At 40.2% G+C, this 142861-nt stretch overlaps 7 protein-coding genes and 2 long non-coding RNA genes across 14 annotated transcripts; 4 read left to right on the forward strand and 5 right to left on the reverse strand.

The window, feature by feature from the left end:
* Window positions 1-20703: 20703 nt before the first annotated feature.
* Window positions 20704-45344, forward strand: lrrc17 (leucine rich repeat containing 17). 3 transcript variants are annotated; one of them, XM_030720256.1, is made up of 6 exons: window positions 20704-21022; window positions 29016-29075; window positions 30160-30510; window positions 31057-31543; window positions 40976-41131; window positions 44527-45344. In XM_030720256.1, exons 3-6 carry the CDS (start codon window positions 30235-30237, stop codon window positions 44967-44969), a joined length of 1362 nt encoding a protein of 453 aa, XP_030576116.1. In that variant the 5' UTR covers window positions 20704-21022; window positions 29016-29075; window positions 30160-30234; the 3' UTR covers window positions 44970-45344. The 3 variants fall into 3 exon arrangements, with proteins under 3 accessions (XP_030576116.1, XP_030576117.1, XP_030576118.1); XM_030720257.1 differs by lacking the exon at window positions 29016-29075; XM_030720258.1 differs by lacking the exon at window positions 29016-29075 and having other exon boundaries at window positions 30163-30510.
* A 530-nt stretch (window positions 45345-45874) lies between these two features.
* Window positions 45875-53210, reverse strand: LOC115773838 (ras-related protein Rab-19-like). Its single transcript, XM_030720756.1, has 4 exons — window positions 52238-53210; window positions 49895-50078; window positions 49252-49355; window positions 45875-49165 (listed from the first exon to the last, which is right to left on the reverse strand). Exons 1-4 carry the CDS (start codon window positions 52430-52432, stop codon window positions 48977-48979), a joined length of 672 nt encoding a protein of 223 aa, XP_030576616.1. The 5' UTR covers window positions 52433-53210; the 3' UTR covers window positions 45875-48976.
* A 2490-nt stretch (window positions 53211-55700) lies between these two features.
* On the forward strand, window positions 55701-63852 carry LOC115773667 (tetraspanin-8-like). The gene is made up of 9 exons (XM_030720525.1): window positions 55701-55865; window positions 56563-56628; window positions 56943-57056; window positions 57175-57249; window positions 57349-57447; window positions 58179-58265; window positions 62159-62218; window positions 62383-62466; window positions 62575-63852. The coding sequence occupies exons 1-9, from the start codon at window positions 55785-55787 to the stop codon at window positions 62677-62679; spliced, it is 771 nt and encodes a 256-aa protein (XP_030576385.1). The 5' UTR covers window positions 55701-55784; the 3' UTR covers window positions 62680-63852.
* A 1855-nt stretch (window positions 63853-65707) lies between these two features.
* Window positions 65708-71713, reverse strand: LOC115773768 (tetraspanin-6-like). Its single transcript, XM_030720677.1, has 9 exons — window positions 71654-71713; window positions 68756-68821; window positions 68397-68513; window positions 68133-68207; window positions 67906-67989; window positions 67371-67460; window positions 66560-66631; window positions 66337-66420; window positions 65708-65919 (listed from the first exon to the last, which is right to left on the reverse strand). Exons 1-9 carry the CDS (start codon window positions 71711-71713, stop codon window positions 65845-65847), a joined length of 723 nt encoding a protein of 240 aa, XP_030576537.1. The 3' UTR covers window positions 65708-65844.
* A 2847-nt stretch (window positions 71714-74560) lies between these two features.
* On the reverse strand, window positions 74561-77463 carry LOC115773737 (uncharacterized). 2 transcript variants are annotated; one of them, XR_004019119.1, is made up of 6 exons: window positions 77335-77463; window positions 76615-76746; window positions 76118-76264; window positions 75708-75836; window positions 75485-75603; window positions 74561-75303 (listed from the first exon to the last, which is right to left on the reverse strand). It is a non-coding gene; the product is annotated as an uncharacterized LOC115773737 (long non-coding RNA). The 2 variants fall into 2 exon arrangements; XR_004019118.1 differs by having other exon boundaries at window positions 75485-75836.
* Window positions 77464-77623: 160 nt separating this feature from the next.
* Window positions 77624-80514, forward strand: LOC115773747 (uncharacterized). The gene is made up of 5 exons (XR_004019120.1): window positions 77624-78329; window positions 78441-78585; window positions 79053-79205; window positions 79526-79740; window positions 80162-80514. It is a non-coding gene; the product is annotated as an uncharacterized LOC115773747 (long non-coding RNA).
* A 1279-nt stretch (window positions 80515-81793) lies between these two features.
* On the reverse strand, window positions 81794-101379 carry LOC115773719 (tetraspanin-6-like). Of its 2 annotated transcripts, none has more exons than XM_030720599.1 (9): window positions 91492-91657; window positions 89662-89727; window positions 89220-89336; window positions 88949-89023; window positions 88724-88798; window positions 87793-87882; window positions 83365-83436; window positions 83156-83239; window positions 81794-82555 (listed from the first exon to the last, which is right to left on the reverse strand). In XM_030720599.1, exons 1-9 carry the CDS (start codon window positions 91549-91551, stop codon window positions 82421-82423), a joined length of 774 nt encoding a protein of 257 aa, XP_030576459.1. In that variant the 5' UTR covers window positions 91552-91657; the 3' UTR covers window positions 81794-82420. The 2 variants fall into 2 exon arrangements, with proteins under 2 accessions (XP_030576459.1, XP_030576458.1); XM_030720598.1 differs by lacking the exons at window positions 83156-83239; window positions 83365-83436; window positions 87793-87882; ... (3 more) ...; window positions 89662-89727; window positions 91492-91657 and adding exons at window positions 94954-95037; window positions 95163-95234; window positions 97014-97103; ... (3 more) ...; window positions 99130-99195; window positions 101176-101379 and having other exon boundaries at window positions 81798-82555.
* Window positions 101380-108965: 7586 nt separating this feature from the next.
* On the reverse strand, window positions 108966-110660 carry LOC115773684 (uncharacterized). Its single transcript, XM_030720544.1, has 3 exons — window positions 109648-110660; window positions 109334-109552; window positions 108966-109257 (listed from the first exon to the last, which is right to left on the reverse strand). Exons 1-3 carry the CDS (start codon window positions 110493-110495, stop codon window positions 109050-109052), a joined length of 1275 nt encoding a protein of 424 aa, XP_030576404.1. The 5' UTR covers window positions 110496-110660; the 3' UTR covers window positions 108966-109049.
* An 873-nt stretch (window positions 110661-111533) lies between these two features.
* Window positions 111534-116451, forward strand: LOC115773500 (pseudouridylate synthase 7 homolog-like protein). Of its 2 annotated transcripts, XM_030720266.1 has the most exons (11): window positions 111555-111613; window positions 111718-111744; window positions 112184-113010; window positions 113405-113564; window positions 113722-113941; window positions 114224-114322; window positions 114459-114540; window positions 114873-115038; window positions 115248-115374; window positions 115730-115783; window positions 115874-116451. In XM_030720266.1, the coding sequence occupies exons 3-11, from the start codon at window positions 112221-112223 to the stop codon at window positions 116192-116194; spliced, it is 2019 nt and encodes a 672-aa protein (XP_030576126.1). In that variant the 5' UTR covers window positions 111555-111613; window positions 111718-111744; window positions 112184-112220; the 3' UTR covers window positions 116195-116451. The 2 variants fall into 2 exon arrangements, with proteins under 2 accessions (XP_030576125.1, XP_030576126.1); XM_030720265.1 differs by lacking the exon at window positions 111718-111744 and having other exon boundaries at window positions 111534-111613.
* Window positions 116452-142861: the final 26410 nt, after the last annotated feature.

Raw genomic sequence — 142861 nt, forward strand, 5'->3', positions numbered from 1 at the left:
GGAATTTATCCTTAGATACTTTGCTGATACACTTAATAGTTTAACACTGTTACTTTTCCTTACATCAGCAGTTTCTCTGTTTTGGATTTCTATTGTGTCTACTCATAAATAAATGCCTTCTGCCGCCACATAAATTTGTCTTAATGAGAAAATCAAGCTCATTCTGTCTTTTGATGCATAAAACAATGACTGCATTTATACTGGGTGCACATAAATCTTAATCCCTGGAGCAAATCAGTGGAAAAGTCATTCTTTAAACAATAATTACATATCTTTCTGGGGGTGAAGAATGCCAGCCTAACTTGCCACTAAATAGAAGGCTGAATCAACTTTAGTTGCTGCCTTTCATTTTAAATGCCCAACCTAATTATAGTTAACTGGAGCCTCCTGAATACGTGTCTTTGTTCACACAAAGGTTTTGGGATTGTAACCAGAGCTGCGTGTGGTAGAGAGAATAGTGTAGCAAAACAACACTAATGTGAACAATAACAGTGGTTCATGTCACTGTATACAGTCCTGTGAAACTCGATGTAGTCATCTCTACAAAAGCAAAAGTTTTGTCAGTTTGCTGGTCTGGAGCATTCAGGTGTGTGTTAACACAATGTCTTCCCAGGAAAGGACGTCCCATCAAATTCACCCCAAGGTCAGACTGTGAAATGCTCAGAGAAACTTACCCCCTCCCAAGAGCTACATCTCAGACTCTACAAGCCTCACTTAGAATGTTAAATGTTAAAGTTCCTGACAGCACAATCAGTAAAACACTGAACAGGTATGGCTTCTTTGGAAGGGTTGCCAGGAGAAAGCTTCTTTTCTCTGAAAAGAACATCACACCACAGCTTAGCTTTGCAAAGTTGTGTCTGAACAAAACACAAGGCTTCTGAAACAATGTCCTTTGGCCACAATGCGCAGCACCATGTTTTGACAGGAGCTTGGTCTGGTGTTGCAGCCAGTTAATTGATTCCAGGTATGTGACCCTCCACGACCTTTGAAATGGATTTCTCCTAGGACACTATAAAATGCCCTTGGGAATTAGAGTGAAATTACCACAACCTTCCTGTTTCCAGTAAGGAAGTTCAGGATTCAGGTTATCTTACTGCAGCAAATGCAGAATTTGTTCCCAGAAAAAACATCCATAAACATCTTTTGGGTTTGATTCTGATTTCATGAAAGTTAAATCAAGTGCCACTAAAGCCACTTTTACAATGCAGCCAGTTGCCTCTGTTCATTCAAAGAAGCCCTTACATTCAACCTTAAGTTGGAACTTTGAACACGAGGTTGAGAACCAGCAGAGTTAAAATGTAGAAATGGGTTGGAATCTGAATATTTCTATCATATTGTAGGCAACATTTAGTTGTCCTGTGTTTTCACAGCGCAGCGTAACAAATAAAAGAATCACGACAGAGAGAAGAAAGTGGAAAACAGTCATTCATGTTTCATCACAACGAAATTTAATGACCTACTAACATCTGAAGCTGACTGCTCCCTGAGGGTATTAACCTCTTTTATTGCTAACACTGAAATGCCTTAGAAAGAAGGATAGAAAGAAGGAAAGAGAAAGAAAGAAAGAAAGAAAGAAAGAAAGAAAGAAAGAAAGAAAGAAAGAAAGAAAGAAAGAAAGAAAGAAAGAAAGAAAGAAAGAAAGAAAGAAAGACCTTATGCTGTGTGTCTGTGTAGTGTAATTTGGCTTCTACAAGTGTTGCACTGACAAGGATGGAAACAATTAGCTTCATCTGTTCACCAGATCTAAAGGATAGCCTCTCTTTACATACATGCTCACTTGTGTGTGTGTGTGTGTGTGTGTGTGTGTGTGTGTGTGTGTGTGTGTGTGTGTGTGTGTGTGTGTGTGTTTCCCACAGGTCCACTGGAGAAATCCTCCAGGACCGTCTGGCTTTCTTCCCTTTCATCCCAGCTACAGTCATCAACAACCACATCCTTGCAAACGCTGCCCTTGCTGGTCAAGTTGGTTAAGACGACGGAACATCTAAGAGACAAATCTCCTCCTATATAAATTTTCCTCTTCTTAACTATGTGTAGATTTTTTTCCTCCTTTTTTTTTTTTTCCTCCTGATGATTCTGTTTCTATCTATCTGTATTAGCCTCCATTAATTCTCTCCCAAAGACTTGCCCTAGTATTACTCATCTAATGCTAAGCTGTTCCATAAGGTTAAGGCTAAAGCCAAACGTATCCCAACCTAAAATTGAATTAGTAACATTACAGGGAATTGCTTCATGTCTTCAAAAAGTAGGCAAATCGAGACTATGTGATTGTGCAAACAAATTTATTTCCCCACCGTAATAAAAGTACAACTTGCCTTCAACATCTGTTAAACACTGTCACCCGCCACCAGATATAAATTACAACAGCAGAATCTCTTAAGGAAAAAGAGATGTTTCTTTGGAGGTTCCATTGGGTTGGAAAACCTCTGTTCACTGTTGTGGATATTTGTGCATGTGTGTTCAGCACAGTGGCCGCATGGTGATATGGTAATACCTCTTATTAAATGAAATCATATGGTACTGTATGCAGTGAGGTTTTTCAGAAAAGGAGTATTAAATAACTGTAAGATTTTTATTGGACCAAGAGCATCAGGGACTGATACCTAAAGATTTCAACCTGCAATAACAGATTGTTGGCCACTCGACGGCAATGGAAACACGGCGTAAGCAAAAGATGATATCAGCTAATAGAGGCTCACTACACATCTGCAGACACAAAACAATTTTAGCATGGAGCTGTGTTTCTGCTTCACCAACTGCACTCATCTGCCTTTTGGAGTTATCTGCTGCTGCTTTGAATGCTAATAACAGATTCAAGATGAGGTGAGCTGCAGGGTTTGGTGACAACAACATTATGCCTACTACCTAATATATGAAGTTATTGATGATACATCGTCATATGATTATTATGAAGAGTATGAAATCACAACAGTGGAATAACAGCATTTCCAGGAGTGATAAAAGCTATCTTTCAGGGCAACCAGTGCTTTTTCTCTCTCCTTTGTTTTTTAACTTTTCATCTTATTCTAGATCCCAAAAAGACCATCTTCTCTTTTCCTTTGTTTCATGCTTACAAAAATGTACCAGCCACAGAGACACACTATAATTTTCCATGGTCAGTGTTGCCATTTTGAAGAAGGTACAGTGTAGTTTATAATGATCCATCCTCAACTTTTCTAAATGTCTGTGTGCTTTTTTTTTCTCTCTCTCTTCTGCCTGCGGTCAGAAAAATACTGGAACTGTTTCTAGGTAGTAAGGAGGGTTTTCTGTTTAGTCCTCAGGGAGTAGCCTGCACTCCAAAACCAAAATTATAGACTACAGTGCTCAGATTGAGTGGGAGAGGGGGGTGGGGTGGGGGTTAAGCTCTGCTACAATGCTGCAAACATCTGACTTTCAAAGGACAATTAAGCTCTTAAAATTCATGAAAACTATCATCAGTCTCTTGACAGAAGCCTCAACTTATAAACAGAAAGATAATACCCCAAGAAATGTGAATATTTCTATACATATCTGTTCAGTGACCTCTGAAGTGAGAACACTAAGCCTGCTTAAAAGAGGTTATGACTCACTCCCTGTCTGTCTCTCAGTTTAGAGCTGGAAACTGACCCCCCACAGCAACCCTGTCATCACGCTGTTATATGCATTCCCAAATACTTCAGACTCCACTGTTTTGAGAACGCTTTCTTGAGGTCTTTTCACAGCAGAATGAAGGGATGAAAAATACTACAGGCGACCAACTGACTGGCTAGAGTCAAGACAGTGAAATCGTGTTATAGAAAGGACTGCATTTGAAATGACAGCTGATAAAACATTCATTTTGTGAGTCCACAAATTAAGAGAAGCAGATGCTGACATCAGAGGGAAGATAGATATGCTGCACCAAGGTCAACTAATGCATCCCCTGGTCACCTCTAACCCTTATTTATCTGGGGAATGCTGCCCAGAGAAGAGAATATTATGATAATGCAAAAACATATCTGCCACGGTACAGTATGTTTTGTAGCATAGCGGGTTGTTTTTTGCATGCCTGTCTGATGTTTCTAGCTCCCTTTTAAAACCTATAGAAAGCCTGCAAAAGAATATAGCTGCATCATTTATATCATTCATTTGCTTTGCTTGGTGCATTAGTTAGTGGGCTGAAAAAACTTTATTCACTCTCCTCCTAATGTCCTGTTTATGCCTGTTTGTATCTTTGCTCTGTTGCTGCCTCATATTAAACTCCAAAGGTCTCTTCAGGGAAAAAATAATCTTGTGATTTGAGTCTTAAATTTTAAAATGTCATTACACATTCATGAAAAATGCCCTTGTTTTCAGGCTTATCTTTGCAGATCATGCCAAGTATCCTTCTGTGTCCGGAATTTCAGTGGTTCACAAGCTCAGTGAAATACAACAAGACTTGAATTTTGATTAAAAAATGAAAGAGGCATTTGGAGGAAGGAGGAAAAAAAACCAACAAAACAAAACTCAATCTTCCATGAAAACATGTGAATGCAAGAATGTTGGTGGTTTCATTCCAGCTTATAGCTTCTATTTTGAAATTAACTGCTTTTGCAGTATTGGTTTAGCTCAAGAACTTTGCAAACACATAAACTGCAATATAGTTCACGCGTATATTAAACAGACTCCAAAATGTAATGGTAAAAAAGTTTCTACCCTCTGTTATGGCCACAAACTGTGGCAATACAGGTTGGTACCTGAAAGGATAAGGTTGCAGACACACAAACAGCAGAAATCAGCTTTCTTTGAAAAACTCACCATTAGAGAAGTTCAGTCATTCAGGGCGGCTCAGAATACCTCAGAATACAAAACCTCCCTATACCAAAAGGAGCCAGCTGAGGTGAATCAGGCATATGCATAGGGTGTTTTGGGAATTTCCTGCTGGCAAGGAGACCCAGGCAGAACCAGGACATGGTTGAGAGATTATGTGTCTTGGTTGTCTTGGCAATGCTTCAGTATCCCTAGGATAGCCTAGTCATCCTGCAGCTGGGAACTGGATAAGTGGAAGAAAATGGATGGATGGATGGATAGAGTTGTCAAACTCTGTGATATAGAAAAAGGAATTGCTCACAGAATGATTGGTTATGTCTTTTTGTTCAGCCACGTGGAAACGGTGCTTATAAAACTGTAGTTTGCGTCGTTTAGGTTCTCCTGCTCTCCCTTTGTTTCTCGCTGCCCTGCTTTTCATCACTTTACATGGAAACTTATCCACTGACATCATTACAACCTTTGACCAATCAGCTTTATTGTGGTGTCTTTGATGGACCACAGTTTACTGTATGGAGACATGTATGGTACTGTATAAAGAATTTGGCTTTCTTTGACTCATAGAGTATTTCCCCCCTTCCTGCTGTTCAGGCTTTCCACCACAAATTGGATACAGACGGCTGAATTTTGAGTGGAGTAAGTGTTGAATTAATTGAAAATCAAGTGCCAGAAATCATTTGGGTCATCCAAACCTGAACATTTAATGTTGCTAGCAACTGTATGCTGGAAAAATGAGGCGACTTTAAAAGTGCCAAATTTGGACCCACCTCATTGAATCTGAGCAGACAAATAAATGTTTGCATATTAGCAGAAAAGACTGTCTAATTTATGGTGTATTGTTTAATTACAGCACATAAAAGCAATATAGTTATATATAGTACATAAACTGTAGTTTAGCAAATGTCTTCAGCAGACCCAAATGAAGGCTTATTAGACCCCGTAAAAGGTGAAAGTATCTAGTAATTCTACAGTTTAGCTATCTCGAATTTTTATTCATATCTTAGGCTTTTCTGTGAGTTAGATTTTGATTTTTCTATACAGGAAACATAATCAAATGTATGCCATTCATTCTCAAAGACGATGATTTCATGTTCATCAGGACCACTTTAGACAAACAAAGATTGTTATTACCATATAAATACTTTATGTTCACTATAAAAGCAGGAACTGGGGTGAAAGTGGGGTTGCAAAGCAGCTTACAAAGACAGCAGTAACTGATAGTGCAGTTTTTTTAAGCTGCGTTATGTCACACATACTGATGAACAATTTACCAGAGCATCAGCTGAGCCTTCAGCTGATGTGCTTTGACCATGAGCTCAGCTGTTATTGGGTAACATACTGGGATTCGAGGCTGAGTTTGACTTTCTGATTTGTGGACTGAACTAATGTGTGACTAAGTTTTAGTTACCATAAATGTCTCAAAACAGATTTTCTTGAATTGTGAGTCATCAGAATATCCCTTTAAGAACAAAACAAGCAGGCTACAAAGCTGCTGCCTTCTTATAGTTTACAGTGAATAGGCAGGCACACACACATATATGCGTGCTGAGTTTAGCATGTTAGTGATGGAAAGCAGATATTCTAAAAAGAAGCTACCCTTGATAGTAAATCACCATTTCACGTGCCATGAATGTATTTCATTCCAACATGTGAACACTCAGGCATAAACAGTGGGGGAAATAATTATTTGATCCCCTGCTGAATTTGTTTGCTCACTTCCAAAGAAATGAACAGTCTCTAATTTTTATGGCAGTTTCATTCTAATGGAGCCAAAGACCATGAGCAAAAAACTTGGTGAGGAGATGACAACTGTTGGTGCGATTATTCAGAAATGGAAGAAATATAAAATGACCATCAATTGCCGTCAGTCTGGAACTCCATGCAAAATCTTGCCTCATGTGGTGAGGATGATCATGAGGAAGATGGTGGATCAGCCCAAAACTACACAGGAGCTTACTGATGATCTGAAGGCAGTTGGAACTGCAGTCACCAAGAACAGCACTGGTAACACGCTATGTCATAATGGATTGAAATCTTGCAGAGCCTGAAAGGTCCCCTTGCTCAAAAAGGCGCATGTACAGTCTGCCAGTGAACATCTAAATGATTTGGAGAAGGCTTGGGAGAAAGTGCTGTGGTCAGAGGAAACCAGAATGGAGCTCTTTGGCATCAACTTGACCTGCTGTGTTTGGAGGAAGAGAAATGCTGAGTATGACCCAAAGAACACCATCCCCACAGTCAAGCAGACTGAGGTGGAAACATTATGCTCTGGGGGCTGTTTTTTCTAGCTCATGGTACAGGACGACTTCACCGCACTGAGGGGCCAAAGGATGGGGCCGTGTATTGCACAGACAGTCCTGTGAGGACTAACAATGCAAAACCATTTAAGAAGGTGTCTGAATGATCCAGAATCACAAGAATAAAAACCATAAAATATTACCTTAAGTTAAGAAGAAAAAGTCCTTATACGGTCTCATTAAAAAGTGCCAATCTCAACATTAATAACTGCTCCTAGGAAAGTTATCAAACGATTGATACTTTTCCTTTAACGCCTTAACCATTGCACAAAAAATAGAAAAAAAGAACACTGATAAACAAAGGAAAACTGTTTAAAATAGTTTGTGCGAGATTGTGTGCACACATTGTGTGCTGACCTACTCTGACTCGCTCAATTGTGATGTTATTGATTGAGATGCTGGCAGATGCACTCAGCCAAGAAACAGTTTGGTTAATCTCTCAACTGATTTGTGTGTGTGTGTGTGTGTGTGTGTCAGCTGGCACATACATGCATGCATGCACACACTCTGCAGTCTTTGAGATGAGATAAAGTGTTGTGCAAAAGTCTTAAGTGACCCCTCGTTTCTTTATATTTTGCCTCTAAAGAGACCTTCTAGTAATTATTTTTAAAGTGGTCTTGAGGAATAGTTCTCCAGGCTGTGTGAAGTAAAGTAGAAGTTGTAAAGAAGAAGTGACAGGCCCGAAAATATAGTTACAGCAGATGAACAGTATCTGAAAGTCATGTTTTTAGGAAACAGGAAAAAAAATCCAGCAAAGGGCTGACAGAGGTCCTGAGAGATGCATCTGGCCCTTCAGTTTATCATCAGATCATCAGAAATGGTCTCAGTGGAGGGTGGCTTTCAAGAAGCCATTCTTAAGGAAGGGAAACAGGGAGAAACGGTGGAGGTATAATGAATTACACAAGAGCAGGACTGAAAAATCAGTGGCAACAGGTCTGATGGAGGGATGAACCCAAAGTTGAAAATCTTGGATCAAATCAGGTTTTGAGCCACCATGTAATATCATCTGGAAATTGTCTGAGTTGCATTTTTCAGCATGACAATAATGTTGAAGAATCAAGATGGAGTTTTTTTTTTTTTTGTTTTTTTTATTATACTGACTTTAAAGCTTGTTAGAACTGTACAAACTATGCACTGTATTTACATGGATGTTTGAACATGCTTCAGTAAATTGCTGCACCTATTTCCCATTTTCCTAGCAAATTATAAAGAAATGAGGGGTTAACTGTAACCTCAGGAGTGAAAAAATTACAGAGAAAGTATAAGAAAATGCTCATATATTATAGATGAAATAGTGTAGTTAACCAGAGAGATGAACAGAACCTGGTGCGCATTTGCAACATTCATATTATGAGTTACATCTCAGTTTGGATCACAGTGTGACATGTATGGTATCTTAGCCAGCAGTTAAAGCAGTTCAAGCAATGATATGACAGCAACTGTCAGCACCCCCCCCAATGATTCTTCCGTGTCTGAGACATGAGACGTGAGACAGAGTTTATAAAGTAGACTGGTGTCTCCTTGTACTAGCTTCTCTTCTCTCCCCAAAAGGCTCAGCTTGGATAAAATTGGAAGGGAGCATGATTAAAGTGTACCTTTGGTATCAATTTGGTATGTTCAAGGAGGTCTGGAAAATTAAAAAAAAGGTGATTAGAAAAGGAAAAACAAATCTGTGTAAGATGTACAAATGGAATCTGGATGAGAGAAAATAGTGGGGGAAGAGATGGCAACAGTGATGAGAAGGGATGTGGGTTGAGTCAATGTTTTTGGACATAGTCGGGATGGGAAAAAATGAAGAAAGAAAAAAAAACAAGCAGAGAGGAAAATGCACACATATTTTACACTTTCGTGGCAATCAGCTGAAACATCCAGCTTGGCTTTAACAGACATTGACTTTGCTACAGTTTGACTATGCACACTTACAAGTCTGTTTCTAAATTAAAAATACAGTTGTACCACACTCACATTTATTACAGCGATGAATGATTTGTAGACTGTAAAATCACATAAACAGCCTCCTTTTTACGGCTTCTGCTGAGCTCTTATTCTAACACAGTGCCCTGAAATGTACCCACTCACCAAACAGAACGCTGATGTTCGATGACATCCCATGGAAACTATTTCCAAAGATCACACTTAATATTCCAAAAATATCCATCCATGACAACTGCACTTTAGCTAAGGTGGAACTATAAGACTAGTCAACTTAAAACTAAGACGGGAAATCTTGTCATGTTTAAGGCTCTTAAATTAGGCTGCATTAGTGTGTCTGTGTGTGTGTGTGTTTCTTTGTTATGTTTTGGTCCACTACACTGTGACAGCTGCTGGAAATAGCTGGCAGCATTAATAAATGGCCCATGGGAGTGGCAGAAATCAGAGTACTTCCCAGAGGGGTTTGGGTTTGATTAAATCACAGATTAAGCATTAATATACAGTCATGGAAAAAAAGAGCTCATCCCCTTTAAGTTCTAAGGTTTTATATATCAGGACATAAAAAATAATCTGGTCTTTATCAGGTTGTAAAATGTTGTAAATAAAAGCTCACAAACCATGCTATTATTTATTTTAAAAAATCAAACACGCTTGATCAACAAGTGCGAGCACCTCTATAAAACAGAGGTTTTGGCAGTTTGTTGGTCTGGTGCAGTCAGGTTCACAGTGCTAAGGAGGAAAGACATCAGCAGTGATCTTAAAGGAGAAAATGCTGCCCATCAATCTGGAAAAGGTTATAAGCTCATTTCCAAAGTATTTGAAGTCCATCATTCTGCAATGAGAAAGATTTTTCAGAAGAGGAAAAAAATTCAAGAGAGTTCCCAAGCAATTTCACCCTAAGGTCAGACTGTGCAACTGCAAAAACCCCAAGAGCTACATCTCAGACTCTACAGACACAATTAGAAAAAAATTGGTTGTATGAAAGGGGTGGCAGGAGAAAGTCTCTTCTCTATAAAAAGAACTCGGCAGCATGACTTAGGTTTGCAAAGTTGCATCTGAATAAGACTTCTGGTACAATGTCCTTTGAGACCAAAGTAGAGATGTTTGGCTATAATGTGCAGCACCATGATTGGAACAAATAAACACGGCATATCAACGCAAACACCTCATATTAAGTGTCAGTACGGAGTTGGAAGCGTGAAGAACCAGGATTGTTTTGCTGCCAGATGACCTGGTCAGTCATTGAGTTGAAAAGAACTCCTCTGTATACCAAAATATTCTAGAGTTAAAGTTTTTTCCATTTTTCTGACACATAAAACTTGGCCAAAACTGAGTCATGCAACAGGACAATGACCCCAACATAACAGCCAACTACAATAAAGTGGCTGATTAAGAAAAGAATCAAGGTGGTGCAAAGCCCAGACTTCAATTTGACTCAAATGCTGTGGTGGGACCTTAAGAGAGATGTGCAAATGCCACCAAACCAAGAGTGGGACAAAATCCCTCCACTGCGATATGAGACAGATAAAAATCATACAGAAAATGAGAAAACATGCTCTTACTGCTAAAAGTGGTTCAACAAGCTGAAGTGTGCTTAATTTTTCAAAAACTGCTTCCGCATTTTGGCTTCATTTTTGTTAAATAAAATATGACATGGCGTAATGTGTCACGTGCTGCTTACCCCCTAACTCCAGTATGGGTAAAACTTTGCTCTTTGCTTCTTACCACTAAGTAGAAGAATTTACGCTTATCTTTGTAACTACAATAGCCACGCATGATTGCTTGGTTTGGTATGTGTTTGGTACAGAAATCTCAGATTTCCTATATGATGACTGAGTGAAGCCAGGGGGGAGATGAAGAAATGACACACCTACTGCTCACACAGAAAGACAACCAGACAGACAAGATAAAAAAACACACACACAAAGATCAAGAGGAGAGGGACAACACAGAAGTCACAGCAAGGGCAATGACAAATACACAGTATTGAATTTAGTTTTTATTAATAACACACAGTCCTTAAAGTGCATTTGCAGATAATTGAGACTTATTTTCCTCTGAAACTGTGTATTTGTCTATGGACTTGTGTTACACTCATAATACAGATCACTGATTCTTGGAACAACCAGTTAAATGGAATGACATGTGATACATCTTCAACAAATAATTTAGGTTCTGCAGCCCATGCTCCTGGTTTTATGTGTTCTTGGATTAAAGACTTACAGATGTCCTCACCCATGAATAACTTAATGAAACAAGCAAAGGAAAGCAGCAAACAAAATTAAGTTTGTAAAATGGGGTAAAAAAAAACAAAACAAAAACATTTAGTGGTTTGTAAGGAATGGAAGTATAATAAAAACCTGATGATAGTAATAGCTGCTTGCAAAGCTCATGTTGCACTAGTTGGAAATGTCGACTCTAAAGGAAAACATATGAGAATGATGTTAATATTTTTATAACATTGCACTGAGTAGTTTTAAACTTAAACTGTTTTCACATAAGCATAAGCAATGACTGATCTTCATTTTGGAGATGCGATTTGCTATATCATAAACTTTAGGGTATTATATTTGCTGTTAAATTCAGCTGTCAGACAACAACAGAGGGACAACCTCTTGTACATAGAAAGTAACAAAAAAGAGAACTTATAAAGCCTTGCGAAATTTAAAATATTAACAGTAAGAAATAATTAACATGTACAAGACCTGCCTAATATTAGGCAGCAGCCTATCTAGACACATAAAACATGGGGATCAGCATTGAAGTCTATAAAGGAAGTCCAAAGATCCAGAATAATGCACCCAGCGCTTTTCTTCATCATGCATGTTTTCTTCTTTCTTCATCCTCCCCCATCTGCCTATCAGTGGGAGAGCAGTCTTGTAATGTAGACAGACAGATGAACAGCTGCGTTATGTTTGGACAGTGCTGACCTCCGCAATGTGGTCTCCTTGGTAGCAGAAGGAAGTGCAAAAGATGTCCCGTTAGCAACATCAGGATTAGGTGAGAATTTTACCATCACACAATAGAAAGTGACAGTAAAATGCAAGTCATTATTTTTCTTCTTTTCTGTGTTTGACTGTCAGCAGGCAAAGCAACGTCTTATTTTCGTCACCCTGCTCTAGAAGTTTTGTCATAACATTTCTGCAAAAAGTTTTCACATTTCCCAGATATCACAGGGCCAGAGGTAACACAGAGAGACAGACGTGCATTCACACTCGCATTAACTTATGGCCAATTTAGAATCACACACTGATGTAACGTGCATGCAGGATGTCTTCAGGCTGCTGGAGGAAACCAATGTAGGTAAATCCCACTATTATTCTCCAGGTGCCCTGACCTAGATATAATAGCCAGTGATACAGATTCTGATATGTATTCCCCTCAACACTTTACACATGTGTCATTTGTTATCAAAAGGTGACACCTCTTTCCATTTGCTGCACCCCCCCCCAAAAAACATTTATTTTCTATCCCCTGGTTCTTCAGCCTAGCACATTATTTTGTCATTAGCTAAATTAAATTTACTCTTTGAAGGGGGGCATGTTGAAGATTTCCATTTCATGCTTAATTTTAGTTATTGACGGGGCCATTACATCAGAAAAATCAGTGGAAATACTGAAACCAAATAGTTATCACAGTGGAGAATTCATTACTGGCTTTGGGCTGATGCAACTTTTGAATGTTTAAGGTGATTGAAACCATTTTAAGTTAAATGTAAGACCCAGAGAACACATCTGGGTGTACTCAGTGGTGAGTATAGCCTGCAGCTCCTTGCTGCACTTGAGTAACAACAGCCCAATTCGAAATTTTCCTGGACATAGAATAGCTTAGCAACACAAAAATCCAACCAGGAGATGACAAGCCCCACATATTTCGAGAAAAAAAGCTAATGCAATATTCACTCACCCATTCAAATCATTGAATTCAGGTCTTCCAATCACTCCCATGGCCACAGGTATATAAAGCCAAGCACCTAGGCATGCAGACTGCTTCTACAAACTCTCAGGAGCTCAGTGAATTCCAGCGTGGTACCATGTATGATGCCAACTGTGCAACAAGTCCATTTGTGAAATTTCCTCGCTACAGTCATCTGTCAGTGGTATTAAAACAAAGTGGAAGTGATTGGGAACGACAGGCACAGAAAGCCAAAGGTGGGGATAGAAGGTTCAAGGCCACTTTAGAGAACAAAGGGAGTCATTAATTACAGCAGACTGGACATTAATCAAGTCACATACAGTATGAAAGAAGGAGCTGAGGTGGGAGTGGACTACAAAATGACGTGCAGAAGTGTAGCAACCAGGACCAGACTAAAGCATGGGACATGTCAAAGGCTATTAGCTGAAGCATCATCTGATGTGGGCTGGCACTGAGCTCAGCTGGTCCGCTTTATTTTCGGGCCTGCCTGAACTACGGTTATGCTCAATTTGCTAATCGGTGAAAAGAACTGACATTTTTAATGAGGGGAAATAAGTTATGAAATAAAAATACATTTAGGTAATGTGAGCTTTTATTTCTTTATTTCTTCTTCTTTTTTTTTTTTTTTTTTTTTTAAATATGTTCATTCTATTTGAATCCAGTCTACCCTTGATGTTCAACAGTACCCAAAGAAGAACTCATCTTTACTGCAGTAGAGCAGAGATTCCTAGGTCAGTGCAATTATGCTTGGAACAAACTACAAAGATGTTCCTTTTACTCTTTTCCAGAATGCTGTCACTTTTGGTTTGCTTCTTGTGCAGCTGTGAAATAAAGTAGTTTTGAGGCGTGGTTGTAGACTGAGAGAATATGAAGTCAGGTAAAGTTTGGGCAGATGTGAACTGTCAGAATTTCAGGATTTTCTTCAGCATTTTCAGTGTAGTTATATTATAAATCTAAGGGCTGGTAGACAAAAGATGAAATGTTTTATATGGAAATAAAACCCCGGAGGAAAAAATAAGTCTGTGACATTTTCAGATTCACAACTCAGTGTAATAGGCTTTTAAAAACAACACAACAAAGCAATAATTAACCACAGCCTTACTAATTAAAGCTGCTTCGTATGCTGAAATTGCATTACACACTAACATTTTTTTCAGCATCTTGAAGAAATTATGGAACTGGCCTTAAAACCTCCAAGACAGGGCCATTTGACGTTTATGGAAAAGTGTTCCTATTTTTCCCCCCTGTTGGGAATATTAAATGGCGACAGTGCCAATATCAGCATTGTATTCTTATGTTTTTAAATCTAAAAATAGAAAACCTGGAAGAAAATTGATAAGAAATACAGATTATGATCAGTTTTAGCTACGAGCTAAATATGATTGTATTTAAACATGATTAACTCTGTGTGTTCCCTCTTTTATCACTGATGGGGAAAGATTTACTACAAAAAGACACAACTTGCCACACACTGCATGCATTATTTCAAACTCATTATTATCTGCAAGGGTCTTTCTTAACTCCACTCTGCTTGCAGGTTTGTACACTTCCTTAGAAGGGGTCAAATGATTTATGCAGAATACTTTTACATTAAAATGAGTATTTTTTTTTCTCAGCACTGAAAACAGAGAGCTTCCTAGGACTGCTTGGCTGAGGAAATTTCCGGTCCTGGTGACCTCACAGTGCAGTTCCCACAGGGTGTGCAGCTATGTAGCCTCTGGGATAATGTGAATTTTTTAAAGTTTTCGTGAGGTTGACTAAAATTTACACATGTAGAGTTCTGGTTACAGCTTGGCAGTAGTAGATTATAATATTTGTGGGCATTTATTCTTCAAATACTCCCCCAATTATTTTTTAACATTTTATCATCTTTGGTCCAGAAAACAGAAAGGAAGATAACCATGTCTCCCTCTCTGGCTTTGTTATTTTTTCATCATTTGGAGCAATAGAAAGCATGATGGTTTACTTTGCAACTTTTATTAGAACTCACTGTGATTATTTTATTACTATGTCCAGTCTGATTTTTACTAAGTTGTGCCTACCTGATAGTAATATGTGCTGTATCAACTACGGAAGTAGCGGAAGGGAATAATTGCAGTAGATTATCTACAATACTGAGCAAAAGTCTTTAGCTGCCCCTCATTTCTTTACATTTTGCTTCCTAACTCTTGATCTTGAGATGCATCTGGCCCTTCAGTTGATCCATTTATCACTCACGGAAGCCTCCTCAGAAATGGTCTCAGTGGAAGGGTGGCTGTCAAGAAGTCATTCTTAAGGAAGGAAAAACTGTACAGACTGTACAGACTGTACAGACTGTACAGTCTGTACATGCAGTCTAAGAGAATTCAAGCTTTCAAGCTCTTCAGGCTTGGCTTTTTTGGGGGAACAGAACACAGAATAGAAACTTGACATAATTAAGACATTGAAATATACATATATTAGTATTAATTTGGAATCCTGTGTGGACCTTGTATGATTAAAAATAATTTCTAGAGTTTTTGCTCTGCTGTGTTCTCCACCAGATCCACTGGGCAAAATTAGGCTCTTTGCTTCTAAATGTCCTCTAACTAGTGGTTAACTGTCTGCCATTTAGAATACTAGCTGAACTATGGAGCTGGATGGCTCACAACATCACTGGATTCATGTTTAATATAAACAATGTTCAGATTAGCATGAGGTCTGCATGCAATAAATGCTGTCAGTAGTCATTATTCACCTTGCTCTCAGGAATATTTTAGGGATGAACCATGGTTTGGAGTGATTTTGGGTGCCGCAACATACTGCTGTGGAGACATGTCTCATATTTGTCTGGAGCTCTCCACTCCTAAGGGTTTAAACCAACACTGTCACTTTTTTAATAATCACAGCCAAATTCCAGAAAAATTGCTTACAGCACATCGCGATGTGATTCACATCTGCCGTGGCTCTCAGGATGACAAATTGTGAGGCAGCTAATGAAGAAAATATATCCAAACAATCTCTTTTCCACCCTCCTGTTAGCCTGGATTAATGGTCACTATTACCCCTAAACACAGTTACAGCTAAGCGATATTTTAATGACTGGAGCGCACTGAGCCAAAGGCAGTCGTGTTATTATATTATTTGACACCTATTTATTTCTTCTATTCTCTGTTCAGCCTTCATTTGTCTGTTGTGAAATGTTATGATTTTTAATCCACAATGACATCCAAAGAAACACACTGTCGTAGACACCCACTTAATTATGAATATAATAGCAAAAAGTATAAAAACAATTCGCCGATGGTGTTTTTGATTTCTTTCTATTTGACTTTAGTCATCATTAAATTTACATGACAGATTGCAACAGAGTTATATTCCACTCTTCCAGTGTCTTTTATGTCCTTAAACTAGTCTTCAGGTTACAATAAAGCAGCAGGGGTGAAAACAGTGAGAGAAGAAAAACGGAAGTGTTTGAAAAAAAAAGATGATGCAAAACAAATAAATCACCAAAAGGAGTGGAAAGAGGAGGAAAAGGGCACAGACGGAGAAAAAAACAGTGAGATAATAAAGAAGGGTTAAAAAAAGGTGACGTGATTTGCAGGGCAAAGGAGTGATTAATGCTTGCTGTCTTTGAAGTGAGCAATTACCAGTGAGTAAGTTTGGGCTGAATGGGTGCTGTGCACTGATAGAATGAATCGGAAGGGATTCAGCGTACAGTGCTTTGATTAAAATGGGATCTAACTTTATAGCCAGAGCAGATGGAGATACAGGGTCATCTGGTTTGTCTAAATAGTTGCATCCGCATGACAGCATGTACATGTTTTTCCAGACGGTTGTGGACTGCAGCCCGGGAGACAAGCATGGGACGCTTCGAAAGAAAGAGATGCAAAGGGAGTTAGACAGACAGACAGAAAGAAAGAAGGCCAAATAAAGTCAGGCAAAAAAAACGAGGCAAAGCAAAGGAAGCAGAGCAGAGTTAAATGACTAAATATGCAGGTTATTCAAGCGTGTCCCATAGTTCCTACAATATTAAAAGTTTATCTATATTCACGATGCTTTTAACCAACTCTAAAATAGCATCATGGAGGATAACTAATATGCACATCCTTTAGGTTTAGGACAATATAAATTCATCCATATTCATTGGAAGTTTTCCTGGCAATGCAAAATAAAGGAAGCCAAACACGAGGCGCAATCAAAAAAGCAAAAATCACACTGGATTTAAATTTTAATATGACTCCCTTCAAATTCATGTCTTTGTGCAACTCTTCACTACTCGCAGTGCTCCTGCTGAAAATCTGGTTCTGGCCATTTGTTCACGGGCACTAGCTATTTATAATTTCACAGTCAGTTGGGCATGTATGAAACTAAAAAAATTTCAAGTTCAAGATAGTTTTACCATGCAGGTGGAAAATTACACGTCTGTGGTTTGATGCAGAGTTCCAGCTTGATTGTTTCTGGCTCCTCTGACCCGGGCACTTATGTAGACACCATGTTAGCTCCCCTTATGATCACAGTAAGCCAAAAAAACAAAAGTAAACAATAAAAAAAATTAAAGAAGACATATACATATATCTATGATATACCAGCCACCACACAGCTGTTATTGTGAACCTTACCACCCACATGCAAAAGCTCAGCATAATGATTAGGTCATTTATTTCATTTTATTAGTTGTTTATTTAAAATATGCACTATTTACAATATTATTCCATCCATAATTCAACACATATGCACATAGTCATGTACTTTTTTTTTTTGGTCATGATGATTTCATGGTGTGGCAAAAGCCCAAATTTTTTAGGTGCGTGTTTGTGAACATTTCACAACCCATCTTGCCAGCAGAAAATGTTGAACATGACAGTAATGCAGCTTTAACTTCATTAGAAAGTTGTTTTTCTGTGTTCAATACACAAGTGCTAAATAAAAGCACACAAATACAATAAGCATGAATGCATTTAGATGGATTTCTTTGTCCATTTCAGGCATAGACTCCCATTTATATCAATATGAATAGAATATACTTGTATAAAATCATTTTATAAGCGTTATTTGCTTTGTGTTTTTTATGCCAGCTATTATAACTATTTTATTTTGAGAGCATAAGCACAGCTTGTAACTACCTTGTCTAATAAAAATAGATATTCACACATTTTGCTTTCATCAAAGCTTATTTTAAAAGTTTATACAGTATTTAGAGGTTGTAAAAAAATTTTTAAATGGATGGAGTAGGTTCAGAAGTTGACCTGGCCCCTTGAAGAATGTTTGTAACATTTTAACAAGGCACACATCCTTCATCTCCCCACTGGCAGCACAGCTGGCCTGGCACACAAACAGGCCGTCTCATTCCTGGGTATGAACCAACACACAGGCAAAGGTTTTCTGACTATCCTACATGTCTGCTTTTGTGCTTGTGTGTGTGCTTTGTGTATGTGTTTGTATAACTAGCTTCATGTGTACTTGAAGCAGAAACAGTCTCACTTACCACTGTTCAGGAGACATGTTATGCAGCCTTTCTAGAGCACAAAAAGACTTTGCTGATCCCCATACCTGCTGTCCTACCTACTAAAAATAGTTGCTCTGTTATAAGTGCCCTGAAGCCTTTTGAAGTGTTGTGGCAGTAAACAGTCCCTTTAAGAAGCTGCAGAATGGTGGTCCTAATATGGAACTGTTCCACTCAGTGTTGCTCTAGAGACCAGAAGTGCAGAGCAGTATGTTGATTATCAGGAGTTACTCTTCTCCTGCTTCATGAAACTTCATAGACTGTGTGGCTATTTTGTGTTTGAGTGTCCACCTTGTTCATGTTTGCAACAAACTGCAGAGAGTGTCCAGTGAATGTGTTCACTATTCAACAAAAATACCAATATTTATCAAAGAAATAAATAAATTCATGCATATGGTCTTGTGTTAAGTAACAAAGTTCCTAAAGCAAAAAATAAGCTGTTTTTGTACATGCACTGCAGGCCTGAGGTCACATCAGAGTTTAAATAGTTAAATGCCCAGTTGTGCTGATGTGAGAATTGTGCTGATGAATTTATGCAGAGCTGTGAAAAAGGATTTGCCCTCATTCTGATTTTGGAGATTATATATATATATATATATATATATATATATATATATATATATATATATATATATATATATATATATATATATATATATATATATACTGTACACTGTATTGCTGAAAGTATTGCTCGTCTGCTTTCACACATATATAAACTTGAGTGACATCCCATTCTTTATCCATAGGAGTTAATATTATGTCGGCCCACTCTTTGCAGGTACAACAACTTCAGCTCTTCTGGGAAGACTTTCCAAAAGGTTTAAGAGTGTTTCTGGGAATTTTTGACCATTCTTCCAGAAGTGCATTTGAGAGGTCAGATACTGATGTTGGATAAGATGGTCTGGCTCGCAGTCATCCAAAAGGTGTGTCGGGTTGAGGTCAGGACTCTGTGCAGGCCAATCAAGTTCTTCCACACCAAACTGACTCATTCATATCTTTATGGACCTGATTTGTGCACGGGTGCGCAGTCATGTTAAAGCAGAAAGGATTCATCTCCAAACACAAAGTTGGGAACATGTCCAAAATGTCTTTGTATGCTGAAACATTAAGAGTTCCTTTCACTGGAACTAAGGGGCCGAGCCCAGCTCCCCCCCTTCCACCAAACTTTACACTTGGTACAATGCAGTCAGACAAGTACGGTTCGCCAAACCCAAAGAATATTTAGTAGTGAAGAAATTTCACAACTGGACTTGTTGCACAGGTGGCATTCTATGACTGTACCACGCTGGAATTCACTGAGCTCCTGCGAGCGACCCATTCTTTCACAAATATTTGTATAAGCAGTCTGCATGCCTAGGTGCTTGATTTTATACACCTGTGGCCATGGAAGTGATTGGAACACCTGAATTCAATGATTTGGATGGGTGAGTGAATACTTTTGGCAATATACAGTACAAGTTTCATATCATCAAACAAATTTTACTATTAGACCAAAATAACCTGAGCAAATTTAAATCCAGTTAAATGATAATTTCATTTATTAAGATCGTAAAAATTATTCTGTGGCCCGAGGAGACAAAAGTTGAACTTTTTGGAAGGTTTGAGTCCCATTACATCTGACATAAAACTAACATTTCATAAAAAAAGAACAAAAAGGACACTGATTTGCAATCTGATTTGACAGGTTAATATGTACATGAATGTCTGCCAAATGTCATGGCAATCCTTTTAATAGTTATAGAGAATACAAACCACAAATGTCAAGGTGCTGTACTTAAACCCATACTGCGAGCAAAGCTAGAAGGTAAGTGGACATAATATAAAACTCCAAACAGGGTCTGGTTATGTCTCTTTTGCTGTTGTATCCTAAATTGATGGAATCCAGGTGTTGAGTGGCAAACTGTTTACAAAACCTTGTGAAACCACAAATGCTGTCTGCAAGATACATGGTAACATCTTCCAAGGACTAATAACAAAAGCGTGCTCTACCACTCAAATCAGATGTTGGAGGTGGACCAAAGCTATTTTGAAACAAGCCTGTAAAAGTTTAAGGTAAATCTAGAACTTTCTTTCTTTCTTTAGTAGCACGAAAAAAAAAAAAAGCCAGGCTGGAACACTGGTGTTTGCATTGGTGCGTGAGTGCATTACTTCACAAGTTCTCTCTCGCTTTCTGTCTATCAGGTCATTTCGCAGCACATCTTGGAGTAAGTCCACTGCTTCAACAGAGGGGACCAGTGCAGGGTTGGAGCCCTCCCACGTGTGTGTGTGTGTGTAATGCTAAACCAGACAAAGCCTTGTAGCTCCCTTGAGAATCAGTTTTATGTTGCATGTAGTCTCTCTCTCTCTCTCTCACTCGCTCTCTCTCTCTGTCTCTCGCTCTCTTCACACTTCCAGTACAATCCAGCTGAGTGGGTGAAAAAGCAAGAAGTTCACGAGAGAGGAGAGAGAGAGAGGGAGGGAGGAAGAGACAAAGAGAGTGAGAGCAGCCACTCGTTCGTCCTTCACTCCAGGCTCTAAGTTTACAGGCAGCCAGGCAGATTTTCTTGGCTTGGATGCAGCGCTCATGACAGGATTAGGAGCCCGGGATTCAGGATCGACCGGAGATCTGCAGGTCCAGGTGGACGAGCCTAAGCCAGATTCTCACCCTACACAGGTAGGAAAAAAGTGCATAAGGTCTTTCTACCTACATACATAAAAATTGGCAACTGTGATTTGGCATCATGCAAAGTACAGTTCTTGGTAACAAAATCTGATTCCCCAAGTGCAAACAAAAGGCCACGGTGAACCAATTAAATCACGAAATAAAAGCTCCAGAGTATGTTGTAATAAGACCTACCAAAGGATTATTAATTTTACCATAAATACATAAATCACTCCCCTTGTTTTAAATCCTTTGTTCCTTAGAAATTATTGGCATGTTTAGAGGCAGTGCATCAGCAATGAATGAAAAACGGTGCCATTTTTCATAACATACTAAAGGCTTGATAGTAAGTAATTCAAAGACAAGTTTTGGCAAATGCAGCAACAAAACAGAAGTTTTTGGATTCAGAGTCAGGCACTAACTTGGTAACTGAAGCTTTGATGTGCTTTTGCAGAATGTGTAAAGTGCAATTAACAAAACTCATAAATAAAGAAGAGACAAAAAACAAATTGTTATTCTGTTACAGTGATTTCGGTGAAGTTCTGTCTTGTTCTTTGCTCTGTATTTGAAGAATTGCTGAAGCAAGCAATCTTTTCACTACGGAACATTAAACTGGAAATGCTGAAGAGGCGCCAAGTTTATTTTAACGTGTGTGTGTGTGTGTGTGCGTGGGTGGGGTGGGTGTCATTGACCCCCAAGATTAATTTTGAAATCTCTACATTGCCATATAAATATTGCAAATGTAGTAAAAAAAAAAAAAGTAAATAAAAAGAGAGGGAAACATCCCAGTGTTCATTTTAGATGCTTCCTGCTTTTGTTATGTAACCAACCGGTGGTCCCGCTCACACTGCTATGACAGATGGAGCTGAGCACCACTTCTGCCAGGGAGAGAGGTGAATTTCTCCTCTTGGACCCTCTTTGCACCGCAAGGAAGGAATTATAGATAGCCACGCCCTCTAAATGACTTCATGTTCATTGAACACAGCCGGTCCTCGAGCTGGTTCAAAATGACTGCAAGAGTATTCACAGAAATGTCAACGAAAAGTGCTACAAAAGTTTTAGGTTAAGAAAAGAAACCAAGATTGCTGCACAGTTTACTGAACAGCTGTTGTATGACTGTACAGGATTCTTGCTTAGGTGTCTATGTGGATATGTTTGTGCATGTGCTTGCAGCCATATGTGCAGAGAGATTTACATGCCCCCATTTAAGTGAAAGTCCAAACTCATGCTTGGGAGTGGGAACAGTGTGTAGTTTCCCTCTGGAATTCTGCAGGGGAAAAAAAGGGAAGAGAAACTTGCTAGACTTGCAGGTTTACTCTCATTACAAAGTGCATCAGTGCCTTTCACTTAAACCTCTGTTGTTTCTGGCTTGCTGCAGTTACATTTCAATAGAGCACACTGGGGTAAGAATACGAGTGGGAGAATTCTGTTTGCCTTTACCGCGCAGATGTGTCTGGCACTAAACCAAACTGGTTAACATAGCTGGGTGGTGTTGGAAAAAGCATTGTGTGTGTTTGAATTCTGTTAAACATCTTGTGTCAGCTTTTTAAGTCACTTTTTTTTCTTTAATAAAGACACTGAAGGTTTTTTTTTTTTTTTTTTGACAGAAACATACTATCTTACTAAAACTGTAAAATTTTACATAATTAGAAGATAAGCTCCCTCCCCTGCTCTCCATTTTTTAGGGTGCATAATGTTTACTTAAAGTTGACCAGTTGTCGCACACAGGAGTTGCACAGATGCAACAGGACACTGGCCTCTTTCAAAGGGTATTAGTTGCTGATTTTTGGATGAGCTTTTGTGCATGTTTGGATTGCAAAATTTTCAAGAAAACTGGTTCCTTCTGGGCCTGCAGGGGCAGACACAAAGACTGACAAAATGGCTTTTTTTTCCCATCAGAAAAGTTCACCTTCTGCTGTTTGTTTTTGTGAGCTGGGCACCTCTGACCCTCTCTGAAAAATTCAAGTGTTCATTTTCTGTTTCCAAACATTTCTTTCAGAGCACTCTCGGCTTTCCTCCACAGCAGAAATGAACTTGTATGGTTTCAATTAGGCTCGCAGGGATGTGTGAGGGTTCTCTCTTGAATGCTTTCTACATGCACAGCATGTCTGTCTCTGTTACTGTCTCATCCTCTGCTTTAGCAGTATGGGTTTATTATTAGACTCCCCTCCCCCTTCTGTTTTCTATACATTCCCACTGTCTGCACTTTTGTTCTTTCTCTGTTTGCAACTCTGTATGTTTGTAATAGCTTCTTGGTGGGTCTGTTACACAGTTGCAGTTGGGCACACTTGCAGAAGAGTTAAACCAAAGGGAACAATGTAAGGTGACCTTACTGGGTATTTAAAAAAAGAAAAAGAAAATCACCTACGTATAAGCTCACTCCTTGTCCTTGCACTCCAATTTTCTGTCTGTTCTTTTTTCCCCCCCTCTCATTAACTGCCTGAGTTACCAATTGATGGTTTCCTTGTGCATGTGACTTGGATGGAACTTTTACATTTCATATGAGTAGCTAAGAAGCAAAACCTCATTCTTGTTTTTACAGCCTCCCCTTCTTGTTCTCACTTTCTCTAACACAGTGGCCCTTGTGTTTCTGAACTGTTTCCCCCTGGCGGGCTGAGCTCTTTCCATACCAAGTGGCCCATCCACTGTTACTGGAGCATGAAGAGCCTCTGTGGTCAAGCAGTGCAGGTAGCCACTGTGCTGTCTCAAGGCTGTGCTGACGAGAAACTGTAACACTAATCAGCACAGATCTTTTTTATTTATTTTATTCATATATCTTTTTATAGGAATGCCCTGCTTCTTCATCAGCCTACGAGCCATTGCAGTGCCTTTGGCTTGTCTTTTCTTCATTTGTAAACCAGGAACAATTTTCTATCCTGATTATGTAATATCGCTGCAGTCACTGAGAGGTCAACAGTGGTCTGTACTTTGACCCACAAATATAATCTGACAAAATCTGCTACACTGGCACTGTTCGAGGTTGCAGCTTTACCCCAGCTGGTCAGGATTTTCAAAAAGCTTTCTTCTTTATTCCCGGACTTAACAAAAGCAGTGACACCTGAAACCAAACAAAAACATCCCTTTGCCAGCACAAATTTTAGCCTTTAGTTGACATCACACTTTTTGTAACTTTAATTTTGCCCGTAGGACTTTTACTTTCTTCCTGCGGTTTCTATTTAGTCTGAAACATCTTTTTGCATCTGGTTTTCAAATAAGAGAGCAGCCACCATCTGTATTTCTCCAAACTGCCTCTTCTTCTGTAACCCCCTCTTCCTGACGTAGGTGGTATGTAATTGTGTGTGTTTGAGGAAAACCTGTCTGCTCTGGTCTGCTGAGGCCAAATGGCCCATTTGAGCCCACACAGACAATTCAAAAAACATACACACTGAGCATGTGTAGGCATGTGCATGCCCCCCCCCCCCCCCTTCCATTGCCTGTTTCTGTCTCTTGGTGTCTCTTCCTGTCATAATAAATTGTTTTCACATTGTTTTTCTGTATGTTTCCGCTGCTTCATTCACACATCTGCTCTGTGGCCACCAGTTTTTTGCAAATGGGTCCAACTTTCTCATGTCGTGGCTGCTGTCACCACAGAACTCCTGCCAATCCATCTGATTAAATTACTGTTAACTATCTGCTTTATTATCCAGTGCTCACAACTCCATAGTCAATGAATCACTTAAATGTTTTGCTTAAATGTACTCAAAAATAGTTCTACACAAAGAAGTAATTATTTGCTCTTACATCTGTTCCCTCTTTTTCTGATGATTTTCTGTAAACTCTAGAGATGATTGTGTGGAAAATCTCAGTAAATCAGCAATTTCTGAAATTCTCAGACCAGCCTGTCTGGCACCAACAAGCATGTTCAAAACCACTTAAATCTGCTTTCTTCCCCATTCTGATGCTCGGTTTGAACTTCATCGGGTCACCTAGACCACGTCTACATGCCTAAATACATAAAATTCCTGCAATAAGACTGGCTGATCAGTAACTTGCATTAACAAGCAGTTTATCAGGGGTACCTAACAAACGGTACAAAGCCAATAACATAATCGGTCGAAACCAATCTGAAGAGCCCTTCATAGAAAAATGGGGTAACAGTGATTGTACTGTAGAAATGGGCAACATTTCCTCCATCTGTACACTGTAGAATGCTACAAACCTGTTCACCTCTGCTTTAATATTTTCTCTGCTGCTGGGATTGGTATAAACTCAGCTTGGGTCTGGGGGTCTTTCACATATTTCTTTCTTACACTGTGTTGCTTTGGCAGCTGTTTGGAGACATTTGATGTTGTGTTCTCAGAGGTGTTTCTGGTCCCGGAACAGTTGGCACCTTACTGTCACTTTCATGATCTTCTGTGAAATATTTTATGATCCAAAGTAATGTTTAAATCTCCATCCTCTCTGTCAGCGTCCTATCTTATGCATAAATTAAAATCAGACAGCTGTTGCAATTTTCTGCATATAATTACAGAATACATGCAGTATAACACAAGTAACTCTAGACTAAAGCATTTATTCAGTGGTTTGTTTTCATTTGTGTTGAGTACGTGAAGTCCTTTACTAATCTTTAGAGTGAATGGATAAATCATTTTGGCATGAAAAGACATTAAAAAGATTAATTAAAATGATTAAGCAATGTTTTTTCCATCTATTTCAATCGTTTCAGGCACAACAGTGAATGTGTGTTCAGTGCGCTCTGGTAAATGGATCTATCACAGCTGATAGCACTGTAATCATGCTCTCACCATTTAAAGTGTAAATCTCTGAAGGGTTTAATGGCACTGCTGCTGGAATGTGGTTTCTCTTAAAAAATTCCACAATGCAACTGGGCCAGAAATGTGTGGAAAAAACAAAACAAAACAGTGTCTAATAATTAGAACCCAGAAAAAAAAAAAAATCAATTTCTATCATATATCTATCATAACAAAGTAACCTGGAGACATTTAAATTGCACTCTTCTTATCATGCAGGACTTGGGATAAAACTGTCTTCCAGACAGGGCACAGACATGACACTATTCACACATAAAGTATGGAAAAATGACATATGATTCCTATTTCCGACACTCAAGAAGTAAAGGGCTCAGATTCCTCTCAGGTTTATTTTCAAAACTCCTGGATATGTTGCTACCACGTTTTGTCTAGACCAAACTCTATTCTGGTTCAGGACAGATGTCAGTGGCAGGAAGACAGTCTGTGTGATATTTAGAGAAAGGCTCCTGAGGATAGATCTAAGAAAACCTCAAGGGCCTTTTGCTAGTTGTTCACAGATGGAGGGAGATATATATATATATATATATTTTTTTTTTGTTTTTGACCACTTTGGGTTGGCATACACTGACCAGTGGGAGCTGGAGTGGGAATTAATACTAGAGTAGAAGGACTAAATTGGGCTGTTGTGGCCATGGGGTGAACCAAAGGGGTGCGTTTAGCCTGAGAGAGTTTATTATGGTCACAGCTGGAATGTGTACTGGATATTGTAGACTGACCAAGCCTATAGTTGTCAAAGAAAATAGTTGATCATGCCTATAGTTGTCCAGAAGATAGAGAGACACCCTCTTTTCTTCATGGCATACATTCAGCATGGCACTGGAAACATTCCTCAGAGATTTTGGTCCATGTTGACACGATGGCATCACAGAGTTGCTGCAATTTTGGCGGCTGCACATCCATGGTGAAAACTTCCCAATCCACCACATTCCAAAAGCCTGGAAGCAGCCATCAGAAGATCGGTGCACTGTGGTCAGAAAGGGATGGACATGGTCAGCATCAATAATCAGGTAGGCTGTGGTGTTTAAACAATGCTCAGTTGGTACTTAGGGGCCCAAAGTGTGCCAAGAAAATACCCCCCAACACCATTACACCACCAGCAGCCTGAACCATTGAATCAGTGCATGATGGATCCCTGCATTCATGTTGTTTATTCTGACCCAGATTCTAACCTAACCAACAGCTGCAACAACAATGTCAAACAAAAAATCAGATTCATCAAACCAGGCAGCATTTTTCAAACTTCTATTTTGTAATTTTGGTGTAGCCTCAGTTTCCTGTTCTTACCCGGCAGGAATGGCACCCAGTATATACTGGGTGCCATTCCTGCCGGGTAAGAACAGGAAACATCTGCTGCTGTAGCCCATTTGCTTAGAGGTTAGACATGTTGTGTGTTCAGAGATGCTCTTCTGCATACTTTGGTTGTAACAAGTGGATATTTGAGTTATTATTGCCTTCCTATCAGCTTGAAGCAGTCTTACCTTTCGCACCAACAAGGCATTTTCTCTTAGAGAAGTTCTGCTGACTGGATATCTTCTCTTTTTGGACCATTCTCTGTAAACACTAGCGATGATAGTTGGAAAAATCCCAGTATATTAGCACTTTCTGAATTACTTAGACCAGTCCAGTTATAACTTTACACTATCAATATTAATACAACTGGTAGGGCTGAAATACAGTAGCCTACTGTATATCCACCACCTGTGCCAGATTAAATAACTTAATCTGAAAGCACTTATATTGCTAAATACTTAAATAGTAATGCATGAGGATGTGTCAGGGTCTACTCAACGCCTCTCTCTGTGCTTTCAACCTGAGTCTAGTCTAGTCTGGAGTTTATACGTGGCATAAGTCTCTCACTGTGTTAAAATGCACCACTCATCAGCTTCATAAACATACAGCACAGGCACAATAACATGTTTATGCTTACAGACTGGCACGAAATACAGGCACAGTTACACAGATAATGATAGGTAGAGACTGAGAAGACCAGTCCATTAAGTTCTTGTTGGCTTTGGAGAAGCAGCTCACTAGATGGCTTCAGGGAAAGAAACTGAGCTTTCATGTTTGCTTCATTTGATTTATGGATGAATTATAGATGGACAGTTGAAGATTTCTCAGTCAACTGCAAAGCATGCCACCAGCTACATTCTCAGCTGCTGCTGTCTATGGCTAGATAACATGCCCAGTAAGTTATTCACAATGGAAATACACCATCTTTATTGACAGGCTTGTTCCACTGTATGAGTCTGAAAGACGGTAACAGAGCTGCGGTTTGGCACAGTTGGCCTTAGTCAGCATACATGTGCGTCTGTATGTGTGTGCGCAGTGGTTGTTGGCAAACCTGTGCGCCTTCCCCTCCTTCTCCTCCTTTTGCTCTGATCACACAAGGGGCCCATGACTCACGCATTTTGGGATGAAATGTGCACACCCATACACATGCACATGTTCACATACTCAGCAGGCTGTGAGAACAATTGGTTGTAGTGCCCCAAAAAAGACAATTACCATCATTATTAGGCTATAAATACTAATATTTATAGTCCTGACATGTTCATATTTGTACCTGATGACAGTGATGCAGTTTGGCACTGCAAATGGCAAGGCAGCAGACCAAGAAACAGAGACAGAGGCTCTGTGTGGTTTTAAAGCAATAGTTTGCTTGGGAAATTTTGGTAAGCTACTGTTAATATGAAACTAGAATCAGTCTTGTTAGCTTAGCAGAACGACTGGAAACCAGTAGGAACAGCTTGCCTGCGTCTGTCAAACAGTGAAAAAAATTCATGAAGTTCACTAATTAACACACCACATTTTGTTGGTTTAATCTATACATAAAATGACGTGTAAAACTGCAAACTTGTGGTTTTACATGTTTTTTTTTATGTGCAGTACTATTTCCGGGTTGTCGTGCTTCGGGATGATCTTCACTGGTTTTCTGGGAACATCACGGTGGTGATGCATATATTCTACTGTCAAACTATCCAAATGACTTTTTTTTTTCTCAATAAAAAGGTAAGCTTGCTGACACTCGTAGGGGTGGCCAATTTCATTGCACAGTCATTATTGTATCGAGCTCTGGATGTGATAAAGAACATGCTGAAACTAAATTATTCCAGGATAGAATACCCCCACGCCACAACACAAACAATGTATTGCTACTTGTGAATGAGTCCATTTATGAAGAGAATAAGTGTGTCTGAAAACATATCTGACATGTAGCTCTTTTTTTTTTTTAGCTTAAGGTAGAAAGCAAAGAAAGAGCACTCTGTGATGACAACATTTCAACCCTTGATATGGTAACTTGTTTGAAATGTCAAATTTTTTTTGCTCAAAATCCCATTTTCCTGTTTTCTTCCCCACTTCTGCCCACTCAACACTCACTCAGTGTTTCCACTAATTCTTTCAGCATGTGCAGCATTACCATTTTAGGTGTTGCCACCTAAAATGTTTATAAAAACAGACTCTCTTTACCTGTGAATTTTTACTTTCCATTACACATAAATGTATGCATATTGTGACATTAAACACTGACAATTTCAGGTTTTATATTCTATAAAAAGATTAAATACAAGTGTACGTGGTCATTTAATTAATCATTCCAAATAAAAAAGTGTAATTCTTCATAAATAAGATTCAATTAATGTACCTCTAATAGCAGAATTAAGGGAAACATAAGAACTGACAGGCAGCTATTAAAATATTCCACAGCATGCCTTTTGTCCTGTCTCTCTCCCCTCAGCCTCAAGTGGTAGCGGCAGACGACTGCCCCTCCCTGAGCCTAGTTCTGCTGGAGGTTTCTTCCTGCTAAAAGGGAGTTTTTCCTTTCCCCTGTCACCAAGTACTTGCTCATAGGAGGTGATTTTGACTGTTGGGTTTTCTCTGTAATTAGTGAATGGTTTTACCTTAAATATAATGTGTCTATTTGTTGTGATTTGGTGCTATATAAATACAATTGAACTGAATTGAAAATCAAACTTCCATCCATCCATCCATCCATCCATCCATCCAGGAGGGCTATGCGCAGCTGTCATGTGGAAAGAGACTAGGTACACCCCGAACAGGTTTTCAGTCCATCACAGAGATAAGGCAATGATTTATGCTCACATTTACACTACAACCAAGAATATCCACTCATTAACTTCACATCCCTCAGTATACAGAGTACTGAAGATAACCCACATACGTACAGGGAGAACATGCAGTGTCCACACAGAAAGGCCTAAGTGGCCTGACATGTTCTAATTAGGGACCCTCTTGTTGTATGGAAACACTGCACTGCACTAAACAGCTAAATTGCAAATATGATTTTATGTGAACTGGCTGCTGAAGTACTTTAAAAATTCATTTTCTTCTCTTCCTCTTTTCCTGTGTTTGTCCCAGCAGCCATCACTGACCTCCTGTATCCCCTCCTCATCTGTCTTCTGAAATTGACCCGATCACCTTTCCTCTTCTGTCATGCATCTCCTTGGTCCCCTCCTCCTCCTCTTGCTACTCCTCGGATCAGCTGAACCCCGGAGAGGCCCTCGGTCAAAGGCTGTGAAGAGGAGCGCTAGGGGCCATGTACGGGGCAAAGGCAGGCCTGGGGTCACAAGGCGTCAAACTGAGGAGTGTAAGGAATACATGGAGGCAGGAGAAAAGTACCTTGACTGCCAGGACAGGCAGCTTACCACTGTGAAGCAGGACTGGCCCAAAGATATCCACCACCTACTGCTGGCAAGAAATAAGATTCAGGTATCTGCAGCCAGATTTCTGCCCACCTGGTGCAAGTAACAACTGATAATAATTGACTGATGATAATTAGATAGGATGATTGATACAATTTTATGCAACAAATTGGGTTCTTTGTGTCACTTAACCCAGGGTTAAGTATCCATAATCTCTTACTCTGAAAGTAAATTCAGCTGGCTTGCTGATGCCATGAGCATCTGTGCACCAGTTATTTGGGACCGAGATCAAAGACAGACTTTACTTCCTTATGTGTGCAGTTTTTGCATGTCTGAGCAACCACAGGATGTTTATGTCACAGGTGTTGAGAGAACTAAAACAAAATGTTTGCCTGCAGGTTAATAAATGGAAATGATGGAGTTATAGATACTGATCAAAGCAGTGAAAATGAATATAACCAGTGAGGGAAATAAAATGGATTTTGCTTTACTTTTATTCGGTTCTTTGGCACTTGAGGATTTTGGATTTTAAAGGAGTACATTTTTCAATTTAAATGCCAACGTATAGTCCAGAGATACAAGTAAAACAAGCCAAATACATCTCTTCTTTTAGGTTTTGAGGGACAACATGTTTGCCCAGTTCACCCAGCTGAAGAGCTTGGATCTCCAGCAGAACCGCATCTCCATGGTGGAGGATGGTGCATTCAGTGGCCTCACCCAGCTCACCACCCTGCTCCTCCAACACAACGAAATGACAACAGCCTTTGAGGAGGCCCTGCTACCCCTACCCCGCCTTACTTACCTGCGTCTCTATGACAATCCCTGGAGCTGCCTGTGCCCACTGGACAGCCTGATCAGAAAACTGCAGCTACCTACTAACCGCAACCTGGGCAATTATGCCAAATGTGCAGAGCCTCTTTCACTGAAGGGTCAGAAACTGAAAAAGTTGAATGTAGACTTGCTGTGTGAAGAAGACAAAAGGCCTGAGACGGGAGATGGACGACGGCCGAAGCCACCACCAAAAATAAAGAAACCAGAAGCCACCTCCATGTGTCACACATACATATTTCCCAGACCGCTGCTGGACTGCAGCAACAAAGGTGAGAGAATGTCAAGATGTGTATGCCTATAACTTTGTCTGACTTCATATTAAACTACAGTCTATAAAACTTAGATTGTGACGTGTGCTTTAAAACTTGGATGCCACTATAATATAAATTAAAGCCGCAAGCGGCAATTAAAGGCCCTCGCCACCTGTGAGCCCCCGAGAACCCCCCGTGACCTGCTTGAGAGCCGCTGCTCCTTCCACATGTGAACCGCCTTCCCTGCAAACCACCTGCCCTGCGAACAGCTTGCAACCAACCAGCAAGCCACCTGAGATCCCACTTTCAAGCAGTGTGCCACTGCTTCTGCCAAATGTAATCCCCACGAGCAAAAGTGGAAAATCTTGGCAAGAATGGACATGATAACACTGTTGATTCTATCTGTTTGTCTGTTTCGAAGTTTTCTACCTTTTTTCATGCATTTCAGAGAACCTAAATGTGATTCTCGCCATGTAATGCTTTGGTTCCATCTGTACAGCGCGCTAGTGCAGTTGTTGCCCTGAATCCATGAATGTAAATTAAGTCTTGTGCAGCACATAAGAGAAAAAAAATGGCAGGCAAAGTGCAGAAAGAGTGCGTGAGTGATTGCGCAATACGTGTGACAAGGTTGTGGTTTCTCCATAGCGACGTGATCTTGACATTGGGGTGGTGGTCACGGATGCAGCGTGAAAAATAGGGCATGGGTCCAATTGACTTTTTTGATGAGAAGTATCTGAAGAATGTTGAAACAAATTTTCATGCCTGTCAGAGAAACTAATTTCAGGGACCTCCATGCAAATTTTCATTTTGTTCTGTAGGGGGCGCTTTTGCAGCAATCGCCATTGTTTCTCCATTTATGGATTCAGTGTAAGTCTGTTCATAACTGATTCCATTTTGGGGAAGATCGGGCAAAGCATGTGCGACTGATGGCAGGAAAGAGGACGGGAAATTTTCGTAAAATGAAGGCCAAATTCAGGGGCCTAGTGTGACAAGACCGTTGAAAAGAATACAAAACCTTTGATAACTTTAGATGCCCTATGTCTGTAGATGATGCTGAGCCATTTTGGTGATAGTGGGTGATAGTGGGTTGATAATGATGGTTGATAATTGATGGTTAGTATCCAAACTTTGTTCTTGGGGATGTGGTGGAAAGAAGAAAATTTTACCATGTACTAAACTGAAATGGTAAAACATAGGAATAATTGTACCTGCACAGGGGTTAAAGTGGGATTTGGCAGGTGGGGGGGGAACATAAAATCTGTTGTAGAAATGTAAGGTGGAGGAAAAGAATTAGTTAGAAATGAGTCCATAATAACTTGTTTTGTGAGTTCCAGTAGATTTTACTTTGTTTACAGGGTGTGATCATCTGACCTGTGCTGCTGCTCTGATATTTACTTCTCTCTGGGGCTTTAGACTGCTCAATTCTGCAAGATATAAGCAGATGTTTCACAAGGTATTTTATGATAGGTGATTTCCAAACCCTGGACACTCTAAAGCTGTTATAAAAGGTAGAATTAAGTGAGCAAACCTAATGTAAATTAAATGTAAACTGATGTCTGCTACCCACAGTACAACCTTACATCGACCATGAACACCACTGCCTGCTCTACACCAGTGCAACAACTTCACCACTGTACTGCAAGCTAACCAGTTAAGCCTAGTACATTGTTTTCATGCAACCTTTGAAAAAAATGCAAGATGCTTCACCAAAACACAATTCAGCAACACATCATGTATAGATCCAATATTGGATTTAAATACAGCAACTGTACATTTAGCTAGAAGACACATTCTGTGATAAACTGTGCAGTTTGTGTGTTTGTTGATGTTTGTTGAGCTGTAAGAGACGTTGCATTTAAAATTAATTGCCACAATATTACTCCATCTGTAGTGCCAGCATGACCCCAACTTTACATCTGCACCGTGAATGCAGGCAGTGGGATGTCATTATTTTCTTATTACTGAGCAAGTATTTCCATGCCGTCACTGGAAGCAACGCCAAACTGTGGCAGATGAAAAATTAAGCCATCAGACAGTAATATGCATTAACCTATGCATTAACCTACCAGATTTAATCACTGATTAACTGAAGGTGCAGGAATGCTGTTCTGAATAGTCACTTTCAACCCTGTGTCTGCACAGCATTAGTGTACTGATATAACTTTTAGTCAAAGTACAGCCTCATAGAGGCTACTGATAGGAAGTGCCTACACATGTCAGTGTGTTTTGTGAATATTGATAAGAACTTGTTTCGTGCAATTACAAAAGTAAATATAGGAAGTGAAATAAACTCTGACAAAGAACAATTTCATTGTTTCTGTGCCAGAAACTAAATGCATGTGAAATCACCCAATGTTAGATGGTTTGCTGAGCTTGGCCACTTCTTTTTTGCAAACAGACTGCCGTGACAGAGGAGAACTTCATGTGAAAAGGCACATTTATTAGGTTTGTGCAGCACTCTTAGGGGTAGAGACATGCTTATTTGTTCAATTAAATTAGGCACAAATGAATTTTGCTGATGTATGTTATGATTATGAGCAAGCACAGCTCTTTGTTTTATTAGGGCTTTATTTTCACTGGGTGACTGAGCCTTACTGGGTAGGTAGGAGCATGCTCTGAATCTGGTTGTGATCTCCTCTTTCAAACTCTTGCTCTGCAATAGTTTGGGGGTAAAAAAAAAAAGAAGTGGGCTTTCATACAAATCGTACATACGCAGATTTTTATGTGAAGGAAACTTTTGTCATTTCTCTTTATCTGATCACACAATATATTTGGCTTACTGCTGTTATTCCCTATTTTGTGTCATGGTGTGTAAGGTATTGTGTGGCATTTGATTAGGTAATTTTTTTTCTTCCTTATTTTAATATTAGACAAAAATAACCAGAGTAATTACAAAATGCAGTTTTTAAATTATTCTTTCGTTTATTAAGGGGGGAAAAAAAAGCTATCTAAATGTACCTGACCCTGTGTAAATAAGTAATTACCCCCGAAACCTAATAACTGGTTGTACCACCCTTGGCAGCAGGAACTGCAATTAAGTTTTTGCTATAACTGGCAGTGAGTCTTTCATGTCACTGTGGACAAGTTTTGACCCACTCTTCTTTGTGGCCATATTGGGGTTTTTGAGCATGAACACCGGTTTAAGGTCATGCAAAAGCATCTTAGTCTAATCGTTAAATCATGAACCTGTCTTACAAAGTGAAGTAGGCTGAAAGATCTCAAAAACAACACATCATGCCACAATCTAAAGAAACTCAACAACAGATAACAAACACAGTCAGTGATATCTGTCAGTCTGGAAATAGTTACAAAGCCATTTCTAAGGCTTTGGGACTCAAGTGATCCACAGTGAGAGCCCTTATCCATAAGTGAAGAAAACTTGGAACAGCGGTGAACCTTCCCAGTAGTGGCCAGCCTGCCAAGATTATTCCAAGAGCGCATCAACAACTCATCCAGGAGGTCACAAAAGAATCCAGAACAACATCTAATGAAGTCCAGGCCTCACTTGGCTCAGTTAAGGTCAGAGTTCATGTTAAGGTCATTGTTCATGGTTCAACAATACGAAAGAGACTGAAAAAAATGGCATATTTGGGAGAGTTCCAAAGAGAAAACAACTGCTGACCAAAAAGAACACAATGGCTCATCTAACATTTACCAAAAAAAAACAGCAAGACTTCTGGGAAAATATTCCGTGGACTGATGAGACAAAAGTTCAAGCTTTTGGAAGATTTTTGTCCCGTTGCATAAAAGTAACACATTTCATAAAAAGGACATTATACCAACAGTCATACATGACTGGACCTGGATGATTTGCTGTGATTGATGGAACCATGAATTTTGCTCTCTACCAGAAAATCCTGATGGAGAGTGTCCAGCCACGAGTTTGTGCCATGAAGTTTGAGCGCACTTGGGTTATGCAGCAGGAAAATGATCTGAAACACAGCAGCAACTCCACCTTTAAATAGCTCAAAAACCAAAAAAACAAAATGAAGCTTTTGGAGTGGCCTATTTAAAGTCTGGACTTAAATCTGATTGAGATGCTTTGGCATGACCTTAAACAGGCCATCCATGCTTGAAAACTCCCCAATGTGGCTGAATTGAAACAATTATGCAAAGAAGAGTGAGACAAAATTTCTCCACAGCGATGTGAAAGACTCATTTCCAGTTATCTCAAGTGCTTACAGTTCTTGCTGCCAAGGGTGGCACAACCAGTTACTAGATTTAGGGTTCAATTACTTTTTCACACAATAAGAACTCAGGAAGGGTCATATACTTTTTCAAAGCACTGTATGTGTGCTCCAAGCTTTGCAACTACAGTACCATCTATCTTGTGTTTTATTGTAACTTGAATGCAACATTTGTTTTCTGTCTTCCAAGGGGTTTTGGAAAGCATCAAGTAGACACATCTTAATCTGCTTTAGGTTTCAAAATGAAATAGGCAAGTCCAGTGTCTCACCCAGTTTTCACATCTGGTTCTATCTGTGCATTAAACTGTCTCTATGAGAGCGTTGTCACAGAGACCTCGGTGTTGCCTTTCAAAAAGACAGACGTGGCTATTTATGAATTTGTGCAGATCCCTTTGTGGTTACTTTTATGTGGCCTCTCCAGTTGCTCGTGTATCTTCTTCCCTTTGTTGTCCTCTCACTGCACATTTAATTCAACACACTGTTTAACACACACTGAAACTCACTCACTCGCTCTGTCCATTATCCAGACCAAGTCCCACATGAGCAATTGAACACATCTATCAATGGCGAGCTTGTGCCCTTCAGAGAAGGCAGCCTTTCATAAAGAATAGACAAGCCAAAACCACACAATGCAGCTTCTGTGTTGTAAAGGCTTGAGGAAGCTTTTGCATATTTTCCTAATTTTTTTTTTTCTATAGCACGGTGTTTGAATCTATTCTTTATCTGAACCACTATAAGGTTTCTCTGTTTTGCTCACAGGGTGATTATCCCATCAATCTCTCCACATATTTCCTTTTTTTTTGCCCAGTAATAATTCTCCCCATCCTGCCTTTTTCTAAATTGTGCTGCACCATGAAAGCTGTATGTGATGTGTGAATGTTGCTTAATACACTGCAGCTGTTGTGCATGACAGTTAATTCATGGTTTTGTGCTTTTGATTTGAAAGGACGCCCATGCTGCATACTGCGAGTTGTTATCAGATGATTGGAGTCTTTTCATTTTGTTTTCATTATGTTCTTTTTCAGCACTAATGTTTTCATTTAATAGTTGCATTAGCTTTGCAAAATCTAATCTAAGATTACTCTTACATGGTTTCTGGGCTACTCTTCTGTCTATTTGACAATCTAAACATATACTACTGATGATGCTTTTGATTTGCACTGTCATCCTTCAATACTAAGTATTTTTCAATAAATTTTCAGATTATATAAGGGCAGCACAGTGGCACAGTGGTTAGCACAGCAAGAAGGTCCTGGGTTCAAATCCACCTTGGTTGGGATCTTTCTGTGTGGAGTTTGCATGTTCTCCCCACGTTTGTGTGGGGTCTTCTCCAGGTACTCTGGTTTCCTCCCACAGTATAAAGACATGCGCTTAGTTGGGTTAAGTTAATTGGTGATTCTAAATTGCCCATAGGCGTAAATGGTTGCCTGTCTCGCTGTGTTTGCCCTTCAATGGGCTGGCGACCTGACAGAGTGTACCTTGCCGCTTGTGTTTGGCCACCACGTGCTATGAGAACAGCTCCAGTGCACCTTGGCAGTGATTCTTCAAGTCTCTGGAACTTTACTAGTCGGATGGAACACCATTCATATAAAAGATGTTCCATTATTTAGTGTTTGGATGATGGGTGGTAGTAATAGTGATCCCTCACACCCTATGGATGTGAACAGATCATCCTGGAAGAGACTGTTCCCATCAGTAGGGTAAAGATGATCACTTAAAAGAACTTTGTATCAATTTGCAGTACTGTGCAAAAGTCTTGTATCACACTTTGTTTCTTTAAGGCTGCGTATTAAGTCAATAAATCATAGGATTCAGAAGTAACAAGTGCTCTGTAAAAACTTCAGGCCATTTGAGTAGGCGGCACAAGAGTCATATATATGGGGACTTGGCTGCACATACACCCACCCTCACAGCATGTTATAGCTCTCACTGGACCTCCAGGATTGCAGACAGCAGACAGACAGTCAGCAGAAAAAAAAAACAACAAAAAACTGACAATATTTTCAGTTGAGCAACAGTTGCTGTGGTTTCCAGGGTCCTGACTGCAATGTTAACTGTTTAACTTTTGGGAAATGTTTAGTTTTTCACACTGAGGTGATAAGGTCACTGAAGTGATGTGAGAACAAAACAGAGCTGATCAATTTTGCACAACTTACAGTAAGCAAGCAAAAGTAAGGGCGGGGCACTGATTTGGTTATTGTAATAATTATGTGGTAAACAGAGTTGTCAGCATATTTGAACAAAAAAGCTTCATCTCTGCCTCTCTATCCATGTGTGAATGAGTTGCATGAAAAATGCAGGAGAGATGGTAGAAGGTAAACTAACAGGGCTGCTAATAGGTTTTCCACTTTCTTTGTTTAAATTTTTACAATGAATAATGGAGTAGTATTAATTCTGTTCTGCATACACTGCACTGTATGTATTACTCCCTGTACCAATAATGCATTTTGGTGCATTTACACTTTAACAACTAAGGTGCATGTGACTTCACATGAAATATGGAACCGAGAGAGACCTGTGCTAAATACGGACTAATTTACTGCTTCCTGATGCTACTATGCAGCACATAATACTGGCTAACGTTGTTAAGAAAAGATGTGAAGCAACCTTTCCCTCATCAAGAGTGGGGTGTGCTTCCAAAGCAGCCAAAAATGACTGCTTACTACAGTACTTACAAAGCACAGATGACCCCAGAGTAATCATGTCAGCACTGTTAAAAAAAATGAACTGCTTCTCTTTCTGCTGTCTAAACAGAATGAAAAGTTTTGCAACACATCCTTTAAGTGGGCTCAGCATTGTTGCACAAACTGAGTATTTACTTTGCAGGAATGACATCAGCGGTGCTTCATGATATTTTTGGAAGTTAAAGTAAAGAAAGGAAAGGAAAAGACTCAGGCTTCAAACTTTTACTTAACTCGACATGGTCATGTAAATCATCCAGAGTGCTAACCCATAAATACTAGAGTGGAATACAGATAAATTTCCAGATAATGCTCTGCACGCCTACTAAATAATGTAAATAGCTTTGTTCTGTCTATTGAAACTGTATAAATACTGCTGTGCATTTACTGTCATGCATCCTCCATGTGTTTAACTAATGCACGACCTTGTGTATGATTTATACTCCTAGAGGAATTTCCATGCACTGCACTGGCAAGCGGCCAGCTACATTACTGCAAAAAATCATTTAAAGTTGGCCTGTTGAAGCAAACCAGGTGATCTAATTTAGACAACAAATAGTAAGTTATGACATCTATGAGAAAGATAAAAATGATATTCATAGCAGATTCTTTTTAATAGAAGCATTTTCTCAGTCAGCTGTAGAGCACCAAGAACTTTTTTTTTTCTTTAACAGAAAAGTCTAAGAGGTACAGATGTTCACTGAAATAATGACTTCAGCAGGAGTCCGGAGCAGTAATGGATGATTTTCACATTTCCTGGCATGTTCTCTCTCCTTCTCCTTCGCTCCGCATCTTCCTTCATTCATCTGCCTCATCAGTAGAGACATGTTAACAGATGTTAAAGCAGAAAAGCGCTTAACGCTTTATCTGCCATATCTGCTCCATTAAAAAAGAAGGAGAAAAAAAAAAGACTCCTGATAAACCCTTTTGACTTCCTGAAAACACATTTAGGCTGATGCTGAAAAAAAAAAAAAAGGCAACAAAACTAATGGCTCAAGATGATAAGCAAGGGAAGTTAGCTCTCTGTTCATGTCTAGCTCAGCTTCTTTTTTTGAGTTTTTATTGCTCAGGGAGAAACAAGGACTTCTGGTCACAGACACTACTGTCACAGCTGAATACACAGTGTAGGCGTAGCTCCTTATTCACTGTAAAAATGTATCTGTCTTTGACAGAGAGGATTTGCTTTTGGCTCGAAAAATCTGGTTTCACACAAGGGAATCCAGGAATTTGAGTCTGATGTTCGCATTTTCCCCCCTTTTTTTTTAAATCTAAAAACCTGCTTTGACAATGCTGCATGCACATGTACGCCTAACAGTAGTCTGGGATTCCCTTTGGACTTTCCAGAAGAAAATTTCTCACCATGCAGGACTGATAACATGAGCTTGAAGGCTCTCCAAAGACAGGTTTTGCTTCCCTGCATCACATCACAAAGCAGTAATCATTACATTTCCTGAGTGTGTTGGCTACATCTGTGTGAATGCTGCATGTGTGTGCTTTCTTGGAGTCTGTGATGATTTATGGCACCATGCCTTGATGATAACTGTCTACAACATCTGTGGCAGTAACGCGTACGTGTATAGTCAGGAACATCTGCACTATAAATATGTCCATAAGTGTTCTAAATAGATGCAGGAAGCTGCTTGCATGCTCTGCCACACGCATATCAGTCATAATCTTACAAATCTACAAAAAAGTTGGCATTTCATACCAAAACAATACATTGTTTAATTATGTCTTACGCCGTACTTGCTGCCCCAACCCGCTTATGTTTCCTCTCATCTGCAACCATTTTGCTTCAGGAACAATCAGCTGTGATGATACAGGTTGCATGGGCCACCTACTCTGTTTTAAACAGAACTATGTTGTGATTGGCACAGCAAATGCGACTTCCAATTTAAAAGATATTCATGATGCTGCCCACCCTGGCAGGTTCAACAAGTCTAATGACTGAGGGAACTGCAAAGCTCATTCGTAGTCTACACTATGAAAGCTTTGATCAAAAACCTCCAAAAATTAAATTGTGATCAGAGAACCTGCATCTATGCATTGTTAGTGCACACCATACAACTTTCAGCCTTTTATTTTCAGTGGCTTTCTACTGACAGTGTCAAATCTATATTTCACCTGCCCAGTCACAGCAGGAGTAACATTAATAAAATTCACCTCCGGCGTGGGACTTTAATTCAAAACTGCAGAGAGGCTCTGTTATAGAGATTAGCTTATGTTTCATGCATTAACGTCTTCAAAGACAAATATGACTGCGTGAGGCTTCCAGTGTAAGCGGAAAAAAGCTCCCTCTGGCAAACAAGTGAAATGTTGTAATACACTATGTCTTCTTTGACTCCATCTTAAAAATGTTGCACATAACCTACAACCCATCTTGAAAACATAAAGACACATTTCCATCTCAGTCAAAGAGCCGGAAACATTTGCAGCCTCTGGCCTCAGCAGTCAGATTAATTTGTTGTGCTATCAATATGCATACATGATTGGAAATACTTTTCTCTTTCAAGTTTGCCCTTTTAAACTTGGTATCATGAAAGTTGAAGGCCTGATGCTTCTGCACATTTCTCCCACTGCAGATTTGAATAGCATCCCATCTGACCTGCCATCGGACATAGTGAAGATGGATCTGTCCAACAACAACATAAAACATCTCAAGCCAAAACAATTCCTGCTGTCCAAAGACCTGAAGCTGCTCAACCTCAGCAGTAACAGTCTGCACCATATAGACACAGGTAACAATCCTCTCTCACACACATGCACATCTGGATATACAAGTATCTTATATTGTCACAGCTCATAAAACAGACCCAACTGGACATCTCTGAGTCAAGATATATGTCTTTTTTTTTAAGTGTGGTGCACTTAATGAATAAAGAAATAAACAGGCTGTTCAACACATCCACCTTCTGTTGTAATGTTTTGCTGCACTTTGTCAGGGCTGAGCACAGACCATGACTAGAGGAAGTAATTGTGGGGAAGTGATAAAGCTGCAAAGGAAAAACTGAATGAATAACATGGATGCATCTGAGCAGAGAAGCAGGGAAGATCTTTTTTTTTTTCTTTTTAAAGATTAATTAACAGTATAAATCAGATATAGCTCCAGTTGAAAGTTGCTTGTGCTGCATTGGCTGGAGCGACTTAGCTTGGTAATGTTTCTGGCATGATCTCTGGCTCATCTCACCAGAGCTTTGAGCAAATTCCATACTAATTTACTTTATAGTTACAATAAGCCAAGAAAAACAATAATTATACTTGACAACATCTTTACAATGATAACAACACTGATTTGGATGTTCATTGGCTGTTTGGGGGCAGTGTCAGGACAACCAAGTGAAATGAAGCTGAGAAAGAAACACGTGTACCACCCACACACTTGGAGCAGGACATTCAAGTCAGTCAAAATGAGTCATATTTAAAAATATGAACAGGTTTGTGCTACACACTAGGGACAACAGTGGTTGGAAAGTGTGGCACAAGCAAAATTGTTGAACATGCAATGTTCTTGCAGTCTAATGTACTTACAGAGACCAGGTCTGTGACCACTTGTAGTTAGTGGCCATCTCCAAAGCAACTTTGGTACTGTATGCCAAGGCAGCAATAAATTAGCAATAAGACGGCATAAATCTGCTGTCAGTTTGGCAATTACATGCAATCTTTTTGTAATAATCTGATAAATAATTGTGATAAATTGGCAAAAATCTGCAAATCTGTTGCTGTCCCCATCCACTGAAATTCACACACATACAATTGGTCAGCATTTATAAATTAGACAGCAACTATTTGCAAACCTTGGCCAATCTGTGTGAGAGTGATTGCAGTCAGTTTGAGTGGGGAAACCTGTTTTGGGTCACCCAGAAATTGAGGGTGCTGCTTGCTCAACCTCTTGGGCATCTGGCTGGTCACCACAACTGCTTACAATCAGCCTCCAGTGGCAAAAAACATCAATGTGATCTGCTTTACTTTAGTGTGACCAAACTTTTAGAGAACTTTAATAAAAAAGTCATGAGGGATCAGTTTCCTTTACTGCTCCTATTTGTCTCAGCAGCACACATGCTGCTGTTGTCATTTAATTCAATAGTTTTCAAAGTAAGGTAAAATTACATTAGTTCTTAAAAAAGAGAGCAATTTTTATGGAAATATACAAATACTGAACATGAAATGCTGAGTGGAGATCAAAGCAAGGTTTCTGAAAATGGGAAAATCTAAAACATTTAGGTTTCATACATCAGTCTCATTCAAGCAGATGAGAAGTTATTCAGAATTTAAATTCTGCACCAGCAGTACAGGAGTACTGTACCATTAAAAAGTGCACATTCATTATTCTCACCAGGTTAATGATGTGTGAGTCCATCCCTTCCTGCCCAGGAGGGAAATCCTTTTCAAAAGCTTCATTATCCTGCAGCAACACATGTAAACAATCTGCTTCAGCTCACTGTGCTGAAAGTTCTTTGGAAACTCAGGAAGAAATTCACTGTAACTGTGAGAGCCTCTGATTGCCAGTGACATGTGGTTTAAATCCTCAGCCCCTCTTTTTAATCACGTCTACATTCAGAGTACATTTTTTTTTTTAAAGAAAAAAAAGTTGTTTATTTATGGTTTTCATGGGAAGGATGACCAGAGAGAGGAAAGAACCATGAATGAAAAAAAAACTCACACACATTATATCAGTGTGCTATTATTTGTGCTATTATTTCACTGTTGGCTTTGGCAGATTGTTGTGCCAGATTGTTGTGGTTTATTTAGGCAAAGCAAAACTCCCAGAATAGACAAAACAGTAATTTAGATGGTCACAGGATAATGTATTATATTTAAAGGCTCATTTTCCACATTTTCCTCTAATTAATAACTTTATATTTTAGGAAATGTAAAAATACAGCATCCCACCCATCAGAAAAAAAGAAGAAATTTCTTTCTAAATATTCAACAACTGAGCACAGTTTAACCAACTGTGTTATTGTGGGTGAAGGCTCGGTGACTGAATCTTGACTCTAGACTAGACATTCGGATAAGGATGTTCTGAAACAAATACCATGGAAGAACAGGGAAGGGACCCTAACAAAACAGTTCAGCATTTGGGAAATGTGCTTCAAACTTTCTGGCAGAGAGTTGGATGAAAGGATTTGTGAATTTCAGTTCCTAGGAAAATAGCGTGTATGTGGTCCAACAAGCGAAAGAATAGTATCCAATATGGGAGAGCCGCAAGCCTCATGAGTCCAAAGATAAGACATGGGAGGAAGAGGTGAAACAAGCGCATCCCCGCCCCCTTCATTACACTTCCTTCCTCTACTATAGTTTCCGCTGCCTGTGTTATCTTTAGAATTGAATGTTCATAAAGCTTATATAGACACTGAAAGGATTTCAGCCCCAAACCATCCATTTTTCAGACTTTCTTTCAAGTTTCCACTTCCATCAGTTCTCTTCTTCTCACTGTGCTTTTCTACCTCTCTGTGCTCTACACACACATCTTTCCTCCTCCTCCCATTTTCCTCCCCTCCTCTCTTCCGCTCTGTACAGATCAAAGCTTGGCCAAAGGCTGGAGAGCATGAAATGGTCTCTGCTGTCCCATTCCTCCCACCCAGAGTGCATCCACATGCACGCGCGTGCACACATAAGAAAAGCAGACAGCTAACAGTGACTGGAAGCATTTGAGGATGTCAAAATGTTTGATTTTGCTGATCATGAAACCCAGCGGAAATTCAGTGTCTATACAGTGCAACTGGCCTTGGGTTTGCCTGAATGATTTCTATCCATCATCCATCCATCCATTCATTTTCTTACGCTTTCCCAATTCAGGGTCACAGGGTGGGGCTGGAGCCTATCCCAGCTGCCACAGGACGAGAGGCTGGGTACAGGCTGAACAGATTTCCAGTCTGTTGCAACCTGATATGAAATACCTGAATTATGGGTTTATTAGATTTGCAAACATTGAATTGAAACTGCAGTAAAGTGGTAATTTTCTTTTGTGTATTTTCATTCATTTTCTCTGAGTTTATTCTATGTTTATATTTTTTTTTTTTTTTTTTTTTTAAAGGTCTCGGATCTTTAAATGCCATAAGTGTTTTTACAGAGGGGAACAGAAGACAAATGAATGCCAGCTAATTTACTTTGTATCTTTTGCTCTTCTCAGGTGCATTTGCAGGCCTGCTGTACCTCCGTGAGCTCGATCTGTCCAACAACAGTCTCCATTACTTCCAGTACAGTGTGCTAGAAGACCTCTATTTTCTACGGAAGCTTTCACTGGACAACAACCCATGGTTCTGCGACTACAACATCCACTACCTAATTTACTGGCTCAAACACCACCCTGGCGTCCATTACACTGGCCTGATCTGCTCAGAGCCGCAGGAGTTCAGGGGCTGGCGTGTTGTGGATTACGTCAAGACCTACAACGGGGAATGTCCTAAGGACAAACAAACAGAAGGGACAGATACAGGACAGGGAGCACAAGGAGGGTCTGAAAATGAGGCGCAGGAGGTGCTGGCAGATATGGGTGAAGGACAGGGGGAAATCCTGCCACAGCCCCTGAAAAAGAAGGTGCCAAACACATTTGAAATCATCAGGCTGAGTTAAAACAAAGGTGAATCAGATGACTGGCTAGGTTTAAAAGAAGTTTATACAAGAAGATTGAAATGGATATTTGAAGATGAGGAAAACAATGGATTAATACAAGCAGGAACTGTTTTGTGGTAAAATCCATTCTGGAGGCTTTTAGGGATGAACTTTCCCTATTTTGTATGGGTTCCAGAAACACCTAACATGGTTTTGGAGTTTTTTGGTTGTAATATCATATTGCTAAACAAAGGACTAGAAAATGCTTTTTGAGTTTTTTTGTTTATTGCTTTGCCCTGTTACAGTAATTTTGATTTTGACTTCAGGATTATACTTTTTTGAAAAAAGTAGTTGTTGGTCTTTTTGCATTAATGTATGATAATGTGTACCTGTCTTCTGGAAATAAAATTTGTTTTATTTTTTTTTTCTGAAAATTTGCTTTACTATGATTGAAGGCAAAAATGTCATTGTAACTGCAATGTATGTTTCAGGTAATGTGTCAAAGGAGACTGATTATTGCCAAAGTATTATTCTATCCATTTGATTAACCGTTTATTGGGGTCGGGGGAGAGCCCATCCACCCATTTTATTCAGCTATCCAATTCAGGGTTGCAGGGGGTGCTGGAGCCTATCCCAGATGAAATTGGACAATTGCATGATACACCCAGGAGAGGTTGTCGGGGGGGGGGGGGTTTCCACAGAAATCCCACACAAACGTAGAACCTTTTTGCTGTGAGGAACTAACCACTGGACGCTGCCAAATAATGAAAATGGCCATACAACATTATGGTGATGTAGTCTATTAAAAGCGAGGCTCTTTCATCTGCACACAGATTACATTCCCACAACGAAAACGCACCCAAGCAGCTGAAATTTGTAATGTTTTTTAATTTTTTTTTCTTACACATAAAAGATAATGAGTCCCAAGACGAACCTAATACAATTTGATGTTATTTTTTTTTCAAGGATAAAGCACATTAATCACCATTAGTATAAATGGGCTATTTTTTTGCCAAGTGGCTCATTTTCAGTTGCTGTTCCTAGGCCAGATGTTAAATTAGACATTAAAAGACTATAAAACATAAAACAGCTGAATTAGAGAACAAAGAAAGCAAAAACAGGGTCAAATGGAAGGAAATGGAACAGGTATCATATAATGCAAAACAAAACAATGTGAGAAAGTCTTGAATCATCCTTCATTAATAGGAAAATGTGAAATAGATGCAGCAATTTACTGAATATAGGTCAAAAATAGAGTTTATACAGTTCTAACAAGCTTGAATATTTGGTATGACCACCTTTATTCTTCAGCACATCCTGAACTCTCTTTGGCAGCTTTCTTGTCATTTCTTTAGTCTTCAGGAATAGTTCTCCAGGCTTCTTGAAGGACATTCAAAGCTCTTCTTTGGATGTTGGCTGACTTTTGTTCCAGATGGTGTTGAATGGTGGGCCAAAAGTTGATAGTACTTTTTTTTTTGCATTCATGATTCCATCAATTTTGACAAGGTTCCCAGCATCACTGGCTGAAATGCAACTCCAAACCATGACAGAGGCTCCATTGTGTTTTACAGATGGCTGTAGACAATTTTGTACCTCTTTCCTGACCTCTTCTGTACATATTGATGATGATTTGATCCAAAAATTTACATTTTGGATTCATGACTACATAAGACCTGTTGACACTCATTTCCAGTCAGATTCTTGTGTAATTTGGCATACCATTTCCCTTTGTTTCTTTTTCTTAAGAATGGCTTCTTGACGAACACCCTTCCACTGAGACATTTCTGATGAGGATTCGGTAAGCAGTAGATGGATCAACTGAAGGGTCAGACGAATCTCTTGGGTTCTGTGTCAGGTCTATTTCCTAAGAACATAAAGTTCAGATACTGTTCATCTGCTGTAGTTAGTTTTTTAGGCCTGACAATTCTACTTTTTTTTCTCTGCTTGTGCTGGTTTCCTGCTAACAGTTCATTGGGAAACACCTTGATGATACAAAAACATGTACATATAACACATAACAAAATGCCTAAAGGTATGTAATTTAAAATTTATTCTTTGCTAAGATATCTGTCATCCCTTGAGTTAGGTGCCTTTTTTATGCTTGAATCATTCGTGGGTCAGTGTTAAGTGGCTTATTATTAAAAAAAAAAAATGTAAATAAGTGAAAAAGCAGCCGATGCCCAAAGATAAACTTTGAAAGACCTTCAGAAAGCCTGGAGAACTGTTGCTTAAGACCACTTAAAGTCGGGCTCCTTGGAAGAAAAGTGATCAGTGGTTCAAGACTTTTGCCCAGTACTGTATTCAATACAAACATTAGTCTAGAACAAACAGCACAGGCAGTTAAGACTTAATGAAATAACATTCCATTACATTACAGATGACAAAGATTAAGTTACTGAATCAGGCAAAGCTGACTAAAAGGAAATGAGAGCAAGCAAGACTTGCTTTTAAACCAGGGTGCATGCACAGAAATTATAATCCAAGCAATAATTAATAATTTTCCTGGTGTCAGAGAAGGAATAAATCACAGAATGGATCAAGAAGATAAAAAAAAGTTGCATGTATTAATCATTTGTTGCTTTTCAGGATGCAGCACAATTTTACCGATAAAGGGCCAGACTACACCTGCACAGTTCCCTCGTGTTCCAGATGTTTTAAGCACCAAATAACCAAATAGACAAACACTGATGCATATTTACGGTCAGACGGCAACAATCAGCGTGGCATCTGTTACATGACTTCAAGGCTGGTGGTTCAGTACAGTCTGCCAACTTGGCATTAGGCACAAAGAGAGATTGGTTCCTGGATTTGACCCTGTCAGTTTAGTTTAGAGGAAGTAGTCTTGGCATTAGCGTTTAAGCTAATGAGACTTTTTTCCCCTGGTCTCCTGGATTTCATATAAACTGAGTTAATTGTTTCTTAGTCCACTAACAGATGTTTTAAATTACCTTGGTCTTTAAGGCAATGAGCATTCACCCAACACTTATATACAATACGTAACAGCACAGCGCCATCTTGTGTTCACAGGGAGGGAGTTGCATAATATGGTAAGGCATCCATCCAGTATCTGTCAGCCCAGGTCTTCACTATTAAGACATGAAGGCGAGGACATATCTTGAAGAAAAATCCTTCAATAAAATTTCATATACTTGCAGACAGCAGGCTATGGTGCATTGAAGCCAATGTCATATGTTCTGCAACCATTAGAACACATCAATAACCTGTCACTGATATTTATGAGCATGTAACTCTTAAAAGAAAAAAAGGGAGGGGTTAGAAAGCTATTTAATTCACAGTGTTTGGACTGACAGTAATTCCTCCTCAGGACTTTTTCACCCAGAGTGCAGCAGCAGAGGATCACAGCTCCCGGGTGAAATACTCAGTCGTTTCGTAACATTTAATAACACCTGATAGTCATCTTTTACTGGCTTTTCAGAAACAATCTCTTAGAGTACAGTACAAAGACAACATTTCAACAACAAAAAAGAACTAAAGAAACAGATTTGGGACTTATTTGTGTTTCTCTGATTAAACATTCGTTTCCAGTAGGCACTGACATTTCTTGTAACTAACAGCCATGATAGTTTTTAAATGAATCACTGGATGGATTCATTTTGAGCAGTCTCACAGCATCTTGTGGAGACACAATTACATTAAATGGGCGACAAAAGCAGTCAAAGTATGGGTGACATAAATGAGAAAATTTCACTGTAACTTTCCCACAACACTGATAACTGATCTAATGTTCCCTAAATAGGTAACACACCTGGTCAACTATTTTTCAGGTCAGGTAAGTCACAAAAAACTACACTGGTTGTTTTTGGTTTGTTTTTTAACCATTCACATGCCAAAAACTGCCTAAATCCCCTCAATGCAAAGATTTTTGGGTGTTCCTGAGGCTGTGCTCGCCCTCATCCATATCCATACATTTTTGTACCTTCTTCTTCAGTTCTTCAGCCCCATCCTTACCCACTTCCAACATCCACCATCAGTCATTTTTCATCTTGCCTGTCCTGTCCTCGTCTGTATCAACAACACGACTTTTTTTCTGGTTGTGTATAAGCACTTATGGTGTCATTGACCGGCCGAGAGTTGGCTCGAAGGAGAACTCGAGGTGTGTTCTTGTTCTCCAAGTCCTCATGCTGCACGTTGAGGCCGTTACGAGACAGCAGTTCTCTGGCCATCACCATGAAGGCTTCGTCCACATTCTGACTCCCCTAGAACAATTTGTTTTTAAACAGGCTTTATATAACAATTATAATCAACTTTAAAAAATGTCATGTGTTTTGTATGTGTGAATTACCTTTGCAGATGTTTCTAGTGCAGCTAGTATACCTCTTTCCTTTGCCAGACTGCAGGCTTCCTGAAACTGAACTTGTCGTTCCTGCTCCAGGTCACATTTATTACCTAAATGGTGAGAATAAGGAAGCTAAGTGATGTAGACACAGTGACACAGGTTCCATTAATATTGCCATGCACCTAACTTACATGATAAGAACAGGCTTTCCTAATTTTCCACATGCATATGTGAAACAAACAGATCAGGCTTTAATGACTGAAGTTGTGACATTGAGTCAGAGACAACAAATGGAGGTATGTGGGTTGCAAAGTAGCTTGCAGAGTGCAGGGACTATGGACAATCAAGTGCATTTGATTAGCAGCTCTTTATCCTCTGAATTCCTATGGGAGTAATGTGTGCTCAGTTTTTCCACAGAACTGCATGGAGTCCTGCCAGTACACATCACAGCACTCTACATAGTTCCAGCTTTATTTAAGTCATGAATAGTCACACAGCACTTCAGCTTTAAAGAAGAGACTAAGTAAGGTAGTAGTTGTAATCAATTTCCCAGTATTTATTAGCTGTAATAGCATAGCCAGAATTTTTTCTTATTGATATTGTTTTGTCTGAAATGCTTTCAGACATTTTCAGTCCTATCAACACTCACCTATGAGAACGAGCACTACATTGGCTGCTCCATATAGCTCCACCTCCTTTATCCAGTGTTTCACTGAGTCAAAGGTTGCACGCCGTGTGATGTCATAAGTGATCATGGCACCATGAGCACTGCGGTAGTAGCTCTGGGTGATCGTACGAAACCTCTCCTGACCCGCTGTGTCCCACACCTGCATCTGCAACAATAAATCAGATTTAAGAAATTACAGGATAATAGTATCACAGTTGAGTAAAGAGTATTATTACCATATTGGGATGATAATTATTGGGTTATGGTGTTGGACTGAGATTTTTGTGCCCAGTACTGTGTATTAGTCAATTAGTGACTCCAAATATAGGTATCCTGGGTTTTGGATTCGGCTTCTTACATGAAATTTATTACCTAGAGCAAGGGAGCACAGTGGATGAACAACATATCTTAATCTTAAAATGTCTTTTCCCCTCAAAATGTGATATGGAGTCCCCATACAACATGAGGAATATCTGGACCACCCACCCACACACACATATATGCTCACACAGTTGAAATAGTGTTTCAGAACAGGCCCCTTATTAGTTTTCCTCTGAAGAACAGTCCCTGTGGACCAGGCAGATCTTGTTAGTGTGTTAACAACTGTCATAGTAACAAGACTCACCAGCCCCACCTTTTTTGTTTTAATGCTATGTGATGGTGATGTGAATGCAGATCGTCAACATATGCAATAATGGATTAAACATTCAAATCTTTTCTGAATATAAATCTCTACATGTATATTATGCTGATCATATAGTAGTGTCAATGCCTTTAAAATGTCAAAACTAGAAGATGATGTTTAAGGATATAAGAATGAACAATGAATTCTTATTACTAAGAGAGCTGGAAAGCAAAAGTAAAATTTACTGAATATCAACTGTCTCAATTATGTGGCCTCAGGTTTGCAAAATTCAACAATTAGATGATGTTCCAAAACTACTTATAGTAATGACTCGTTCAAAATTAACCTACTGAATCTTTAAGACAAAGCTAGACTGTGATTTGCAGGTGCTTAAAAACAGATTGGTTAAAGTGGAGAAATAGGATGCTTTCAGAACATTAACTACAGCTAAAATGATACCAATTAACACCGCTGGTGGTACTCAGAATCATTAAAAATCAAGCACAGAAGCTTGCCTTGTAAAGCCAGATAACGCTCTTTTGCATCTTTGTTTTTGTAAACACTCCTTTAAAATCATTGCTCTAAAATATAATATAATATATAATAATAAATTAAAAAACATAATTGCTCTATTAATACTTCAGCATTTATAGTGCAAATAGCTGTAATATTTCTCCTTGCTTTAAAAAAATAATCTATTAGTTAAGAGATAGTACTCATCATGCAACCATCTGTTTGTCCACCAAATATTAGAGTAGGTGTACTTGCGTGTTTGTCTTGAGTGACACACTGTTCCTTCCTCAATGACTGAGAAAAAGGGGAACAAACAGGAGGTAAAAAAAAATAATTTGCATATTTTCATAATAACACAGAAGGTGATCCTTCTGGGCATCCCCGCTTCTAGCCCATATTATGCAGCCCCATTATTGTGTCTGTGTTTACTTAGTGATGAGTGCAGATAAGTCGAAATTTACATGAATCATCAGTTTATTACACATAAGCCACCATTAAACTGTACAAATAAAGAGATTTCTTTATCCAAATAGGCTTTCAGATCAGAAGTACACACGCCCAGCAACATAGCAGTCAAGATCCACCTAAACAATTAGTTCTTTTTTATATTTAATGACAGCAAGTCAGTTAAAGTTTATTTTTACCCATACAAAAGCTCAGGTGGAGAAACCTGAACTTCAGGTCCTTCATGTGAGTGGGTTGTGCGACCTGTTTTCAACTCAGCTTACAGTACAGTAACTCACACTGTGACCAAAAGACTCCTCATTAACTGACATACTGAGAAAGGTCAATCTCATCTGCATATTTAAAAGAAGTAATTTTCTGTGCAGACAGGCAAATATCTTAACTTTAACTGTCTCCCAATATTCTTCACTCATCATTACATCAGCAGACCTGCAACCATGCTGGCGTTGTCAGAACCAGCTGGCTCCACACACTAATAAGGATCAATACATATACCACACTGAAGGTGTTTACAGTAGCTTTATAACAGCAGTTCCTAAAAGCTATACTTAAGTCAATTAACATCATCAGGACCCAGATAAGTTACTTAAGTTACTTGATGGACGAATTAACTTGTGAGTGATTTATACACTTGAGTTTATTTAGGATTTTCCTAGAATAAAAATTTGCCCATGTGTGGCTAAAAAGGAAACCCCTTTAAACACACATTAAGGAGAACTGACCTTCACCTTCCTCCCCTCGATGTCCAGTGTCCGTACAGTGAAATCCACGCCGATAGTGTTCTGCTGTTTCTCTGAGAAAATCCCCGACTTGAAATTCTGAACCACGCAGGTTTTCCCCACGTTTGAGTCGCCAATAAGGATTAACTTAAACAAGAAATCAAACGTATCATCATGTTCGGGTCCTGGCATCTCCATGGTGGAGTCACAGCAGAGTGGGTGCCTTTTCCTGTGAATAAATGGAAGAAATGATCCCTCCAGTACTGTAGATCACTTGGAATGGGTGGCCTCTGAGGTCAAGAGATGCTGGGTTATTTTTGAGGTTGAATCACGGCTGATCACAAGCAGGAAAATGGACCACAAACTTCTGCTATGGTCAGAGCTTCAATAAGGAACAACTGGCTTCTTCTAGTAAAAGCTACAGTTGGTAAGCTTGCAAGATTTCTATCAGGAGAGTAGATTTAGTTAAATATGTCCTGCTAAACCAGTTTAGGGATGGAGGAAAGTTTGTCAAGATAAAGAACTCTTCAAAGGTTAGAAAGCACCAGACAATCCATCCAGCCATTCAAAATGAAACACAGTTGGTCTAAAATATGTACATTTTTTAAAAAGAATACTAGGAAAGAATACTCCACTATTCCAGGTTTCAGTTGCTGAAAAACTTAAAGTATTTTCTTAATAATTCTGCATTTCTTCTCTTTTTACTTTAGACTTCCTCTCTGGTGCACTTTCAGTTGGACAAAACTGTCTGAGTTCTGCTTCCCTTTTTTCGGCTCCTTCTCAGGTGTTGACCCACTTTTTAGCCCCCAGCAAAAAAAACAGCACAAATACGCATTCCTTTCTTTTTGTCCACCCGCGCAGTTTCGGGCTGTCACGGCAAAAAGGAACTTCCTTTGAAGAAGAATTTTCAAAAATGTGCATCTATAATCCAGGTTGTCTAATCCACCTGCTGCTCTTTCACACACGTGTCAGTGTGTTTCCTCCACCTGATTCTCTCCCTCCCTTTTATTTTCAGTGTTCTTCTCTCACCAGTTCTTCCTGTTTGCTCTTTCAGTGCTCAGAGCACCAGTGGTAACAATAGAAACCTGCTCTACCTGCTCTTGGCAAGTAACCCAGCCCATTATCACTGCTGGATCCTGAGAAATGCAGTCAGTCAACTACCTGCACAGACGCAGTGTCTGCTGACTGTCAGGGAATCTTACATTATTCTAAGCATATTTATTCAAGTATTATACTTGAATACAAAGCTATTTATATTTTAAGGTGCATATGGTGATGGTAAAAATAAAGTACACCCTGTGTCAATTTTAAGGTTTTACATATGGTGAGTGGACCGGCCCTTAGATAGTGCTTTTCTACTCAATTTGAGCACTTTCTTACTACAAGCCTCATTCACTCATTTACACAATTGCTTTTTTTCTATACCTAAGGACTCTTAAACCTAATATTCACATACTCACACTCCAACGGACGCATCAGAGGAAACTCGTGGTTCAGTATCTTGCCCAGGAATACTTCGCCTTTCCAGGTTGTAGAATTAGATAAATCCAACCTCATGAAACCACAAATTAGATGAACAGCAACACATGGCATATTACAGCGTGTCACTATTTATCACTTTTTTCCTTTTTTTACAAACACTAACTCAAAATAAAGGAGCAGTGTGTGAAAAACTAAAGTGGATCCCATTATTCGTTAGTATCTAGAATCATCTTTAGCAGCAATCATTTGAAGTAATCTGTGTGAGTTTATCAGCCTTGTTGTAGAGGAATTTTGGGCTCATTGTCCTATTGGATGACTGAATTTCAACCAAATTTTTGCTGTTGGACAGATGGCCTCATATTTGACTTTAGAATACTTTGGTATACTTTGGAATACTTTGGCCGATTCAATGACTGCAATGCGTCCTGGTCCCATGGCTGCAAAACAAACCCAAATTGTCACCCCTCCACCATTGTGCTTCACAGTTAGTATGAGGTGTATGAGGCTATAAACTCTTCACTTTAGTTTAATCTGTCCAAAGGGCATTGTTCCAGAAGTCCTGCAGTTTGTTCAGATGGAACATTGCAAACCCAAGCTGTTCTACCATGTTCTTTTTAGAGAGAAGAGGCTTTCTCCTGGCATCCCTTTGAAAAAAGCCTCACTTGTTTTGTTGTTTTCATTTTATTTTTGCAGTTTTTCTGAGCATCGCATGGTCTGGCCTTGTGGTGAATTTGCTGGAATGTGCACTCCTGGGAAGACTGGCAACTTTCTTGAATGTTTTCCACTCATGAATAATCTTTCTCACTGTAGAATGATGGATTTTCAGATTGTTTGGAAGTGGACTTAAAACCCTTCCCAGATTGATGGACAGCAACAATGCTGATGTCCTTCCTCCTTGGCATCGTCAACACACACCTGAATGCTCCAGATCAACAAACTGCAAATCTCCTGTTTTCACAGAGGTAGCCACACCGATCATCAGATCAGTTAATTAAGTGCATTTGATTAGCAACACCCTCTTAATTCCTATGGCATCAGTAAGCACATACTTAGTTTTTCACACACTGTGTCTGGATTTTGGCTAAATTGTTCCTGAATAATAATAACATGGTGTAACATGCCATGTCTTGCAGTTCATCTCAGATTGTATTTACATATTTGAAGACCTACTGAGGACCAGATGATTGTATTATGTTCTAATGCATAAAACCTTAGAAGTGAAAGACAGTTTACTTTTTTTTTTTTTTTAAGCAAAAATACAGAATTGTTTTAATTTTATTTTTGTTGCATGTTAATGCACAGAGTAGTAGGAAACTTTATGTTCTTTTCAACGGCTAAATTTAAAAGCGTGTAAGAGGCTTTTCACATATGTAGCATTGTGAAGGCTTGATTTTTTTAAAACTTAAATTTTTTAATTAAAAATATTCGTTTACACTCTATTACATTGTCTCTTTGCATAACCCAACAGTACCTATAAGCCACATTAGACCATTAAGACTGCATAATTGCAGGTTATACAGCAGTCATGCTAAAGAGTGCAGACTGATAGTTATATAGCAAACACAAAAGCAAGTGCGCATTATGAGTCAGGTGTATGCAAATTTTATGTATATTTTATGATATTAGTTAATCCTAAGCTCCTCTTTGTAATGTTTTCAAAAATGAATTGCATTTGTAGACATATGTGACTTCAGCAAACCTGGGATATTCTGGGTAAACATACACAAGTTGACATTTGAAGGCTCAACTATACTAGCCTGTGTCTTAACTGGGTTTTGGTCAAAGATTCTGAGTGCTTCTGTGATGCTGGCTGTGGCCATGATCGTGTGGCAAGAGCCACTCAGAGATAATGCCTTTAATCGTGGCTAAGCAAAGCATCCCTCCTGGATACCAATATTTCCGAATGCACCTGAAGGCGGCACAGACCCCTCATCCAGCACATCACAGTGACGTCCTGTGCGGATACAGCAGACAGATGCCCTGACTGCTACGGTCCCAGGTCCACAGCCTTAACATTTTCTCCATGTAAAAAGGGCGTTTTAAAGCCTGGGGGAGCAGCAGCAGCAGAATGCAGCGGAGCGCAGTGGTCGTGGTGGCGGACAAAACGAGCCTGAAAAGGCCGTTTATTTTTGCAAATTCTGTCCATATGGTAGGAAATTTGAATTTTCTTTGCAATGCTTTCAAAACCAAGGGGCCTGTTTGATTTATTTTTATAGGGCTAAGTAGTTCATTTGTGGTCGTATTCCCACTCAGACCAATTAATCTAAATCAAACAAGGCTTTTTGTCTGTATACCACACGTATCCTCTCGGTCTGTAGTGTGTTGCTGTGTGTGTTGTGTGTGTTTTTTTTTTTTTACCAATATGTTTGTTATACCCAAAGAAGTGATCAGAAAAAGAGGGTAAAAAAAAAAAAAATCGCCATTGTGATGAATTTCTGCGCTAATATAAGGACAGCCATCCTTTTTTCGCTCCAGCATCTTTCCCTAAAATGACATAAGCAATATTCTTATATTGGTAATGTTTACAGTGTGTTGTGTTTCCCAGCTGAGTCACATGCCAAGGCCTCCTGTTTTGCTGTGCTGTTACCTTGCTGTTCAGTAGTCCTGCCTTCCATTTGCACTTAAAGGATCTACTGCTCCTTTAAGAAGTAACACCCACGATTTAAGAACCTTTAAAAACCAAACAGTTGAGGTGCTACATTCCCGAGCTGCAAAATAAGCAGACTTATTAATAACCTCAAATATTTATTTCACTCATCCTCCGCAGCCTTACACCCTGCATTCTCACCTCTTACCTCACAACACTTTGGAAACATAACAAATGTTTGTGTTCTTTCTCTCCAAAGGCGCTGTGCTTCTTCATGCTGACAATGACAGTAGCTTGGCATAGAGACCTCTTACAAACTGGAAAAGTAAGACTGGCCTCTCATGTTTTTGTTTTTTTCTTTGTTTTTTCTGACTGGATTTTCCTTGTGGGAAATGATGTGCCTGCTGTAGTGTCCTTGGGCAACACTGAATAATCCTCAGGCCTTGTGTACATATCTGAAGACGACCATGAACCTCTTTTGTAGCATCAAAATTAATATTAAGTGTAAGCAAATTTCAGGCTGGGTGAAATCTTTCACAGATATTTGATCCAAGGCTTATTCATTGCAATAATAGCTGGACAAGCCTAGTCAGTGTATCATTTTAACACCACTGTGGGGTTTTTTTTTTTCCTCTTCAGATGGTGTCCAGTGTTTCTGTAGTGATGATGTACATCATAGAGATTGGCTGCCTGCTGCTCTCGGTGCTCGGCGTGTTTGGAGCCTTCAAAGAAAAGAGATGGTGTTTGATTCTGGTAAAAAAGTCTGTTTGTATTGCTACTGTGCATGTAGGTGTGCCTGTGTTTTAAAGTCATACTTTCAATTTCTTTGCCCCTAAAGCTATTAACTGTTTTTTTTTTTTCTTGTGTGCAGTATGCAGCTGGGATGGCAGCAGCCAGTCAGACGATAATTGTTAAAACAGCACTAAGTTACCAAGATATTTATGAGGTATGGCATTAGATCACCTACAGTCTTTAAAAAAAGCTTTTACTATGGTATGTCTTCATATGCAAAGAACAGATTCTCATGTGATTTCTCTCTTCTCAGAAACGTGTGGTCCGTGAGGAGTCCAAGCTGCTGTCCATGATGCCCCTCAGTACAATAAGCAAAGCCAACAAGACGCTGTTGTACAGTATTCAGCAAGAAGTAAGCACCTGTTACTGTCCCCTGACTCCAAGTACTAGTCAGTTTTATTCTAAATTTGTATTGGATTTAGTTTCAGATTGGCTGCTTAGTGTCCCATGTTGTGTAACTGTATTTCCCATAATGTTTTGGAGCCGTAAACAGAAAGTGTACTCTAATGTTGCCATGAAGTCCAGTATTTATTTCTGCCCTATGAGCCTTAAATTGGTGGTAAATTTGCACCATTAAACATGCCGAATCAGCTCTTCAATTTTTTTTAAATATAGTATGAAAACGACCGAAAGTGTGTCCTTTTTATTTACAGCTAGCATAGTGTGAAAGTGCTTTGTTGTCAATCATGCTAGCCAGAAACTTCAGTTTCACTTGTTCTGTGGTCACCGTTGACCACTACTAACTTAGGTGAGGCTCTTTTATATTTTTTCTTTGGCTACGTTAGGAAGGAAATGTTGGTTTCTATGCATCGTGTTTAGACAAAAGAATATGGGCATAACAGTCACGATGTTCAGTCCCAGGCCCCACCACACCACGAGTCGGCCTGAAACTCTTTCTAATAAAGACAAAAAGCCTATAGGGGAAACTTTCAAATACAAATTGAACCAAAGGTCAGAAATGAATGCTACACTGTGTGTTAATGAAACTTGAAAGAATTTTGCAATATGTGAGAATGTTTTTTTTTCACATGTTGTGTATTGGACCTGCTTTTAACTTGGCCTCTCTCTGTGTGTCACCACTAGTTTGAATGCTGCGGTCTCATTGAAGGCTACAAAGACTGGGGCACTTCCATCCCTCCATCCTGTAACTGTCAATATCCAGGAAAATGTGTGAGTATCTCCCCCTTATAAAAATGATGGTCATTATATCAATTTAGGTCCTGTAGCATTGAGGCACTTGAGAGTAAATTTAATGTTTTTATTACCTATAGATTATAGCTAGCAATAAAATGAATGGAAGCAAAATAAAAACATGCACATTTAGGTATTTATTCTGATTTAGCCATGTGTATAACTGTTTAAAGTGGTCTCGGGTTAAGGGATATTTAGTTGTTGTTTATCCACAGAGGAGACCGGAACACTTCTGTATTTGGCAAGAGTACTGCAGTAGAGATGATTCAGAAAATGATTCAGGGATACATAAAAAGAAATCTACATGACAACAAGTAGATTTTGATGTCAATTACACTGTAAACCCAAATGGCCCAAATGGTTAAAAAAGCAAATATTTAAAAGTAATAGAGGAAGTTGTGTAATATTTCAACCAGAGGTGTAGAGCTGTTCTTTGATTCTAAGGCTGTTTCACCACAGTGGCAAGTTTAGGTTATTGAACTATAAGTGAGCAAATACCAGACTGAATTTAAGAACATAAAAAATTATCTGCCTGACCATCTTCAAGGCTGTGTCTTCTCTCTTTCTTTCTTTCCTGTGGGATAGTTTTCTGCTCTCTAACTGATGCAGTCCCTCTCCTGCACTTATTATGTGGTGAAATTTGAATTCCACCACTTTTCACAGAGTTAAATTCAGAGTTGTAGTTACATCTGACAGCTCAGGTGGAGACAGGTTTATTCCAGAGAAGGGCCGCTCATTGACAAACTACACATGTAACCCTGAACAGTGTGCAGATGAACACAAAGCATCATTTACTGTCATATCTTGATCCGTCCACACATGCATAAATGTGCACATTGCTACTGGTTTTTTTGGGGGTTTTTTTGGATCCCATAAAACTGGGTATTTATTAAAGTGAGAGAAGAAGAACAACAAACTGCATGATGTTTTGGGGTGTTGCACAGCTGTATGACTGCACTTGTGTTCATTATGGGCTGATTTCCATAAGTTGAATCATGAATTTGAATCTGAAACACTGCAAATCTATCAGCTCCCTCTCAAAAATGCCCCCATGCTTCTTGTGGCTCCCCTGCGGCACTGTGAAAGGGAATCTAAATACATATTTAATGAGATCAGCTGCAAAAATAACTGTGTCCATGGGCCGGATTTACTAACGCTCTGCACCACAGCGAAACCCTCTTCTGGCTTTAAAAAGCTGCTGTCGGGGGTTTAATGAAGAGGCGCGGTGTCAGGTTTATGACTGAAAGGCAGGGACAGATTTTTTGGTGGCTGGCTGTAAGTATTTGCAGAAGTATTTTGTATTTTGGAAGGAGAATATTCAAATGAGCCACTCAAACGTTATTTACTAAAGTTAGTAACATGCAGTGCAATGCTAAATTTATTGCTGAACAAAAGCACGTTATTCTGGTTGTGGGATTCGTGATGGTTGAGTGCTTATTTATTTGAAATGCGAGGGGGAAGTGTTATTAGAGAGTAATTGTGACGGGTGGATGACTCAAAGCTGTGAGCACGGTGCTAAAACTTTGGCTGTGTCCTGCAACTCTTCATGCAGGAGTCGTCATCCTGCATGTTTATAGCAGAGTCCCATTCTGCTCCTCAGTAATAAATCCTCATATTTTAATGAAACTGAGCAGAAATGAACAGTTTCAGGATTTCAGTCGTATTTCTGCTCAGAGGTCAATACATAAGTAAAAGGCAGTAGTCCAGCAGTGTGCACAGAGCGATTTACACGTAACTTCTAATTTATATGTTTTTTTTAACTTTTATCTATCAGAGCAATACTTTATCATACAGAAATATCTGTCAAATGTGTTAGTGTGTCAGACTTTAATAAGTACCCGGAGCCTCACAGCCTGCAGAAAAATCTAGAACGATGCACACATTTACACATGTGGCACAGAAACACAGTTTAATTAAGGAGGTCAGAGGGTCACTGAATAAACTGTTCTTCATCATGGACGATCTGTCTCATACGTCCCACTCCACATTACTGAGGCAGCAGAGCTCCTTCTCCCTCAGACTGTGATAAAGAACGCTTCAGGAAATCTTTCCTACTGTTCTCTATAAAACTGTACAATATCTCTTCTTTCTGTGACAGGTGAACACACCTGTTAGGCATAAGAGTCCACACACATATTTCTGTATTATAGCTTGCAGCTGTCTTCTCAGAGTCATAAAGTACATATTATTTATTAAGGCAATTTACAATACTCGCTTGCACAATGTCAGTCTTACTGTTACTCATCTTTAACTACATTTTTATTTTTTATTTCCTTTCTTTGTTTTTTGTCACTCTTGTATATGCATATATATGTATAGTGTTTGCACTATCATAGTATAAGGCCCTCACTACAGTATGCACCCTGTGGCACTTTAACTTTGTTGTTTATTTATTGTAGATTGTACTATTTACCTTCTGTAACACAATAATATCCCTTGTGGGATCAATAAAGTCTGAGAGCCTTTAGCAATCAGGCGCCTCTTCTGTGGAACCAGCTTCCAGTTTGGATTTGGGAGACAGACACCCTCTGTACTTTTAAGATTAGGCTTAAAACTTTCTTTGTTGATAAAGCTTATATTTGAGGCTGGATCAGATGACCCTGAACCATCTCTTAGTTATGCTGCAACAGACTTAGGCTGCTGTGGGGGCTACTAAACAATGGCTTTCTCTCCCTTAGTGTGCCTCTGCTCTCTCATCTTTACCCTCACCTCCAACTGTATGATCTTTACCTTGAAATATAAAGCACCTTGAGATGACTGTGAGGCAATCTCGCACAACCCCAACAGTTTCTAACATATGGAGCCACCCTTATCGAAAACCATATTGATTCTTCTTCAGCTCCCTCTCATTTATAGTAACTGCAACATTGTTGTAAGAGAGAAGCAAGTGTACCTGCACTTACACTGTATTATTTTTTCGTTAGGACATCAGTCACTAATCTGTGCTGCTCTTTGGAGGTAATTATTGAAGGTCAAGGTCAAATTTATTTATATAGCACACTTAAAATAACAGAGTTGACCAAATTGCTGCACATTATTAAAATATATAGCCCACAATACACAACATTAACTGACTTTAAATAAAATAAGATAAAATTAAGTAAAAGCAGACCATAGAATGATGTCACACTGGAGCCAAATGCCAAGGAGAATAAATGTGTTTTTAATTAAGATTTAAATGTGTGTACCGTCTGAGAAATGTGGATGTGGAGAGGTTTGATGCTGATTTAATGCTGCTGCTGCTGCAAAAAGCTCAATCACCTGTTTTAATCTAGTTTTAGGTGTGTGTAGCTGGTTAGATGACCTCAGAGCTCTTACAGGTGTGTAAATGTGAAGCAGACAGATAAAACGGTGCCAGTCTGTTTAAAACCTTAAATAAGGAGTTACGCTACTTGTTATTTACTACCACTTACTAGCTTTACTCAGCTTTACTCGGCCTGAGATGCACTGTAAGAATAAAAACCGTATGCATGTGGCCACAGAGATTCTGCTGTAAAAACAAGTACAGGTAGAAATGTGCTACAATGCTACAAACCTGATTGTTTCTCTGTATTTTTATGTGTTGAAAATCAGATTTGACTGCTTGCTTGGGGTCCGTATACACTTAAACTTCATTCTGGGTTCTTCTGAATCACTTCACAAAGTTCGTCAATCTTAAGTCGCCTTATTTTTTTTTTGTGGTAACTTATTTGGGTTCACAGTGTAGTTTGAGAGTGTAGCCATGAGGGTCTGTTATGTTGAGCAGCAACAGCAATGCAGTCTGAATGGAACAAGCAATGCCAGGCAGAACTGTCAACTAGCTTTACACCCAAAACTGTGAAATTGTCCTCGTTCTGTTGCATTATGTAATGAGATTTTGCACTCTTCAACAGATTCGACTACGAGGCAGCGCCACACTCGGGGCTCCAAAGAACCAGTATGTTTATCAAGAGGTAAATATAAAAGGACTACGAGCACATTAAACTATTGCTTTCTCATAGATGTTATTTCTCATTTTTAAATGCCAGCAACATTTTTGAGCCCTGCACAGTGAAGCATCATCACTCTGCTGGAGGAGGTCCCCTGCTGAGAAAAACTTTCACTTTTCTTTTCACAGCCTTGCCTCCCAATTTATCTTTCTGAACTGAAGCTCGCGTTCACGTTGGCGATGGGTATACAATTCGGAAGCGGAGTGTTTTGGGTATGGGTATTATTTTTAATCCATTTAAATGGTCTGGTATGACCTTACACTGCAATAAATGTAAAAATTTCCATTGAATGTTTCATTAACCTCTGCTTTCTGTGCCAGGTTGTTTTACTTGTTATGAGCATCAAGCTGATGGACCAGATCAGAAGGAAACAGGAGTTTATGGCTCTTCTTGAATCAAACAGATACGTTCCCGGTGCTTTCTAGCCACCTGCTGTGTTTTAATGCGTACTTCCAAATTACTGTCAAGCATACATGGTTTGAATTTGCACATAATGATGTATTCTGTAACCTGGCTACTTTATGCTATAGCAATATATGTTATGATTTTCTATGTGTTGATGCATGTTTAAAAGCAATCTACTTGCGCAGTAGATAAGTTTTAAATGACTCATCTGCCTTACTGCTGTAACAAGAAAAAATAAGCAATTTATGAACATTAACCAATCTTAAATAATTACCACATTTTCATATGCTTTTTGTCACATCTGAATTTTTTTTTTTTTTTTTGGTTTTTTGCTCTGTGCGTTAAGACTTTGGATATTTCTGATGTGATTTATCTCCATCCATCATCACATGGTGACATCAGTGAGTCTTTTTAAAGACAGATATTAATCTGCTCGTCTACTTGGACGTTTGATTTCAAACTTTTCTTTTTGCAGCCAACTGTACGTTCAACCATTAGTGAGATTTGACTTGCATCATCTGGGCTTAAAGTACATATTTAAATATGAGTCCTTGTCTTAAGCACACATTGAATTTTAAGCATTAGAGCAACCAATAACCTAAAAATAAGAATATTAATAATAAGCTTTATGTAGCAGCTTTTTTAAACAAAGTGCTTCATTCGAATTATTCATTTAACAATGCATTTTCTTGAATAATCAGGTCAGACAAGGGAATGATTCACATGTCTTGCTGGGACAACAGAATGTTTTGATGCCTTGTTATGCACACTGTCTAATATCTGAAGCCTTGTCGCTGATTGCAGTTTTTCTTAAAGCACACATAGCGAGTAGATCGTATGTGATCATGTCCAGAGGAGAGGAGAGGAGGAGAGGGGATTCTGTTTTGTTGCACACACTCGTAGACACGCAGTAAAAGCCGTCTTTTATTTAGAGTTTTAGGTTCAGATGTTGGCAAGGCCGCCGCAAAGACGTTGTGAGAGGCTCTTGTAAGAAAATGTGCCACCCATATTCTTCGGAGACTGTAATGCTCCAACTGATGCCACTATCACCGGAGAAGCCTTTATGCCACGTCACGTCTAATATAACTTGCTGCATGAGCTGCCTGCTGATGAAATTTCTACTTAAGTCATATGTTGTTAAATTAATTTAATGTGAAGCAGCAGGTCCAGTGTCTACCTGTGCACTTTAACCATTAATGCCTAATATACAGTATGTTCTGGCAGCATATGGTGTTTTTATTTCTGTCATACACTGTATTTTTTTTTAATTTATGTGATGGCATTATGTAATATTTTGTAAATAGAATGAATAAAATGTAATTCTTCTTCTTTGTCTTCATTTTATTTTGGTTTTGGGCCATTCTCTGCACGTCTTCCCCTCGCTCTCTGTCTCTCTTACATTTCTTGTCATGTCAACAGCAACTGAAATAAAGACTGAATATCTGAAAGTGGGAACAAACCATGTTATCAAGAGTCAACAGCAGGTGGCCAGACAGCACTACAGTATTTCAGCCTTACAGTGGGACCAGGAGGATATACAAATGCCACAACTATGCTGTGTGGCAACTTCACAATTGTATCACCACAGAGATTAAACTTTTGACTGTACTTATCATCCAGCTAGTGCCGGGGCGGTGGAAAGAGAGAATGCTTCTGCAAAGAGCAGGAGACTGATCAGAGATCTCCAGAGAACCACCTGGAGGCACAAATGGTGGCACGGACCATTCCAGGTACTACTGCCAACCCAGACAAAGTTTAAGGTCTAAGGTCGTGCCCCTTAGGTTCATGCCAGCCACTGAAAGAAGTAATAATAATAACAGAAAGGATTAAAAGATTCCTGCATGGATCCTGAGGAAAACACAACAGGTGTACGATGTGCTCTTCCCTTTCAACCTACAGCTGCATTAGAACAAAAGAACGAGGGGTGGAAAAGTGCCCTCCTCCAGCAAGAGCGTGCCAAGCTCCAACTAAATGACCTGCACAATCTGTGGCACCCGATGGAACGCAGACAAAACCTGCTGAAAGAGCCAGGCTGGTGTGGTCTGAAAGCATCAGCATGTTTTTATAGTTATGGTTGCTATGGATGTGACCCATCTGAACATTTTTACTCATGAACTCCTACTTAACAGGTAATGCTATTTCCAATTTCCAGCTTATGCTATGTTCACCCCAGGTGAGTAAGCACTGATATTTTTGGAAGTTTTTATTTTTATTACAGCTATATTTGACATACAAATTTTGCACTATAAGAGTGATTAAATATAATCAAAAGGCTGGAATAGACAGCAGGAATAGAAAAAAGATGACATGAGTGTAAATGAGGTGTTATTTTCCCTTTTTTTTTTTTTGTAAGAGTGCTTGTGCAGCATTGATCCCTTTGCAAAGGTTTCTTTCAATAAATCTCAGAAAATCAGTTTGGCTTCAATGCTCCATTTATTCTTTCCACAACAACAAGAACATGATGGCATACTATACTTTTTGAGTATAAATGATTAATTTTATTATAACTTTCTCATATGCGTTACAGTAACAGGTTACAACCATTTAATTACATGACAATTTTTTGGATACTCATTTTTGGAAAATCCTGTGATCAAAAACTTCACTTCATATTTATTACAAATAATTTAAATACATTTTACTAAACAATGAAACGAGTGCTACACAAGTACAACAGCTACATAAATAAAAAATAATAAAAACAATTATACTCTAAATTATGTTCAGTATATTAAAAAAGGGGGTTTCAACAAGCCAAATAACAAATGCCCTGCATGTTGCACATGTTTTTACTGTACTACAAACATCTTAAAGTATGTTTAAAAAGAACAATGATAACAAAATCCATATCTATAAAATACAATAATAAATATGAACAAATGCATCTGGTAAAAAAAAATCTCAGAAGAGCTTAAATTAATAAATAAGGCCTGTAAAAAAACCAAAAACAAAACATAACAAAGAAGTTCAAATTGCTCTTGCTGGATATGATATATTCAGCATATCCATTATCATATATAATTTGTATTCTTGTATTAATCCCACTGACTCAAAGGTTTGTCTTAACTTTGCTTAATATGCTGACATTATGGACATCACTGCTGGGAGCATCAGAAACAAGCAAAGACATCAGGAAGAAGCAGCTCTGTGAGGGAGGTGTAGTTTCCTGCTTTTGCCTCTGCACTTTAGTTCACTGCACTGTTGTCTTTATTACGATCAAGCTGGCACAAAATGGCAATACATAACACGATGGACAACACCTAAGACACAGTGAAAGAGAGATTTTTATATTTAATTTTACTTCTTGTTCATCTTTGGTTGTTTCTTGAATTGCTTTGAGCAACCGTGCAATTTTAAAACGAGGCTGAAAAGGGCAGAAATGTCAAAGAAAATAAAAAGTCAGGTTTGGCAGCAGCAAAGATAAAAAAAAAAATGTTTGCTCGCCTCAGATTCCTTTAAATTTCATTCAGTTTTGTATGAAGTTAGTAACTCTTGGCTGACAGACATAATTGCTGCAATACCTGGAATAAGCAATCTTTTACACCAAATTTGATCATTTTTGGAGAAAACTGTGTTCCTTGAAGTAAATTATTTGAACTCAAATTAACCAAAACTTAAGATGAAATGAGATTTTGTCAAAAGTTACAGTACAGTTACACACACCTTGTTACACTTACCCACAATAACAAGAATCCCAGCGTCATGCCAAACAGCATCCTAAATGCACTCTTCATGGCCTTGATTAAGTACATAAGGCATCCCTAAAACATTAAAGGATTAATGAGATAAACATGTATAAATTTTTTTAAAAAAGTTCTTGCATTGCAGTTGCATCAGCTGACACCATAACAGCTCATAGTTCTCATCAAAAGAGCATTTTGATGGGAGTGTCTTTAATACCTTTTCATAAATCATGACATGCAGGTCATCCTTCTGGCCCTTAAACAGGCTGCTGTTCCTAGGAGCTGCCACCTAGAAAACACAGATGTAATTTTAACAGGGGATTCAAGTCAACTGGTTGCAAACTGGCTGTATTCTGGTGATAATCCTTTATAAAAATCATGTGCCTGTGTCATTTTGCAGTTAAATCACCACCCTACAACAACTACATCACTATTTGTAGAGCAATTTCTGAATTTCTGTTTCAGATCTATGAGAGTCTGGTTGGACTCTGATTCTAAATAGTTAATGTGAATTTTTGTAAAATTGAAATTTCTGTTTATGCAGACAGCAACAGATTTGCAATTTTCACCAGTTGATCACAGTTTAATAAAGTGCATGCAAAATTGCCAGCTTGACCTCACTCAGTCACAAACTGAGTGATCTTATTCCCATTTTATTACTATATTGATGCACTGAAGTTGCTTGAAGACAACAATTGACTGTGAGTGGTCACAGTACTGGGCCCTGTCTTCGAAGCAACCGTTCATTGCAACACCTTTGCAGTCATTTTGGTTGTGCCATGGTTTCCAGTGGCTGCTTTCTCTCGTGTGACTGTAGCATGAAGGAGCCTGGTGACGTTTGGACTTTGTGCTGCTTCGGGAGGAAGTTTGATTTCATAAATGAGAAGCAAATGAAAAAAATTTTTTTTTAATTCTAAAAATTAATTGCTCCTCGATGACAAATGAATTCTACTGATAATGCTACCGCCTTTATCAACAGGTCCTGTTACACAAGGCGTCTGTGTAGATATGTTTTCTTTCACACTTACACATGGGTTAATGGCCTCATCGGTGCACAGGCAGGATTCTGGGATGTTGGACTTCCAGTCCTGGTAGCCCTCAATTCCACAACACATCAACTGAGAGGGATGTCAGAGGAGAAAATAAGAAAACTTAGTGAGAACTGAAATATAACCACCCCCTAATCCCTTCTACAAACAGTTAGGTTTGACCAAACTTAACTGCTTCAGATTTGTGCTGCTGAAAAATCTATCAGTCATATCAGAACAGTAGGCTTGTCTAAGATTTTATCATTGCATTGCACATAAGAATACAGCATTTCTTCTCTCTTCTAACTTTAGTACTTCTTTAAACATCAAAACAGCTATTTTTAAGTTGCTAATACTGGGAGAGCATGTGCCTGCCATCCAGTTAACTGAAGTGTCAGCATTGATTAGTTCAGCTTTTAGTCTTAAATACTGTACTACATGTGAGCTCACACATGTTAGTAGAGAGATGCTTCAACTTTATTGTGAACACATGTACATCCTCACTCACATCCTCACACAACAAAAAGTTACCTACTTCTGTCTGTAGCTTATTGAGGTCTTGAGTAGCATTAACCAGCGGCAAAAGGTTCCGGTAATGCTTCTCCGTGTTTTCAGCTAACTACACAACAAAAACAAAGTAACATAAAAATTACAAACAGTTTGAAAATATTCAATAATATTCAACAAATTGGATTCAATAAATGCACACATACTAACACAAGAAACAGAAATTCAGCATGTTTAAAGGCAGCGTGGTGATACCTTAGGCTGTGCAACCAGTCCTGTAATATTTACCACCAACATGAGGAGACTGCTCAGAATCATTCCAACTACAAACTAACACACACACACACACACACACACACACACACACACACACACACACACACACACACACACACACACACACACACACACACACACACACACAAAGAGAAATTCAGGAATAAGGATCCATTTATCTTTGGTATAAAGTGTTAAATGTTTTACTACAAATATCAACATAAATGTATTTTCTGTACCCACCACTGTTAGAGCCCACTTCTTCTCTTTCCAGACACCAAAGGCACCAAAGATGGTCAAGGCAATAATTACAACAGAAATAATGTACATAAAATATATGCCACTGAGTGCGTATTCTGCCTGTAGAGAAAGCACACAGAAGCAGGTCAGGAGTGAGCAGGAGCGTAACTGGACTTCAGTTACCCATGCACATGCTGTGTGGTGTTAACAATACTGAAAACAAACTAGACTATCACACACTGGCATTTTGCTGACCTTGGTTAAATGCAGGTTTTGTGCTTCTTGCTCAATTATTTTGCCACTAATATGCTAATTGATGCTGAGTAACATAATGCAAGATTTTGTACATATTCATGTTATACCTTATCCTGTTGGTGAATGTTTCCATGAGATAAAAGAGTGAGTCCTAGGAGCAGCAAACTGATGATCTGTAAAAGCAGTAATACAAGGTCATGACTTTCAGGGCTGCAACAGGAGTAAAGAACGCCTATAACAGGTTTCCCCAAATCATCGATGATTTCTCCTTATCCTGAAAATGCATGTACTAGCCAACCTAATACTAGTAGCAGTGTTCCATATTATACTACTGATGAAGAAATATATTCACCATTTCATCATGGAAGACCAAATGCAGTGAATCTCCCAGGTCACCCAGCTCCTGCTATTAAGTTAACATTACCATGTACAGTACATCACAGGCACTCCCCACAACAGACCCTATCTACAATCCAATCCAATAAATAGCCTCTTTGCACAATTAAAGTAGCTGTGTACAGTTTAGTCCCCACAATCAGATGCTGTCAGTGTAGCACACACTGACTTTCTTTTCATTTTGTTTACTTAGTTTAGTTCAGGAAATGCGACCTTTGCCACCAGTAACTTCAGTGCATTCAGTTCTGTTCTTACCTCTTCTGTCTTGGGCCCCTTTGAGTGAAGATTGTAGATAGGGCTTATTGTGGAGGACGCTTGTGGTGTGCAAGGCATTAACCTGATAGCAGGAGCTTTCTGACCTGAGAGGTTCATGTATGAAATTACACATATGTAATTTGTGTCAAGATGCACATAAAAAAATGGGTGAATCTAAATTGTGAAACTGGTGGGTTTTTATTGGCGGGCGTGGCCTTTTGGTGATCATACTCTGTTCCCCCAGTCTTGTCTCCGTGGTTGTCTTCTGTCTTTCCATTTCAAGTCCTTGTGTGTGAGTCTGTCATCTGTTTTGTTACTTCCTGTCTTATTTTGGTGGTCTTTTGTCTCTTGTGCATTGTATCTAGTTTAATTTCTCTTGTCTTGTTATCCCTGGTTTGATTCCACTGTGTCTTCCGCCTATTTTCCCCTAGCCTCTTTACCTTGTGTACAGTACCAGTCCAAAGGTCGGACACACACTCCCATGCATGGTGTTTACCTACATTATGTTTCGTCCAGTTCTGTTTCCATGTTTAGTTATCACCTGTCTCCAGTTCATGTGTCATGGTCTGTGTTGTGATATCCCTCTGTGTATGTACTTCCCCATGTTTTATCACATTTGTGTCATGTTTAGTCACCCATCCATCCTCTTCCGCTTATCCTGTTCAGGCTCTTGGGGGGGGGGGGGGGGGTGCTGGAGCCTATTCCAGCTGACATAGGGCGAGAGGCAGGGTAAACCCTGTACATGTCACCAGCCTGTCGCAGGGCCAACACAGAGAGACAGACAACCATTCACACTCACACTCACAGAGTGACCCATTAACCTAACCCCTGTAACTACATGTCTTTGGACTGTGGGAGGAAACTGGAGTACCTGGACGAAACCCACACAGACACGGGGAGAACATGCAAACTCCACTCAGCGAGAGGCCCGGGCCAAGGAATCGAACCCAGACCTTCTAGATGTCATTGTAACTGTGAGGCAGTAGTGCTAACCACCACCCCCATGTTTAGTCACTTCCTGCTTTATTTTGACACTTCCTTGTCCCGTGTGCTTTGTGGTCTGTTTTGCTTCCCTTGTGTCATTAGTCTCATAATTACCCTGTGTGTATTCATACCCTCAGTTCTGCTCTGTTTCTTGTCACATGGTCGTCTATGGCTCCAAGCTCACTGTGTGTCCATGTGTTCTTTGTTATTTCTAAGAAATCCTAGAGATTATGTTTTCCAGGCTCCTGGCCAGCCCACTCTTTTGTAACATGCATACTGAGTTTACCAGCAAATAACTGCCGAGCTATATACTGCCTCACGAGTCCTGCATTGGGGTCCTAACCTAATCACACACAGCACACTCCGTGACAGATGGTCAAATGTGTACCTGCTTGTCTTCATGTCAGCTTTGAGCATTTCTTCAAATGAAGTCACAGAACTGTTTCTGTCTACCTCGCTGTCTGCATTTTGCCGCTCTGCTGTCTCAAAACATTTGAATGGAACTTGGTTTGGACCCGTGCACTAACAGGATCTCTCATGTACAGTAACAAAGGCAATGCCTAGATGACACGAAGAAACCCATTTCAACACTCAAGTATTCAGCACTCAGAAATTGATTTATAATTGACTGGTCTATCATGTTGTTACAGAAACTGGCAGCGTAAGATATTTTAATGAGCTCAGGCATGAAATTAATCTTGATAATCACTTTGCTTTCCAGAAAACCTATAACCCAAACCACATCCTGTATCAGATCCTGTATCACCATTGAGGTGATACAGGATCTGACTGTAAATGATGGTTTGTGCTCTTCTGCACACTGTACAGGCCAGCTGTTAGACAGATTTCATGTGTAGTTTGTCATCAAGCAGCCGTTCTCTGGATTAATCCTGCCCCCACCTGGATCCACAACTCTGAATTTAACTCTGTGAAAAGCAGGGGAATTCAAAATTCACCAGAGGACAAGTGTGGGAGAGGAACTGCATCAAAATAGAGAGAGAGCAGACAACTAACCCACAGGAAACAAAGAAAAAACATCCATGAAGATGGTCAGACAGACCACTTTATATGGTCTTAGATTCCATCTGATTCAGTTTGATCACTTTTGCTCACTTATAGTTCAATAATGTAAACTTGCCACTGTGGTAAAATAGCTGCAGAAACAAATTACAACAAGAGTATGCAAGTGAACACACGCACTACACCTCTGCTCCTATAGCCTTCAAAAGCATCTTGAATAAGTTAAACTGAAAAGAGTTTAATTTAATTACAACAGATGGAAAATGGAAACTTTTGCACACAGTACAACATCTGCACTTACATGATCTTTCAGTGCCTCATAACAGGCAGCAGAAAAGGAAAAAACGTACCCCTGTCAGACTTAGCACGACAATGTAACTCCGTTTCAAGCCGATGTGCAGTCTTCCCATTTTTGCTTCTCCTGAACTCTCTGTACAAGCGAATGCTTCCTTTGTGCACTGTAGAGAAGAGATACTTGTTGGTTATGCACAGAAAGAGGTGGGTGAGAAGAAGCCCCACCAATATTCTGTGCTCCCTACCTTCAAATAATGGTGAGAATGTCTGTGGGTGGAACTGAAGAGAGTTGAGAATCATCTGTAAAAGTTTTAACATTTAAAAAAGGGGTTTTAAATCTCCTGGACTAATGGGCTCTGGTATGGTAATCTCTCTTTCTTTCTCTCTCTGAATGTATCTTTCAATTTCAATGTAATTTAATTTTGAAGCTGAAGGCGAAGGCTTGGCTCTGAGTGGACAGGGTGTGGTGGAGATGGGGATTAGAATTGCTTCTGCTCTGGGTAAAATGTGCTCAAAACATCTGGAAAGAAGCCAAAAGCCATCAAATTTTTTTTGTACATGTTTCTAGAGAGGCAAGGATCTGAGAATTTCAAAACTGTTGCTAGATTTTTTTTTTTTTGTAATTGCCTTCAGGGGAATGGCAGCAGAAGAAGAATTAAATTAAAATCCTTACCTTGCCTGGGGAATTAAAGGGGGTCCACTCAGGGAGTGGTTTTGAGGAGGTCAGAGAAAACACAGATGAAGATGTGGAGACTGAAACAGGATGCCCAAGGTGGAGCTTTGAGCTAATTGCACTCTCCAGAGCTTGCAAATGGATAATAAAGTCTTGCAGACTGGGGCTCTGAGACTGTACTGCTGGACTGACGTCACTGGCAGCAATAATAATAATTAGTGAAGAGGATTGGCTGTAAGCCTGAGGAGATGCAAAGCAGAATTTCCTCCTTCTTTCAAAGCTTCTCTTTGGACATCGACTGTTTTTCATTTATTTTCAGTCCATTCCTTTTACTTGACCTTCTTCAGAAGAGACACAAACCTCATAGAAATGTTGTTTCTGCTGGACTTAAAGAGAGCTGAAGAGGTATTGCTGCTATAGGTGGTTCCACGAGCTACTGAATTATGGGGTGTACTTAGTTTTTCACAGGATTGCAGAGAGCTCTGAGAAAGCTTTCTTTTTTGCAGGCTTGTATGAGCAAGCACTTGGTGATGGTAGGAAGAAAATAACTCAGTTTCAGTGGGAAGAGACTACTGTCAGAACTGGGCTCAGGGAGGACAGTCACCTGCTGTTTACAGTTGGGGTGAGGGTAAAGACCTCCCTCTCCCCAGCCACACCGAGGCCAGCTGAGATCTTGCTATCCTAAGACTGCCCCAGGGCCTCCTCCCAGTAGGACATGGCCAGAACACCTCTCCCAAGAGTTGCCCAGGAATCATCCTAGTCAGATGCCTGAACCAATTTAATTAGCTTCTTTTGATGTGGAGGACATCGAAAGGAGGGTAAAGGGAAAAAAGAAAAGCATAAACGTGCCTAAATCACGCAGTATTTCCATTGTAAACACATCGGAAGCAGACAGTTTCCTGCTGTGTTTTGCACCAGGCTGGTCATGTTGCAGGTGAACTTTGTGACGCAAATCCTGATGATTTTCTTGAACGTTTCCTCACCCGAGATGAATGTTGGGTTCGCCACTTTGAGCCAGAGACCAAACGGCAGTCCATGCAGTGGAAACACCCGACTCCTCCCCCACCAAAGAAGGCCAAGGTGGTGTCATCTGCAGGGAAGGTGATGGTCTCTGTCTTCTGGGATGCAAAGCGCATTGACTACCCTCAAAAAGGCCATCAATCGAGAATACTGTGGGATAATTTCTTTACGGGGGGGGGGTATACTTTTTTTTTTTTTAATATACCATTTGTTATGTGCTTTACATACCATTTTCTGATGTTTTCATAATTATTTTTTAATGTTTTACACTACTTTTGATATGTTTTACATGCTATTTTTTAATGGGTTTTATACTGCTTTTGATGACTTTAAATCAAGAGATTTTCAGTAGTAATTATAAGCATACTTTGGATTACTGAAATTATTTTTCAATTAAGCTAGTACTGATTTGAATGGACTACTGATTATTAACCTAATTGACTACTGATTTAATCTGGTTTTGGTTACACTGTTTGACTTATTTTTATTAGAAATACAATATATTTATTATTTTTTGAAAACTGTTGATTTAAATTTATAACTGTCTTTATTTATACTGTTTTTGCCTTTTTTTCATTTAAAAGTGTTGTTTGATTGATTTATATTTACTTCTGAAAAGTTTATGTTATCATTCAATTGTAGTCATCAAAAGAAGTTATGTTAATTGTGTCTCACTCTGGGGTTGATTGCCTGGCAGACCTGTGTGCAGCCTGTGCAGGTCATAAATCAAAAGCTTGTGACACTTTGGATTGGCTTCGCTTTTTCCTCTTTATCATTTTTCGTGCTTTTTACTGAACCCTTAGCAAAAAGAAGTTTATTTAAGTGTACTATGAGTATACTTATTTTTTACTAAACCTGAGAAAGTATACTTGAAGGTCACTTTTTATAAACTATATTTTATATATTTAAGAATAGTATAATGAAGTATACTTGGCTTATACTGAAAAGTATAAACAAAAGTCTAAGACTAAGTACATTAATACTAAGACTTACACTTATACTTTAATACTAAAACTTGGACTTATACTTTAGTATACTTTTTACATCTTTCTGCCACAAAGTACTAATACTTACTATATCTTGCTCCAAGTGCATAATAAGGTCAAGTCATTGACTCATGCTTAACATTTAATTTATATATTGATAATATAATGCTGGAGTTTAAAACTTTACAGTATATAGTATGTGTGCTCAATTGCATTATTTTTATGTACCTTAAAAATCATACACAAAAACAGAAAACCTTTGACTTGACTTTATTGATCAAGCGAGTCCCTTTCATAAGGGTTTGGCAATGGTGTTATGTACATAGCATCAGCTGTTTCAACAAGAACACATTTTGTTTTGATCATGTCAGGCCAGACAGCATTAACAGTTTCAGCTTTTTTCACAACATGTACGAAAGTACTTTGTACACTGATGTGTGAATCTTTACATATTTAATAAGTATAACTGATTTAATAAGTACCTCAACTAAAACACAACATAGTTTGCCACATGAACAAAAAGCAGGGATTTGATGTGAACATGTTTGTTTAAAAATAACCAAGTCAGTAATTAAACAAAATGTACCATCTTTCAAGCATGCAGCACTATTGTGTCTCTTCTTTAGTCTGTCATAGTTTTGACTGTGATACACAAGTCCATGTACCAAAAAACGGTTCTAAGACCAAAAGCAGTTGCTTAGATTTCCACAATGGCAAGCCTAAATGACATTTTTATACTTGTTTGCACCGGGGGGTGACCAAAACCTCTGACATTTTCATTTAGCATTTCACAATTTTCTGTTTTCCTTTTACTAAAGTAAAGTTCTTCAACAAAAGACTGAATTGAATGTGAGGGTGGAATCAAACCTGGAAACATTAGATTGAACAGTTTCAGTAAATGAGTAAGTGCTTTGCCTGTTAAGTTGTTATGCAGCACATAGGACATCAGCATCAATAAACTTTCTCCCTTTGAAACAGGTGCACCAGGATATAGGGGCTTGTCACCATCTGTGTGGTCTTCAATGCCCTATGGATATAGGAAAAAAAGATAGAAAAAGCATGTATAAATTAGAACAAGTAACAGTTAACACATACAGTGTGTATTATCATCATTATTATTATGTAGTACTGTCTCCAAATGTTCCAATTGTATGTAATGTGCGAATAGTAACTACTAACAATGTGTTATTGAACCACTGTCTACATACCACTGGAAATTCAGGTTCATTTCCTCTTGCACTCCCCTCCATCACGTTTTCGTCATCAGCATGGTTTTCAGCTTCATCAATGGCAGCACCAATCAAGTCCTCTTCAGGATGTGGCAGAGCTTCATCATTTTACAAGTTGACAAGGGAAAAAGATAACTTGAAGTAATTAATTAAAAGATTAAAGGAAGCGTATATAAACTAACCCATAGAATGGTGCATTCACCTCTGAGACGTCCACATCCAACTGGCTTGTGGTTGGTTTCTCAGTGTCGAGCTCATCGTCTTCATTTTCACTGCTGGAAGTGTTACTCCAGTGGTCTTCTGTGTCAGTGTGGTTATCTATATTATCATTCTACATGTGAACAAAGGAAAGAGAATAAAAAAATGTAACTTTTGCTTTTTGTTAGCAATGTTGTCATTTGTCTACACTTTAGTTCAGCTAGAGGATAGCTCAAAATGCACATAAGTGTGGTATGAATGTGCCCAACCATTACAGCAAACCTCTAACTAAATGTATTGGAAAATGTGTGCACTGTTGACACTTCCGTGAGAGTGTCACTGAAGGCCCTCTGAAGCATATTACTATGCTAACAAACTTGGCCTAGTGTATTCCCCCACCCTACCCCAATGTACCTCTTGAATGTCCATATCCAACAGGCTGTCCGTGGAAGAGCTCTCACTATCAAGTTCATCTTCACTGCTGGAATTGAGTTCTTCCTCTCCACTGGTCGAAGTGTAAGTCATGTGACCATCTGTGTTGATGTCATCATGACTGATATTCTACAGTTTAACAACAGAAAGACAATGAACAACTGAATGAATTAACTCCCTTTATGTCAAGTCCAATCATCAAATCATAAACAGAGTAAGTGTAAACTTTAATATTCTGACAACTTCAGTGCTTTCCACCTCAACTGCTTATTGTGTCATGGGAGAAAAATAAGTCAGTGATGTGGCATATGACAGGTGCTTATGATAATGTACCTAGTTGGGGAGCTGAAAGCACAATTTAGGAAAGATTCTTAAACTTTAATCAAGCAGGATATGAAGATTACCCAGATACATGGGGGAATGTATACTGGCAACACAACAATTCCACTTAGACTGAAACTGTGCTTTTGCATATTTACCTGTTGAAGGGCAGAATCCAAAAGCCTAGGTGTGGAAGAGCTCCTACTGTTGACATCATCTGTAACTTCTCTATGGGAAGCAGTGGGCTGACTAATGTGATCTCGTGAGTTGTCCCGTAGTTCTGCCCTATCCTGAAAAGGTGGGGTGTTCAAAAATAAATGTAAATTATTACTCAGGTCCTTTCATTCCCTTTGGGTATACTGAGTGCATTTAAGATCATCCCAACATATTTTGGGAAGTTGCCTCCGCATGAGACTGTACATAATGCATGGGTATCAATTGTCTTTGAAATTAAAACCAGATTCAACTTTCCCTATTATGCCAACTTCATTGAAAAGAAATCTCACCTGCATTGTAAGCAGCTAGCTGCTAGCTGTGTTCAGATCTTACACATCAAACATTAAAACATAACAGTTTTAATAGACTCCTTGCATATAAACATTTTTACTACGGCTCACTTACTTCCGGTTACATTGGCTGCGTAACAATCACTGTAAAAGACAACTCACACAAACTTGCATTCGGACATTAGCTTACAAGTCTGTCACTCATAGTCAAACAAAAACGCTACCTTTAACGGTAGCAGCCATGTAATCTTTCATTTAAGATTACAAGCTGCTAACATTCCAACGTGACTAATGCGGCTAATGTAGCCTAACTGGAAACATCTGAGCAGTACAGAATTTTATGTGTGAGCAAATTCATTATCTGTTACTTACTTTTACTTTCCATCTGTACTTGGTAGTCCTTGGAATCTCTGCTGTGTAATCCTCTAAATATCTTTGATAAGGTCCACACTGTTTAGCAACGTTAGCTCTAAAGAGCTAGCTCAGCTTCTTCCAGGTAGTATCACCACAGAAATTTCTGGTACGGCACTTCTGGCCATGGTCCCGCCCCTACCTGGCAGCCAATGGGAGCCTCCCAATTTTAAATTAGCGCTCACGCGCCAATTCAAGGTCTCCCTTGCAAAAAAAATAAATAAATAACGGTCTCAACCAGTATCAACAAGGAAAGGAGAAGGAGGAGAAGACATATCCTAGCTAAAATTGAATTTCCAGCATTAGATACCACAATGCCATTTGCCATTTATTATTTCAAGGACAAGACTGTGGAAGTTGGGAAGATTTTATGGATGAGTACTGACGACCAGCAACAATGTCCAAAACTAATCACTCAGTGCCCTGATCTAGAAGAAGAAGACGGATGGATGGAGATAAAGTGGGACATAAAAAGCAGAAAAAAGTCAGCTCCAGCCTTTTTCCCAGCAAAGGTTTTGATGGTTGGTGGTAAGTTGTTAATTGTATTGCTTCTCAGTTAGCTTCATAGCTTCATCTATACCCTATATGAAAAAGCTAAAGGGGTGTTCACATTGGCAGTTTTTTAATTACAGAAAATAAATACCTTGGTATGACACCAGTTGATTCTAAGTGACATTTCTTTATCATTTCTGGTGTGCATAAAACTTAACTCCATAGTTATATGATTTTTGTTTTGAGTTACACATTTTTGAATCTAGGTATGATCCATCAGTGGTGCAGCTGACTCTGTAAATGCAAGTAAATCATCATTACCATGGATGTTATTATATTTGCCTGTTATAAACATATAAAACTGAATTATAATTTTAACAGAAGAGAAAGAAGTCATCGTGTGCTGAAAAAGAGTGATGATAGAAGAGCTGAAGAAGCAGCTGGCAAACAAAATATCTTCAGAGGTAAAATATTTGACTATTGTGGTATTTTGAGGTGAAGCAATAATTATGGTGTGGATTTTCTGCCTGACCCTAATTCTGGCTGATTCTTTGATTTCACGTGTTTTGGTGTAGTCAACTAACTCAAATGAGGAGTCATCAGATGAGGAGCAGCTGCCCAGAAACTGGAGTGGAGCACAGAAGAAAGTGAAAGAGCTTCAGAGAGAAATCGAGAGCCTGAAAGCAGACTATGGGAAAGAGATACTAGATGCTATGAGAGGTATTTTCTCTTTATCAATTCAAGTAGCCTAAAGCAAATTATAAAACAACAGCTTTTAACGACTGAATATGTGCCTATACTGATTCCTGATGTCAAACACTGTGGGTGTGCAGGTCAGGTATAATGAACTAAACTTAATAACACAATAAAGTGAAATTTTCTTATACTCCCATACTGAAGCATTGAAATCTGAAAAAAGAGACTCACAAATCACACAGACAAACAATTGCTGGCAGGGAGAGCTGGGATCTGCTGCCAAGTGTGGAAAAAGGTCCACACCTGGCTTCAACCTGACATTTATAGGTTTTGGCTAATTCAGTCTCCTCCTGCTTCCTGTTTCTGCCTAATCAGTGCCACTTCCAATCACGGTCTTCATAACAAAAATGACTAATTTAATGTTTTAAAATGGTCTCAAAACACAGTAATGACACAAAGCTTTTGTTGCCTTGTTTTCATTCCCTTTACAGAGCTTCCAGCAGTAGTGACAACGCTGAAAGAGATCTTAGAAAAAAATCACTGTTCAGATCTCAACTCCTGCTTCCACCTGGTCAACACCCACACCAGACCAACAAGTTTGACCACCCGCCTCTCCTCAAGTGTTGTCTGACCCTCATAATATGGTAAATACCTCAAATGCATTGATAGGTTATGTGTTTATCCATGTGGGGAAATGTTTGCTATACAATTTCCCTCTACACCTTGTGACTATACACATAATTTAAAAAGAAGCATATTAATCAACTTTGTGCTGGATGTATACAAATAATGATTGATTTGGAAATGCTATGATGATGCCCCCCAAATTTCTCATGTTATGGAGTTAGTCTATAGATTATAGGCCAATGCATATTCACTGCACTGATAAATGAATAGATTTACAAAGAAATTTTATATAATTGTTTCATCATTATTTGGTGAGTAATAGTCAAATGTTTTGCAGGTGCCTCTATACGCCAGGTTGTGATGTAAAAGTCCCAAGACTAAAGCTGAAGTCTCTGTGAACTGCAAGTTCAGCATTGTACATTGGGGATCTTGCGGTGTTCATCTATGGTAGACACGCTGTCCAACTCAAGTTTGACCCGGAGGCAGTCGGGGCCCACAAAGATGTGGAATCAAAACCACAACTGGATAACACCAAGCTTGATGCTATATTTGGTGAGTGCATTTAATTTAAGGCAAAACTGGAATAATAGGAAGAGATAGTTATAATCAGACACTCACTCACACTATCAGTACTACAAATAAAATAAAATAAAAACAATACATACTAATGCTTCTATATGATGGTAAACAATCGAGGCTTTTCAGTTGTCGTAAATTACAGAGGATTTACACGTGATGTCACTGCCAGCACGCTGTCCATTGTTTTGCCACTCAGTTACACTCTGCCTTATTCAGTCTGACTGGCGTGTGATGTGTGTGCAATCCCTTTATAACAGTTTTTGCTGATTGCATTTAAGTTCAGAAATGTACCTGATAAACCATCCTCCCTGCCATGACATGTGTTAATTGTGGACAGTGAATAAGAATAACACTGAGGTAATGGTTTGTTCTGTATGTGTTTTTTCACTCACAGACCATGCCCAGGTGAAATCTCCTGACACCCACCATGCAAGATGTGAGACGAATCATAAGAAAGAAATGCAACAACATAAGCTACGCCAACAAGTAGATGAAAAGAAGTCATAAAAGTACAGATTTTGTTTCTGTCTTTTTTATTTTTGGTTCCAAAGGTGCGCTTTTCTTTTACCTTTTTTGACAAGGAAGGACTTTATTTCTCAGTTGAAGATGCTATGTTTACATTTTTACAAGCATATGCACAAGTTTTGCTTTACCACTTTTTACAAATAAGGACTTGATCTTGGCGAGACCATTATGCTCACATTTTTACATGCAAATGTGCACTTTTTCCTTTCATTTTCTCCAGTAAGGTAGAACTTGATTTCATAGGTCTTTGTTTTGAAATGTTTGAAATCTTTGAAAATATATAAAACTTGTTTTCAACATTCTGTCTTGTGATTTTGTAAATGCATCACACTTTCATAAACTTTAAGAATACTTTAAGGAGTATATTTCCAGTATATAAATAGTAAGCTACAAGTAATGTGCCAAGCAAACTTAAAGTATAACAAATAAGCTAGTGAAATAACCAACATTTATAACAGTATACTTAAAGTATACAATAAAAATAGGGACTCAAAGTATATAACTAGTACAATGGCAGTATATCGATAAGTGTACTTGTGGTATACTTTAAGCATATGAGAGGGATATACCAAGTACATTGATAGTATATAGATGAGTGTACTTGTTGTATACTTTTGCAAACTTAAAATGAACTTTAAAGTATACTTTCATAAACTTGAAATGTTCCAATTTAGTCCGAAAAAGTATTAAATTGGTATACTTTCTAGTACACTTAAAGTACATGGTCTATAGTATACTTGCTATACTTATACTTATACTTAAGTATACTTCATAAAATGAACTTAAGTATACTACTTTTTGCTAAGGGAACCCATTGTTCAGTAAACCAACTGGCAACGATTCTGCTCTGTTTTTGTCGATTTCTCCTCAAACTGTCGATTCTAATTGGAATTTAAAATCCTGGGAAGATAGCTTATCGGACTGAAAAGGGAGGATTACTCCCATCAAATTTTTGACCCAACATGCCAACTTGCTCAGGCAGCTGCGAAAGGCAATCAAGTCAAAACGGCCTGGAAAACTGATGAAAGGGATCCTGTTTCACCAGGACAATGCTCCTGCACACAACCCCGTGGTTGCAATGGCTGTCGTGCATGATTGTGGCTTTGAGCTGGTTGATCACCCTCCATATTCTCCTGATTTGGCACCATATGACTATTTTCTGTTCCCCAAGATGAAAAAACACTTGGCTGGGAAGCAGTATTGGACCGATGTTGAGGTCATCTCTGCTGTTGAGGACATCTTTGAGGGTCAGGATGAGATGAGAGCTTCTATACTGCAGGGGAGACTATGTTGAAAAATAAAACACATTTGGTCAAGTTTGCATCATGGTCAGCCTATGAACTTTTCAGCCCACCCTCGTAGATCTAGCCAGTTGTGAAGTGATTAATGATGTTGTAAAAAAGAAAACAAAAAAACCCAAAACAATTAAAACATACATCAATCTGTATTCTGTTTATTAAACATCTAACATTAGACAATTTTACATTTTTTGGTATATAAATGTTCTGAATGAAAGAAGCTTTATAAAACAGATGTGTCTTTGGTAATCTGCTGACAATATATACATATAAACATCTGAAATTAGATTTTTTTTTTCTCAAATTAGATTTTTTAATTAGTTTCAAAAAACCTGTCAAGCCATATGATGGACATATAAAAAATTTTCATACACAATAAAAAAAAATATATAATTAGCATAAAAATCAACAACAAAATACAGAAAAATGAAATGCTACCAAACCACAGAATATTATTAAAGTTTTAATTCACCCATAATCTTCATCAGTTCTTTTTGACGAGCGCATTAGCTTTCAGCACTGCATTTCTTTGATCTCGGATCAAAGCTGTTCAATTACAATCCATGTTGGGGCAGAATTACCACCAAACTCCTATGAACACAGAGCTCAAACGTACAAAGTGGTTAACACACTTTGCCACCTATCATATCCCTTTTGGTTACAGTGGGCAGGAATGTGCTTGATTATCACAAAGTCTTTCACAGTATTGTTAGTGGCACAGTGCAAATTTGCAGCTAACAAATTTGTATCCTTGTATTATTGCCATTGCTTCATAGCTTTGTTAAATATGCTGAAATTACAGCCATCACTGCCGGCAACAAGCAAAGAAATCAAGAGTGGTCTGGAAGCTCTGTGAGGGTGGTGTAGTTGCCTGCTTTTGCCTCTGCACTGTACGCCACTGCAGGGATGTGTTTCTTCCGATCCAGCTGGCACAAGATGACAATGCATAACACAATGGACAACACCTAAAGCACAGTGAAAGAGAGATGATTGATTTTAGTTCCTGTTTGGTTGTTTCTTGAATCGCTTTGAGTAAACGTGCTATTTTAAAATGAGGCTGAGGAAAGCAGAAAGGTCAACGAAAATAAAAAGTCAGGTTTGGAGGCAGCAAAGATAAATAAACGTTTACTCGCCTCAGATTCCTTTAAGTTTCATTCAGTTTGGTATGAAGTTAGTAACTCTTGGCTGAGAGACATGGTTGCTGCAATGCCTGTAATAGGCAGTCTTTGACACCAAATTTGATCAGTTTTAGAGAAAATTTTGTTCCGTTTACAAATTATTTTCAACGTAAATCATTATTTATTAAGGTAATTTTTTTTTAATTGAAAAAGTGGAAGAAAGTTTTTGACTAATGGGAGAACTTCACTCAAATGAACCAAAACTTAAGATGAATTGAGATTTTGTCAACAGCTCTAAATGACAGTGGCGTTACATTGCAGTTAATAAATGAAGACGAGTGAGGCGGCTCACTTAAAAATGAATGTCATGGGGGGGCATTAGCGCATTTTGTAAAGGTCATTTCAAAGAAGCTACAATCATGGCAGCCACAGACTGATTGAACTTACCCACAATAATAAGATTCCCAGCATCACGCCCAGCACAATCCTAATTATGCTCATCATGGCCTCAATTAAGTACGGAAAGCACCCCTAAAACATTAAAGGATTAATGAGATAAATGTTCAAATAAGCTGACACCATAACAGCTCATACATTTTACACAAGTACCTGTGCATGAAAAAGAAAGGGCATTTTGATAGGAATGTCTTTAATACCTTTTCATAAATCATGACAGGCAGGTCATCCTTCTGACGATTAACCAGGCTGCTGTTCCTAGGAGCTGCCACCTAGAAAACACAGACATAATTTTATGGACTGATGCACTGTAACAGGCTTTGCTAGGTGGATGTAGAGGTTTCTCCCCTTTGGTTTGCACACTCTTTCATTCCAATTGGGTACATACCCCAGGTGATATGTAATTTTCAATCTGATGATACTGCTGTGGGAAAGCTAACAGACTATCAATAAAGGTTTTGAATGCATGCATTTTCAAACCACAAATGCACTCATAATAGTGGCCCCAGCTGTCTAATTTATAAATGTAGACTGCCATCACGTTGCAAATGATCCAAGTCAGTCTACACATTGAGCACAATTCCTCTGCAATGCCTTTCTCGGTTACTCTGCAATCAGTTGAGTTGATCAGTGGATTCAAGTCAACTGGTTGTATTCTGGTGATGTTCCTTTATAAAATCAAGGACCTGTGTCGTTACAGCGATTCAGTTTATCCATCCATCCATCCATCCATTCTCTTCCACTTATCCGGGGCCGGGTCGCGGGGGCAGGAGCCTAAGCAAAGAAGCCCAGGCTTCCCTCTCCCCAGCCACCTCCTCCAGCTCATCCGGAGGGACCCCAAGGTGTTCCCAGGCCAGCCGAGAGATATAATCCCTCCAGCGTGTCCTGGGTCTACCACGGGGCCTCTTCCCGGTGGGACATGCCCGGAACACCTCACCTAAGAGGCGGCCAGGAGGCATCCTAATCAGATGCCCGAGCCACCTCAACTGGCTCCTTTCGATGTGGAGGAGCAGCGGCTCTACTCTGAGCCCCTCCCGGATGGCCGCACTCCTCACCTTATCTCTAAGGGAGAGGCCAGCCACCCTTCGAAGGAAACTAATTTCTCCCGCTTGTATTCGCGATCTTATTCTTTCGGTCACTACCCAAAGCTCGTGGCCATAGGTGAGGGTAGGAACGTAGATCGACCAGTAAATCGAGAGCTTCGCTTTTACACTAAGCTCCCTCTTCACCACGACGGACCGGTGCAGCGTCCACATCACTGCAGAGGCAGCCCCGATCCGTCTGTCAATCTCCCGCTCCCTTCTCCCATCACTCGTGAACAAGACCCCGAGATACTTGAACTCCTCCACATGGGGTAAGAACTCGTTCCTGAGCCGGAGAGAGCACTCCACCCTTTTCCGGATGAGGACCATGGCCTCAGACCTAGAGGTGCTGATTCTCATACCGGCCGCTTCACACTCGGCTGCGAACCGTTCCACTGCGAGCTGGAGGCCACCCCCTGATGAAGCCAACAGAACTGCATCATCCGCAAAAAGCAGAGATGAGACTCTGAGGCCACCGAGGAAGAAGCCTTCCGCCACCTGGCTACGCCTAGAAATTCTGTCCATAAAAATTATGAACAGAATCGGTGACAAAGGGCAGCCCTGACGGAGTCCAACACCCACAGGAAACGAATCCGACTTATTACCGGCTATACGGACCAAGCTCTCACTGCGGTTGTACAAAGACTGAATGGCCCGCAACAACGGGCCAGACACCCCATACTCCCGCAGGACCTCCCACCCCGAGGGACGCGGTCGAATGCCTTCTCCAAGTCCACAAAGCACATGTAGACTGGTTGGGCATACTCCCACGCACACTCGAATATCCTTGAGAGGATAAAGAGCTGGTCCAGCGTTCCGCGACCAGGTCGAAAACCGCATTGTTCCTCCTGGATCTGAGGTTCGACTAACGGACGGACCCTCCTTTCCAGCACCCTGGCATAGACCTTACCGGGGAGGCTGAGGAGTGTGATCCCCCGAAAGTTGGAGCACACCCTCCGGTCTCCCTTCTTAAAGATGGGGACCAACACCCCGGTCTGCCAATCCATTGGCACTGCCCCAGATCTCCACGCGATGTTGCAGAGGTGTGTCAACCAAGACAGCCCTACAACATCCAGAGCCTTCAGGAACTCAGGGCGAATCTCGTCCACCCCAGGGGCCCTGCCACCAAGGAGTTGTTTAACTACCTCAGTGACCTCACCCCCAGTGATGGTCAAGTCATCTCCCTCATCCCCAGACTCTGCTTCCACTACAGAAGGCGTGTCAGTGGGATTCAGGAGGTCCTCGAAGTATTCCTTCCACTATAGCCTCAGTTGAAGTCAGCAGCACCCCACCCGCACTATAAACCGTGTGAGTGGAGCACTGCTTTCCCCTCCTGAGTCGCCTGACGGTTTGCCAGAATCGCTTCGATGCCGTCCGAAAGTCTTTTTCCATAGCCTCACCGAACTCCTCCCACACCCGAGTTTTTGCTTCGGCCACTACCCGAGCTGCATTCCGCTTGGCCTGCCGATACCTGTCAGCTGCCTCTGGAGTCCCACAGGCTAACCAAGCCCGATAGGACTCTTTCTTCAGGTTGATGGCTCCCTTCACCTCCGGTGACCACCATCTGATTCGGGGGTTACCACCACGACAGGCACCCACCACCTTGCAGCCACAGCTCTGAGCAGCAGCCTCAACAATGGAGGTGCGGAACATGGTCCATTCGGACTCAATGTCCTCAGCCTCCCTCGGAATGCTGTCGAAGTTCTGCCGGAGGTGGGAGTTGAAGATCTCCCGGACTGGGGCTTCTGCCAGGCGTTCCCAGCACACCCTCAGAATACGTTTAGGTGTGCCAGGTCTGTCCAGCATCTTCCCCCGCCACCTGATCCAACTCACCACCAGGTGGTGATCAGTTGACAGCTCAGCTCCTCTCTTCACCCGAGTGTCCAGAACATACGGCCGCAGATCTGATGATACGATTACAAAATCGATCATCGACCTGCGACCTAGGGTGTCCTGGTGCCATGTGCACTTATGGACATCCTTATGTTCGAACATGGTGTTCGTTATGGACAAACTGTGGTTTGCACAGAAGTCCAATAACAAAACACCATTCGGGTTCAGATCGGGCAGGCCGTTCCTCCCAATCACGCCCCTCCAGGTCTCACTGTCATTGCCCACGTGAGCGTTGAAGTCTCCCAGCAAGACTATGGAGTCCCCAGATGGAGCACCCTCCAGCACCCCACCCAGCGACTCCAAAAAGGGTGGGTACTCTGAACTGTCATTCGGCGCATAAGCGCAAACAACAGTCAGGACCCGTTCCCCAGCTCGAAGGCGCAGGGAAACTACCCTCTTGTCCACCGGTGTAAACTCCGACGTACAGGCAGCAAGCCGGGGGATACAAGAATACCCACCCCAGCTTGCCGCCTCTCACCGAGGGCAACTCCAGACTGGAACAGAGTCCAGCCCTTCTCCAGGAGACTGGTTCCAGAGCCCAGGCCATGCGTTGAGGTGAGCCCAACTATATCTAGCTGGTATCTCTCAACCTCACGCACTAGCTCAGGCTCCTTCCCCACCAGAGAGGTGACATTCCATGTCCCAATAGCCAGTTTCGATAGCCGGGGATCGGTCCGCCAGGGCCTCCGCCCTCGGCCACCGCCCGACACACACTGCACCCGACCCCTACGACACCTCCTGCGGGTGGTGGGCCTACAGGAGGGCGGGCCCATGTAACCTCTTCGGGCTGCGCCCGGCCGAGCACCACGGGCTAATGCCCGGCCACCACACGCTCTCCCTCGAGCTCCCTCCCCAGGCCTGGCTCCAGGGTGGGGCCCCGGTAACCCTATCCCGGGCAGGGTAAACTGTTCCCTCGTTGTTGCAAACATAGGGGTCTTCTGAACCGCTCTTTGTCTGGACCCTCACCCAGGACCAGTTTGCCATGGGAGACCCTACCAGGGGGACAAGCCCCCAGACAACATAGCTCCTGGGATCACTGGGGCACACAAACCCCTCCACCACGATAAGGTGGCGATTCACAGGGGATTCAGTTTGATTCAATTCAATTTTATTTATATAGCACCAAATCACAACAAACAGTCGCCTCAAGGTACTTTATATTGCAAGGTAAAGACACTACAATAACTACATCAACTACAGCTACATTACTATTAGTTGAGCAACTTCTAAGTTTCTGCTTCAAATCGACAGACTGTCTTATTCACGTTTTCTTGCTGTATTGATGCACTAATGTTGCTTGAAGACAGCAACTGACTGCGAGTTATCACAGTACTGGGCCCTGTCTTTAAAGCAACCATTTCAAAAGCAACAAGATTGCAAGTGCATTGCAACACCTTTGTAATAATTTTGTGTCATTGTCTCCAATCGCTGCTTTCCCTTGTGTAACTGTAGCATGAAGGAGCCTGGTGATGTTTGGACTTTGTGCTGCTTTGGGAGGAAGTTTGATTTCATAAATGAGAAGTAAATGAATGTTTTTAAAAATTGAAAGTGTTAAAATTAATTGCTCCTCGATGACAAATTAATTCTACTGATAATGCTACCAGGTCCTGTTACACAAGGCGTCTGTGTAGATGTGTTTTCTTTCACACTTACACATGGGTTAGTGGGCTCTTCAGTGCACAGGCAGGATTCTGGGATGTTGAACTCCCAATCTTGGTAACCCTCAAGTCCACAGCACTCCAACTAAGAGGGATGTCCGAGAAGAAAATAAGAAAACTTAGTGAGAACTGCAAAAAATCCACCTCCTAATCCCTCCTACAAACAGTTAAGTTTGACCACACATCTTCTGATTTGTGCTGGTTAAAAATGTGTCATGTCAGGACAGTCTACTGGGCTAAGATTTTAACAGATGGCAGATAAGAATACTGCATTTCTTCTCTCTACTAACTTCAGCGCTTCCTTAAACATCAAAACCGCTAGTTTTAAGTTACTAATATTAGAGGAGCATGTGCCTGGCATCCACTTAACTTCAGTGTCAGCATTGTTTAGTTCAGCTTTTATTTTAGTCTTACATACTGAATTATATGTGAGCTTTGTTGTTAATTACCTCACCAACTGATAGGTGGAGAGAGGTAATGTTTTCACTCCAGTTTGCTTTTGTTTGTTTGTCTGTTAGCAATATACAATATTTCCAATACAATATATCCAGACTAAACATGAGCATTATCTGCTCATGTGGATCTTAAGTTTTAAATCAATACATCCATTTTCTTCCACTTATCCTTTTCAGGGTAGCAAGAGAACTGGAGTCCATCCCAGCTGTCATAGAGCGAGAGACAGGGTACACCCTGGACAGGTTGCCAGCCTGTCACAGGGCTAACACAGAGAGACAGACAACCATTCACACCTACACGTAATTTAGGATCACCAACTAACTAACCCCACTAACTGCATGTCTTTGGACTGTGGGAAGAACAAACGCCACACAGAAAAGGTGGATTTGAACCCAGGACCTCCTTGCTATGAGGTAGCAGCACTAACCAATGTGAACACATGTACATCCTCACAACACAAAGTTACCTACTTCTGTCTGTATAGCACTGAAGACTTCAGTAGCATTAAGCAGGTCCCAGTATTGAGTCTTCACATCTTCAGCTATCTACACAACAAAAACAAAGTAACATAAAAATTACAAACAGTTTGAAAATATTAGTGTATGTTCTAAAACACATTCTGGATTCACTAAATTCACACACACTAACACAAAAAACACAGAAACTCAACATGTTTAAAGGCAGCATGGTGATACCTTAGGTACTGCAACCAGTCCTGTAATATTTACCACCAACATGGAGAGACTGCTCAGAATCATTCCAACTGCAAACTGACACACACACAAGCACACACACACACACACACACACACACACACACACACACACACACACACCACACACACACACACACACACACACACACAGAGAAAGAGAGAAATTCAGGAATAAGGATCCATTTATCTTTGGTATAAAGTGTTAAATGTTTTACTACAAATATCAACATAAATATATTTTCTGTACCCACCACTATTAGAGCCCACTTCTTCTCTTTCCAGACACCAAAGGCACCAAAGATGGTCAAGGCAATAATTACAACAGCAACAATGTACATAAAATATATGACTTTGAGCTCTTTTTCTACCTGTGGAGAAACACACAGAACCAGGTCAGGAGTGAGCAGGAGTGTAACTTGACTTCAGTTACCCATGCACATGCTGTGTGGTGTTAACAATACTAAAGGAGAAGTAGACTATCACACACTGGCACTTTGCTGACCTGGATAAATGCAGGTTGTGTGCTTCTTGTCCACTTATTTGCCACTAATATGCTAATTGCTGATAAGCAACATGGCCTACAAATGGTAAATGTTGGTAATGTGTGATGTACAGTAGTAAATACATTATGAAAAGGTTAGAACACACACAAATTAAATTCATGTAACATAATGCAAGATTTTATACATATACCTCTTCCTGTTGGTGCATGTTTCCATGGGAAAAAAGAGTGTGTCCCAGGAGCAGCAAACCGATGATCTGTAAAAGCAGTAATACAAGTTCATGTGTGTGTGTGTGTATATATACATATATATATATATATATGTGTTTGTGTGTGTGTGTGCTTCTAAGAATTCTAAGAATTGTTACAACAAAGGAAGAATTCTACCAACACATTGAGTATCTATCTATCTATCTATCTATATATATATATATATATATATATATATATATATAGTCTCCCCTTGCCCTTTGTCCCCCAGTGCTGTGTGCTCCTCTGCTCTCTCATTCCCATGATTACTTTTGGACTTTACTTTGAACAGCCAGCAAGGCTCACTTTTTGTTCATTTTTGTTCTTACTCAATATGTAGGTGAGAAAACACAACACATAAGCTTTTGTGAACATCAGCAACACTGAATTAAGTTTATGACAACCCAATTAGAAAAAGATTGAACAAGTTGTTGCTTGTTTGGAAGGGCTGCCAGGAGAAAGCCTCTTCTCTCTAAAAAAACCCATGGCAGCACAGCTTTGGTTTGCAGAGCTGCATGTGAACAAACCACAAGACTTCTGGAACAGAGATGTTCGATTATAGTGCCACATTTGGTGAAAACCAAACACATATTAGCACAAACACCTCATAACAACTGTCAAACACGGTGGTTAATGCACGGTGGACCCGTGCATTAACAGGATCTCTCACATACAGTAATAAAGGCAACGTATATAAATGACATGAAGAAACCCATTTCAGGACTCAAGAATTCAGCACTCAAATATTGATTCACAATTGACTTATCTATCATGTTGTTACAGGAACTGGCAGCATAAGAGATTTTAATGAGCTCAGTGCATGAAATGAATCTGATAATCACTCTGCATTCCAGAAAACCAATGACCCAAAGCACAGATCTGAGTCAATCAAAGCTCAGGTCTACTTCATGGAATATACTTGTGACCATCTTGGCTCCAGGACTTTGGTGTGGCTTAAAGAACGCACTGACATCTGTGAAACTCAACAATATTTGTTAAGTGGAATTGTTTGAACTTCAGGAATGAGCTGAAATTCAAAAAAAAAAAAAAAAAAAAAGTGTCAGAATGTGTTGAGTTGCTTGGACTCATTAAATTGATGGATATAACTACAGTTATGTTTATGCTTGTGACGTCAGCTGTTACAGGCCAGTGTTAATCTCAGTGAAACATTACAAAATGTGTTTCTGTTGTAAGAGCTCTGGGCCAGAGGAATACAAGCTTACACAGCTGTTACAAATCAGCAAACACAAAGCATCCAGGAGGCAATGATCAGACACACAGTGTCAGTTAGAAGGCAACAAGAACGCAGTGGAATAGCAGGAAAAACATGTTGCACAATCCACTTCCCATCAACTGTGGGAATAATGAGAAAAAGATCAAGCAGAGGTAGAAAACGAAATTAACAGGCTCGGGAAACCGGAGAATTACATGGAATAATTACCACCCAATAAGGTCTGATGCATAAAGATGGCGATACTGGCACATAGTCAGCTACGACATGTGTGATGTGTGCCAAGAGGGGACACATTCTTATGGCTACATTTGAACCACATGTTTGTCACTCCTGGAGGGTTTCTCAGCGGTTCTGCGTCTCTGTCCTCTCGAGAACGAATTCCTCTTTTTCTTTCTTTAACTCCAACAAAGTAACCTTCAACAGCAACAGCAACTCGAATAAGTTAAACTGAAAAGGATTTACCTACAACAGATGGAAAATGTAGATTTGTAACAACATCCGCACTTACACAATCTCACAGAAAAGGAAAAACACTTACCGCGATCAGACTTATCACGACAACGTAACTCCGTTTCAACCAGATGTACATTGTGCCCATTTTCGCTGCTCCTGAACTCTGTGCACAAGTGAACTATTTGTTTGCTGTAAAGAAAAAAGTACTTTTAAAGGAGGGAGACCCGTTAAAGTCCCTCCCCAATAGTCTGCGCTCCCCACCTGGAAATAATGAGGATGTGGGTGGGTGGAACTGAAGGGAGTTGTGTCTGGAGTCAGCTGCTCAGTACTCTTGCACCTCTGGCCCCTGAGGTCTCCACTCAAGATAGATTGTTTTCTAAGATTCGTAGATAATTCGTAGGTTTAATAACAGGCGAGATCAGAGGCAAGAAGTCTCCAGAAAACTCACCACTTTGAGCCATGAGACTCCATTACTCGTTATGACCACTGAGTAACAGATTCATGAACACAAAAACACACGCTCATACATGCAGCTGGGGTTATTGTCAATTTTTTTGCACTTACTAAATATGCCTTACTATGAAACAAGAGGACTAAATTGAATAAATAACAGGGGAAAACATCTGCCATTTAACACGAGATGCTGTTGAGTAAACCATGGCATATACCAGTGCATGGGCCCATGTGACCGCAGATTCAGTGGTAGTGTGTGGTGAAGTTTTCTCACTTGCTTTGGCACATTTCTTGTAATAAGGTGCATTAAAAAAAAACGCTCACACATGCAGCAAAACACAGAAAATAACCTGTAAATGCTGTAACTCACCTAAAACCTTTAACTTGTTTTCCAGAATGGAGTTTTTGTGTCAATCTGTGATGAAAACGTTTTTTTCTGTTTCTTAATTTGATTTGGTGTTACTATTTCACCATTTAACTTTAATCTAGAATAGTTAATCTAACTTTCAAAATCTGCTGAGCCCACAGCTGTAAGCCACTGATATGAAAATAGAAAAATTTTTTACATTTGTTGTGAGGCTGATGAGAATCTGTGGTCAAAGAAAGAGGAGTCACAGGATGTCCAGTGTTGTTTTATTACTGCGGTATATTATTCCATATAGTACATCATAAGTATAGTCATAGTTACAATCACACTAAATGTTTTTGGAACTCATAGAGTATGTACTTTTTAAAATCTGAAGTGCTGTATTTCAGTTTTTGTTCTGTTAATCTAACTGTATTTTCCTGTATTGTGTAACCAGTGGATGAAAATATTTTCTCCTTAATACATGAAATTTATTACTTTGGCTTTATAAAACAGAATAGAAATCAGCATCTGAATGAGAGTACACTTTGATACACATTGGCAGCCAGGTATCTTCTGCCTGTCTGTGAAAGAAAGAAATTAGGAATGGAGGAATGCACGTCTAGAGTCCACAGTCATTCTGATAAAATATGTAAACATTTTGACCAACCTGTTATAGAATGTCAAAAAAATTTCTGATGCCATTGACTTAGTCATTAATGCAAAGCTTCAAATTGGCACGACTGAAAGACTTCCAGGTTCTGTAGCTAGCTATACCTAGCTTTTCTGAGAACTGCATCTTCACTGCAGAGGTTTTTCTTCAGTAGCAATCGTTAGCTACAATTTCAGTAACAGACCAAAATGAAAATGTACACAGCTTTGTGTAGAACACCACTACATGCCGACTATCATTCTTAAAAATCCCATACTTTGAAAAGAAATAATAGAGATACAATAGATATTACATTCTTTTTAATCACAGAGCCATATCCAACCCACATACATTGCATGCGCTGTTGCAGTGTTATTAGTCACTACATTCTTTGTAAGAAAGGCTCATTTCCAGAGTGAAATATTTCCTGATGAGTACAGAAACATCTGGAGGGTATCATCAACACACACATCACAGACTCTGTCAGCATCAATATCAACCCTTATCGTAAAGCTTTTTTGTTCTGTGTTTCCAGTGAACATCCAGAAGATCTTTGGCACGCACTGACACTGTGTAACAGGAAGGCACAGAGGACTCTAATGAACAGAGGACGCTGGTGGGTGGAAAAGCACAAAGGGTCAAATATCCCAAAGAATCCATCCTCTTATTCCCCTCATATAAATTTTGAAAAAAAAACAAAAAAACTTTCCTTTTTCAAATTAGGGTTACACTGAATGTGTAATTATTTGTGGTTTGCACATTCACTTGGCAAGAAAAAGGTTGTTGACCAGCCGGAGACACGGATCCCAGCTGGCACTAGGAGTACACAAGCTAGTGTACTCCTAAAGTGTTTATTCTGGATATACCCAAGTCTGGATAGATGGGAGTGTTGTGTCAGGAAGGGCATTTGGCATAAAAATGCTACCAAATCAAACATGGTGGTTTTGCACATGTTTGCTTCTTTTTGGCTTACTATTTAAAGCTCTCTGTATATATTTATTCATGAACACAATACTTCGTTGGTCTTACAACATGCTGTAACAATATTTTGACCAGCTAAGTCCATCTCTGAAGTGGTTCTTGTATTTTGAACTTTGCATTTATGAGAAAGACAGAGACAGACATGTCATTTTTCTCAGGACTGTTTTTGGATTCTTTAATCCCCGTGGGGAACATTAGCACTCCGTCTACTCAGCAGCTCACTCTGAAACATAACGAGGGACTCTTCAACAGTCGGAACAATCTTTATAGGAAAGCACACTTACATCATATTCATATTCTCACTAGAAATACAGCCATCACAGCCGGGGGGGGGGGGGGGGGGGGGGGGGGGGGGGGGGGGGGGGGGGGGGGGGGGGGGGGGGGGGGGGGGGGGGGGGGGGGGTGGGGGGGGGGGGGGGGGGGGGGGGGGGGGGGGGGGGGGGGGGGGGGGGGGGGGGGGGGGGGCATCAGAAAGAAGCAAAGAATCAGAGGTGTCTGGAAGCTCTGTGAGGTGGTGTAGTTGCCTCTTTTGCCTCTGCACTGTACCACTGCAGGGGTGTGTTTTCTTTCCGATCCAGCTGGCACAAGATGGCAATGCATAACACAATGGACAACACCTAAGCACAGCGAAAGAGAGATGATTGATGTTATTCCTGTTCATGTTTCATTACTTGCTTTGAGCATACTTGGAAGATAGAAAAAGAGGCTGAAATGGACAACAGTCAAAGAACTAAAAAGGTTCATTTACAAACATTACATTTAGACATGTCATCCTATTCATGCACAGTAACCTAGTAAGCAAGTTCGGACTGAACAAAGTTGCAGAAGTTCAGAGAATTTTGAAGCTCTACTTAACTGGAAGCTTAATGGAAGAAAAGTTTAAGAAAAAAATGGGAAAAACTTGACTCAAATGAACCAAAACTTAAGATGAAATGAGTTTTTGTCAACAGCTCTAAATTACAGAGGCGTTACATTACAGTTAATAAATGAACTCTTAGGTGCGGTGGCTCGATTAAAAAGAAAAAAAATGAATGTCATGGGTGGCATTAGTGCATTTTGTAAAGGTCATTTCAAAGAAGCTACAATCATGACAGCCACAGACTGATTGCACTTACCCACAATAATAAGATTCCCAGAATTATGCCCAACACAATCCCAAATATACTCATCACGCTTGTGATTAAGTACGGAAGGCACCCCTAAAACATCAAAGGATTAATGAGATAAATGTTCAAATAAGCTGACACCATAACAGCTCATACAGTTTACACAAGTATCTGTACGTGAAAAAGAAAGAGCGTTTTGATGGGAATGTCTTTAATACCTTTTCATAAATCATGACGGGCAGGTCATCCTTCTGGCCATTAACCAGGCTGCTGTTCCTAGGAGCTGCCACCTAGAAAACACAGACATAATTTTATGGACTGATGCACTGTAACAGGCTTTGCTAGGTGGATGTAGAGGTTTCTCCCCTTATGGTCTACGCATTCTTTTATTCCTGGTGGCCCATACCCCAGGTAATAAATTATTTTCAATCTGATGATGCTGCTGCTGTGGGCAGATGTAACCTCATCCACTCATCCACTCAGTTTTCCAATCATGGCCCTGGTTCTGTCGATGCTCAGTCCCACACATTTTCATTTTTAATTCCTTCAGAGTTTCAAAAAAAGAAAGTCTTCATGTATTTCTCCTTCATAGTCGTAGCTGACAAAAGCAAGCAAATTTGCAAAGGCTGTGATGTCTGTGGACTCATCGATGGGGAGAGGATTAAAAATAGCTTGCTCATATTCTGCTCAGCAGCTGCTTTAGCACATCTTTAGCCATGTCATCAATACGATGCTTCACCGTATTATCAGATAAAGTGATCACATTAGTTGTATGGCTGCTTTTCATGGCAGCAGGTAAAAATCAGATCCTCTCCGACCCAGTCTTTGCTATTGGCTTTGCCACTCTGTAAGAAGCCTCCACTGCCTTGGCATTTTCACTCCCAGTTTCACGTTTCAATTGCTTTCGTGCAGCTCACATACTCTCGCAGCTTGTTTTCAAAAATCTCCCGCTGCTTGGATAAATATTGTCCGTGTTTAGACAGGCCGGGGACTGTCTTCGGGTCCCACTTGTGAACACCAGCGACAGATACTCACTTGAGTACTTTCTCTGTTTCCTTTTTTTTTTGTCTTTTGTATATTCATCTTGAGTATCAGACATAATTGCGGTTAAATATTCATCTTCAGCTTTCCATTTGCTGATCAGCCACCCTTCCATGATACTTATCTCACCACCACTAATCATGCATCCCTATGATTCCCTCTCGCTGAGCTATAAACCATATGTTCCAGCACCGTGTTGAAGCCTGCTGCCCAGTCATTTGCAAAGTGTAGGTTAAGGCCAATGTGTAACCCACCTGCACACAAACTTCAAGTTCAGTTGGGAATCGCTGTAATAGACCAACACTAAAGGTTTCTGGACCAGAATGGTCGATTAACTAACTCAGTGGCAGTACCACATGTAGCATCATTCTGCTTATAACATTATATGGCACTAATGTCTCAGCCACACTAGAGTAGGTCGCCTGGTGTGAGGCAACCTGTCTCCAAACAGTCGCGGTCTGTCTTGGAGTGACTGCAGTCACTCGCACGCAGATTTGCAAATGCAGACAGATTGCCAGCACATTGCGTATAATACAAGTCAGTCTGCACAATGAGCACAACTCCACTGTAATGCCTCTCTTACCTCCTCTGCAATCAGTTAGGCTGAACAGGAGATTCAACTCAAACTGGTTGCAACTGGTTGTATTCTAGTGACATTCCTTTATAAAATCAAGTGCCTGAAAACAGCAACTGACTGCGAGTGGTAACAGTACTGGGGCCTCTCTTTGAAGCAACAATTTCAAAGGCAATGAGATTCATTGCATACAGTTGCAATAATTTTGGTTGTGTCATTGTCTCAAATCGCTGCTTTCCCTTGTGTGACTGTAGCATGAAGGAGCCTGGTGATGTTTGGACTTTGTGCTGCTTTGGGAGGAAGTTTGGTTTCATAAATGAGAAGTAAATGAAAAATGCGTTTAGCTTATTTGTAAATGTTAAAATTAATTGCTCCTCGATGACAAATGAATTCTACTGATAATGCTACCTGTTACACAAGGCGTCTGTGTAGATGTGTTTTCTTTCACACTTACACATGGGTTAGTGGACTCTTTGGTGCACAGGCAGGATTCTGGGATGTTGAACTTCCAATCTTGGTAGCTCTCAAGTCCACAACACTCCAACTGAGAGGGATGTCCGAGGAGAAAATAAGAAAACTCAGTGAGAACCACCTCCTAATCCCTCATACAAACAGTTAAGTTTGACCAAACAGCTTCTGAATTGTGCTGCTGAAAAATGTATCAGTCATGTCAGGACAGTCTACTGGGCTAAGATTTTATCACTGGCACATAAGAATACTGCATTTCTTCTCTCTTCTAACTTCAAAACAGCTACTTTAAGTTGCTAATATTAGAAGAGCATGTGCCTGGCATCCAGTTAACTTAAGTGTCTGCATTGACTAGTTCAGCCTTTAGCCTTACATGTTGTATTATATGTGAGCTTTGTTGATAATTACCTCTCTCCATAGGTGGAGAGAGGTTATGTTTTCGCTCCGGTTTGCTTTTGTTTGTTTGTGTGTTAGCAACACAACTCAAAATATTTTGAATCAAAATATTCCAGAGGGGCCCAAGAACATATGATTTCATTTTCAGAGTCAAAGGTCGGAGATCAAGATTACCATAAAGTTTCAAAAATTTAAATCCCTATTTCAAAATTTTTTGAGCCAAAATTGACTAGACTTTGTGGCTTTAGTAATTTAGAATGGAGTATGATGGTAATGGGTGTCATCTATTGCAGCGTAGTATTGGCACAGAAATTTTGGTGTGGGCAAGGACTGCGTTCTACTAGTTTTTATTGTTTTACTACCTCCCAAAGTACTTGGAACTGCAATTCTGTGAGATTATGCTTACAAAAACTGGCACAGGTATCCACTGCTGTTGGTCACAGACATCTCTGTGGCATCATCAGCACTGATTTCTTTGTGCCGTGTTTACAAAATTGGTTAAAAGTCATTTTCAGTGGAAGCTGGCAATATGAAGCTGCAACCTAATACTTGTTGCTTCACGGTGGGCATGAAACATCACAGCTGAGGCTCAGCTTCTTTTCAGTCATCCAAACAACCTCAAACTCATTTACTAATGACTCCTTAACCCTGGAGTTACATGGACAGGATTGTGAGGAGAGATTAATAAGAGACACACATACATGGAGGTCTGTCATGTTAGTAGAGAGAGATATTGTAAACACATGTACATCCTCATTCATATCCTCACAACACAAAGTCACCTACTTCTGTCTGTATCTCATTGAGGGCATCAGTAGCATTAACCAGCGGCAAAAGGCTCAGGTACTGCTTCTTTATGTCTTCAGCTAACTGCACAACAATAACAAAGCAACATAGGTTTGAAAATATTAGTGTATCCTCTAAAACACATTCTGGATTCACTAAATGCACACAAAAAAACACAAAAAACACAGAAACTCAACACGTTTAAAGTCAACTTGGTAATACCTTAGGCTGTGCAACCAGTCCTTGAATATTAGTCGCCAACATATAGAGACTGCTCAGAATCATTCCAACTGCAAACTGACACACACACACACACACACACACACACACACACACACACACACACACACACACACACACACACACACACACACACACACACACACACACACACACACAGAGGGAGAGAGAGAGAAATTCAGGGATAAGGATCCATATATCTTTGGTATAAAGTATTAAATGTTTTATTACAAATATCAACATAAATATATTATCTGTACCCACCACTATTAGAGCCCACTTCTTCTCTTTCCAGACACCAAAGGCACCAAAGAGGGTCAAGACAATAATTACAACAGCAACAATGTACATAATATGTATGGCTCTGATCTCGTGTTCTACCTGTGGAGAAACACACAGAACCAGGTCAGGAGTGAGCAGGAGTGTAACTTGACTTCAGTTACCCATGCACATGCTGTGTGGTGTTAACAATGCTAAAGGAGAAGTAGACTATCACACACTGGCACTTTGCTGACCTTGGTTAAATGCAGGTTGTGTGCTTCTTGTCCACTTATTTTGCCACTACTATGCTAATTGACACTGAGTAACATGTGTTGTACAGTAGTAGATACATTATGAAAAAGTTAAAAAAAAAAAACGCACAAATTGCATTTGTGATTTTGTACATATACATGTTATACCTCTTCCTGTTGGTGAAAGTGTCCATGGGCAAAAAGACTGATTCCCAGGAGCAGCAAGCTGATGATCTGTAAAAACAGTAATACAAGTTCATTACTTTCAGGGCTGCATGTTCTGTCTGTCTGTCTGTATTGTCAAATGTATTCGCTCGTCTGCCTTCACATACATATAAACTTGAGTGACATCCCATTCGTAATCCATAGGGTTTAATATGGTGTTGATCCACCCTTCACAATTATAGCAGCTCTTCTGGGAAGGCTTTTTCACAAAGTTTAGAAGCACATTTATGGGAATTCTTAATCATTCTTCCAGAAGCACATTTGTGCAGTAAGACACTGATGTTGGATGACACTTGGCACAGTGCAGTCAGACAAGTACTGACTTGTCTGACTGGCAACCTATATGACATGATTTTACGTGGCCACTTTGTGGCTGAGTAACTGTCATTCCCAATCACTTCCACTTTGTTATAATACCACTAACAGTTGACTGTGGAACATTTAGTAATGAGGAAATTTCTTGTTGCACAGGTGGCATCTTATAATATTACCACACTGGAATTTTCTGAGCTCCTGAGAGTGACCCATTCTTTCACAGATGTTTGCAGAAGCAGTCTGCATGCCTAGGTGCTTGGTTTTATACACCTGTGGCCATGGAAGTGACTGGATCATGTGGATTCAATAATATACTGTATCTATATAAGAGTGGGCCAAAATCCCTCCACAGTGATTTTAAAACATGATAAAGTCAATAAGAAAACAATTACTTCAATTTATTGCTACTACTTTTTCACAAACTGCTTCTGCATTTTGGCTGAGTTTTTGCTAAATGCATAAAAACACAGTGTAATATGTCATGTGTTGTTGAACAGATTGTGCTTACCTAACATAATTTTTTATTACGTCCTGATTGTCCGCAAATGGGCCTTTAAGCCTGGGAACTGAAACTTGTTTGGACAGTAATAAAGGCAACGGCTACATGACACGAAGAAACCCATTTCACCACAAAAGTATTCAGCACTCAAATATTGATTCCTAATTGACTGGTCTATCATGTTGTTACATTATCTGGCAGCATAAAAGATTTTACATAATGAGCTCAGTGCATAAAATTAATCTTGATAATCATTCTACTTTCCAGAAATCAAAGCTCAGGTCTACTTCATGGAATATACTTGTGACCATCTTGGCTCCAGGACTTTGGTGGCTTAAAGAACGCACTGACATCTGTAAAACTCAACAATATTTGTTAAGTGAAATTGTTTGAACTTCAGGAATGAGCTGAAATTCAAAAAAAAAAAAAAAAAAAAAAGTGTCAGAATGTGTTTCTGTTGTAAGAGCTCTGGGCCAGAGGAATACAAGCTTACACAGCTGTTACAAATCAGCAAACACAAAGCATCCAGGAGGCAATGATCAGACACACAGTGTCAGTTAGAAGGCAACAAGAACGCAGTGGAATAGCAGGAAAAACATGTTGCACAATCCACTTCCCATCAACTGTGGGAATAATGAGAAAAAGATCAAGCAGAGGTAGAAAACGAAATTAACAGGCTCGGGAAACCGGAGAATTACATGGAATAATTACCACCCAATAAGGTCTGATGCATAAAGATGGCGATACTGGCACATAGTCAGCTACGACATGTGTGATGTGTGCCAAGAGGGGACACATTCTTATGGCCACATTTGAACCACATGTTTGTCACTCCTGGAGGGTTTCTCAGCGGAACGAATTCCTCTTTTTCTTTCTGTAACGCCAACAAAGTAAGCAGTTTGTGACATCACCTTTCGGTATTTACGCACTCATTTCTTTCATTTCCGTTTCCTAGACAGACCGTTGTTTTCCTCTCTCGCTAATGTGTTTATTAGAGCGTGTCTCGACTAAATTAAACTATTTATGCCTCCAATAACCTTCAACAGCAACTCGAATAAGTTAAACTGAAAAGGATTTACCTACAACAGATGGAAAATGTAGATTTGTATGCATAGTACGAGGAGGGTCTCAACATCTGCACTTACACAATCTCACAGAAAAAGAAAAACACTTACCGCGATCAGACTTATCACGACAACGTAACTCCGTTTCAACCAGATGTACATTGTGCCCATTTTCGCTGCTCCTGAACTCTGTGCACAAGTGAACTGTCCGTGCAAACGCAACTATTTGTTTGCTGTAAAGAAAAAAGTACTTTTAAAGGAGGGAGACCCGTTAAAGTCCCTCCCCAATAGTCTGCGCTCCCCACCTGGAAATAATGGTCAGAATGTGGATGGGTGGAGCTGAAGGGAGTTGTGTCTGGAGCCAGCTGCTCAGTACTCTTAAACCTCTGGCCCCTGAGGTCTCCACTCAAGATAGATTGTTTTCTAAGATTCGTAGATAAAAACAAAGCGTGTATGATCACGTTAACACCGGTGCGCAAACGTGTATCTGATGGTTTGATAACAGGCGAGATTAGAGGCAAGAAGTCTCCAGAAAACTCACCACTTTGAGCCATGAGACTCCATTACTCGTTATGACCACTGAGTAACAGATTCATGAACACAAAAACACACGCTCATACATGCAGCTGGGGTTATTGTCATTTTTTGCACTTACTATGAAACAAGAAGACTTTTGCGTACACCATGGCATAGTGCAGTGCATGGGCCCATGTGACCACAGATTCAGTGGTAGTGGTTAAGTTTTTCTCACTTGCTCTGGCACATTTCTTGTAATAGGCTCTAGGTGCTGCAGGTGCAAAACAACAAAAAAAAAAAGCGCCCACGCATGCAGGAAAACACAGAAGATAACCTGTAAAATCCTGTAACTCACCTAAAACCTTTAACTCGTTTTCTAGGACAGAGTTTTTGTGTCAATCTGTGATGAAAACGTTGTTGTTTTTTTAATCTGTTAATACTTTTTTCCCGTTTTTAAATTGATTTTGTATTGCTATTACAGAATTTAACTTTCCTATTTATTTCCCTCTATTTTGTTGTTCAGCACTTTGCGACTTTGTTTGTGAGAAGCGCTTTGTAAATAAACTTCACTTACTTGACTTATTTACTTCAACTTTCAGTAACATATCTGCAGTATTTCATTGCGTTAGTCATCACGTCCAGAGTAGTTAATCTAACCGTCAACATCTGCTGAGCCCACAGCTGTAAGCCACTGATATGGCAAAAAAATAAAAATAAAGTTTTGTTTTATTACTGCAGTATATTATTAAAAACTGTACAAACTGTCAACTTTTAAACATAGACATCTGAAAATGTTAAAGAATGTCAGCAAATAGCAACCTGTGCTGAAGGGTTTCGCAGTTCTGTTTAAACAACTTCAGCTGTTATTCACAAGTTGAGTCCAACTTATCTCCTGCTTATTTTGCTGACGTAGTTGCGTCTCATGTGGCGGGAATTGAAAAAGAAACAAGTGAGAAAGAAATGATTAATAATGCTCCACGTCATCCTCCACTGGAAAGAAGATTTGCCACACTTGACAATAACGAAAACGGGAGGGGACTGACAGGAAGAGAGATCACGGAGGAGAATGAAAAAGTACACTGTAAACCCAGAATTTGATTCCACTTAAAAATATTGAGTTCATATTACTTACAATTGACTAGAATGTGAACATTACTTGTTAATGCTGAGTAGACTGTACTTTTTGATGGTCTATCTTATTGTAATCATGTGTTTGAGTTCAAACAACTTAATAGCATCAAGTTTTGCACCTGCTAAAAATCTAGTTTATACCAGTTTTAACAGACTGGGTTAATGCACAGCTGCATGGTGGCATGATGGTTAGCACTGCTGCCTCACAGGTAGAATGCAATCTTCAAGGTCTGGGTTCAATTCCAGCTTGGCACAGGCCTCTCGCTGTTTGGAATAGAAGACATTTAGGTGTTTTTGTTCACAACGCTCTCTCGTATAGTTTTTTTTTTATTGTTCCATGGACAAATGTTATTTGTAAAGGTTAATGTACCAGCATTCAGCAGGGCTGAGTTTTATCATGTTTTTTTACCAAATTTAAACAGACACAGTTCAACACTGTAAAAAATATCTGTATTACTGGGCAGCACAGCGGCGTGGTGGTTAGCACTGCTGCCTCACAGCTAGAATAACTATCTGATAGTCTGGGTCTGATTCCACCTTAGCCTGGGACTCTTGCTGTGTGGAGTTTGTATGTTCTCCCTGTGTCTGTGTGGGTTTCCTTCCACAATCTGAAGACATGCAGTTACTGGAGTTAGGTTAATTGGTCACTCTAAATTGCCCACAGGTGTGAATGACTGTCTGTGTCAGCCCTGCAACAGGCTGGTGACCTGTACGGGGTGTACCCTGCATCTTACTGCCTTGTCAGCTGGGATGGGCTCCAGCCCCCACCACCCCCACACAACCATGAAAAGGATAGGGGAATTGATTGATCAAAAGACATTTTATTTTTTCATGAACTATAAAAGATAAGTTTGGTCAAATAGAATATACACTTTAGTTAAATTGGATATGGAGTAGTGCTTACTTAACAGGCTGAGTTAAATGAACTGTTTCATTACTTAAAAAATTTAAGGCAATGAGTTACCTTGGTTTTTTTTAAGTAGATTCAACTTATCCGGGTTTACAGTGTAGACACATTAGGAAGTTGCATCAGATCCTTGTTTTTCACTTTGTGTACCAACTCTGTGACAGCTCAGCACAGTCCTCAATAAAAGCTTTTTTTGTCTGCTTGTGCCTTGGAAGAACGGATTGTTAGAAACTCTGTCACATGACCTCTCACTGGAGTCCTGGAGTGAAACATTTCCTGGTGGAGTACAGAAACATCTGGAGGGTATCATCAACACACACATCACAGACTCTGTCAGCATCAATATCAACCCTTATCGTAAAGCTTTTTTGTTCAGTGTTTCCAGTGAACATCCAGAAGATCTTTGGCACACACTGACACTGTGTAACAGGAAGGCACAGAGGACTCTAATGATCAGAGGACGCTGGTGGGTGGAAAAGCACAAAGGGTCAAATATCCCAAAGAACCCATCCTCTTATTCCCCTCTTATAAATTTTGGAGAAAAAAAACCCCTTCCCTTTTCAAATTAGGGTTACACTGAATGTGTAATTTTATTTTTCTATTTTATACAGGTTGTGGTTTACACATTCATGGGAGTGTTGTGTCAGGAAGGGAATCTGGTGTAAAAATGCTACTAAATCAAACATGCAGCGCTGGTTTTCCATATGTTATTTGCTCTCTGTATATATTTATTCATTAACACAATATCTGTTGGTCTTACAACATGCTGTAACAATATTTTGACCAGCTAAAGTCCATCTCTGAAGCAGTTCTTGTATTTTGAACTTTGCATTTATGAGAAAGACAGAGACAGGCATTTTGTTTTTCTTGGGACTGTTTTCAGATTCTTTAATCCCCGTGGGGAACACTGGCACTCCGGCTACTCAGCAGCTCACTCTGAAACATAACAAGGGACACTTCAAAAGTCGGACGAATCTTTATAGGAAAGCACACTTACATCATATTCATATTCTCACTAGATGTAAGTAATCCCCCTCTTCTATGAATATGCTTTTGGGGACAAAGCAGCTGAAAGCTGAAAAAATATATTGTATAGAGCAGGGGTCCCCAAACTTTTTCCTGCAAGGGCCAAATAACTTTTCCCTTTTCTGATGGGGGGCCGGGTCAGTTTGAAATAGAAAAAGTGTGACAATTGCAGGGGTACCTCAACATAAACATTTATTGTTTTCAGAAAACGACACATAACCAAACATTAATAACCCTTTCCGGGATCTTCACAGAAAAAAAAAAGTCAGGAAATAAATAATAACACTATTAACAAACTAAATAACACTATTTACAAAATAAATAACACTATTTATGAAATAATAACCAAATAACCCTCTCTGGGTTCTTCACAGAAATAAAAAGTCTGTGGAACATTAATTTTATGTTGTGCCGTGCACATCTTAACAGGTAAAGTTGTCAGAGCAGAATCTCTTTCTTAAATGACTCATATGAGCAGTCTTTCAAAGTTCTTGTGTTCCTTCCTTATAAGGAAGGTTTCAGAAGGCTTGTAGATACCGCTGTTTGCAGCTTTCTCTCTCATCAACTTCCCTGTGAAAACCACAAAGCAAGCAGGCTGAGAAACCAAACTCAGTGATACAGCACCTACACAGCACATTACATTTTACTACCAGTATGGTTGTGGGGATGGATTTTATCCCAGTAGATTTTATTATGATCATATTTGTTTATACTCAGAATGACTCATTCAAGTCCGAAAAGTGAGCTTACCTATGTATGTTCATCAGTGTGAACTGTGGGCCTGCATCTGGCTGGTGAGAAGTTGAATGTCAGGTTCCATTCTAGTCACAGCTAGTCTCAAACACTGATGCAGATGTTCATCTGTCAATCTTGATTTCATCGGAGTTTTCAGGAGTGTCATGTGTGAAAAGGTTTGCTCGCAGATATACGTGCTGCCAAAAAGTGTGGACATCTTCATTGCGTGTTTTTTTATGTTAGGGTACGTGTCATGTGGGAGGGCGGCATAGAAGTCAATAAGACTGTTGGGCTTGAACGCGTCTTTCAGAACATCACAGTTCTGTAACTCGGCCAACTCAAACTGATAAGAAGGCTGGGCTTCATCGATGTCGGCAACAAAGGGGTTCTGGAAAAGACGGATTTCTTTTGCACTAACATGTAGTTCACGGAATCGCACACCGAACTCCGCCTTCAGCATTTCCAGTGCTTCCACACACTTTTCAGTTGGGAACGGGACCGCTGGGTTCTCTGCAGAGAGGTTTTGGGTAGCAGGGAGATGGATGAAGTTGTGCTTTTTCACTTGTTCCAAAAGCAGCGCTAGTTTTACCTCAAATGCTTTTAGAAATATCTATATACTACGGTGGCCGGGAGGTGCAAACCAAAATTACAAAATCTGAAACACTTTTACAAGTGGCAAAACAAATTTACATTTTAGAAACAAAATCACATTTTAGAAAACAAATTAACAATACGAGAAACACTTTTACAAGTTCAGAAGAAATTAACATTTCAGAAAACAAATTAACATTTCAGAAAACAAATTAACATCACTCGAAACACTTTTACAAGTGGCAAAATCAACCGGAAAGGGTAGGTACTAATTCCAAGGCTGACCCGGAAGTGATAACGGAAGCGGGCATTTCAACCCAAGATGGACAGCAGTTCAGTGGCGTTTTGCCCGTTTTGCGGGGCACATATGAGTAGATTAACGCGGTTTTGTTTTTCTTGTGGACGGTCCTTAGAGTTTTTAAATGGGACAGAACAGACGGAAGGTCCAGAGGCACAGGGGATATGTCAACAGCCGGATAATGCTAAACAAAGTAAGTGCAGCATAGCGCTCGCTATCTGAAGTAGCCAATACGAATGAAAGCTATTAGTGTCATTGGTTAGCTCATTTTGTTTTTTGAGACAGAGCTTTGTTAATTTCAGCAGAAAAACCTTGCTCGTCATATAAACAGTTCCTGGAATACCGAAGCTCGAAGTCCAAAGAGCGTCAGTCTTTTAACTACGGGCCTAGAGGAAGACACCGGGCTAAAGAACAAAAACACGTCCAGGTAAGTTGTATAGTACTGATCGTGTAATCAGTACTGGACTGTCTGATTCGGCTCACTGTGAAACTGTGGTGGCACAAATTAGCTATTGAAGCTATTAGAAACTGCTGATAAATTTATGCACTTTCCTCACAGGTTTTTGAACTCCCAAAGATAAGTCTGAAAATGAAAGGTAAGTAGATTTTTGCATCTAGCCTTTTTCACAGAGAGAGAACCTTTCTAATGATTTATCAACCAAGAGGAATCTGTCATGTACTTGTTTACATTCTTATATGACTATTGTGGTAATCATTTTATTATTTTCATTGTGTTTAAGAGATGCACTGGGACATCAAGCTACAATTCAGCCAGGACAGGTAATGTCATTTTCAGACGTTCATCATATTCTGAAAACTGTGACATGCTGGTCAGATTTACCGATGATGCAGGTGTTTATGAGGAAGGGATTGACACAGGTGGTCCAAGATGCTAATGAAGCACCTGAAAGACCGGCCAATTTTTGATGGACCAGAGGGACATCGGTTCTTGGTCTATAATGCAAATGGTATGCATAGGGTTAGATATGTGCTATACTAATGGATGGTTATTAGTAAACAGATATGTGACACATAATATGTTTTTTTTTTTTTTTTTTTTCCCCCAATATCTTAAAGTAAATAATGTATGTTTTCATTTTACAATATGAATTCATTCACAGCTGTTAGGGAGGATGAATACTTCCTGGCAGGACAGATGATTGCAGTTTCAGTTGTACATGGAGGTCCGGGACCCCATTTCCTGTCAGAAGATCTTGTACAGTATCTTGCTGGCCAGCCTTCATTCAAACCAACAGTTAATTTAATAACTGATGAAGAAATAGGGAAAGCTTTGCGAGAGGTGGGGATAACATAAATCCAGTGTGGTAGGACAGAGTTTAACATAGTTCCTGCACTGTTCAATGATGATGTTTAGTTCCCACACATATACATTTGCAGAATTATGAATTTATGGTATTGTAGGGTTACAGCATGCTATATATGTCACTAAATAAAAATGGTCAAGATTAACACATAGTTATTTAATGTGTTGGGTATGTCTCTTTGTCTTTCAGATTGAGAATGCTGCTACATTGGATGCTCTACAAGAATGTATCATGAGACACAGCACAATGTTGCAGACAGCAGGCTGTCTTAGACATGTGGCTGCTGTGGACGAAAAGACAGAAATTGTGGCCAACTACCTCCAGTGGTATATTTTTGACCGCAACTCATCTGTAATTGACAGGTAAGATATTTTTAATGATGTAATTTTCTTTTTTTTTTAATGTAGGAATGTTTAGTTTGTAATGCTCCATGGCACGTGTATCTGTTATCAGTCACTGTGACAAACAATTTTGCCTTAGTGTGCAACATCTACATATCTGTGTAACAGTGTGTTCACTTTGTAGATTCAAAGATGGTCTTTCAGCTCTTCAGTTCCTGACTGCACTACAGCAACACCCTACTTTGCTGACCCCTGTCCTGTGCCACTGTGAAAAGCGACTGACTGCCTTTGAGCTTGAGAGACTCTTCAAACCTCAACTCAGCCCTTCAGGGAGTAATAGGAGACTGAAAGAAAGCCAAACCTTGGCCTGCTGGGCAGACTATCTCCTTGATTGTGAAGGTTTGTAAGGTTTTATTTGTACCTACTTGGAAAACCACGTTAGCCTGGTATATTTGAACATTTATTTCTTTGCAGAAGGCGAGGCTGCTGTGTCTGTGGAAGACATTTTGATGTTTGCAACTGGGCTGACATCACTTCCCCCATCTGGCTTGGAACCACTGCCACAAATAGAGTTCCTGGATGACGTTCCACTCCCAATGGCAAATACATGTTCAAACTTGTTGAAATTACCATTTCTGGATTCATATAGTGTGTTTAAGTCACAAATGGACTTTGGAATTCAAAATAGTCCAGGATTTGGTTGTCTATAAACTATATAGCTAGATAACCATTAGAGTAGTGTTTTTCAAACCTGGTCATCCAGGCACAATGCCCTGCACGTTTTATATCAGAGATCCTAATCCTGAATAACTGATTAACAGGCTTTTTTTTTTTTTTAAACTGCAATCATCTGAATCAGGTATGTTAAAGCAGGAAAACTTGGACTCAAAATGTTTTTTGTTCTTTGTTGGTATTATGTGCATTTAAAGGTGCAGTTACTTTTGTTAAAATACTTTAAAATTGCGGTAAGCAAGCATGTCTTTTTTTTTTTTTCCCCTCAGACAGCATTTGGACAATTGTTTTTCATTCATTTATTTCCAAATTTTAAATACTGAAACTGTGGGTGACAAGTTGTGTACATGTTCCACCATCATTACAATAAACTTCCCTTCAATTCATAGCTGAGCAATTTCTTTTAGTTTCAGATATAGTTCAGTTGAAGACTGCCACTGTTCTGGCTTCTGTAAATGATTGTGCTCCACTGCAAAGTCCAAGTATTCTTGCATGTTTGGGTCCCCACATGGAGCTCTTGTCAGATGAACGTCAGGAAAGGCATCCAGTTCAGTCATTTCGATTTTAAATCCACAGTCTCTGGAGCCAAACCTATATTACAGAGAAGATATGATTACATTTAAATTTATGATAAAATGGAAAATACCATCTATCACCAAAGTATTACCTGTGTGGTAAGTAGTAGAGCTCATTTGGCACTCCTCCTGGACATGATGCTGTTCTGGAGGGGCGGATCCTGTGACTGTTCCACAGTCTCATACACTCATCCAAGTCCCTCTGAATAACATCACCAAAGCAATATCTCAGCAGACACTGATGCTCGTGACTCCCATTTAAGTATCCAGCTTCTCTAAGGTCTGCAAATAGCTCCATCCAGAACTGACACCTATAAAAAAAATCAGTAATAAAGTGTTATAATTTTCATATCCATGTTTAAACGATGGTCACTCAAAATGAATTTAAAGTATGAATACCACTTACCTTCCCTTTCTGAATATGGACCACCAGAACTCAATCCTCTGGTTGGTTGTGGATGAGCCATACATGTGGCTGGACGCTCCAGAGTAGTAGTCATTGTGGTGGTGGCGTAGCGTGCACTGAATTGCGGCCATGGTCCCGTTCTCCGTGCCGCAATCGGTTCTCAGTCTCATGGGGATGACACCGAGGTTTCGCACACATGACAGGAAATAGTGAGCGATCACAGATGGGTCATTATTTGTTGCGCCACATATAAGCCACAGTACTTTACGGGAAAATCCATCGATGCACCCTGAAAGTGCCAGACCGAATGGCTTGAGTTTATCATAACCATCCACGTGCCACATATAGTTCGGTCCCATGGAGTGGTAGATTCTTCTTATAAACCTTCTGCGTGCTCTCCTCTCGCACCCTTGAGGATTAAGCTCCCGGAGCAAATTCATTACATGATCCCTCCTCACTCGCAGATTGTACTTTTGTCTGAGTACCTGCCACATCATGCGGTAGCCAAACAGCTGTCCAGGTCCACGAAGTTCCACTCGTATTGCTCTAGTTATGACGTCGGTAGAGGACAAATCCTTTCTGCGATATAACCCGGCATCATTCAGTTTGCTTTTCAGCGACCTTAAGCTGATGTGTACACCGTGTAAACATGCCATCATGTCTACGATTACAGCGTATGAGTGACCCTCATTAAAATATCGTATGCACTGCTGCAGCATATCTGGTCGTTCTGTCTGTTCTGTGCCGTTTAAAAACTCTAAGGACCGTCCACAAGAAAAACAAAACCGCGTTAATCTACTCATATGTGCCCCGCAAAACGGGCAAAACGCCACTCGACTGCTGTCCATCTTGGGTTGAAATGCCCGCTTCCGTTATCACTTCCGGGTCAGCCTTGGAGTTAGTACCTACCCTTTCCGGTTGATTTTGCCACTTGTAAAAGTGTTTCGAGTGATGTTAATTTGTTTTCTGAAATGTTAATTTGTTTTCTGAAATGTTAATTTCTTCTGAACTTGTAAAAGTGTTTCTCGTATTGTTAATTTGTTTTCTAAAATGTGATTTTGTTTCTAAAATGTAAATTTGTTTTGCCACTTGTAAAAGTGTTTCAGATTTTGTAATTTTGATTTGCACCTCCCGGCCACCGTAATATACCGCAAAATCCCGCAATATAATGAAAACTCCGTGGAACAGAATTTGTAATTTTATTTTTTTTTTAAATCAACGATAAAGTGAAGCCACAATAAGTGAACTGCGATATAACGAGGGACGACTGTATTACATTCTCTTTGACAGGGGGCAATATTTTTTTCCCTTGGGGTGGGGGTAAGGGGGGTGTTCAGGGGGCCGGGCCAAATGTGAAGGCGGGCCGTATCCGGCCCGCGGGCCGTAGTTTGGGGACCACTGGTATAGATGATAATTGTGCAAGCTGGAGTCAGTGGATCCAAGATTTAAAGGACCGTAAGCAACCAAAGTGAAACAAAAACCTTGATATGAATCTATCTATCTATCTATCTATCTATCTATCTATCTATCTATCTATCTATCTATCTATCTATCTATCTATCTATCTATCTATCTATCTATCTGTTGTTTGGATCATAAAGGCATTAACAAAACTGTGTTTATTCTGGATATAAAGTTTCTGTTCCTTTATAGCTCTATTTTGATCAATAAATTCTTCTGGCAGTAAATAGACATATATTATCAGTCATTGCTAAAATGTATTTTTACTTGTGTTTCTTAAGAAATTGTGTTCACCACTCTTTTTATAAATAGATTGCTCGGTAAGTGTAATTGTACTTCTTCAAAATTATTATAGGAAGTATTAAAGTAAATTACGTACCTATCGCTGCCCAAATCTGCCTGTCTCTTTAAGAAAAGTCATATGATGGTCACATGACACGGAAGAATACTGAATCCACTCAGCGTGGTTGTGTTTACAGGCGTATTGTTTACTTGCCGCCTGCAGGTTCGTGTTGTACATAAACTGTTACTATACTATAATTAATTCATTAGATACTTATTTTAGCATTTAAAAAATAGTAATGTACCCTGCTTTCTTTTGTATAACAGCCGAAGCTCTCTGCTATCAATGTCGAGGTAGGTTTATGTGCAGGATATAGGTTTACTCTAAATACACGGATTATTTTGCACTCAGTAGAAGTGCTTACACGGAAATAAATCACCGATAAAATTTTGGCTTCATTTTAAAGGTGTGTGGTGACACTAGCAGGTTTAAAATCTGGCTCCAGTCTCGTCTGTCATGTATTAGCATCCCTTCGTATTTCGCTGAGCTACATAACAGATTTGATAAAAGTCTTAAGCGAATAAAAAAATATCACCGCTGCACCTTTTAACATTTCCGGAATTTCATGCATCCTCTCCATAATTTAATTTGAAGCATTTTAAAATTTTCCTCATTGTGTCGTTGAATTCTGCTGTACAGAAATGAAAAAAATATGACTTGATGTGTCTTCAGTGACATTAAAGCCGTTGCAGGTTTTGTTAACATTTTTATTTCTGCCCCTCTCACCCTCAGGAGTAAGTAAAAACAGACCTTTTTAGATATAGCGACCATGAAGCAGGTTAGTGAGGCTGTGAATGTACCTACATGCTTCATGTCAAACCATGAAGGCTTTCTTGGAAGCATCAAAAATTTCATTGAGGACTTTGTGGTGACTGAAATAGACATCTATGGACAGCATGTTAAGACACCAGCAGCCGCACAGACACCGGGCCGTGCCCCCTCGGATGGAAACGACAGAACCAGAAGAGAATATAAAGAGGACAGTCATTCCTCAGCCTCACAGGACACGGATGTCCTTCTGGATTGGGGAGAAGATGACCCACTCCCTAGTCTAGGGAGTCTAGATTTAGGTGTGATTTTAGGTCAGTCAGTCAGCGAGGAGCTCGAGCAGTTTGTGTTAACTCTCAGAGATAAAAATCCCCCTGAGCTGGAGCTTTCCCTTGGTTCCTTTGCTGACAAACACCAAAGAGCCAGCGTCCATCGGGCTGTCAGACACCGCTTCCCTTTCCTCATGACTGTCACCATTCAGCCAGAGATCAGGGTGAGGGAGGACCCCGACTACAGAGAGCTCTCCCAGCTCGTTAAGGAGGACGAGGCGGAGGACTTTTTCAGGTTTATAGATGCTAAAGTGAGAGGTTCATCCTATACTTTTGGACCCGATGACAATAAGGAGCACAGGACGGCAGTCCATCACTTCCTGAACCGAAGGTTTGGGAAACTGGTGGAGACTAAAAGCTTCAGCGACCAGGGGAGGACATCAATCTCAGTTAGGCTGAGGGAGCGAGGGAGGCCAAAGAAGAGATCGGCGGAGGAACGTAAGGAAGAAGAAGTTTATACTGGTAAGGTGTAGCATTGCAACTTATTACCTCATGATCGTTTCTCAACTGAAATATTAAATGCAAAAAAAAATAATAGAGGAAAACCAAAGGTTTGAGCTCAGGTAACAGTTCAAAATCTAGAGTTCACATTACCTACTTTAAGCAAACAAATCATATCAAAGAAGCTGAAGTTTTAGGATTTTTGTTGAAAAGATTGTAAATATTGATAAAATTATTGCTGCAGCTTTGTGGTTCGAATCTGCCGAATCTGGGGAAAAAGACAGGAAAACTCCTCATAGTGTGAAGGGCGGGATGATATGGGTCAAAATAGAAATCAAAGATGGTCTGAAATTAATAAGCAACATTTCAAAATACAATAATAAAAGTAGCTCTTTTGTTTGTGTGTTTTTTTTAGCATTCACTCTGTGTAAGGAAAACCTTGAAACTCTGGAGGCCATCAGCTACATGGCAGCAGTTCTCGGGGTCCTGCCGTCTGATTTTACCTACGCTGGGATCAAGGACAAGAGAGCGATCACCTACCAGTCCATGGTGGTCAAGAAGGTCTCACCTCAACGGTATTGATGTGTTTCTTTCATACATTTGATCAATTTAAGTATTTTTTTTCCCTGTTCACAAAATCATAAGCTAAAAGCCCAAAAACTGTATTAGTCTTAAGATGTTACAGTTCTTCTTGTGAAAACCACTTATATATTTTGTATTATGTATGACTAGATTGAAAGAAAAGAATGCAGAGTTTGCGAAGAGAGGGATGCGCGTGTCTCAGGTGCGTTCTGTCAGCGAGCCTCTCCGGCTGGGACGACTGCAGGGGAATCACTTCGACCTGGTTGTCCGGGACCTGAGACCACATGGGGCCGGCGACACACACTCTTCTGGTTCAGACTTGCACACTCGCCTGGCAGCACTGGTGAAAGAAGCAGTGGATAATGTCAAGGTAAATTTTTAGTGTGCCTACAGTCCTGTCAAAAGACTTGAGCCAGGGAGCAAGACTTTCCTTCAGGTTTTATTTGGCCGTTAGCTGCTTTTTTCACTCTTTGTTTGTTAAGTCACTTAACACTGACCTACGAATCATTCAAGCTTAAAAAAGGTAAAAGTTAATCCTAAAATAGTATCTTTGTACCAACAACGTGATTCCCAGATAGTTATTAGACAAAAACTTGTAGTAGTTTTGTTGGTCCAGTATTCCTGCGTCACACTCGGGTGTTTTTCATTGCAGACTAGAGGGTTTGTCAACTACTATGGACCACAGAGGTTTGGGAGTGGACAGAGCGTTCAGTCTGATCGAGTAGGACTAGCTCTACTGAAAGAGGACATGGTGAGTGTCTGAGACATTTACTGTGTATACTACATGATAGTACTGTTGGTTACTGTCATATTAAGCTGAGCCACGACTGGCAGCTCTCAGTGGAAACAGTGCATTGTTGAGTTACTGTATGCAATGTGTGTGTCAGGTGAGTGCTGTGCGTCTCTTCTTCACTCCAGAGGAAGGCGATGATCCTCAGAGTCATGCGAAGAGACACTTCCTCCAAACAGGTTTTATGTTTATTTCTGTTGTCATTTTTTTGGAAGTTTCCTTTCCCCCAGAAAGTTTCACACCAAAACTTTTTCATACATTTTGCTGAATGTGCGAGTTTTTTTGAGGACTGGTGTGACGTGCAGTTCCTCTTTCAGCTAGCTGAAATTCATAATGTTCTGTAGAAAACCCTCATGTTTCTGTAATGTCAGCAACTCCAATCGCATTGAATTTATGAGGTGTCATAAAGCAAGTTTTGAGTTTTTTAAGACCATGTAAATGACCTTACTGCAAATGCTTTTTAGCATCTGCAAATTCAGCGTGCTTTGTTGTTTTATTTTCTCCACTCCAGATAACGCCAAGGAGTCTTTAGCATTGATGCCGCTGTCCAAGCCCAGGGAGCGGTTGATGCTTCGGGCCCTGAACCGCTATGGTACAGGTCCTGATGGTTGTATCCAGGCATGGCTCAGCCTGCCCCACAGCATGAGAATTTTCTACCCTCACGCCTATTGTAGCAGGTCAGCTGCGCAGAGAGTCTCCCCGTCCATCCATTTTCTTAACCGCTTATCCAATTAAACCCAGGTCTAGATGTAACCCAAATAAGTGGTGTATATATATTGTAATACATTTGTAAAAAGTTAGTGTCAGTTTAAGAAATTAAAGCTCTATTGCAGAGCGTCAGATTTTTAATTGGAATAATTATGTTGATGTTTTTTCTGGTTCTTAGAGTTTGGAATGAGGCAGCGGCTCACAGGTTAACTACAATGGGTCATAGTGTCCGAAGAGGTGACCTGGTGTGGTTACGAGAGGGGCAAAACAAAATGGAAGATGCCAGAGAAACCAGCATGGCTCAGGTAAGAAGGCATAGAAACATTTTTCACATAACTGTATGAGCAAGTACTTGGTGATGGTAGAAAGAAAAACGCTCTTTCACCAGGCAGTGCTCTTAGCTAAACCACGCACTACTTCCAGTGTAAACACATGTGAAGCAGACCGTTTCCTGTTGTGTGTTCTGGCTGTTGATGCTGTAACTTTGTTATGTTTTTATTGAGTGTACTTTGCAGCTGTCTCTGTGAATGGGATTATTTAATGATGCATTTTTTTTTTTTGTTGATATCTTGGTCAAAGGACACTAAATGTGAGGCTACAGTGTCTTTTTGTAAACACCCTGTCAGTACTACTAACATTTGTTTCTATGCCTTCTTCTAGATCCATGTGGTGACAGATAAAGAGGAGCAAGAGGGTATCTACAAACTGGAACAAGTAGGGAGTTTTCGGAGCTTTTTATATCTCTCGCAAGTGCTATTATTTGTACAGTAACACTGCAGTTGCACCTTTATATTGTCCTGCCAGGTTGTGTTACCGATGCCAGGAAACACTGTGAAGTATCCAGAAAATGCCATGGGAGCTTGGTACCAAGAGAGATTGGCCAGAGACGGCCTGGAAGACTGCCGCTTCAGAGTCAGCAGCCTCAAACTGAACCTGCCTGGCTGCTACCGCCCCCTGCTGGCAGTGCCGCACAAACTCAGGTACCAGCTGCAGAGAGCAGCCAGCAGAGAGGGTGGAAGAGCGATGACAGACTCTGACTCGCTCACTCTCACCCTAAACTTCGACTTGGACTCCTCCTGCTACGCTACCATCTGCCTCAGAGAGATCATGAAGTGTGACCCCTAAAGGTCACGGGGACGTAAGTGTTGTATTTGTTTGAAGGAGACGAAAGCTGTTTTTTACACTCCTTTGTACTCTAATTGACAGTTATCGTGATATGTTATCAGTAGTATTTTAGTTTATTGTTGAAGTTTTGTTGTTAAAGACTGTAAGCATAAAGAAAAATATTGTGCAGTTGATAAAACGTAATGAAAGGAGGCCACTGCCAAATGTGAACAAATGTACATGTAAAAGAATGTTTCCTGTGCCATGAATAAATCCTCTAGAGCAACAAAGATCACTGTACAGTTCTGATTTTTTTTCCTTCTTGTCTTCCATCTGCCCCTGGCCGACATATTAGCTGTAGTCTTCACCCTAACACTCTTTAATTGCAATTTCTCAAATATTTAATAAACAAATATTTTCCTCAACTAAACACTCAATCACCACAGTACAGCACAAAGTCAGTTAAACTTCAGGGACATCGGTCTGCCAATTACAAATTTAAAAACCATTACAAATCCATTTTCATACTGTGATGATCAAGTGTTTTTTTTTTGTTTTTTTTAAGAAGTGTAAATTAATAAATATATCTTTCACCCTGGAAGTGTTTTTTTTTCCCCAAGTAACAAAAATCCTCTTTAAAAATACATTAATTCACTGTAAGTGCTGTCTGATCCCAGACTAGCTTTGATGGATAGCTGGGGCTCAGGTGTTGCCTACCAGTCAGAAGATTTATGATTCAATCTCCAGCTCCTCCAGTCTGCAAGTCCAAGCATCCTTGGTGAAGGTAATGAATTCCAAGTTGTCCCTGATCCATTGATCGGAGTGTGTGTGAATGTTAGATAAAGTGCTTAGGCATCGAATAAAAAGCACTGTGTGTGCGTGGTTGGGTGAATTAGTGAAAAGCACTTTAAGTGTTCAATTAGAAAAGTATTATATAAATACCAGCCCATTTAGAGTATTCTCTTATTTATAGGCTGACAAGGCAATGTGTTGGAATAATGTTATGTACAAAAAGTCCATTCGGCCCCACTTTTAAAAAATCTGTTGGGTTTAGTCTGCATGTTGCACGTTTTCACACTGGTATGGCTTGATTATACTGTCAACCAGTTACCACCAGATGGCGACAGTACACAGTAAAAGTCAAGCAAATACCACAGGTACCCCTGCTGCTACAGTGTCACATAGAGAAGTAGTTTAAACTAATTTACCAAGTATGAACATTTCGGTACTTAAGTGTGCACCAGTTTGCCATTTTCCAAACTTATATGGCTTCTTATCTGAGAGAACATCAGCTGCCCCACATAGCTGAGAGGTTAATGATAATGTTTAGGATTACGCTGCGCTCCTTTTCTGTGACTGAATCCACCACTCCAGTCCATACGATCCACTCTGGTTAAATATAGAGCGATGGACCAGTGAGAGGCATTTTAAAAACCAATAAAAAATATAATGAAGCATAAAACTGTGGTGTAATTACATTGCTGAGGGGCAGCTTTCGATCTGGATTAAAAATAAGTCAGCTTTGCCTCCTGTGACTAATTTATGGAATTTTGATGAGAATGTTTACAGACAGCTGCATATGAAGCTACACTCATGAATAACTCATGTTGGCTATACCTTTGAGCTATTCTTAATACCCATTACTGTAAGTAATATGAAAAATGACTGACTATATGAGTGTTGTTGTTTTAGGTGGGTTCTGACATGCAGGCTGTCATCAAACCATCGCATTGCTTGATAAAGTATCTGCCTGAGAGCTAATCTGTCTGCTAAAGAGATACATTAGCACTAATGAGTTTCTTCACTTGTTGAAGATCTTTGTGGCAAACGTGCATGGTTTTCCATTGGGAAAGAGGGTGCACAGACTACAGCCTACAGTACTGTACATTTTAATACATGTTTCTTGCCTCAGGAGTCAAACGGCGCAGGTGTACTAAGTATACCAAATATTATACCACAGGGTTGAACAGCAGCTTGCTGTTAATATTTTGAACATCAAAAGTGCCAAAGAACACTCTGAAACTTCTTACAGTAGAACTTTAATAATAAAGAAAGTCACAAGAGTTAACAATATATTGAACAGCACCTTCATTAATGATGTTCTGATAGTTGAGCAAGGCCTAGCTCACTTGCAGATTAAAAGCAGTGGTGAGCAGTCTCACAGGCAGAGAATGACTGACACACGGAGTGACTTCTTCTCACCCTCGGGCTAATTCCCGCTCCAGCCGGCTGTAGAGAAATGTTGACCCACTTCAGCAGCAAAGATGACAAATTTATTACATGTTTCACTAGCTGAAAGGCAGAAGAAAGGCTTGAGAATGAGAAGGAAGTCAGGAGTTACAAGTGGCATGTACCACTGATATAGTGTGACATGTTTCCCATCACAAAGAGAGATGCAGGAAATGGTGCCAAAGACACGATCAAATGAGGGAACAATGTAATTCACTCCTAGGTTTCTTTTTTTTTTCTGATTGAACTTTGGTTGTTGCTTACTTAGGCATCAATAATGTATGCGTGGGAGCCACTTCTGTCGGTGGTGTTGGAAGCTCCTGTAGTTACAGAGGAAGAGGAAACCCAGTCGGATGGAAAGAGGGAATGCTATATGATGTGGAACAATGAAAGAAGTAAGTAAAGCAAGCAAAATCAATTATAAATGTGTTGCAAAACAATAATTTATTTGTTGCAAAACAATAAAAAGCAATATGCAACTCATGTGAATTAAGGACTATTTTTGATGTGCATGCTGCTGTTTCTGATTTGACAAATACAACACACACACATGGCCACACACAGTGATTGGACAAATAAACATTCTAGTGGCATTTGACCTCTCTAAACTGCTTGTCCTCTACTTGGTTGATTGGCAGGTGGTGCACAGTGTTAGTAGAGCAGACACGGATATGCAGGTGTACCTGTGTTTGTTTTGATCTTGTCTGTAACTGTGTCTGTCTCTGTGTCTGTCTCTGTGTGGTGTTGTTGTTTCTAAGTCCTGTCTACCACATTAATGCAGGAGCCACTGCTGAGTATTGTCCAGACTGGAGGCTGATCACTGTCATGGGAGGTGGGATAAGGACAAGCAATGTTGCTATTGTTACTGTGTCAAAATATGTTTTGACTCTCCCCAATAAAAGAAAACATTTCCTGCACTGCTGTGAACCTGCTCGCAGACTTACATTTAAGGCATTTGTTTATTCAAATGCTGCATCAAGTTCAGAGGAGCTTCTTGGACTGGATTTTTGTCATTGGCGAATAAATTAAACTAAACAAAGCAGTTGTTATCAAAACCAGACCTTTCAAAAAAATTCTGGATATGATTTTACCACATGAATTTCACATTTCACAATTGGATGATTTAACCTTTTGAAAAAAAAGGCATTTTAAATCCACACAGGGAACGTTTACGCGAGTCCGACTGAGATAGGATTTTTAAGACTGATACCAATACCGATATTTGGTGATTTAAAAATCTGATATATAGGCCAATATTTCTTTCCTTTCAAAAACAAGAAACATAAACAGATTTCCATAAAATAATAAAAATGATCTGGTTTTAATGTCAAAACAAGTTGTGGATTACTTGCTTAAGCTCTGCCCAATTCTGCTTGGATCTCCAGGTTGTTGTGTTATGCAACAGAGAAGCTGCAGTGTGTCCCACTGAAAAGAGAATATTTTTAGATTTATTTGGGTTTTTCTAAATAAATTTCTCGGTCTGTACGTGAGCTAATGGAGCACATTTTTTCTTCTAAATGTGAAAATGCACATGGCCTTGCCCTTTTATTATGGGACAGTGCCATTCAATGGTAACGCCACAGGACCTCTTGGCTGCCCAGAGGCTGCTCTGTCACCCATTTTGTACTCCAGTGTCCAACGTGAGATGCCTGCCTGTGGAAAATGAAGTGACCTGATAACTGCAGCTGCGCTATTGACAAGTGGAAACGAGGGGAATAAACAAGCGTGAAACGAGATTGATTAATGGATACGTTAGTGCTGCATTGTTGCAGGAGCGGCACTGGTAGCAGATGTTAGATCTATAGGACAAACAGATGATGACAAAATGTGTGATGTCAATCCACAGTGTGGTGTAGTGTATCTAAATGAAAATGATGATCTCAAGATAGTGTATAGCTTTTATAGCATTCCTTTTTTATTAAAATGATGTGATGCAGATGTGTAGAGCAGTACTTATGCCAGGTTTGACTGTGGTTCAGACAGCAGTGAAAAACAGCAAACCTGCTGTGCCAGTTAGAGTTTAAGGATATCCCGTTTTTCTGTGGAAAATTAATGTTATAACCATAAGCCAAATTCCATTTCTGGCTGCAAAAGAAAAGCACAGTTCCAACACAGCTTCTTTTTTTTTTTTTTTTTTTTGAAAGATAAAATTAATTTTAAAAAAGCTATAACACACCTGGCTGATAAAATATAAGAAGTGGCTGCTAACTTTTGGATGTGACAAGCCTCTATGTCCAGTCACTGGAAAAAGTTAATTTCCTGCCCTGTTTGTGACCCAACTTTTTACACACTCTGACACACCAGCGGGATTGTGGTAAACTGCCTCCACATGAGCCCTTAATGGGTTACTTGCTACAACTGGGAATTTTTCTCACACTGTAAAAGTTAAGATAAAAAAAAAAACAACAAAAAAAAACTGTTAAACCTCTGCCCGGGTACATTGAGCACTCTGTGCCAGAGCAGAAGAATCTCACTGACTGCAAAGCACAGAGAAGTGGAAGAAAGCTCATTATTTTTAATGGCATGTCTCCACTAGTTGAGAGAGAAAAAGAGAGGGACCATAGCACTGCTGTTGCTAGCTCCAGACTGCAGCACTGCAACCAATGTTTATTAGAAACACTAGGTCTACTTGAAGATATACCAAAGCGTCTGAAGCTAGTAGATGACCAGACAGGTTGCTTGTGCAAACCGCTATTACGTCCTTTTGCATTTTAAAGTTGGTGGCATCTAGTGGCTATTTGAATATCTGCAAGCAAAATGTGTGCTGATGTTGAAGTTGCAAAAATGGGTATTTTAACTAAAAGCTTTAGGCCCCAATATACTTGCCAAAATTATCACAGCAACATTATTTATGCTCACATTACAGCGCAGGTAGCCACTACAGTATTCTTCTAAATGATAGGTGTCACCAGTCAGACAATACTGCCACATCAGTGCTGGTGTAGGAGTCTTGGTGGGAGCGGCACAGTGTGTCAGGTTATAAATGCTTTGTAGAAACAAAAAAGTGATGACTAGTGGTGTGCGATACTGCAAGATTTGGTATAGTAAGTAAAATATGTTACTGTGAGGAGGGGAGGAGCAAAGTGTGCCTGCTCTGTGCTGTGACAGGAGTGTCACTTAAACAGTCAGCTCACATCTTTGATGAAACCACAGCACTGCATGCAGGAGAGAAACTGAACCTAAAGTATCGATCTCATTACACTGGTATTGATCAATATCAATACCAACGTTAGTAACGATATTATCAATATTTGGATTGATCCGCCCACCACTAGTGATGACTGTTTAATTAGAGGACTTATTGGAAGCTAGAGTTATGAGGAGGTTAGCATATAGCTTGATGGAAGTTAAAAAAGACTGTCTAGATCATAAAGATGGACATATAAGAGATGGATGTAGCTACCGTGATGTCACCCACTGGTTTCTGAAATCTCATTTTGAAACCTCGAGATGAGCGTTCTCACTGCGCCATCTTGGTTTTTCAGAAATCCAAATGTGATGAGGAAGGTGAGCGGGTCTGACTATGAAACCGCTTGCTGACTGGATAACAACTTAGTTACATACTTAGTCCTTAGCCAAAGAACATACCAGGGATAATCCTCTTTTTTGAAACATAGAATGACCAAGATTTGCAGAATAGACTTAATGTTGTATTCAATATGACCCAAAATGAGTGAGGAATGTGTTTACAGAGGTCAAGATAGAAAGCTGTTATCCAATAGACTTCTATAGAACTGGAAGTCTTTTTGCAACCACACCTATTGCCATCTGGTGGCCTTCAGATAGAGTGCAGGTTCAAGGGCCTTTTGCATTGACTTATTCTTTTTTTGCTACATCAATGTTTTATACTGTCCAGATGCAGTGGTAATTCTTTCATTTTTTTTTCTTTTTTTGTTGGAGGGGGGGTGCTTTTAATATTTAATAAATAAAGTGTAAACAAATAGCAATCTAATGTCAACATGTGATTTTTTTTTTTTTTATCTGCATTTATGTGGACAATCATTGTTGACCACAGCCTCACTGTGGCAACAAGACTCCAGGCATTACTGCATCCAGACTTGTGACAGGCAGTTGTAAATTTTCACCTTATGCCATATCCACATGGATTTGCCATAAACAGTACTGGGATACTGCAGCTATTTCTTTGTGACACTTTGCACCTCCACAGCCAAATTGAACATAACCAGGTTCTCGGGCTCTCCAGTCCGTTCTTTATCGCAAGCTAAGCTACTAGCTTCACACAGCATTTACCATTCAGACATGAAATTTGGCATCAAAAAGAAACCAATACCTGTATCTCAAAAATGAGCTCTCTTTATAGTGTTGACTATAGCAACCCATGACCTTTATAGAGAAGTTTTATAGTGTCAAACAGGTAATATTTACTGAAGATCGTCTTTAAGTCACTGCACCAATAATGTTTATTTTCTCTAAAATGTGTTGTAATTTTTAGGTCTTTTTCAGTCTCTTTCTCTCTCTCTCTCTCTCTCTCTCTCTCTCACACACACACACACACACACACACACACACACACACACACACACACACACACACACACACACACACACACACAGATCTTAAGAGGCACATTGCTGAATTGCTGAGCTTTGGCGTCCTGTGTCCTTTCATTGCCATCAACCTCACTCTTTCACATCAATCAGTTCCTTGGTGGTGTAACTGGTTCGGAGTTTGCCTGTAGTCCTGTAATTACCTTGTTGACTAAATCCCAGCTGTGTGTGTGCATTTGCAAAACGTGTGTGCTCATGGAGAGATAGGAATGAAAATAGCAGGCAGCCCACTTCGGAGCAGCTGCGCCGCTGCGTCTGTTGGATTTAGTGCCCGAGGATGAAAGTAAGAAAGAGCTGTCTTCATAGTGATTGATGGAGCAGCCTCCTGTCCTGATAGAGGTTATTGAGGACCTTTGAGGGACCATCGTTGTTTCCTGATGCACTTAAATATTCTGCTCCTATCTGCCCTAAACCCCCTTCATCTGTTTCACTTCCCTACTGCTTCCCCCTCCTTTCTGTAAAGCTCCACGCTCCATTCCCTTAACTCTCCCCTTTGTTTTACAAAGGAATGACATATTGTTTACATATGACCGGCTGATATCGCCATACACCAAATTATCTACACAGTATCTCACATGTGGCCATGCTTGGACAATTAGATAATATGTTGAGGAAAGTAAAAGCACTATTTATCATAGATGTAAACTTACAAATACATTATAGCCTGCTAAAATTGGATATGGCACATACTTTATGCTGTTATTCTCTCTGTGTCTACCCAATCAGTTGGGCCTGTGGCAAATATATCTTGCCAGTGTTTAGCTAGTGCCACTCTTTTCACTCCAGCTTTACTCTCTCTTATTATCTTTGTTTATCATCATACTTTCTTCCCCTTCAGCCATGTAACAAATCATGAAGGAGCGTTTGGGAAATTGAAAGTCCAGTCAGCACTGGACACCAGAAGTCAGGGCAAGGCTAGAATTAGATTAGCTTAGCGTGAACACGGGGTGAATCAGCTTCATCCGTGCATCTCATTTGTTTCATTTGACAGCAAGTAAATGTTCAAGAATAGCATTAAAACTTGTTGGAGAGGGTTTATGAAGACATGTGTCTTGATGTGAGAAGATATGTGTCCTGACATGATTTAAAATCTGTGCAATAAGACAATGTAATTTATATTTGCAAAAGTAGCTGAATGACTTTGCTACATCTGCATAACAACAAAACCATCCTGTCTTATGTTGTTTTTGAGTGCGCACTGCACAGTTTGAACTTCTTTGAGCCATTTAACCACAAAGCACGTACACTTCCTGTGACTGCCAAAGTATACTGTAGGGTTTAGATTGATTTCATACCTACCGGGCAACAGTTGGTTTAGGTTACTATTTTGAAAAGTATGAAAAACAAATTGACTTTGACATCACCTAAGCTCATAAAGCCATCTCAATAACATTAGGCTGTCTTTATGTAAAGAACAGCTGTGATCTCAACATGCATTGCCTATACCTTCATATTTAAGCCACCTGCAACATATTTGTTGCTCTGTGCTCTTGCTGATTTCTCAATGTTAAAACTATTTTTTGTTTGTATGTTTTTAGCAAGGTGATTCTGTTTTTTTTTTTTTGTTTTTTTTGGAATAGAGCAGAATATTAAACATTTCCATCCACACTTTCCATCATAATAATAATCCGTGCTTTCATGTTGTTTATATTATCTGACCCTACCATTTGAATGTTGCAGCAAAATTGAGACTAATCTGGTCAGGAAACCTTTTTCCAGTCTAATGTTGCCCAGCTTTGGTAAACACATGCACATAGTGGCCTCAGTAGCATCATCACCATCAGTGCGTTTGTAAACCTGCAATGTTTAGATCTATTTTTATCTGTTGCAATATCATTGCTCGTATTGCTGTTTGTCTCTCTGTTGACTTCACAGTTGCACAAAGTGCAGTCACAGCATTTTACAGTTGTGTGTCTAAGATCAAAATGAAGCTTGAGTTTGAAAATGAGCCATGCCTATTTAATGCTCATGGCTTGGAACATCACATGTTGATGACATTGCCACAAAGTGGAGTCATTACACTTTAAAATGGTCACTGACTTTAACTAGTCTTCTTCTTCTAAGCATCATTTTGGGTCACTGAGTGTGTTGCCATCGCCTACAAAAAAGCTGAATAATGCAAAACCAAAAAATGCAATGCAATGCAAAAAGCAGTAGTTTGATTCATAGTTAATTAGATGGACACTGCCCTCTCTTCCAGACATAACTCAATATAGAGATGCCCCACCAGACTCCAACCACAGTTTAAAAGTCTATTCTACATGCATTCTGTGCCAGCCGCCACATGTGAAATTTACAGTCTCTAAACTCAATTCAGAAAAGCTGACCATCACTCGGCTGGGCTATAAACCCAAATTACTGTAACTGCCAGTGAAGAGGGTAGAGATGACAAAAAACAAAAGGGCTTAGAAGCAGGAACAGTTCAGTGTCTAATTAAATTAAGTATGAGGGGAGATTTTCCAAGAATGGTGCCTTTGTGCTGGAGCATCTGGAAAAACCTGACATGCATTTGTGCGTGTGTGTGTGGTTCTTTAAAAACGATTGTTCTGCAGAGGAAGTGGACTCGGTCCAGTTAGAGGGAGAAAAAAAAAAAGAGAATGAGAAAAATCATTCATCATCATCATCATCATCATAAAAGGAACACGGAAACGCTGAATTGGTGGCATTCTGTTGAGCAGAAACAACTGAGTGCAGCAACAGATGGGATCATGTGCGGTTGGTTTGGAGAAGGCCACACAGTGAGAAACCAACGTGAATATTGTAGATGTTTGGAATGATAAAATATAACCACTCTGTAGCAACACAATACAAAACACTACCATGACTGATCCCTAACACCCCAACAAACTCTTATCAGTACCTTGCTATGGTCTGAGCAAATACACAGGATAAGTCAGCCTCCATGTCCTCCCTTTTTTTCACTGACATGGTTCTCTGGAGGCGCACAAAGCCTGCATGGCTCCTTGAGCTCTTATAGAAGTTCAACACATTCAGATACAGACACAAGAACATCCATTGTAGTCAATTTATCCCAAATGGATTCATCTCCTGTATCAACATAGTCAACCTGTCAAAATAGATCAGAGGGCAAGTACAGCTTGCCTTCTGACAGAATGGTTTGTGTTGGAGTAGTTACATGTTAAAGTGGATCTGGGAGAAATACAGTTGTACTGCTTGTATATTACTTAACATAAAACATGAGAATGACTCACAGGCTGGATGAGACTCTCAGCTGGAGGATTTTGCTCACGTACTGTTCAGAGAGCACTAAACGTTCAGTGTTTCCAGTGTTAATAACTGAAGGGATTTGATACCAGCTATATTGCCTTGCTACAAAATAAAAATCCTTTAGAGTGAAAAAACAAAAAATGAAAAGTGTGATGACTAAATTAATCAGTTTTCCTTAAAATAAATCAATGTGTCAGGTTTGGTACAGTCACACAGGGTCTGTACTAAGAAAATCTTGCTAGGCCTTCCAGATTTATTCCCCATTATTTAGTAACTATACACATTTATTGTATAGAATTTTTACCCCAAACATATTAGATTCTATTCAAACAGAGGAATGACCTAGAACTTTTTTTGTCGTAAAATAAAATAAAATAAAATATAAAGGTTTGTTGTAAAAAAAAATGGATGGTTGGATGGATGGATGGATGGATGGAAAAAAAAGAATCTGTTCTGTTCTGTGTCATGTTAGCTTCTAAGTATTAGGTTGATGATAAATTTTAAGCTAGTATAAAAGTTGTTGTGTGGTATAAGCTGAAGTTACAGATTTGATTTACCACTATCCACAGACTGAAGACATTGTGTTACACAATCAATATGCTGTATATCGCAAAGCCAAAGCCAAGTAGGATTTTTTTTTTTTTTTGGTTCCATTTCCTATTCCAGTTGTATTCTGGTTGCAGTTATTCTGTAGCTGGTGTCCTTGTGATGTAGTCACTGCACTGAAAAGGTCATGCAGTCACAGCAAATCTGAGGGTACCCAGATGTCCAACCTTGTGTTCAACATCTGATGGAAAGACTTACTTCACTCAGACTGAAATCCACCCTTCTTCTAGCACCTGACACTGTGCTTTTGTGTGAAATATCTCAACACTTGGATGGATTGCCAAGAATCTAATAACCTCTAATAACCTTGACATTTTCATCTATCAGCATTATGAGGTCAAAATGGATTCCACAATAGCTGTACTCAGTAGAATCATCTGAGACAGTCCCATCAGTCGCAGCTAATTAGCAAAAGTTAGATCTGACATGCTATCAACTGCCACTGCTAAATCACTGTGACCCATAATAATAGCTTCCATTGCAAATGGCTGCACATGCCATGGGAAAGAAATGGCTGTGCTGACTGCAGCACATCCCATGCATGAAATATGCGATCACTTCTGCAGGGCTTTGTCACACTGGCAAGAGACCAGGGTGTGAAATTCATCAGCTTATTTCAACAACACTGTTCGGTTCTGACAGTTTGAACCGTCGTGCGTATAACATTGGAAAAAGTTGCTCATAGTGTGTTGACCTTAGCCAGGACTTCAGGAATGATTCTAGGCTCAAACTCCTGACTTTTGTGAAGTCTGCGTGATTTATCAAGATAAGGGCTGAGCGGCTGCACACTTAGTTTACATGATTTCATACAGGAGTCACCCTCTCCATCTGAGATTTTTTTTTTTTTAACATACAGCCACAATCTGTCAGAGAAGATCAAGAAAACGTTCTCATGCAGGATTATTCAGCATTCAAGGAACAAATCAAGACAAAGCACGATTACATCTGAACATCTGCTGAGGTACATGCAGCACTCTATAACACAAGGATTCTTTACTTCTGTCACATCTGGGTTACTTTGTCAACCTTTTCATGTGTTTTCTTTTAACTCCACAGGGACAGAAAGCATATGAGAGAAAGGGAAATTGCCCCACTTAGGGCTGTTTAGAATAAAGTGGTTAAAGAAAGCTTATCTAAACGATGTGGCTGATTAGAGTTAGAAAAAGAAAACAGTGTGCTTATGAGGAATAACGTAAGCCGTCTCTTTAATTCACTTTAATTCCTGTGCTCGCCTGTGAAAAGCTCATTTGGGATTTGTGGTGCTGACAACCTCATTGGGAGCAAAGTATAAGATATCTGTAAATACAAATTTTTAACACCGAACTCTCCCTTATTACATCATAAACATGAAAACATCTATTTAAGAAAAAAATTTTGAAAAGAATAACTCATAGTATTTTATATTTCTGTCTTTCTCATTTTTTTTGTCTTTCTCCGGTTTGACCACATTATCTTACTCATGATGATGTCTCACTATTTTCAGCTCACATTAGGTTTATCTTCTCTCTCTGGTGTATTTCTGCATCTTTCCTAGAGCCCTTCCTCTCCCTTTCATCCTCCCCTCATCTGCTAACAAACTGACTTAATTGGCTTTGAATGGCTTTTTAAGCCTGACCGCTTTGGTTCTGAGAGCACGTGATGGTCAGGCGAGCTGAGTTTGAAGTGTTTCTGTGACTGAAGACTGTTGCATAGTACCGTCCAAGTGCTGTGTACCTAACTACCATTACAGAGACAGTATTTTTAAGTGATAGTATTATCACTTTATTCTGCCATTTTCATTTGGGTTTTATGCACTGCAACTTCACTGTCTTAATTACTTGTCTTCACTTGTCTTACACCGGAGATCAACCTTTTTTTCAACACCAGTTAGATGTGTGACACAAAATGACCAACAAAGTTTGCAATGAGCAGCTTTCATAATGGAGCATTTTACTGTTAAATAAGGCGAGATTATCCACACAATAAATATTTCATATGAGATTTCCACAATTAAAACTCCACATAAAAAAAAAAAAAAGAAAAACCTTCCTACTGAGGTTTCCGAGTCGCACTCTGACCTCGAAGGTTTTCTAAATAAGGCTGTGTAAAACACACTTACACACTGGAAAAACTAAAATGACGACGTGCTGATTTGGACTATAGGAATTCCATATATTAAAGAAAACACCTGCATCCGTTTCTTAATGGAGTGCTGGCCCATTATAAACTGCCAAAACAGCTTCAGTATAACTTGGACTTGATTCAATGTAAAGTGTGTGACACTGATTTTAATTTTCTCCATGGTGTCCATTTGGGACAGCCATGAGGTTATTTCCACTGCAGCTCCAGAGGCAGCCCCTGAGCAGCTGTTACCGGTTCTTAAAGAATTTAAATTGATGCATAGTCCAAGTTCCTACATCGGCTGGGCATCATTTGTTTCAGCTTGCTAAAACAAGAACCAACTCCACTTTAAGGTTGTGAACTACATAGCGATGTAAAGTAGAGTGCAGTTTCACCCTATAAAGTATCAGTCCTTTCACTTTCCTCCAATCTGCATAGCTGAGTTGATCAGATCAAGACTCGTCCCACTCATGCCGCATTGCCCTGTCCTCACAGGTCCTACTGGAAGTGATATCAAATGACACATTCCCACACTCCCAGTCAGGCATGGGAGAATGGGGTGGGTGGGCAAGACGGCACGATCCGGCCTCACACGTGCCTCGCTGCCTTTGTCAGAACTAGCCCACATAGATGCAGACACCTACGCAGATAATCCACAGTGATGTCTGCGTGCATGTACAAACTGTAAGAGTATGCAGCGTGTAAAATACGCAAGAACTGAGAAAGCCTGCACACATACGCACAAGTACACTAAGATAACAACGAAGGCAAGCTTAGACTGATAATCAGATTAGGCTGAATCAGATCCTTTTGAGTAAAGGTATCTAAGTGTGACACCTACAAGTGTAAGCGTCACAATTGTAATTTGCTTAGAAGTTATTTGTGGAAAGGCCAATGCTAATGGTAGTATTATGTTGAATTTGAGGAGATGTAATTGTGTAGTTTCGCCACTAGGGGGAAATAGCGCGGGTGGTATTCGGTGCTGTGGGGCTTCCGGGCTTCAGACGAGGAAGAGCCTGCAGACCGAACGCAACTGATGTCTCCCGTCTCTATTTCTTTCTGTGTGAAACAGGTTAGTAATCTGAGTTATTTCACCTCAGTACATGTTTACAGAGAGGCGATTGTGTTTAGATGCTCGTGATGTTGTGTAATGTTGTAAGTTGTGTGTTCGAACATAGAAAAGAAATATAAACTGTTTTCCGTCGACCGACGGGAGAGCAGCCATCTTATCGGTGGGTAATGGTACGAAATGGTGAGGCTTTACAATGTGTGTTTCATTTTGTTATGGATGTTGCTCCGAGATATACCTCTTAAATGCAAAGTATTGTTGTTGACTGTGTTTTTATATGATGATGTATTCTGTTTCTTTTGAGATTTTGATATAGATGTGTTTTAGTTGGAAAATATGGGTTTTCATATGTTTAGTTAGAAAGAAGTGTCAGCAAAAAAAAAGGTAATAATAAGCAGGTAAATAGTGATGATATTATTACATGATAGGTTTTTGCAGCAGGATAGCTGTAGCATTTCGCTGTAGTAGCAGCGCACAAAAGAGACCCTGAATTATGGGGCAGTTATTTTGTATATTATATACAGTGGAGCAAAAGATGTGAGTTTGTTTCAATATTGTAGTTTGTGTTTAGAGATATGTTAGATGATATTGTGAATGAGAAGGATGATTTAACGTTTTGTAAATAAAGAGACGAGGAAGAGCCTGCAGACCGAACGCAACTGATGTCTCCCGTCTCTATTTCTTTCTGTGTGAAACAGACCCCACCAGAGGTCTGTAACATAATTTTGGTGGCCCGTACGGGGATCGGCATGCTACAAAGATGGATGCTGATCCTTTAATCAACGAACCCGCAGCAGACATCGCAGGCGTGCTGGAGTGGTAGACGTGCAACTGAGGCAGCCGTGGGACCAGAGGAAGGAGGGGACCCCTGCTGGAGGAGTGACGTGCTACCGGTTGAGCTGACTACGCTGTGGAGAGTGCTGCCAAGGGACAAGATGGAGGACAAGGAGCGAAAAGAGTTGACATGGAAGATCAAAAAGAGTCTTCATGAGCTGACAGCAGAGGAACTCTTTCAGATTGCAGAGGACATCACACGGCTGTCGGACTTGGACCCTGTGAGCTACAGACTTGGTGATGAGGAAAGTTGTTTTGATTATATTTGTGCATACCTTCATTGTAAAACACTCTTGGGTTTAGAAGATGCAGGAGTTTCACACCTACTGTCTTTAAGTGATGCTATTGTTCAGCTTATAGCGAATCGTACTTGTGAAGGAGGTGCCCCTGTGGTGTCAGAGGAAGAGGGTGTTGTCTTTAGCCCGGCACTCGTGCATCCTCAAGCTACAATGTTCCATGAGTCTGTTGACCCACAAATAAATGAATATGATGAGTTGAAAGCTAGCTATGAAGCACTTGGTAAAAAACTAGCAGAGTTAAACCCAACACCAGCAGTACAGTACACACCTGTTCTGCCTGCTCCACAGATACCGCCACTTAGAAGTGCAAATGCAGCTAGCAGCCATGCAGTGAGAGATGTTAGACACCAGAGACCTGAGCAGGTGGTTTCTTTGAGGGATCTGCCATTTCTGCAACGCAGAGAGTTTAAGGTGCATGGGGGCCAGGTGGGAGACACTACATCTGACATCACCTACCACGGACTATGTAAACAAATGGAAGAGGGATTGAAAGCGAACCATACAGAGGGTGAGATCATCCAGGGCGTGCTTCGTATCATTAAACCTGGACAGTTTAAGGATATGTTAGTCAGTAAAGATGACTTGAGCCTTGGGGAACTTAAAAGTTTATTATGTTCACACCTCAGTGAGAAAAGTGGGAGTGAGTTATTTCAGGAACTACTGAGTACCAAACAACATGACCACGAGACTCCCCAGCAGTTCCTTTATAGGATGATTGGGTTGAAGCAGAAAGTCATGTTTGCTTCCAAACAGGATAACATGGATGTTGTGTATGAGACACGGACAATTCAAAACGTGTTCCTACGCACCATTCATCAAGGTCTCCTTCCGAAATATGGTGACCTGCGCAACGAACTTAAGCCGCTGCTCTCAGATTATAGTGTGTCAGATGAGACACTGATAAGACAGGTAAATAAGGTGTCGAGTGAGGAGAGTGAGAGGCAGCGGAGACTGGGGCATGTTGCTCGGCAAAAGGTAACACATGCCCACACTGCTCAGCTGGAACCGGCTGATGATGCGGGTAAAATGAAGAGTAGGAATAAAGTAGTTGATGAATTGAGTGCAAAGATAGACGCGCTGACTAAAGTGGTGGAGTCTCTCACGTCGAGGCAGACTTGTGAACCAACGTGTCAGTGTGCGCACTCAAAACCAAAACCCAGGCAAAGCACAAAGCAGTATGGCTGTCCCAATTGTATTCAAAAGGGGGCAAGCACATGTAATCATTGTTTTGTCTGTGGGGAGGCGGGTCACAGAGCAATTGGTTGTCTCCAGCAAGGCCAGCCAAAACACTCTGGTTTGTCCCCTGCTGGTGCACCGTCCTCCAGCAGCCGTGGGCAGCCCAACCCCGAACCACCCCACCAGAGCCCGAAGGAGTTTGCTCATGTGAGAAGCAGTCAAGCAACCCCCCAACTCAAAACTAAAGAGACTGAGGGGAGTGAGAGAGTGGCACAGTTGGTGGGCAAGAAGTGTAAAATTAAGTGCTACATCCACAGCTACGCAGTGGACTGTGTGCTAGACACTGGTGCACAAGTGAGTCTTCTAGATAGCCAGTGGGTGAAGACTTACCTCCCTGACCACAAGCTACGACCACTGACTGAGCTCATCGGTGACAAGGCCTTCAGTGTGTTGGGTGTTAATGGCCAGCCATTGCCCTATGATGGATGGCTGGGGGTGATGGTGAGTCTACCAGAGAATAGCAACCCGGACCTGACTATTCAAGTGCCCTTCTTGGTGAGCAGCGTGCCATTGGATTGTCCCCTGATTGGGTTCAATGTGATTGAGCAGCTGGTCCTGGGGCCGGACGTGAGTGCGAACCTCATGCCGACCTTAGTGAGCCTCCTGCGGAGCGCAATGAACCTCCAGAATGACAAAGCCACAGCACTGGTCAATTTCATCCAGACCAAGCTTACCAGAGATAGTAGAAGCAGCCAAAGTGTACTCACAGTAGGACTGCATGATGTAGTTATCCCAGCTGGCCAGGTCAAGTATGTTAAATGTAAGGTCCCTTCTGCACTTGACATTTCCAATCCCCTCCTGCTCTTTGAACCAACTGAGAGCAACCCACAGTTGCAACAGCTGGATGTAGGCAACAGTCTCCTAACAGTTTATGAAGCAAAAGTCCCGTATATTAGGGTCCCCATTGGGAATCACACCAAGCATGATGTGACGCTCACCAGTCGGGTCGCTCTTGGGACTGTTGAATCGATTGCCGGGATTGTACAAACCGACTTACCAACCACCAGTTTGCCAAAGGCACCCTTGGGGGTTGGTCACCTTGAATCCACAAGTGTTCCGAAGGGCAATGGGAGTAAAGTTGCAGAGGAATGGGATCCGCCTGTTGACATTAGCCATCTAACAGGGGATGAACAGAGAGTAGTGAAGCAAATGCTGAGGGAGGAGTCTGGGGCATTTGCACGGGATGAGAATGACATGGGGTGCATTCCTAGCTTGGAAATGACAATAACCCTGAGGGAAACAACCCCAATTCAGAAATCGTATACGTCCATCCCGAAACCCCTTTACAAGGAGGTTAAGGAGTATATTGAGGACCTCCTGGCAAAGGGATGGATCGTTAAGTCCAGATCTCCTTATTCTGCACCCATCGTGTGTGTGCGGAAAAAGGATGGATCCCTTCGACTTTGTATAGATTACCGCCTCTTGAACCAGCGCACGGTGCCCGACCGGCACCCCTTACCGCGAATTCAGGATCTCATTGACACTTTGGGGGGTTATAGTTGGTTCTCTGTGCTAGATCAGGGGAAGGCGTACCACCAGGGCTTCATAGCCGAGGGATCACGCCACCTGACTGCCTTCATCACCCCCTGGGGTCTCTATGAGTGGGTGCGGATCCCCTTTGGGCTGACCAACGCACCCGCGGCATTTCAGCGGAGTATGGAAGAAATGCTGGCTCCCTTACGGGATGAGTGCTGTATTCCATACCTGGATGACATCCTGTGTTATGCGAAGACTTTTGAGGACCACGTGGAAGGACTGAGAAAAGTCCTAAGAGCCTTGCAGGCACATGGAGTTAAACTCCGACCTGCAAAATGCGACCTGTTCAAGAGAGAAGTAAGGTATGTGGGACGTTTGGTCTCAGCTGAGGGGGTGCGAATTGATCCAAAAGACCTCGAGGCCGTGTATGCCTTGAAAGATAGGACACCAGCGACAGTTGGGGATGTAAGAAGGGTTACTGGCTTCTTGAGCTATTATCGTTCTTACATCCAAGATTTTTCAAGGATAGCGAAACCTCTCTATGAGCTCTTGCAAGCCCAGAAAAGAACAGAGGGACAAAAGGGAAAGGGTGCACAATTACCCTCAAAGACTCCAGTTGAGTGGACCGTGAAACATCAGGAGGCTCTGTGTAAGCTGATTGACAGGTTGACAGCTCCTCCTGTCCTCGCTTATCCGGATTTTGAGCTCCCTTTCGTGCTTCACACGGATGCCTCCAATGACGGACTTGGAGCCGTCCTTTATCAGAGACAGGGTGGGAAGCTCAGAGTGATAGGGTATGGTTCAAGAACGCTAACACCCGCGGAAAGAAACTATCGACTCCACTCAGGCAAACTCGAGTTTCTCGCTCTCAAGTGGGCCGTTTGCGAGAAATTCAGGGATTATCTCTATTACGCCCCGCACTTCACCATCTACACAGACAATAATCCCTTAACATATGTCATGAGCACTGCCAAATTGAACGCGGTTAGTTTCCGGTGGGTGGGGGAACTGTCTGACTTTAGATTTGACATCAAATATCGACCTGGAAGAGTCAATGTCGATGCAGATACACTGTCGAGAAACCCTCTTGATATCGAAAGATATATTGGGGAGTGTACGAACGGGCTCCCGAGGGAAGCGGTTGCTGCTACCTGGGAAGGCTGTGGAGCAGGCGAGCGGGGGGATGTAGCCTGGATCGCTGCTCTGACGCTAGCACAGCACAGCCAGGGCGAACCAGGCATCCAAGAGGTGGGTCCGCCCATCGAGTTAGCTGAACTAATCCAAGCTCAAAGATCAGATCCCATAATCGGTGTCATTTTGGGAATGAAAGAGTCAAGTCAAGTACTCACCCCTGAAATGAAGGAGAAGGTGAGAGGTCCCGTTAGAAAAATGATGCATGAGTGGACAAGACTGAGTATAGAGAATGGCATCCTGTACCGCAGAGCGAAAGAGAAGCATCAGCTAGTCTTGCCAACAAGTTTCAGATCGGTTGTCCTCAAACATCTACATGATGATGTGGGGCATGTCGGAGTTGAGAGAGTTCTCAGTTTGGTGAGACCTCGGTTCTATTGGCCATATATGAAGCGAGACATCGAAGCTTATGTCACCCGGCAGTGCCCATGCATCAAGCAAAAGAAGCCGGTGGCACGCATCCGAGCTCCCATGGCCAGCATCGTCACAAGCTCACCCATGGAATTGGTCTCGATTGACTACCTGCATTTAGAACCGAGTAGGGGTGGATACCAGTACATCTTAGTTGTGGTAGACCACTTCACTAGGTATGCTCAGGCTTATCCGACTCGCAACAAGAGTGGCAAAACTGCCGCTGAAAGGATCTTTAATGACTATATTTTGAGGTTTGGCTATCCCTTGAAGCTACATCATGACCAAGGGCGGGAGTTCGAAAATGAACTGTTCCGAGCTCTGCAGCAGCTGGGCAAGGTAGGACACTCCCGCACGACCCCGTACCACCCCCAGGGCAACCCAGCTGAACGTTTCAATCGCACCATCTTGCAGATGCTGCGGACCCTGGGGGACGAACAGAAGGAAAGGTGGAAGGATTACCTTCCACAGATGGTACATGCATATAATTGCACACGCCATGAGGCGACTGGCTACTCACCTTTCTTCCTGCTGTTTGGTCGGCATCCGCGGCTGCCAGTAGATCTCCTATTCCAACTGGAGACTGGAGAAGAGCCACAGACAGCAAGGAACTACGTGAAACAATGGAAGGAACGGATGACTGAAGCTTACCGGATCGCATCTGGAAACAGTCAAAAGTCAAGTGCTCGTGGGAAGAAGTACTATGACCGACATGTGAGGGGAATTGTGCTACAACCCGGAGATCGGGTACTGGTACGGAACTTGACTGAACGAGGTGGTCCGGGGAAGTTGCGGTCCTATTGGGAAAACACCATCTATGTGGTGAAGCAGCAGATTGGAGAAAGCCCAGTCTATAGGGTGGCTTCAGAGATGGATGGAAAGAAGGAGCGTGTGTTGCATCGCAACGTATTACATCTTGTCAATGAGCTCTCCAGGGACTTACCAGCCACAAACCAAGGAAGTAAGCCCCCAGGGGTCAAAAGAAAAGAATCTAAACCAACTCGACAAGAGACAAAGGCGCAACGAGACGACGAGTCAAGTTCGGATGAGGATGGGGGTTCCATTTATTATGGACTAGGATACGATCTGAGAGGTGGACATGGAGACAGTGCTGTGGATACCTTTGACTCTACTAATGTACCCTCAAGATGTGTAGTCCCGGCTGAGTCGGATCCAGATGTCAGCGAAGGGATGCCGCTGGACGCAGAGGGGACGCCACTGGAGGAACGCATGGTAATAGAAGAACAGGGGGGATCAATCGACACGGAAGCGGCCCTCACAGAAGACAGAGGGGGGGTTGAACTGTTGCCTGAAAAGCAAATGCAGTCTGCATATAACCTGACCCCTCCAGCTGAGGTACCAGGGTTGAGAAGGTCAACGAGAGAAAGGCGACCAGCTGCACGGTTCACCTATGAAACACTTGGCCAGCCTTCTCTCCAGTTGCATTCGTCAGTTAGTTTCGCAGATGTACATGAATCGCCAAACACATCAGCTTCTAGTATGCCACTGTATCACTCAGTACCTTATTTCCTTTGGACACCACAGTCCATTCCATCATCTCATGGTATACAGAGATATATCCTCCCAGTATACTATAAAGAGTTCATTTACTGATGTTAGCAAGAGGGGAGGTACAAAGTGATCTGAATATTTTGAGTAAATGTTATATGTTAAAGTTTAAGAGGTCAAATGTCAGGAGCCATTTTCATTTTGTTGGGGAGTGTGTGACACCTACAAGTGTAAGCGTCACAATTGTAATTTGCTTAGAAGTTATTTGTGGAAAGGCCAATGCTAATGGTAGTATTATGTTGAATTTGAGGAGATGTAATTGTGTAGTTTCGCCACTAGGGGGAAATAGCGCGGGTGGTATTCGGTGCTGTGGGGCTTCCGGGCTTCAGACGAGGAAGAGCCTGCAGACCGAACGCAACTGATGTCTCCCGTCTCTATTTCTTTCTGTGTGAAACAGGTTAGTAATCTGAGTTATTTCACCTCAGTACATGTTTACAGAGAGGCGATTGTGTTTAGATGCTCGTGATGTTGTGTAATGTTGTAAGTTGTGTGTTCGAACATAGAAAAGAAATATAAACTGTTTTCCGTCGACCGACGGGAGAGCAGCCATCTTATCGGTGGGTAATGGTACGAAATGGTGAGGCTTTACAATGTGTGTTTCATTTTGTTATGGATGTTGCTCCGAGATATACCTCTTAAATGCAAAGTATTGTTGTTGACTGTGTTTTTATATGATGATGTATTCTGTTTCTTTTGAGATTTTGATATAGATGTGTTTTAGTTGGAAAATATGGGTTTTCATATGTTTAGTTAGAAAGAAGTGTCAGCAAAAAAAAAGGTAATAATAAGCAGGTAAATAGTGATGATATTATTACATGATAGGTTTTTGCAGCAGGATAGCTGTAGCATTTCGCTGTAGTAGCAGCGCACAAAAGAGACCCTGAATTATGGGGCAGTTATTTTGTATATTATATACAGTGGAGCAAAAGATGTGAGTTTGTTTCAATATTGTAGTTTGTGTTTAGAGATATGTTAGATGATATTGTGAATGAGAAGGATGATTTAACGTTTTGTAAATAAAGAGACGAGGAAGAGCCTGCAGACCGAACGCAACTGATGTCTCCCGTCTCTATTTCTTTCTGTGTGAAACAGACCCCACCAGAGGTCTGTAACATAAGCACAGTAAAGAAGGAAGTGAAATGGGATGAGAGGGAGACAAATAAAGGGAAAGGTAAAGATATGAGAAAACAGAACAGATATGGGAAATATTCTAATTTTGTTTCTTGCTGAGAGTTAGAAAAAAGATCAATACCACTGCCAGCAGGGACTTAAATTAGCATGAAAACTGGATTCAAAAGGAAACTGGATGCATTAAACTCTTGATAAGAAACTGGGAAGCAGCTAGCTTAGTATTTTCCCTACATACTTTTGGGAAAATCCTGCCCGGATATGCCCTTACAAACACGTAGCTCACAACAGGCGTCTGTGTGCTACTCCGCTTGATGTAGGTGAAGGGTGGTGCCTGGTTATACTGCACAGGAGGTAGGACACATGACACCCACTTGCACTCTGTGAATTCTCCAGACAGTTAACTGCTTTATTGTCACAGGGGCTCAATCCAATATTACACAGGTTTTGTACTAAGGAGCTGGCAGGTGAAAGGCCCATGAAGGGTCTGATGGGACTTATTTGGGCATTTGCATTCTTGCATACAGTTCCATCAGGTAAAGTCACAGCTCATGAGATTGTGATGGATGAGAAATGTGATTAAACTACTGGGAATTCCTTGAGTTTTGTGATGAGTCAGTGATGTTCATGCTAACACAGTAACATTTCTTTGTAAGAACAATCCTCCCTTTGCCTTTTACAACACTCCCTTGGGACCTGTATTCCACAGGTCGATGGACTAAAGGGTGGGAATCAAGTGTTCGGCCCTGTCATTGTGAATGGAGTAACAATGCCCATTTTGCAGTCACAAAGAGGGGCTTCACACATGCCTTTGATAGTAGGTTTTAGTGACCAGTGGCCACTGAGTGTGCAATTGAGGAAAAAGGAGGGAAAAAGAGGAAATCTGTAACTAATCTATTCCCCACAAACATCAGGCTTTCTATGTCTCAGTATCACCAATTCACAACACCGCATCCACATGTTTAAGTCCTCGCTGGCAAGCAAACAAACACATGTTTGTGATGTTTATCGTTTCTGGCTTGAGGTTTTACCATTGAGCATACAATTTCATCATGAAAAGTACCGTTGAACCGCCCCTTGGAGCACAATGCTGATTAAGGACAGATTTCCTCCTGTAACAATAGACAAAACCCAAGAAAAAAAAGATAGTTGAGTTCTTGTTAAAAAGCTCACTGGCCTTGGTTTTTGTGAGGAACAGAGTAAAGGAGCTGACTATACTGCATGTTACTGATATGTCACTGATTGTGCCGTGTGGTCCTCAGGCGTAGAGTCCTTGTTGCAAACCCAACCTACAAGAAAACATTCCCCACATTAAGTAGGACTTAAAGGATATACATGATGGAAACTATAATTTTCATATTTCTGATCATTGTCGCCCCAAAGGGATTCATTACCCTGATTGCACATCTCCATCCATGGGTCCATCTCAAGGCAGTTAGATGGAGGGCTTTTTGTTTGCTAATAGTCGTTCATCCACTGAGGAGAGTGACTGTTTAAACCTCAATTTGTCTTGGAAAACAAATTAAATGATCTCATTCATGACTTACACATTGCTGGCACAGGAGTACAACATTCAGTGTGAATTTCGGTAGAAGTGTGAGGACATTTTTTCTGGAGTGGTGGTCGGTGTCACTAGGTGGCTGGTTATTAGTGTCACAGGCCATCACCTTCAGCCTGGATTAAATGTCCTTATAAGAGGCTGAGCAATGTCCTAGACTGAACTCCATACAGCAGGATTTAGTGAAATGAGTCCAAATTAGCGTGTGATAATGCCTTAATGCCTCTGAGTTAAATTTTCCCTTTCTTTGTCATTTTTCTTTTCTTCTTGGCCATGTGAAAGGTTCAGCCAGCCAATACAAACTGCATCAGGGTAATAATTTCATCACTAATGAATGTTATTGTTGAGTAATATGAGAGTTCCCTGCCAGGCTCGGTCATGTGTTTGAATTGGGATGCATACGTTTTTACCAGAACTGAATTCACGGCAATTTTGTTTCAGTTTCTATATCAGTGCTAATGTTTAAAACTGTACACAAATTTTATATATTAAAAATGGACCCAGAAATATTTATTCCTGCAGTTTATCTCAGCTGTTTTAGTTTTACCTGCCCAAAATTTGTTGTTTTAGTTCACTCTGAACACTTTTTACTAACTGAATTTTTGGCTGGCAGCTGCTGCTGGTATTAAAAAAAAATGCCATTCATTAAAGCATAGCCTGTTTTATCGTCTATGTTAATCTAAATGGAGCTGTATTTGACAAAATTTACACAATAAGATATTGAGATGATTTGAAACTACCCACTGAGACCATAAACTCATAAGGGGAGTATTTACTGAGGTAATAAATCAAGGCAGAAGCAGGATGATTGTCTCATAAACTTCTGTACAATCTGACTTCCTTTTGCAACTAGAGGAATCACCCCCCCCCCCCCCGAATTCATGTATGCGGCTCTTCCAAATTATCTTTACTTCTCAGACCCAGAAGCTACAGCCATCATTTATATACAGTCTATAAGGATTACGTCAGAGGTGTGTTTACAGCTTTAAAAAATAGCAAACAGGCAGCACTTATTAAAACATAGTGGAGTAGGATGCTGACACTCTTTTTTTAGTGTATCCTGACTGCAGGCTTTTCTGGCCAAAACAATGCTTTATCTTGAGATCTGACTCCTGCCTCAAAGCCTCTGAGCAATCCCGTTTAAACAAAACAAAGGTTCATGCCAACATATGATATCTTCAGCCTGACAAGAGTGACACCCATACTTGAAAATACTTTGTGGCATTTAAGCCTTACTTAAATACAACAAAATACAGTGCTTACTAATACACTTAGTAAGCACTGTATTTGAAGACACTTGACGCACAAGATAAGGAGGAAAACATGCAACACAACTTCTTAGAGGTTCAAGGTAATGTCCTAGATTTTCTCTAAAATTGAAAACACATGCATACATTAGCATACCTTTGTCAAACGGTTTATCTTCAGGCTTTAAAAACTTGGTTTGACAAATCAAGTAACCTCAGGATGTTTTCATTTTGTGCTTTAATACGAATCATTTTGCATTTTGAAAGGATATAAATACTTTTTCCCCCTTTTTAGAGCAAATCAACACCAAACGTATTCCATCGCTTCATCTTGAACACCTGGTAGATGGAGTTTAAGAGTCCAACACCAGAATGAAAGCTGATCCAACCAAAAACACCAGTCTAATATTTGAGTGACATTTTAATGATTTCATATGTTGATCATCTTATGAGTTTCTATATGTTATACTCACTGTAATATACAGAACTGTGCAAAAATTCTTGGGTTCAGTACAGTCCTTGTATCTGACCATTTTTTGTTAAGTCACTTATCACTGACCTATGAATCATTCAAACATTTTTACACACACACACACACACGTGCATGTGCACGTGTGTGTGTGTGTTAAAATTTAGTGGATCTAACATGCCATTGTGTAAGTATGAAATTTACTAAAAAACATGACTTATCAGATGAGAAAAAAAAAAACAAATCCCAACTTCAAATCCTAAATCTGTAGTTGTTAATTTGTTGAACAAAACCAGCTTATAGTTTTGAGTCTAGCTTAAATTCATACTTAACAAATCTCATCAACAACAGTTTGTGGCTTGCTAAGCCAAACCGACAGAGACCGGTCTTTGCACCAGCGCTATCCCAGATCCACCAGGGAAAGGAAGAGCGTGTCACGACAGATCAGCCATTTGTTAAAGGCAGGCTTACACGCTAATAGCAACAGTGTGTTTTTTTCCTCCCACCAGAGGCTTCAGCCATGAGTACTTCAAGTTAGCTCCACTCATACCCTGCAATTTTCCAAGCACAACTGTGGTTGTTATTTCCACACAGGGGTCAGACACACATACAGGGGCATCATTTGGAGGCTGTGAGCAGGTTCAGAGGGAGTTCAAGGAAAGCAGGACATCATTTTCACTATTAACCTCGCTCTAAGTACTGAGGCTTTTTGCTGTGACTGAGACTTTTGGTTTTGACTTCAGTGTTTATTAGTTCATTTGCTGCTACATCAGATCTGGTTCGACGAGTTCTCTTTGTCTGATTTTTCTTCTTTGACCAAACTACACTTAAGGTGGCAGTTGTGTCTACAGGTCCACACGTGTTTAATGATGTTAGAGTATATTGTATCCAATTATTATCATGCCAATTTGATAAAATGAAGCATTTTAAGTCATTTTATTTGGCTGCTTGGCCAGCAGTGTCCAGTATAAATGTGCGACTTAACTAATAATGCACAAACTTGCCAAACTTACTCTCTAAGCAGAAGTGAAACTTTAAAAAATGTGTCACAAACCAGAAATGGAGAATGTTCACCTTCAAAGTTAAGGTTGTGACTTTTTGCTGAAATCTACTTATTTCAAAATGCACAACTTTTATTTTGAAGGTGATTGGTCTTCATTTCTTGTTTGTGTTGCACTTTTTATAGTTTCTTTAATGCTCAGTGGTTAGTTAGTAACTACAGACAAGTCTGCATCTTCCCATATAAACTATGGGCAACAGCGGCAACCTGCTAGCAACCAAAGCAATCATAAGAAGGTTTAAGTGCAGCACTGAATACCTCTCAGGAATGAATTTCTCCTAGCAATTGCTAGCAACCTCTTGTCAACTGCGGGTTGCCAGGGGGTTGCCAGCAAGTCTCTAGGCCTGAGTGACTGGGACCTCAGAAGAAACAATGATTCATTAATCTGGAAAAGCTACAAAAGCATTTCA

The sequence above is a fragment of the Archocentrus centrarchus genome, chromosome 23 (genome assembly GCF_007364275.1).
Source record: "Archocentrus centrarchus isolate MPI-CPG fArcCen1 chromosome 23, fArcCen1, whole genome shotgun sequence".
Lineage (NCBI taxonomy): Eukaryota > Metazoa > Chordata > Actinopteri > Cichliformes > Cichlidae > Archocentrus > Archocentrus centrarchus.

What these genes read in the sequence shown, in the direction of transcription:
- LOC115773500 (XM_030720265.1), top strand. Translation starts at nt 112,221, where the DNA reads ATGAAGCAGGTTAGTGAGGCTGTGAATGTACCTACATGCTTCATGTCA. An exon ending in GAGACACTTCCTCCAAACAG is followed by an intron (nt 114,541 to 114,872) that starts GTTTTATGTTTA and finishes TCTCCACTCCAG; the next exon opens with ATAACGCCAAGGAGTCTTTA. An exon ending in GTATCTACAAACTGGAACAA is followed by an intron (nt 115,784 to 115,873) that starts GTAGGGAGTTTT and finishes TTGTCCTGCCAG; the next exon opens with GTTGTGTTACCGATGCCAGG.
- lrrc17 (XM_030720256.1), top strand. Translation starts at nt 30,235, where the DNA reads ATGCATCTCCTTGGTCCCCTCCTCCTCCTCTTGCTACTCCTCGGATCA. An exon ending in GCTGGACTGCAGCAACAAAG is followed by an intron (nt 31,544 to 40,975) that starts GTGAGAGAATGT and finishes CTCCCACTGCAG; the next exon opens with ATTTGAATAGCATCCCATCT. An exon ending in TCTGCACCATATAGACACAG is followed by an intron (nt 41,132 to 44,526) that starts GTAACAATCCTC and finishes TGCTCTTCTCAG; the next exon opens with GTGCATTTGCAGGCCTGCTG.
- LOC115773838 (XM_030720756.1), bottom strand. Translation starts at nt 52,432, where the DNA reads ATGGAGATGCCAGGACCCGAACATGATGATACGTTTGATTTCTTGTTT. An exon ending in TCGAGGGGAGGAAGGTGAAG is followed by an intron (nt 50,079 to 52,237) that starts GTCAGTTCTCCT and finishes TTATTGTTGCAG; the next exon opens with ATGCAGGTGTGGGACACAGC. An exon ending in CACTAGAAACATCTGCAAAG is followed by an intron (nt 49,166 to 49,251) that starts GTAATTCACACA and finishes AAATTGTTCTAG; the next exon opens with GGGAGTCAGAATGTGGACGA.
- LOC115773768 (XM_030720677.1), bottom strand. Translation starts at nt 71,713, where the DNA reads ATGGGAAGACTGCACATCGGCTTGAAACGGAGTTACATTGTCGTGCTA. An exon ending in GACTGGTTGCACAGCCTAAG is followed by an intron (nt 67,990 to 68,132) that starts GTATCACCACGC and finishes TTTGTTGTGTAG; the next exon opens with TTAGCTGAAAACACGGAGAA. An exon ending in ATGAGGCCATTAACCCATGT is followed by an intron (nt 66,632 to 67,370) that starts GTAAGTGTGAAA and finishes TGTGTTTTCTAG; the next exon opens with GTGGCAGCTCCTAGGAACAG.
- LOC115773684 (XM_030720544.1), bottom strand. Translation starts at nt 110,495, where the DNA reads ATGGACAGCAGTCGAGTGGCGTTTTGCCCGTTTTGCGGGGCACATATG. An exon ending in TCCATATTCAGAAAGGGAAG is followed by an intron (nt 109,553 to 109,647) that starts GTAAGTGGTATT and finishes TTTTTTTTATAG; the next exon opens with GTGTCAGTTCTGGATGGAGC. An exon ending in CTCTACTACTTACCACACAG is followed by an intron (nt 109,258 to 109,333) that starts GTAATACTTTGG and finishes TCTGTAATATAG; the next exon opens with GTTTGGCTCCAGAGACTGTG.
- LOC115773719 (XM_030720598.1), bottom strand. Translation starts at nt 101,235, where the DNA reads ATGGGCACAATGTACATCTGGTTGAAACGGAGTTACGTTGTCGTGATA. An exon ending in TCGTGATAAGTCTGATCGCG is followed by an intron (nt 99,196 to 101,175) that starts GTAAGTGTTTTT and finishes CTGTTTTTACAG; the next exon opens with ATCATCAGCTTGCTGCTCCT. An exon ending in AGAAGTGGGCTCTAATAGTG is followed by an intron (nt 98,507 to 98,713) that starts GTGGGTACAGAT and finishes TGTGTGTGTCAG; the next exon opens with TTTGCAGTTGGAATGATTCT.
- LOC115773667 (XM_030720525.1), top strand. Translation starts at nt 55,785, where the DNA reads ATGCAGCGGAGCGCAGTGGTCGTGGTGGCGGACAAAACGAGCCTGAAA. An exon ending in TGTACAGTATTCAGCAAGAA is followed by an intron (nt 57,448 to 58,178) that starts GTAAGCACCTGT and finishes TGTCACCACTAG; the next exon opens with TTTGAATGCTGCGGTCTCAT. An exon ending in GTCAATATCCAGGAAAATGT is followed by an intron (nt 58,266 to 62,158) that starts GTGAGTATCTCC and finishes ACTCTTCAACAG; the next exon opens with ATTCGACTACGAGGCAGCGC.